The sequence below is a fragment of the Salvelinus fontinalis genome, chromosome 6 (assembly GCF_029448725.1).
Source record: "Salvelinus fontinalis isolate EN_2023a chromosome 6, ASM2944872v1, whole genome shotgun sequence".
NCBI lineage: Eukaryota > Metazoa > Chordata > Actinopteri > Salmoniformes > Salmonidae > Salvelinus > Salvelinus fontinalis.
The window spans coordinates 17,221,071-17,342,966 of record NC_074670.1 but is presented as its reverse complement, the minus strand read 5'-3'; the positions used below and the strand labels follow the sequence as shown (position 1 = coordinate 17,342,966).

Genomic DNA, 121,896 nt, shown 5'->3' with positions numbered 1-121,896 from the left:
CCTAATTGGTCCTCCCACACAAGCCCACCATGTAATGCAGGTATTTCATTTAGCTCTGAGGAAGACATGTACCTTCTCTCTCTCCCTCAGCTGCCTGTGGCAGATTTAATAAAAACGACCATGGAAACAGAGGTATAAATATCTGCTGTGAGAAATTGAACCTTCAAATTGAATGGAAATGCATGAATATGTAGATGACATATGCCAATGTGAAATGAACAAATGGAGGAGTAGAGGATTTGAGGATGAATCTGCCACTGGAAGATGTCAGGACTTTAATAGAACACAACACTCAATACAACATGTTTCAGTATACATTTATTCATGCCAAATGTATGTCAAATCAATAGCAGAGAGAAGAAACATTTGACTTGAATTATATTATTAACTTTTTTTTCAAATATTTATTTCCATTAAACATGCCATAACACAACTATTCCTGCAGGATTAACAAGGACAATATTAGTCAAGAAAGACAACACTTTTAAATACTTTGTTTTAAATAAAGTGCAGGTTTACTGTCAAAACAACACTCAGAGACTTAAAATAGAATAACAGCTTGATGTAAACATAACTCTGATACTTTCAAGATTCAAATGAATAGATGTACAATATAAGTACAGCTAACCCCTTCCAACAGCCAGGAGACATCCAGAGTAACTTTCTTTAAGCTCGATGGAACCACATTAGCACTACAGCAAGTACACTACAGCTACGCTACATGTAGACCTCATTTGTACTCACATTAACATCCTTGTATTCACCGCATGTGTGTAAATGACTGTGTGCTGTGTAGCAGCCTACTGTGTGTTCGTCCTCATATCCCCTTTGGGACGTCAGTCTCTTCCTCTCTCTCCACTAGCAGCCCAGTCCACTCATTGACCCGATCCTGTCCAGTTTGAGTCCGAAGCATCCTCGGTTCCACCCCCTCCTCGACCGGTCCGTCACAGCTCTTTTCTGATTGGCCAGGGTCCCCTTCAGGAGGCGGAGCCAGGTGCTGTCGCCCTGTGCTGGTATGTCAGCCCATTTGGGGTACTCAGCGACTTTGACCCCGGAAGTGAAAGCCGAGGAGGGCTCCTCTGGTTGGCTGCTCACCAGGTTCTCCAGGTCATCCAGAGTCAGGTCGTTGTAGCGATCCAGAAACTGCTCAACAAACTAGGCAGGAACAACAAATATGCTGTTACTATTACTACCCAGAAAAGTCACGAGAGCTCCGCAAAAACGTTATTGATGATCCATCTCTGCCCTCAATCCAAATATACGCTCTACTCCCCTCTTCCCCATCTCCCCTCTGTCCCACTCTCCCCAGCTCCCCCTACTCTCCCCCTCCCTAACTTTCCACTCCCCCTCTTTCTCCATCCCCATATCCCCTCTTCTTCCTATTTTCCGCCCACTACCCCTCTCCCTTTACCCTCCTTACCTGGATGGCATCAGGTGAGGGATGAAGGGTGCGCCCCTCTGTGTGCCCCAGGGGTGCTATCAGGAGCAGAGCAGCACAGAGCAGAGCTGGGTACAGCATGGCAGCAGTGAGTAGAGGGAGGGCGGGAACAGTAATGCAGGAGACTGGCTGGACACGACTACACTGACACTGCAATGACAACAGGATTCTGGAAAAACAGAGAGGAATTAATATTAATATGCCAATATAGATAATACAGTGATTATTGATACAACTATAATACATCGCTAAAACCATACAGAAAAATGTTTATGACTACACAGAGCAATGACCACCACCACGACTCTACTGACCATAACTACTGACCATAAAGATACATCCATGATCATGCTTTATGACGTTTAATACCCTGATGTTAATAATCAAATACATGAGAAAAACTTCCTTTTCGCCAAGGGAGAAATTGCCTTATACACACAATATACTGCTGTATGAAAATCTGAGATGAGGTAGAAATTGTGACATTATGTCTGTGAGATGAGTAGTGATTTTCATTGAATATCTTATAAAACATCAGATCTACAAATGAGCCCCAGATTCCTCTATAACAAATCAGTACATTATACTTCCTGGTTCTTCAAGATCAAATAGTCATGGATGCATTTAAGTATTTACTCAGGAATAATAATTATTGCATGATAATAACGTACTAAATAAAATAAAACATTCATTGTACACAATGAAATATGCAGCAATACCTACTTTTTGGTACAAATTCCATCTTCCTCTGTATCTAATCAACCTGAAAGCACAGGTGCATAACCTCTCACCCTTTCGCTAAACGAACAAATAAAGAATGCATGAAACAACTCACACTTTGTCTTCTTCTCGTCTCCGATGCTGTGGGTCACTGTGTGCTCTCACAGGCTGGCTGCATCTCTCAAGCAGTCTTTCCCTCTCCTCTATCAGCTACCTCTCACTGTTTGACACCTGCTGAAAGCATCACTATCTCACACTTTGCCCCTCCTTTTCTCCTCTTCCTTCTCTCTCACTGATGTTATTGAAGGGATGAGTTTGCCTCTTGCGTTTGTGTTCGCTTGGCAGTGGTTTAATGTTAGTGTATCAGCTGGGATGATGTGGTGGGTTTATACCGGCAAATATCCTCCCTCCGGCCCCCTCCATCTCCCCTCCCCTACTTCATCACTGGGATGATGTCATGGCAGTAGGAGTGTTTGTCATCACCAAGGTGACTAGAGGTTGCCGGTGGCCACACATCTCCCCTGCTCGGAACACAATGATGTCACGGGAGGACACCTGTCAGGGTCAAAGGGCAAACAGAAACATGACAATAGCGCCCAACGGGTACAGTGGCTGGGGAGGACCAATTTTTGAAACTGGACCTACAGTGGAGGTCATCCTCCATCGGTCTGGTAACCCCAGCACCCCATCAGTAGGTGTGTATATCCCTGCACTGCATTTGTGTCATAGCATCTCTGCTGTGTATGTATAGTGGTCATTGCAAAGCCTCACTTTCCATCCTGTGTGTTTTATAGCCTCGCTGTACCCTGTGTGTTTATAGCCTCGCTCTACCCCTGTGTTTATAGCCTCGCTCTACCCCTGTGTGTTTATAGCCTCGCTCTACCCTGTGTGTGTGGTGCCTTCTCTCCCACATACAGTGAGTTACAGTCTGTCAGTACCATCTGCTCTCAGCCCCCTGCAGCCTCTCTGCTATAACACATAACACCAGCAGGCAATGCACACAAAAGTTCAACACATGCTCTGATCACCAGCAGATTAATCTCAGCACCCAGGACCAAATCTCTCATACGTGCTGGTGTGGTCTGTCATAAGAGACTACCTACAGATACACAGGCATGAGCATTGACCTGATAGGCTATAGCCTGTTGTAGTACTGAGTCTGGTCTCCCTCAGTGTCTGATACATTTGTACTCGGTCTCGGATAGTGAGGACTCGTAATTTCTTCCCAAGACCAGAGTAAAAAATTTATAATTATCAGCTTCCATTCAGTCAGCACATAGAACCGCTTCTCCAGGCCAAATATATACACTCCTTTCTTGAAACATGAATATCTTAACAGCCTTTTTATCTATTATAGAAAGTATGTTTGCGCAGTGGAATACCTATAGTTTTGATTCTGAAAGGAGATCAACCTTCATACCAGTGCACTCGTGTAGGAGAGTCAAAGGGCCGGTGGTGTAGTGGAGTTTTGTTTCAGTGGACATTACATATACTCACTTAATCCCTACTGTTGCATATCAAAGTAGTGTAGTGGACCTATACGATTTATCAATGATGTACTACAATAGAGAAATTATGCACCAAGTAGCCTACACAATCACAAAGAACGTGAAATATATTCACATGCGCGCTGCACATAGCCTAGTTTCAGAAGAATATAATCTGCAGACAGTAAGAGTGTGCAGCTTCAGATGGTTTTGAGCTCAGAGAATAATGACATCGGTAGCTGGTAGGGTAGGAAAGACGTTTCAACTTATATCTCCCAGTAACTTTTAACCAAGGCAACAATGGGTATGCAAACCAGGTGTTGAAAAAGATTAGTCAGAAGTGTTGGTTAGTAGGCTATTTGTAATGTGCTGTTTGCATCAGGGGCGCAGACATGGATGGGCCTGGGTGGACAGAGGCTCACCCACTGGGGAACCAGGCCCTGACAGGCCCACCCAATCAGATTGATGTGGTTTAAGCATTGTTGTGGACTTAGACCCTCACATTTGTGTATTTTTTCTATTTAAAAAGGTGTGATTTTGAAGAAGAAAACCTGAAAAATCTATAGAAAAACTCATTAAAAAAACAGGATTTTTCACAGGTGCCTTTCCTTTGCTGAGCGGGACTTATGGGAAGTTTTTGGCAAAATTAGAGTATACCCACTTCTCCAAGCACATCTACGCCACTGCATAGAACCGATGGAAAGACAGCAGTCACACACAGCATGATGTTTAAGGATAAAAAGTCCATAAACGCAGACATAGTCAGTAGGTTCCAGTCATAAGAAAACAAAAACACAACCATTAAGCGTTTTCCAATCGAAATGTCCAACTATTACTTCAAGGTGCAAATAACATTTCACTATCACACAAAGTAACCAGTGACCTAAAGTGGAACTGACAGCGTTTTAACTACTTTGCATATTTGAAAAAAACAAACAATTCATAATATCAATAAAAAATTCCCAGTTTATGCTACAAAATCAACTTTATAAAAGGTTTAAAAAAGAGGTTATATTTGACTCAACATTCCATGAGGTATACTAAGGCATTGTTGGCAGAATAGATGGATGCAGTTCAATGCATGATTATAATTCATCAATACACTTCTTGGTAGTCCAAAAAATATTGCTATCAGGTTGTAAATCACAGCTGGCCTGGTACATTGTTTGCTGCCTCCATTCAGGATGCAGTGTTTCAGTTTCAATGACTAAATAATCTGGACAAAAACGAACAATTCAATTTTTTATTTCACCTTTATTTAACCAGGTAGGCAAGTTGAGAACAAGTTCTCATTTACAACTGCGACCTGGCCAAGATAAAGCAAAGCAGTTCGACACATATAACACAGTTACACATGGAGTAAAACAAACACAGTCAATAATACAGTAGAAAAATAAGTCTATATACAATGTGAGCAAATGAGGTGAGATAGGGAGGTAAAGGCAATAAATAGGCCATGGTGGCGAAGTAAATACAATATAGCAATTAAAACACTGGAATGGTAGATTTGACAGATGAGTGTGCAAAGTAGAAATACTGGGGTGCAAAGGAGCAAAATAAATACAGTACGGGAAGAGGTAGTTGTTTGGGCTATTTATAGATGGGCTATGTACAGGTGCAGTGATCTGTGAACTGCTCTGACAGCTGGTGCTTAAAGCTAGTGAGGGAGGTAAGAGTCTCCAGTTTCAGAGATTTGTTCGTTCCAGTCATTGGCAGCAGAGAACTGGAAGGAGAAGCGACCAAGGGAGGAATTGGCTTTGGGGGTGACAAGTGAGATATACCTGCTGGAACGCGTGCTACGGGTGGGTGCAGCTATGGTGAGCAGAGATAAGGCGGGACTTTACCTAGCAGGGTCTTGTAGATGACCTTGAGCCAGTGGGTTTGGCGACAAGTATGAAGCGAGGGCCAGCCAACGAGAGCGTACATGTCGCAGTGGTGGGTAGTACACTGGTCAAAAAAATAAAGGGAACACTAAAATAACACATCCTAGATCTGAATGAATGAAATATGCGTATTAAATACTTTTTTCTTTACATAGTTGAATGTGCTGACAACAAAATCACACAAAAATTATCAATGGAAATCAAATGTATCAAGCCATGGAGGTCTGGATTTGGAGTCACACTAAAAATTAAAGTGGAAAACCACACTACAGTCTGATCCAACTTTGATGTAATGTCCTTAAAACAAGTAAAAATGAGGCTCAGTAGTGTGTGTGGCCTCCACGTGCCTGTATGACCTCCCTACAACGCCTGGGCATGCTCCTGATGAGGTGGCGGATGGTCTCCTAAAGAATCTCCTCCCAGACCTGGACTAAAGCATCCACCAACTCCTGGACAGTCTGTGGTGCAACGTGGCGTTGGTGGATGGAGCGAGACATGATGTCCCAGATGTGCTCAATTGGATTCAGGTCTGGGGAACGGGCGGGCCAGTCCATTACATCAATGCCTTCCTCTTGCAGGAACTGCTGACACACTCCAGCCACATGAGGTCTAGCATTGTCTTGCATTAGGAGGAACCCAGGGCCAACCGCACCATCATATGGTCTCACAAGGGGTCTGAGGATCTCATCTCGGGACCTAATGGCAGTCAGGCTACCTCTGGCGAGGACATGGAGGGCTGTGCGGCCCCCCAAAGAAATGCCACCCCACACCATGACTGACCCCTTTATTTTTTTGAGCAGTGTATATGGGGCTTTAGTGACAAAGGCTGGGAATGTCAATACAATCAAACTAGCAAGGGCAATGATCACAAGTCAATCATAACGTAGCTAATAGGCTAGGGTATCTATTTATGTAACAAGCTAAAAACATGGAGCTAGATATAAACTGTTAGGACAATGTTATGTCATTGGAGTAGGTGAGTGACTGATTTTCCCCTCATATCGTTTTTCGGTGGCCACCCGTGCCAGCTACCTCAGATCATAGGCGGGTCCAGCTGCTCAATAATAAGCGTGGTTTACTCAGATCCCAATTTCAGATCACCTCCTCGTTGTCAAAAATGTTGTGGAAATTCAGTACTGAGAGAGACTTGGTCATTTCTTCAAACAATCTTCTTTATTTAATATTGATTAATTATTGCAATAATGAGGCTGGTCGACCCCACACCCTTGAGTGTTGGCCCGAGTAACCTAACCTTTATACAAATGCAGAGTACTATATATAGCTGAGACTAACAATGCGCAGTCATGGTTGGTTCATCCCCCCTCATGCAGACCAAGGAGCATCATAATCCACTGGGTTCATCCTGTCGTTATCTGCACGTGGATTGTTGTCTTAACCCCACCTTGGCTTAGTTTCCCAGATGCAAGGATGATTTGGAGACAATGAGGAATTGTTCTAAACACCCTCCTGGCCATCTCTATCTCGGTTACACCCACCACATCTTGTCTATGTAATGCAGTCTTTAACTCATTTGTCAGCTCAAGCCATCTCTGGTGACCATACACCCAGATTAGCTGCAGGGAACTAGAGTGGAGACCATACAAACACAGACAGAAATATCCTATCTATTATTAAGCATTAATTGCAAACTATTAATAACAAATCAGGTAAATATGTAATATTTCTATCACACTTTACACAGCTAGAGATGCAGGTGTCATTTGGTTAGCTAGCCAGTTAGCTTGGGTGCCTGGTTGGGACAAGCATGCATTGGCAGGCAAGCTGCAGAAGGTCGAGGAAGCTACAATTCCCCATTGTTTCAGTGCAATGTCGATGGTCAACTAGCTGAAAAAGTTTGAATGTTTATCTACTGTTCCGTTGTTAGATTTGAGCTCATCTTGCTCTGGCATTAGTTGGTAATCTTGTTGTTGATGTGCATAACTAAGGGAGAGAGCCTACCTTTTCACGGTTGTTTGATCAATAGGACATTAAAGTTTCCAAATGTAAGAGGAATCCCGTGTGTTAATATATTTGCAGAAATCCATTCAGGTGTATTTTGTGGTTTCTGGTGAATGCGTTCTAATGATCCAAAGTCTACCTGTTGCAACTGCCTGTAAACACAGTACAATAAATGAAAACGTGAAAATGACCTTAGATAAGTGGTCGCTTGTAAAAAATAAAATAAAAACTATTCTGACAAGTGCCACATTCTTCCAGGGGTAGTATATTTAACCGATGTGAAATGGCTAGCTAGTTAGCGGTGGTGCGCGCTAATACCGTTTCAATTGGTGACGTCACTGTCTAGCTTTTGTTGTCAACTAGTTTGCAGCTGATTCAGCATGTGTTATCAAAGACGGTGTTTGCTAAGTTATTAGCTTCTCCCTTTTTAAGAATAATTTACTTGCTCTGAGACCTTGAAGTAGTTGTTCCCCTTGCTCTGCAAGGCCCGCTGCGGGTAACGATGCTTCGTGGGTGACTTGTCTGTGTGCAGAGGGTCCCTGGTTCGAGCCGGAAGAAATACTGTTACATATATTAAAAGATTTGTTGCTAAAATGCTGTCAGTTTCACTTTTTATGCAAGTGTTTCACACACAAGTTGTTTTCAAAGAGATGGCTAACAAGCAAGCGCTGCAATAAAACTCAAATGTCCATCTGGTGAGATGAACTGTAAATTATTCTTGAAAAGGGAGAAGCTAATAAATTAGGAAACACCGTCTTTGATAACACCTGCTGAATCAGCTGCAAACTAGTTGACAACAAAAGCTAAAGCTAGACAGTGGGAAAACTACTGCTTGCTATTGCTCAGTGACCCGTGGCCTTCGAGGCAGAGGTTTCTATAGTTTTTTTTGTTAAAACAGTCCCACTCAATAAATCAAAATGTGATTGGTTGATTTCACTTCCACTCAAAAAGGTTTCCCTAATACAGTTGAATGGCAGATACCTTTACCTAGCTTCTGATGGCTTTTTTCTAGCTCGATTTATCTCCCCAGAGACCAGCAAAGATTCAGCAACATTCTCCAGTAATAACTCTTACAGTATAATGAACACAATAAATCAAGCAGTTTGACAAGCTCTTGCCTCCTAAAAACATCTTCAATATCCCTTGGTACAGGCATTTGTTTAGGTCACACCAGTTGAGGCCGCTCTCGGTCATCTCTGCATAGACATCTCTCCTCCAAGTGTTCCAGGATTGACCTCGTTTCAACTAGGGGTTCCATTTCAGGAAATTCTGAACGCCTAAGGAAAAACTGGACAGGAATCCATTGAACTACTACTAAAAGGTGCCGTTGGATTGGACACGCCCCACAGAAACCAGCCACCAACATCACTCACCAGCCACCAACATCACTCACCAGTCCCTGAAATGGAAGTAGTTTTTTTCAGGCATCGTTAGTTTCTCACAATATATTCACAAGTCTTCATCCAACACAAAATGTCTGTCAGATTGGGTTTATAAACTCTGCGTTGGCAAACTATATTGTTAGTCTGAAGTCAAAGGTGTTTTTCCCTTTACATAACTCTCAAAAACAGAATTGCACTCGTGTCATTTAAAAAGAGGGAGCGAGTGGGCGGTAGAGTGGGCGAGAGGAGAGGGAAGAGACTAGCTACAAAAGAGAGGGGAGGGGGTGAAGCAACAACGCATGACGATGTCAGTGAAGGAGGAGAGCGACCGAGGAACGTAACAGGCAGAGAAAAAGCATGGAACAGGAGGGAAGAGGTGTGTGGGAGAGGGGAAGACCTTGGAGATCAATTACAGGAGGTAGAGGGGTAGAGATGGAGCACGTGTCAGAGGGAGAAATAAGGAGTGACGTCGCGTAAAATAACATGCTCTCCTTCATTTTTAAAAAGCGTTCCACTCTGCTAACCAGCACCTCGCCTAAATAGGTGTGCGTTTCTTTCGCCTCTAAAATAACATGCTACCATTTTGTTCAGGTGTCAGGCACATCATAAACCAGGTGAGAACCGGGTAAAAGGTTTGGGATATATATATATTTTTTTTACATAAGTGTTTGGGGTGAAAACAGCATGTTACTTTAAAACTTTTCTTAGGAAGTGCCAAATTGTCCTCTTTAGTTGTCAAAACGTAAATATGAAAAACACCGCCACAAGTGACAATTGAAAAGCCCAATGTCCTCTCAAACAGGACTTAATAAAGTGGCATGTATGGCCTCAGATACAGACCAAGAACTATATGTCCACTAGAGGACAAAATTTAATTGCTGGGTCTCAGGAGGATTTAGGTTAACTGTTTAACAGGTTTAATAACTAACAGAATATTTCAAGCTGGCAGAAAAAGGAGAGCATGGAGGAGAGAGTAAAGGAGTAAGAACGGTAGCAACCGTGTCTAGCCAAGCTGTGACAATCCAACCTGAACACACACTATTTCACTGACCAAACACACAATGCAAGAGAAGGGCATTCAATACTCCTTGTAATGAGGGCATAAATCTGACTCCACTTGCAAACACACACGGATGACAGAGGTAGTGTGGTTCACACCAAAGGTTCATTAAAAAGTCTTGATTCAGCTACAAAAAGACTGAGTCAATTTATTTAGTGCTGACTAGAGGAACATATCAAAAGATTTTAAAAAGTTACTGATAAAAGTAAAAACATGACAAAACAATAGAACAGGACATGTGACATACAAACTAAAAGTAGAGGGATCAGTGTCGGAGACGAGCACGTCGAGAGGTGCGGACGATGGGTGTGGTTACCTTAGGTGTCTCACTCTCTGCCATGACAAGTATAGGGGGGTCACAAAGCTATCGTCATGGCGACTGGCTACAGAGGGCTTGGCCTTTGCGGGGAGAGAAAGAAAATCATGGAACATTAGCTAAAGTCTATGTAATTGGCAAAAATAAATACATCCAGGAGAGAAAAATTCACTGTCTACCAGAAAAGTCACTACACTTGTGTGTGCGCACTCACCTCTCTTGGGCCTGCCACCCCGTCCCTTGTTGGGTAGTGGCGTGAGAGTGGTGTTCTGGCTGGGCCCAGCTCCCTCGGGCTGGTTCGTCTCCATCTCAGAGCTCTCTACGTTCTCCAGCCCCCGGGTGTGGACCGCCGTCAGACGCTTCTCAAACTCCTCCACCTGGACCTGGGGACAGACAAACCAGAATAAGACCTGGCATGTGTATTCATTTAGAGCACAGTCAAGAAATCAGTCTGGATAGTCAAAGAGTCAGGATAATGAAATAGTCTCTCACTTGTCCCAAGTTCACCGTTATGTATATCTGAATAGGGGGGGGCTAAGAGGTTTATGTGGTTTGAACAACTGAAAACTATTCTGTCAGTCAATACATACAACCACTATCATCAGTTCCTTGCGCTGTGGCTTGGCTCCTCGGCGTAGTTTAGCAGTGATGGAGAGGAGAGGCTGGTAGACTCATGTCTCAGTCAGCTTGTCACTAACACTCCTAACGCTCCTGGAGCCTCTTCAGCCCTCGCTCACACAGAGACAGAGACACAGGCAGGTCACACCACTGGCTCAGTCCTGGAGAGAGAATGGGGGGGGGGGGGGGGGGGGGAATTAGGAAATTAGATTATTCATTATTCACTTCCAACAAATAGTCTTTCAAGAACAGAGGAAGTCTGACCTGACATTTGCAGAAATCATTCTCCACCCATGGTCTCGCTGATTCACTGTCTGTGGCTTAATCTAAAATGCCTTTTCTGTGGAGGTCTGCACTTTGAATGACGAGCCAGAAAGAGGGAGAGTTGGCCCAGAGTTCACTGAACAGACGACCAAGGCCTCGGATAATCCTGAGACTGAGAGGAACTAATGCCAGCCGTTATGACACGGAGTGGGAGAAAATAAATTAGGAGATAGGAAGAGCGAGGGGAAGACAGGCTGCTCACTTTGCGGTCCTGAAGCGCTGACACAGCTTCTCCACCAGAGACTCAGTCTGTCTCTCCTTAGTGATGTAGGAACACAGCTGCCTGAAAACAGAGACAAAGAGGGAAACATTCAAATAAGGCATGAGCAGAAGAAATAAGGTGAGCGCAGAAGACTGTACACACAATACACACAGTGAGCACAGAAGACACTACACTGACCACAATATACACAGTGAGTGCAGAAGAGGCACACAGCTCAGTGTGGACACCACTCACTTCATGATGGTGTGGAAGTCTTCCTCGTTCATGGCTCTCTCTGGGTCTGACAGTCTGCTGATGATGTCTGGGAACAGGTTGTAGATGACATTGTCCTGGGAGGAGAGGAGAAGCCACTGTCTGGTTTAGAACATTGGAGGATCCATTACACTCAGTCTATGTAAAACGGTCCCCAATACACCAACACAGATTTACAGTGCATTCAGACCACTTGACTTTTCACACATTTTGTTACGTTACAGCCTTATTCTAAATTTGATGAAATTGAAAATTTAATCAAATCTACTTCGCCAAGCGGTGATGATTTAACAAGCGCATTCGCGAAAAAAGCACTGTCGTTGCACCAATGTACCTAACCATAAACATCAATGCCTTAAAATCAATACACAAGTATATATTTTTAAACCAGCATATTTAGTTAATATTGCCTGCTAACAAGAATTTCTTATAACTAGGGAAATTGTGTCACTTCTCTTGCGTTCCGTGCAAGCAGTCAGGGTATATGCAGCAGTTTGGGCCACCTGGCTCGTTGCGAACTGTGTGAAGAACAATGTAACAGCAATATTTAGACTTAGGGATGCCATGTTGTTTTCGAAATGATAGTTTCCCGTTTCGACCATATTAATGACAAAAGGCTCGTATTTCTGTGTGTTTTTATAATTAAGTCTATGATTTGATAGAGCAGTCAGTGGTGGTAGGCAGCAGCAGGCTCGTAAGCATTCATTCAAACAGCACTTTACTGCGTTTGCCAGCAGCTCTTCGCTGTGCTTCAAGCATTGAGCTGTTTATGACTGTTTATGACTTCAAGCCTATCAACTCCCAAGAATAGGCTGGTGTAACCGATGTGAAATGGCTAGCTAGTTAGCAGGGTGCGCACTAATAGCGTTTAGTCAAAGAGTCAGGATAATGCATAGTCTCTCACTTGTCCCAAGTTTACCGTTATGTATATCTGAATTGGGGGGAGGCTAAGAGCTTTATCTGGTTTGAACAACTGAAAACTATTCTGTCAGTCAATACATACAACCACTATCATCAGTACCTTGCGCTGTGGAAAGCTGGTGGTTCCTTTTAACATGAGTCTTAAATATTCCCAGGTAAGAAGTTTTAGGTTGAGGTTATTATAGGAATTATAGGACTATTTCTCTATAACATTTGTATTTCATATACTTAACTCGGGTTAAAAGCTTTCATATGTTCTCATGTTCTGAGCTAACTTAAACGTTAGCTTTTTTTACATGGCACATTCTGCACTTTTACTTTCTTCTCCAACACTTTGTTTTTGCATTATTTAAACGAAATTGAACATGTTTCATTATTTATTTGAGACTAAATTGATTTTATTGATGTATTATATTAAGTTAAAATAAGTGTTCATTCAGTGTTGTAATTGTCATTATTACAAATAAAAAAAACATCCGATTAATCGGTATGGGCTTTTTTTGGTCCTCCAATAATCGGTATCGAAAAATCATAATCGGTTGACCTCTAATCTCCACAATGCTCTGTTCATCTTTCCCTCTATCCTTACTAGTCTCCCAGTCCCTGCCGCTGACAAATATTCCCACAGCATGATGCTGCCACCATGCTTCACCGTAGGGATGGTGCCAGGTCCTCCAGATGTGACGCTTGGCATTCATGCAAAAGAGTTCAAACTTGGTTTCAGACCAGAGAATACTGTTTTTTCATGGTCAGAGTTCTTTAGGTGTCGTTTGGCAAACTCCAAGCAGGCTGTCATGTGCTTTTTACTGAGGAGTGGCTTCCGTCTGGCCACTCCACCATAAAGGCCTGATTGGTGGAGTGCTGGTTGTCCTTCTGGAAGGTTCTTTCGTCTCCACAGAGGAACTCTGGAGCTCTGTCAGAGTGACCATCGGGTTCTTGGTCACCTCCCTGACCAAGGTCCTTCTCCCCCGATTGCTCAGTTTGGCCGGGTGGCCAGCTCTAGGAAGAGTCTTGGTGGTTCCAATCTTCTTACATTTAAGAATGGAGGCCACTGTGTTCTTGGGGACCTTCAATGCCGCAGACATTTTTTGGTACCCTTCCCCAGATCGGTGCCTCGACACAATCCTGTCTCTGAGCTCTACGGACAATTCTTTTGACCTCATGGCTTGGTGTTTGCTCTGACATGCAGATGTGGGACTTTATATAGACAGGTGTGAGTTTCCAAATTATGTCCAATCAATTGAATTTACCACAGGTGGTCTCCAATCAAGTTGTAGAAACATCAAGGAGATCAATGGAAACAGGATGCACATGAGAACAATTTCAAGTCTCAGCAAAGGGTCTGAATACTTATGTAAATAAGGTGTCTAAACCTGTTTTTGCCTTGTCATTATGGAGTATAGTGTGTAGATTGGATTAAATAAACATTTTAGAATAAGGCTGTAATGTAACAAAATGTGGAAAAAGTCAAGGGGCCTGAATAGTTCTTTAAGGCACTGTATTTTCCAATCAAATAGACATGCCTGGAATTAACGCTGTGTGTGTACCTTGGAGGTGAGCTCGTTGAAGAAGTTGAGTGCGAGGCTGGCGATGTGTGTCTGGGGGTCGATGAGCAGTACAGCCACCTCGCTGATCTGACCTTTGACCTTCAGCACATCCTTCAGCACTAGCTGGATCAGAACAGTCACTGCAGTCTGCCTCACCGCCGGGTTCTCGTCACTCAGCCTGGGCAGGGGAGACGGGGACATGTTATATGATGAAACAATATTAAAAAAATGGCATGCAGGTTTCTTCTCTAATCAGGATCAGCTGATACCATGAAAGAGAGACTGGCCAAACAATGACATATTAAGCAATCGATTACCTGGGTGAAAATACTACCAGCCATACATTGGACCTGAAGGCTTCGATGCCAATACCCCTGACTGGCATTAACCATAATCCTCTGCAGACATTTCAGATGTACGTGTGGGAGGTAAAGGGCCTCTACTCTGAGGGAGCACTAAGACAAAAGGCTGCAGTGTCTCCCTGGCCTCCATTGTTCTAAACAGGGGAATTAACCGCATACACTGGGAAGGGATGAGGCCTGGTGAAAAAAATAATAAGCAACTTTTCCTCCAGCCGTGGATTAGGACATTATCCAGAGGAACCGGACTCGCCGGGTGTGTGGTCTGCTATACAGTGGTCTGTCATAAGCCACAGCTTCAGTATAATTAACTAGGCATGTAAAACAGTGCATTACCATTAGAGTAAAAAAGAAACATGTTTAATACCCTTATCAGTCCTCTCCCAGAGAGGGCTGTCTGTCTTTGAGGAGACCCAACACAATGGAGGAGTGTGGGAGACAATTACTGACTGCTACAAAACACTTACCATGAAGAAACCTGAGGATTAGTGTTCATAGTGAAAAGCCTGGAAAACACTATTCATCTGAAACACCTAAAACGTAAGAATAACCAAGCATCATAATTAGCACTATACAAAGACAAAAACAGAACGAGTGGAATGAAGAGATAACGAATTGTAATTAAACTTAATGGGGGAGGGGTATGGCTTCAGTGCATTTTAATGTGGGAAGAACAACCAGCAATCATCATTAAGATTTCTTCAATTAAGTCCCCATCCTTCCTACGGAGTATAACCTATGGCATCACCTGAAATGATCCCATTTCTCCCTCCAATCTACTCATTGTATAATTATACCACCAACAAGTAGTTCTGGACACAATCAGAACCTTCACGTTGTTCTAGACCTTACTGAAAGTTCAGTTATTTCTGTTCAAATAAAAAAAAAATAAGTATGCACGAGCAAGCAGACCATGGTTGACACAGTCCAGAAGAGCAGTTGGAGTTCTGAAGAGCACAGTACACTGTACTGTCGTGCTATAGCAACATCAGAGGTCAGAATGATAGTGGAGGACATGACAGCATTTTCCAATGCTTCCTATTGTTTTTTTCTGTTCTGAACATAGGGAAATAAGTTTTTGATCAACTGGTTCAGTAGACTGCAGCAGCAGCAGGACTGGAGCGTGTGAAGGAATAACATTAGCAGACATGGAACGAGCTTGTAGCCCTCAGCCATCCTTATCTAATGGCCATGTTTACCTAAATTAAAAAGCCACACAATCCATAGTACACACAGCTGGGTAATTAAACAAGATCAGATTGTTGGCTACTTCCATATTCTAATCTATAAACAAGTTCTATTAGCTGCTTGGTTAATATTTAGTCACTGAATGACAGTGGCTTGTGGGGGTGCACACCTGGTACAGAGTCTCTGGGTCCAGGTGTTTGGGTTACCTGGTACAGAGTCTCTGGGTCCAGGTGTTTGGGTTACCTGGTACAGAGTCTCTGGGTCCAGGTGTTTGGGTTACCTGGTACAGAGTCTCTGGGTCCAGGTGTTTGGGTTACCTGGTACAGAGTCTCTGGGTCCAGGTGTTTGGGTTACCTGGTACAGAGTCTCTGGGTCCAGGTGTTTGGGTTACCTGGTATAGAGGTTCTGGGTCCAGGGCTCCAGGATGTTGGGGAAGCGGACGGTGAGGTCTCCCAGGCCGATGATGGCGTTGGCCCTGACGACGGGCAGAGAGGAACGCTCCAGCACCGTGAACAGGAGACGAATGTGCTCCTCACACGAACTGACAGAGGAGAGGGAACAGAGGTTGACAAAGAGGCACACACCACAGCCACGCAAAGGAAAACTACTTAAAAACAAAGTTAGTCTGGGGTGTAGTCTGACCTGATCATCATGTACCGTGAGAGGGCCAGGCAGGCAGCGTTGGTGAAATGGGGGTGGCAGTATCTCCCTGGGGAACTACACACCCTCACCAGCAGGTGCAGGAACGAGCACAACAGGTTCTCCTCTGGGTGGGGGGGGGTGGGGGGGGTTTCAAGGCAATTAAATCACATCAGGAAAAATTTACTTCGTTTTGAAAAGGTTAAGCCTTTCTTACCAGCCAGCAGCTCAGTGTCACAGATGTTCCTGATCGGCTCAGTGTCACAGATGTTCCTGATCGGCTCAGTGTCACAGATGTTCCTGATCGGCTCAGTGTCACAGATGTTCCTGATCGGCTCAGTGTCACAGATGTTCCTGATCGGCTCAGTGTCACAGATGTTCCTGATCGGCTCAGTGTCACAGATGTTCCTGATCGGCTCAGTGTCACAGATGTTCCTGATCGGCTCAGTGTCACAGATGTTCCTGATCGGCTCAGTGTCACAGATGTTCCTGATCGGCTCAGTGTCACAGATGTTCCTGATCGGCTCAGTGTCACAGATGTTCCTGATCGGCTCAGTGTCACAGATGTTCCTGATCGGCTCAGTGTCACAGATGTTCCTGATCGGCTCAGTGTCACAGATGTTCCTGATCGGCTCAGTGTCACAGATGTTCCTGATCGGCTCAGTGTCACAGATGTTCCTGATCGGCTCAGCCTCGGTGTCCTCAGCAGAAGCACCCATCAACTCAAGTTCTTCCTCCACAGAACTGTCATTGGCCGCTTGCTGTGGGAAACATGGATCATGACAGTTGATTAAGAACTCCTTGTTCATGTCTGGTCTACTGGAAAGTTACAGCGATTTAATCTAAACGAGTAATTAGGAAGAAGATAGCTGTTGTTCTTAAACCCCTGATGGGAAGAATCATCAAGACCTGTCAATCACCGCGTGAACAAAATTAAACTCATCAAGCATTTCCCAGGGAGAAAAATCACTGATTGGCAAGACAATCCTACTCACCAGGGACTCATGTGGCCTCTTTACTAATCAACATCCTGTTCTGATAACATTTGGTTTATGAAATGCAATGACAATTTGACACAAATATTAAAGCCTCTTAAACACAGAACACGTGTATAAACCCAGCAGTCTCATTACCACTAGGTTTGTAATATCCTAATCTCATGATTGACCATTATGTGAATTATTGCCATCATTGGTTTGGGTTGAATAAAAATACTGGACATCATAAACATTGTGTTTTCATTCCATGTCCAGACTGACCTTGGCCTTATGGGAGGGCGCCTTCTCCCCCCTCTCTTCTGTCTCTCCTCTCCTCCTCCACAGCTCAGAGCTGACGCTGCGCTCCAGGTGGGACACCTGCCAGAACGCCACGCAGCCACACAGACAGCAGCTGGGCCAGGGACACACAGCTCACCGCAGGGACTAGAGGGACAGACATCACTATAACACCGTACTGATCATAAAGTACGTATACAAAATACTGGTCATCATAATACACTACCACACTGGCAGAGTTCAACAACTAGGCACAGTGAAAGAGCACCAGACAACTGGAGAACGTCATCTATTCATACTACGTTGAGAAGCTGTTTTACTAGAGTGCACCAACTATCGAAATAAATAATCACTCCGTCTCTCACCTTGTTCTCCCTGCTCCTCAGGGTCCTGAGATACACCCGGAAACTGGCTGACATCCTTGTTTGCTAACATCTCCACGATCTGGTCCAATAGCAGGCGAGAGCAGCGCTGTAGGATGTGGGAGCAGAGCTGATCTGGGGACTCGGACAGGAAGTACAGCAGACGGACAGCCTGCTCCATGAAGCTCTGCCAATGAGGGTCCGCCATCACCACACCTGGGGCGGGACCAGACACACAGTCAGGGGCAAAGACAATACATGCTCCCACTCAAGAGATGTGTACACACATACACCTTCAGCGATGGCCTGTGTGAGGCAGGTAAAGAGCTGGTTGTCCTGAGGCAGTCTGAATGGAGCTCCTTTGGATTGCTGGGGAGGGACAAATCAACTCAATCACTTTAAACATTCAAATGTCTATAGGGCTGACCCCATTTAGTATCCTGGTAGATTGTTTCGTCTAGGCTGTTGGTCAACAGATATTTCTTTAGTTGAGCAGTTGCAAATATCTTTATTTTTTTCATGATACACCCATCTGATTCCCACCAGTCTCAGTGGACTAATCCATTGCAGATGCCACGGGGAAGGCACAGTACATCACTAAGACATGAGCTACTGAAATTGTAAATGGTTAGACAAAGGAGATGATCGTGGACTACAGGAAAAAGCAGGCCGAACAGGCCCCCATAAACATCAACGGGGCTGTAACGGAGCGAGAGCTTCAAGTTCCTTGGTGTCCACATCAACAAACTATCATGGTCCAAACACACCAAGACAGTCGTGAAGAGGGCACGACAAAACCTTCTCCCCCTTAGGAGACTGAAAAGATTTGACATGGTACCCCAGATCCTCAAAAAGTTCTACAGCTGCACCGTCGAGAGCATCCTGACCGATTGCATCACCGCCAAGTATGGCAACTGCTCGGTATCTGACCTTAAGGCGCTAGAGGGTAGTGCGAACGGCCCAGTACATTACTGGAGCCAAACTTCCTGCCATCCAAAACCTCTATACCAGACAGAGTCAGAGGAAAGCTCATAAAATTGTCAGAGACTCCAGTCACCCAAGTTAGACTTCTCTGCTACCGCACGGCAAGCAGTACTGGAGCACCAAGTCTAGGACCAAAAGGCTCCTCAACAGCTTCTACTCCCAAGACTGCTGAACAATTCATAAAATCAGACTATTTACATTAAACCCCCCCCTCCCTTTTGTTTACTGCTGCTACTCGTTTATTATCTATGCAGTCACTTCACCCCTACTTACATATACAAATTACCTCAACTAACCTGTACCCCCGACACTGACTCGGTACCCCCTGTATATAGCCTCGTTATTGTTATTCTTACGGTGTTACTTTGATTTTTTTTTTTACTTGTTTATTTGGTAGATATTTTTCTTAACTCTTCTTGAACTGCACTGTTAGTTAAGGGCCTGTAAATAAGCATTTCACAGTAAGGTCTACACTTGTTGTAGTCGGCACGTGACAAATAAAGTTTGATTTGATCTATTTTGAAAGAAAATGGTGGAACACTATTAAATATATTTTATAACAAATGCGGTTTCTCACGCGATGGATAGCGGGAAAAAGCGCTGTCTTGGGGTTCTGAAACGTAATCTCCAGTGCACCGTTGAATTTCCCTTTATGTTGCAATGTGCATAACAGCGAAGTTAACCAGCATATTGGTGTTGAGAACAATGTTCCAGAAGCAGAGTAAGGAGACGAGAAAACAGCCCTTGCCTTCACTTTGTAAGAAACTAATTAAGATATATAACCCATAGCGTAACTGTTAAAACGTGCCTGGCATAATAAATCATCCACATCTACAGAAATCCTGTTTGTTGCCAGTTGGAGTCTTTAATAGCCTACTGATTCCGTGAGCACCAAGCCTCACACAACCAGAATGTCAGATAAAGCAATTTCACAAATGTGGCTGTTTTTAAATCTTTGCTATGCTGTATTAAAGGCTTTAGATTTTTGTTAGAACAGACTCTGGTATTACTTACAATTTAGCGTTGTTTACACGGTTCCAAACAGGCAGAAAACACTAATCTAACAGGACGGGGAAGAGGCGCAGCCATGATGGGTGGGCATAGGTCCACACACTACGGAGTCAGGCCCAGCCAATCAGAAAACATTTTCTCACAATTAAAAAACAAAATACTGCTCAGCATCCCGCCTCCCCCTCAGACGATCTCACAGGTAAAGAAGCTGGATGTGGAGGTCCTGGGCTGGCTTGATTACATATGGTCTGCAGTTGCGAGGCCGGTTGGATGTACTGCCAAATTCTCTAAAACAACGTCGGAGGCGGCTTATGGTAGATAAATTAACATTCAAAACAACTCTGGTGGACATTCCTGCATTCATCATGCCAATTGCACGCTTCCTCAAAACAAGCTTTTTTGCATATGGACATTTTTGGGGATCTTTTATTTCAGCTCAAGAACGTGCATACAAACATGCTATCAGTTGCTACACAGCAACTTTAGTGTGTGGTGCACAAATGAGGTTCCTGGCAGTATGTAAATTCACTGCTATGTCTACACACAAAGTAGTAAACTACATCATTTAAATTATGCCCAGGCTCCAGATGAATCAATCATCTCGGCGGTGCTCGGCCCTCCGCAGAACACACACGGTCCTAGTCTGAGGGATAATGTGTGTGGGAGGGAGGGTTAGAGGATGTGAGGGGAGGATTAAACAGGTTATGAATGCTGCCTGCGTGGAAAGAGGCGGCACGGTATTGTCCAGTACAGTGTGGGTGGACTGCAGATAGTCATCCCCCCTCGGGCAGTGACTGTCTATGAATCTTTGACCAAATGTGTGTTTACAACACTCGTTCATTGAAAACCCTGGCGGTGAGCCCAGATTTATAGGTGCTCGTGACTTCAACTCAATGCAGAGAAGTCAGTGTACTCTCTACTGTGCTCCTATTCAGAGACCAAATGCGCCAGCATGCTTCAGTTCGGCTAGCCAAATGAGTGTGATTGCATACTCCCTTAAAAAAGACATTCACCTAAACGAGAAAAAAGCATCAATAGTAGTTTGTCCATTTTGAGTCGCCGTAGCCAGTACACTTCCTCAAAATAGTCTGAATTAATCTAAGATAACGTCAAAATGAATGACCGATTTCCTGAGTTTATGCTGAGGATATCCTTTTGTTTTTGCATCTAAGATGTTTGCTGAAGTATTTCGATGAAAAAATGTGCATGAGAATGGGTCGTCTCTCGTTGAATGACAGACTATTGAAGAATCCCTACTGTTGACCAATCACCGACAAAGGGGTGTAGACTTGGTGCCCACGAACTGAAAAAAATAGAAAAACTTGGCGAAGTCTAAAATAAACAACGTCACAAGATGTAATAATATATGCACGTCTTCCGAAGTGGTACGGCTGGGAAGCATGCAGGCGCCTTAATGAGGTTTAGTGGACAAATTAACCAACGCCAGAATTTTGAGACAAAGCCAAGCGCCAAAGGTAGGAGTTGTCAACAGGTGCAGACCTAGGAACAGTTTACCATACATCAATAAGGGAACATTGTCATTGGGAGGTTAAGTGCAAAACTTACCTTGGATCAGTCTCATATTAAACAAAGATTAAGATCGATGTATTGGTCAATTGCCCACAAGGTCCAACTGAAATTTTACTTCCACTTTAAACCTAACCCCTCCGAAAGACACATACAGATGTAGAAGCCCTCAGATTAACAAAAGAAGAGCTCATGGACTCCTGAATATGGAGGTGGGTTTCTCCCTGCCTCAGATTAACACACCAGTCACACTGTCAGCACCCTCCCACTATTCTCTACCGTGTTTCTTCAGCGAGAGAAAAGTGAGGGTGGGTCCAAGTCACTGTAGGCCGGCCCTTACAGCAGAGCAGCCAATCTCCGCTACACTGCCAAGATTACCGGCCAATCAAGACCAGGGAGAACCCAACCTCCTCGTTCAGTTGGCTCGCATTCGCCTTGGTCTCATCATTGGGCACGAAGTCAAAGGGGACTTAAAGACAGAGGTGTGGAGTTAGAACCTGTGTTTGTGTGTGGGCCTTACCGTGCAGCCATTCCCAGAAGCAGTACTGCTGCTTGTCTGTGCAGGCTGGAGGTCTCTCGTTTGCCAATGAACCTCTCTCACAGAACCTGCACTACCGTGGACTGCAGGCTGCTGCCACCACCAAAAAACTCCTGGACCTGGGACAACACGAGAGAGATGGTGTTGGAACAGATTAGATGAGAGAGAACGGGGTTAATTATTGATGACAGGATGGATGGAGAGTAATCAGTAAAGAGTAAGGGCTAACTCAATCACTGGGTAGTATTGATGACAGGATTGATAATAAAAGATGGTAATAAGAGAAACTCACTATCTCCTCCTGACACTGGATTGTCCCCAGAGGCATCCACCATCAGTTCAGACAGACTGTCCACGAGTCTGAGCTTTAGCCCTGAGAGAGGGAGAGAGAGTCAGGCACCAGAGCATAGCCCATTGGAGGTTGATGAAGTCGCTCCAAGACATTGTTCATAGGTCAATCGCACAATTTCCCACCTCAACTTCTACCTTGAGGCTGCATCTCTTTCAGCAGCAATGTGCTGGTGGGAGCAAGATTAACAAATTCACAGCAGAAAATGTAATAAAGGGTGTGTTCACACAGGCAGCCCAATTCTGATAGATATTTTTGCACTAATTGGTCTTTTGACCAATCATAAACCTTTTCACAATTTCAGAGCTGATCCAAATCGGTCAATAGACCAATTAGTGTAAATAAGATCAGAATTGGGCTGCATGTCTAAACACAGCCTGAGAGTTGATACCTCTTGGGGGAAATGGCTGAGGTGCTGGAATGAAGATTGCAGGTTCCCAAAAAGGCTGTTTCAGCAGACAAGACAATTCCATTTACTCTCTATACCATTTTACATGGGAAGATATTACCATTTCAAAAGTAACTTAACCATCTGAAATTGGTAGTGGGATCGAGGGACCCGTAATAACAGAAATATAGGGATACTTAAAACATGAACTTAACAGATAGAAAGTGACGGTGGCAACAGTTTGAAGGTGTGACAGCGTACCTGGTGTTATCTCCCTGGGGGTTGAGGTAGAGACGTCTGTAGGCCTGCACCACAGCATCTTTAATGGCAGCGTCAGTAGACCAGACCAGAGGCAGCATCTTCCTCACACCAGTCAGAGAGTTCGCCACACTGAACTCGCATACTGTCACACAGAACTGCACCGCCTCCTGGACCACTGAGACACACATTCATTCCTCATTACCCCACACATTACATTGTCTCAGAATACATGCATGGAGTCATTGGGGTAAGATGTTGACTGTGTCGGTGATGAAGGTATGGTAATGCGGGTATAGGTAAGATGAGGTATGTTTATACCTGAGGTAGTCTTCTAGTAGAGCATGGTGTTGATGACAGCGATGGCTCTTTCCACCTGCAGGGCAAAGCTCTGTGTCTCTCAGATACTGCAACAGCATCTCCTGTTTCTTCAGCTCGCTCTCCTTCACCCCATCCCCTGCTCCCTCCTTCTGGGGGGGTGGAAGGCAGGTCCTCTCTGATCTCAGAGGTGTCCTGGTCAGGACCTGGGGAGGAACAGAGAGGTCAGATTAGAAAAATGTTCTCCTGAGAGCAGATGTGAACATCTTAACTCCTGCCACAGTGTGAGCACACATTTGTTCCAGTCCACATGATTTAACTAAATAGTGGTCTAAAATGAAGACCAGTGTTAGTTCTCAGGTGTTAGAGCTAGGTTTGGGTGATTCACCAGTAGAAAACATTAGCACCCACTCCATCAGTAATGCTGTCATCTAGAACTACACCTCCTACACTGCTAAAAGCCCACAGCACTAGATTGACCTTAATTACATTTTGATTGGTTATATAATACTCTTATTCTAGCACTGATTTCACCACTTGTTTTTGAAGGCTTGGTACTGAATAATTTGTTTAATCCATATGAAAGTGTTTTGATTGAGTGAATACGACTCTTTTAGCAGAGTGCTAGTTAGTTCTGAATAGAGTTTACTTACTAGACTTGTATTATGAGGTTCTTTCAAAGTGCACTTATTGTAAGTCGGTTCTAGATAAGAGCATTCACTAAATGACCCAACATTTTCAGAATGTTAACTTTCCCCCCTCCCTTTCTATCTCCTACACTAAACCAATACACGTGCCTTGTGATGTGATTGACAGACGGACAGAGTTCAGTACGTTTGAAGAGCAGGGCCAGTGTGTCCAAGAGTGTCTCGGGGGTGAGAGTGGTCAGAGACGAGAACATCTCAGACTCTGGGCTCGCACAGACAGACGCACTGCATTCCTGACACACAAACAATCAGTTATGTGATGACTGTAGAGATCAGCTTGGAATCTCAGGTCTATAAACAGTTGATCCTGATTTGTTACAAATCTAGTCCGCTGGGCAGTGTTTCAAAAGTTATTCATCTGATCTAGACTATCAGATAGCATTAAATTGATAGAAATAGAATGAATAGAACACGAGCCCCCCCCCCCCCCCCCCCCCCCCATTTCATTTCTATGTATTTAGTCCTATCAGATATGATCTATCTGGATTTTGCCTCTGAAAAACTAGGCCCGGTATTTAGATATTGTTTCATTTTACCGGTATTTGTTGACGCGGAGGAACTGGGCGATCTGTACGGCGGTGGCCCTGTCGTCTTCCTCTCCATCCTCCTCCCTCTCCTGCCGTTCCCCCTCTACCTCACTGGTGGGCTCCAGCTTGGCTGACGATGAGGAGCAGCTCAGGGTCCATAATGGCCCACAGCTCGGCGGCTTTGATCACTGCCACTGGACGGAGAGACCAAAGGAATATGGTTAAATGGGAAATCAACAATAAAATAATTTTGCATCATGATGATGTGGCTGGTGACACTGCTTCTCAAAAGTCCAATATCTTCAAAACTTGACTGCTGACGTGCAGAACATTTTGGGACTATCAGTGGATTAACGGAGGGGGAAAAAATGAATAAGAATTTGAGCGGAGTTTCGCTTTAATAATAAATATATAGTTTGGACAAAAAAGGCAGAAGATGAGGTAGAGGAGTTCAGAATGAATGGATTCTATTTCTATGGTTACAAAGCCCTCAGATTAACAAAGAGCGCTCACGACCAACTGAATATTAAGGAGGTGGGGTTCTCCCTGCCTCATGCATAAAGGCAGGCAGACACAGGCAAACAGACATCAGTCACACTGTCAGCACCCTCCCACTATTCTCTACCGTGTTTCTTTAGCGGAAGAAACGTGTGGGTGGGGCCAAATCACTGTAGGCCGGCCCTTACAGCAGAGCAGCCAATCTCCACTACACCGCCAAGATTACCGGGCCAAACGAGAAGAGAGAGATCCCAACCCTCTTTCAGTTGGCTCGCATTCACCTTGGTCTCATCACTGGGCATTACAGAAAAGATAAATATAAAAGGTGGTGTGTATAATTTACCAGGTGCGTTTTCCTGCAGTCTCTCTCTAAGCTCGCGGAGTTTATCCGTCTCCTTCTCCAGGGGTTTCTTCAGGTCAGCACTGCTCAACTACAGATGAAAGAAACAATTGTAAGACACTGTATTGTGTGTGTACTTCACAGTAGTGGTTGTTCGTGTGCGCGCGCACCTTGCAGCTGTAGGGGTTGTGTGCGATGAAGGCAGCCAGTAGCTGGATGGCACTCTTGACCACATTGATGGATTTGTCCATCAGCCTTCCCACTGCCAAACCAATCCCTTTACTGTACCTGTTCAGGTGCAGAACCTGGGGGGAGAAATCACAGAGGACATGAGGAATGTTCAGTAATCCCAGAGGAAGTGATTCTCTCCTAGTCTCCTTTTCTTCAAAAACTGAATAGTCAGGTTTTTGCTGTAAATAAAATCATTCAAATAATTTATGCAGGCTTGAGAAAATGACAATCAAATGGGAATCTGATGTTGAGGGACAATTCACTTCAAACCAGTACAGGAGTGTTGGTGACTTTACTGATATTGAGAGGGGGGTGGGGCAGGGCAGGGCGACAGACAGGCCACTCACCACTAACAGAGAAAACAATCAAATACGGAAGAGGACTGAATAGTGAGCACTAGCAGGCACTGGTATGCCATCATGTGAATAAATTGAGACATTTCAACACACCATCACAAACACTGACCTTGTATGAGTAACTCCATGGTGTCCTCTTTCACACACATGTCCACTTTATGGCAGTGCCTGTGACATACAATAGAATGTAATTTCTCGCATCATAGTTGAGGCAGGTTTAAGAAAGAAAAATAAAATAATGAGTAAATATAGCTACTCACTGCAGCAGTGTAACCCGTGTCGAAGTGTTCCAGGATGCACAATGGACCCTGGTTTCTCAGTGCAGCCATGAAACCTGGAAAATATATAGAATAGTAAAGGAGTTGAGTTGCTTGATCAGTTTTCAGGAGGACAATATTCTAACAATTGTAAGTCTGTAACAAACTATGGGATATTTACCGTTGAGATGGGAGGGCAGTTCTTTTGGGGAGACAACATACTGAACCACGAACTGATTAATGCCCCCAGTCTTCACCAGGTCACCTACGCACACAGGCACAAAGTCCCACGACATCACTGTACACTAAAAAGCAACTTGTTGTAAGCCGAGTGGTTGACATTCTAGGTAGCTTTAACGTTAATTATAGTAAGCTACGTTCATTCCATGTAGCTATAAACAACTCACTCACCCTAACACACGTGTTCGCTAGTTAATGTATTAGCGAAGTTCGCTAGTTCTTTTGACCAAGTTAGTTGTTTGTTTCGATTTATTCGCGAACTACTTAACGCTAGTTAGCTAACGTTACCTTAGGCCACAAGATAAATAAATTAACGTAGCTAGCTAAAGTTAAGATAGCTACAGTATTTAACGTTATTTTTAGTCAACTTGCTGACAAGCTACATTTCACAACTAAGAAACTCCAGACATAAATAACGTTAACCAAGTATAACACACTTACCAATATTTTTTTGTAGCGCTGCTCAGTCTTAGCCACAATTTAGGATCTTTAGAAACTGTTGAGCAGATTGAAACAGCAAGGTTCTGCTCTAAACGGTTTGTGGCGAAGGGTTTTGAGTTTAACAGCAGCGCGCCAAAGGACTACGGCATCGCTCCCCTCCTCCCACTGACCCTCTTCCGTGAACAAACTACGCCATCTGTCTGCGGATAACTAACGCTACAATGTCATTGATACTTCATTACTGCAAACTCAAATATTGCTGTATCAAGTACAGTAAACCCGATAGCCTCATGCAATTGTAGCTATGCATTGTAGCTATGCTGTTCAGAACCAATCTACATGATAACGGACAAGACTGATTTGAGGTAGTAGCTGTATTCAAACTGAAAATACAATTTTCCTCACATGTACCCAGGTGTCAGCTGCAGCATTGATGATATTTCCCTTATGAAATGTATACTCTCTAAACCAGTTCCATCACATTTAAAATGTAAAAAGTAAAATGTAATTCAAGCAACTAACTACAAAACAGATAAGTGCTAATGTCTTAAATTAACCTTTTCTCACTCACGCTATCAGGCTAAAATGCATTTATTAGAGCGCACACAATATAATCGAAAAATATGTAACAAACTTGAAAGCACAACAGTTCTCGATGGGCCAACACTGCATCCATTACAATATGTCAATCCACTTCACTCCAGTCAATCACATGTAGTCAAACACACACTACAGTATTATGGACACTAACTGTCAAATTTTAGCGTTTATTGTTCAGTTACAAAAAAATAGAAACATAGATAAAAAAAACACAAAGCAACTCTCATAACTATCAACTCTCATAACCTTTGAAACATATTTAAATACATCTGTAACCACGTATCTCCTTCACACTGCATTAAATCAAGTAAACAAAAAAAGAAAGCACCAATTGTTCTATGCTAGAAGACCGACAAACAATGTAATACTATCCTGGGGACAGAAAATGTCATGTTACTTTCTCTTCACAACTAACGTAGTAATCCTGACTCTACAATCGGTTGGCCCCTCTAACTTAGGGGCTTACTTTCTCTTTCTGTCTTGAGAGCAGCGTGGACAATACCTGCAGAGTTAGAAAAAAGGAAATATTCAGTTGTAAACCTTAAAATCCCATCAATATTTCCGCGTTGTGAAAGATGCATACTCACCGGCCAGTTTATTAGGTACACCACCCTGTTCATAAAAATGGATCGCTCCTACAGACAGTGAGTCACGTGGCCGTGGCTTGCTATATAAAACAGGCAGACAGGCATTCAGTTACTGTTCGATTGAACGTTAAAATTGGCAAAACGAGTGACCTAAGCGATTTTGAGTGTTGTATGATCGTCATTGCTTGGCGCGCGGGTTCCAATGTCTCAGAAACGGCTGCCCTCCTGAGCTTTTCATGCACGATAGTGTCTACGGTTTACCGAGAACGGTGTGACAAACAAAAAGCATCCAGTCAGCAGCAGTCCTGTGAGCAAAAACAGAGCGTTGAGGAGAAGGGCAAGAATCGTACAAGCTGACAGGCGGGCCCGCAAACAGACAAATAATGGCGCAGTGCAACAGTGCTGTGCAGAACGGCATCTAGGAATGCACAACTTATCGATCCTTGTCACGAATGGGCTATTACAGCAGACGACCACACTAAGTTCCACTCCTATCAGCTATCAGCAGTCCATGGACCCATCCAGCCTGGTGTCAACTGCGTACCGCTGTCCAATCTGCAGCAACTGCGTGATGTCATCGCGTCAGCATGGACAAACATCCCTGCGGAACATTTCTGACTTGTAGAATCCATGCCCCCAGAGAATTCAGGCTGTTCTGGAGCCAAAGGGGGGGTCTGGCCCTGTACTAGGTGTGTGTATCTAATAAACTGACCATTGAGTGTAGTATGTACGGTTAGTCTGTGTAGGTTGGCTGATTCCCTCACCATTTCCCTCTTGGTTTCGTCGTCAGGCCCACGCAGGCAAAGTGGAACCACTCGATGGAACACTGCAAAAATAATCAACACAGGGGTTTGATGAAGTCTGTACACACTGTAGCTTTCAAGAACCAGAATCAACACAACAATATAGGTCAGGTTAGTGCACACAATGGGGGAACTCAGGGGAGGTTTCTGGGGAAACTCACATCTGTGTTGTCACAGCCAATCATCTCTCCATAGGACACCTGGTGACACAGGCAGTAGGTGGGCTCATTGGGGTCCACTGGCATGTCCAGCACGTCAGAGGGATGCACGTTCCCAAAGTTAGCAGCTGGGGCAGTGAACTCCCCCCTGACAATGAGAGAGAGTGGTGGATGAGTACACACACACACACAATTAAGGCCAATGAAGGAGATTGTCTTCAAGGAAGGAGGTGATAGAGTGCACAATAACAAACGTACGGCTGGAGAAGTTTGACTTTCTTCTGTGCACTCTTCGGACTGCCATCTTCATCGGAGCTCTTCACTTTAGACCGAGTTTTAGCCACCTTCTTCTCTTTCAGCCCCCTGGACTCACCTGAAATATCAAAACATAGCATTAAATATACAGTGAGCTCCAAAAGTATTGGGTAAGTGATTTTTTTTTTACATTATAAAATGACTTAAGTGCAGACGGTCAGCTTTCATTTGAGGGTATTTTCGTCCATATCGGGTGAATCGTTTAGAAATTACAAAACTTTTTGTACATAGTCACCCCCATTTTAGGGGACCAAAAGCAGTGGGACAAATTCACTTTTGTGTATTAAAGTAGTAAAACATTTAGTATTTGGTCCCATATTCCTAGCACGCAATGATTACATCAAGCTTGTGACTGTACAAAGTTGTTGGATGCATTTGCTGTTTGTTTTGGTTGTGTTTCTGATCATTTTGTGCCTCATAGAAATGAATGGTAAATGCATTCATGCATATTGTAAATAAGAATATCATGTTTCTAAACACTCTACATTAAGGTCGATGCTACCATGATTACGGATAGTTCTGAATGAATTGTGAATAATGATTAGTGAGAAAGGTAGACACACAAATATACCGCCAAGACATGCTAACCTTTCACCATTACAATAACGTCACGATTCATTCAGGACTATCCGTAATCATGGTAGCATCCACGTTAATGTAGAGTGTTCAGAAACATTCTTATTAACAATAAAAGTGACTCCAAAATGACAATACATTTACCATTATTCGTAATGATTTGATATTTTGAAGTGTGCCAAGATGCTACAAGGCAAACATTCAAGAGAAATAGACCTGCACGTACACACACACACTTCAAATACGTACTTTTCTTTCCCTTACTGGAGGTGGAATCATAGTCTGTGCTCTCTATCTGCTTCTCCTTCAGGTCGGCCTCAAAGCGGGCCAGGTCTGTGTCCAGTCTCCGGATGTGCTTGTCCACCTAGGGAACAACCACTGCACTTTAGGATTCATTTGACTGACCCACACAGGCTCCAACACAAAGGAAGCACAGAGCTCCAAAGTACTACTACTGACCATCTCATAAGTCTGCATAGCCAGTTGCACTTTGTCATCCCCAAACTCCTTGCTTTTGCTGTACGATTGTTGGATCTGCCTCAGAATAGTAAGCTTCTGTTCAGACGAGAGGGTCCTAGCATTGGATGTGTAATCCTTTGCCAGGGAGTCTATCTGCCCCTTTAGATCTGAGAGAAAAACAGATGGGTTGGGTGAGAAGTTTGGATAAGCAATTTTATTGATGTCACTGGTCTGAGAATATCAGCCTTATGTGATGTGTGTTACTATGTCACTTGCTTCCACATAACATGCATTTTTTTAAATGAAGTATGTGTATCTAAGGCTTTTACAGGTATGAATGGATCTAAGAAATCCCAACAAAGTACTGCTATGTAAAGACGCCTCACAGAATTGTTGTGCAGTTTTTGGTCTATATGACCTGACGATGTTGGAAGATTAGCAGATCATTGAATGGTAAATTGTTGAGGACCGTGGACATGAATGTTCTTTATTCCTGGTAATTATGAAGGCTAGACAGATTTCATTTGCATACATTCATCATGGGCAATTCAAATGCACAACTTGTGGGTGGGATGACTGCTACTTTATTATGCATTGTAAACATGGTTCACACATACTCTGCAGAGTAGTGAATTGGTCGGTAACAGTTGTTATTTCTCACCCTCTGTACGTTGATCCAAGTCCCTCATCAAATTGAAGTTCCTCTGCAGTTCAAATGGCAGGTTCTCTATGCCTGTGATGAGAAATGAACAATCATTAACTTTTTTGACTGATTAATATTCATTAATAATACAAACTATTGGTATAACAAATGTATCTTCAATTTGTGATGATACTCTAGCTAGGCTGCTGCCTAGCATGCGAAACGACCGTTGGTGTTGCTTAGCTAGGTAGCTAGCGGCCTAATTTTCCAAATAAAGCATTCCTTCTTGCAATGCATTGACTAAACATGCAGAGAAATTCAAATTGACAGCTAAACTACTGAAAACATTAGCAGATTTTTATCTTTAAATCTTTTAAATAATAGAAAATTAACTCACTGTCCAAATAGTGTTCCAAATACATTCCCGCCGCCATCTTGGAAAATGTAAACAACACAACTTCCGGCGAAGACGAGTTCTTTGGTTTGATCCGAAATCAAATCTAAGTACCGGTATTTTAATATCAATCGATAATGCATAAGGATATTGTATTTGCACTGCGTCAGAGACTGCATGTAATTGATTAAACGTACTGTTAATGAAAACGATCTAATAACATATTTGATGTCATACACAGCCAACAATACTGCAGTAATATACAAATAAACACAAGATGGGTGTATATGGCAAACAATCTGAGAAATTTTATTGTCTCAAGGATTAGTCTTTACAATACATATCAATTTGATCAAAAGACACAAAATGTAATTAAACCAAACAGATAACATTGCAAGGAAGGAATAAAATGTGAAAACTTCACCCTCAACCACAGATCTAGGATCAGATTACCATATTCCTAACCTAGAACCAATCATCCACGAGGGCCATTAAAAATATCTGATCTAGTATCTGTGTGGTTAGGGACAACATCTACCTACTCCAAAGGGGGCAGGGGCTCAGGGCCCTCAAATGGAGGGCCTGCTGCAGTGATTTTCAGTCCGGAGGGAGGCAATATTTATCCTAACATGCTCAGCTCTTGTGAAAATTACTTATCTGTTATGACAATTAGACCTCTCTGACTAGTGACAACTGCAAAATAATTAGTCTTAATTTTCATAAACATCTTATACATGTTCATTGTCCAACCTCTTCTTTTTTTAGCAGCTTCTTCAACTTATTGAATTTGTTCTTCCCCATTCTCTTCTTGCTCTGCATGGGGGATTTCCTTGGTTTATCGCGTTTTTTCTCAAACCTGCTCCCTTCCTTTGATTCTTTGGTCGTCTCCCCTTCTGTTTTGACTGTGTTGGACTTCTTGAGCTCTCCGTCCACTTTCACAGTCCCACCATCCATCTTAGCGATCTTTGCCTTTTTCGGCCCGGTTGGTTTCTCACTCTTTTTCAAGGTGCTTGGGTTTGTTGTTTTCTTGCCGATGCTTTTGGCTAGCTTCCTGTTGGCTGTGGCCTTCTGTGACACAGCTGGCTTGCCAGGGACTTGCTTCTGCTTCTTGGACTTGTTTTTGGACCCTGCTTTAGATGGCCCGTCCTCATCAGAGGAATCAGCTGTAACCTCTACTGCCTCAGATGGCTCGGTTTCCTCTTCTCCGTCTGGAATAGTGACAATAACAGGGTGTTAGTTTTATATAAACACAAGTGGTGTTACCATGACACTGGACAAAGCATTGTGGTTTAGTAGATCCAAGATGACATCTACTTTACCTTTGTCAACTGCTGTGGTTGGGACCGTGTTGGAGAACTTTTTCAGCTTGGCCACAAAGAAACCGTCCATGTTGTGGGAATGAGGATAGAACCGGCGTGAGAGTTTCAGAGAGGGATGGAATCGTCTCTCTTTGAATCTAAATGGAGGAAATATATTTATTCATATTGCACGAGGAAATGGTTAGGGGGTACGGGTAAATATCTGGATGAATGTGAATAATGTGTTCTTATAACCCCTTTACCTGGTGAAACCTTCTTTGCCAAAGTCCAGTCCAGTCTGGACGAGTTTGACGTTTCTTTTCTTGAGAGCATAGTCCACTACCCACTCGTTCTCCTCCACCTGGTGATAAAGTCAATGAGGTAACTATTCTACTCCAAATTAATTTAACCATCACAGACATTTTGTACATGCACCAAAAAAAAGGCTACAATACAAGAAATCATTGCAATTCACTTTAAGTAAAGCCTCAACTTAGATAGTGTTTATTTATCATCAGTGTGACACTGTGTACCCACCATGATAGAGCATGTGCAGTACACCACATAGCCTCCAGAGGGAGACTCAGCATTGACCGAGTCGATGGCCGCAAGGATGAGCTCCTTCTGCAGGTGGGCCAACCGCTGGATGTCAGACTCGTCCTGAGAGACAGGACGTAGGATTAGGAAGACATGAACAGGAAGTTGTAATTAAAGGCCAGTGTCTACTGTAAATCTAAAAGGCCTGTGTAGTGTATAATAGTTTTTTTCTCACTTTACTGGTCTTCACAGCAGGGTCTTTGGAGATTACTCCTGTGCCTGAGCAGGGAGCATCAAGCAGCACTCTGTCAAACCCACCCATTACCTGCAAATATAGTAACCAACAGGTTAACATACTATCAATGGGTGTAACATACATACTTATATTGTGTCATACAGTACATGTATAAACTGCATGTAGAGCAAGAACCCCTCTCATTACCTTAGGGAACTGCCTCCCGTCGTAGTTACAGATCATTGAGTTGGTGACTCCCAGACGGTGGATGTTTCCCACCACACTCTTCAGTCTGTCAGCACTGGCATCATTGGCCACAATCACTCCTGTGTTCCTCATCAACTGGGCTGTGGGACACACACATATACACAATAAATAAGTAATCAAATAAAAAGACAAGTCTTGCCTGTCAAGCCCCCAGATCAGGGGTTCTTCATCTTTTCAGGATGGGCCCAAATAAGAAATTCAGTGTTTTCCTGGAACCGAAGCGCATGAAAACATGCCCCCTTTTGAGGGCCCTAAGCGAGATATGGTTGGGGGGCTCCTCCATCTCGCAGGCAAAACATTTTAGTTTTAAAGTTAATGTCCTGCAATTCTACACACTTTGCCATGACTTACGCCATTTTAATATGATATCTGAGTAAGAGTGACTAACAAAATCAATGGGGGGCCCCTTGGAGGTCAGTGCCCTTGATGTGCCTATTCTGGTCTTGGTGCGTGCGCTCTCAGATGCAGTGAGGGTAGGCTAGTCTACATGGGTTTTTTTATGGATGAAAGCAAGAAATTTTTTATTTGTCAAACAGCAGTCGTGCATCGATCATCATGTCACCAGAACAAGACCCTTGATATTTATTGGAGAGGAGCATCAAGCTCATCACCGTGCACTTTCACCACTTTTTTCACCTGTAGACTAATAAATTGCATGGTTTCCCGAGTCACGTTTCCACCGCCATTTCTCACATAATTAATTTTACAGACACAAAAAGATCCCACCATGTCGACCGAAGAAATTATGTCGGCATTAACAGTAATATATTTATATAATTTTATACATTATGACTTTACTCCCATAAAAACTGTGGATGGAAACGTGGTTATTGACTGACATAGCAAGAGAAAAACAGCTGCTGCACAGCCAAATGTCAAAATGATGTTTTCTTCTATTCTAACTCCCATGTCGCAACACAAGAAAGGCTGCCCTTGATTGTTAGGCTAATCGTAGAGACCAACAGCAGTAAACAGTATTGTGATCATTGTCATTCAACTCTCATTTTTAACATCCTCACCCATATAGGTGGTCTTTCCCCCAGGAGCTGAGCTCATGTCGAGCACAGTCTCCCCCTCCTGGGGAGAGAGAGCCATGACAGGCAGGAAGCTGGAGGCTCCCTGCAGCATGTAGTGACCAGCCAGGTACTCTGGGGTTGCACCTGGGAACGGGAAAACACAACTAGGGTAAACACTCATCAATTCATGTATACTTACTCATAACACACAGAAAGCAGGATAACAGTAGTAAATAGAGAATTAACATTCTAATCTTTCATACAAATATAAAAGGTTGGAGTGTGCTGGTACTGACCTATGGGTACCGAGGAGTCAAAAATGACCAGGCCCACTTTAGACCACTTCCCCAGAGGATCCAGATTCACCCCTCTGTTAATCAGGGCCTGGGACAAACAACATACATGTCACTCAGTCAGTCTGGCAGAGGAACAGGTATTACTAATATCATCCTATTATCCTTTGGTCAATTCCAAATTGACCCTTAGTCTTAATCCTTTCAGAGAAACACACATGCCTAGGGGGTAGGGGTGGATTTGGGGCACCTTTATTTGATCCAAGTTGAAAGAGATTTGTTACCTGAGCCAAGTCCCTCCTCCTTGTCTTCAGTGTATTGGTCCGAATGGTGACAGGTCGCTGAATTTCATTGGCCTCCAGGAAATCAATCAGCTACAAAGCACATAAAAAGAGGGAAGTCTTAAGTTCAGCATGATGACAAAACCGTTACAACAAAACGTAACCTTCCATAGATTCCTGTTCATTTTGTGTTTCTATGACATTTGGGAGAACAAAGCAATGACACATACCTCTGACACTGGGAAAATATCCAGCAGTTTGTCAATGAGGAAATTGTTGTAGCTGTAGTAAGTAGAAAGATCCTTTTTGAGGAGAGAGAGGTACTCTGTTCTCTCTTTCCCCTCCTCCCTCTTGGTTGCAAAGTGAGAGAGAACATCCACGTTGTCCTTTATTCTCTGGTGGATGGTCTGCAGGTCTACAAGCAAAACGCCTGCAATCACAGGAGAGAAAGAAACTCACTACAGATGGAGTCCACAGGCACTGATAAAGAACATGTAGCAATGTGTAAACTGGCATAACAAAAAGCATATCTGTCAAATCTAAAAAATAAAATAAAAAAAAGTACAAATCTAAGGTCTAAACTCACCCTCTTTTGCTATCTCCTCTGCTCCAGGTAGTATGAATTTGTCCATCTCATCTAAATTAGCCTGTACCGTGCCATCTTCATCCATGTCTTCATCTCCACTCTTCCCCTTATCATCATTATCATCATCATCATCATCACTCTCCTGGCCCATGGCTTCCTGCAGCTTCTTCTGCTTCCTGGCAGCTCGCTCGATGGGGAGCAGCTGAATGAGGGATGAAGAGAGGAGTAAGGAACAGATGATTCAACAGACAAAGATTCAGCACCTTGCTAAAGAACAGTAAGAACTTTGAAGGACGAACATTGTTTTGCTATTTAGAACATGTCCTGTGTGCATAAATTCAGTGAATAATTTCACATACCTCCTCTCCTTCACTGCTGTCCTCCAATGCACCGTAGTCATCAACCAGGTCATCATCATCATCACCATCTCCCTCAATTAGCAGTTTTTTCCCTTTACTGTTCTCCGCTCCCTCTTGTCCCTCGTCCTCTTCCTGCTCCCATTGGCTGTCACTGTCTTCCTCGTTATCTGATTGGCCGACCTCACGCTTCCTCTTTGCTGGCTTCAGCCATTCACTATTTTCATCTGTGAATCCTTGAGAACAGGGGAAACAAACCAATTAAATCCCCATAGACATTCATGACTATTGTATTGAGAACACAGTGAATGGATGGGGATGTCTGACTCTGGATCCACATGGACTAGGGCGACTTACCCCCCCCATGGCTAACGAATTAACAGTAACTTACCTTTTTTTGGCTCCTCCTTCTCGATGGTTTCCTTGGGCTTTTTGGTCACTTGAGCTCGCTTCCCAGCTCTACAAAACATCATCTTCATCTTCAGCAAAAGTGTGTGACACTACATTAGTGATTTAAAAAGGGATTGACAACATAACATCCAAAAGATTACAAACAGACCTTTTCCTGGACCTGCTTGACAGTCGTTTTGGTGCAGTATCCTCTGCAAATGACAAGCAGTTATTTAGTGAGCATCAACCTATAAAGCTTCATGTCTCATTCCCAGTCATGCATCTTTGCTTTAGTGCCACTGTACTCCCAGCAAGTGAAGTTATACTGAGCATGTCTTCAGCTCTTTAGAAGCTGTATGTTATAATAGCATCCCTCTCACCATCCGTTAAGAACTTGGCCAGCTCAGTCTCTGCTCCTTTCTGCTTCCTGGACTTCCGCCCCGGCCCCTTCTTCACATAAGTGGTGGGATCCAACTTCCTGCCCATGACTGACACCTACACAGGTAGTCTGGAGAGAAGACATAGCTCATGATCATGTTGGATTTACACACTAAGGCATAGGATCAGAATGTGATGAAGGTAGTCACTAACTATGCACTGATGGCAGCTCTGAAAGATGGTAGCTAGCTATATTCTCAGTAACATGTTGCTCAGAATCTGTTCCAAGAATGTTGCAAATAACACAATTATAATTAACGACAAATCAGCTAAACTTGAAGTGTTTATTGAAAATGTTCCTAAGAACATATCACCTCTTAACTCTGACCAGAGAAATAAAAAGCAATGTGAAATTGAAAAAAAGTTGACGTCTCTAACACCACGGTGTTATATGTAACGTTAGTTATTATAATACGTGGAACGTCCTTTTCATATGCCAAGTCGGCATTATTGTCATAAGAATGTTACGTAGTTATCTAGCTATTTAGTTGACAACTGCTAATCGTTAGTACACATTTCCAAGCATGTTACCGTTATCCATCAATGGTATCCCCCTAATATTCAAGCATGACGATTTGTTGGTAATTAGCTAACGTTAGGTAACGACACATTGACTTCAGTTAAAAACAGACGAGTTGCATTCTAGAGACAAACCAACGTTCATCTCATGAGGTTGCTATGAGCAGTAAAGAATGTTAGTTAGCTGGAATTTGGTATCTCATACGCAGTGCAAATCCGTCACCATGACTTGTTCATTCACTTGTGTATGGCACAAACAATTACGACAACTCTCCAAAACGTACCTTTGCAATAGTTAAAGTATAATGTATTTATTCGATCCTTGATTCCAGTTTACAGATTAAATTTACGCACGTGGTTTTTTTTTTCGAGCGAAGGTTGATTCCCGGAAGAAACAAACATGCGTTTCCGGCGCATGTCATATACGAAGGCAAAACGCTAATCTTTACACACGGAGCACAGAGTTTTCAAACTCTGGAAGTAGGTTGGACATATTCTGACTCTTTTACATCCAAACTGAAAATAAACTTTACTCGTTTCGTGTAGACCTATGTGAAAAATGTTCAGTTGGATGCATTGTCCCAATAATGTTAATGTGTTATTTCCCTGGGGCATTGATGATCATTGAGAATAATCAACCTTTTTCGATTATATACTGAACAAAAATAGAAACGCAACATGTAAAGCGTTGGTCTTATTTTTCATGAGCTGATGAAAATAGATAGATAGGAAAAGGCCACACACTGCTGCGCATGCTCCCATGTGATATTTATTTATAACAACGTTTCGACCCTTAAATCTTCATCAGGTATCCATATCCCAGGTGGGGTGGAAGGTCCTATATATAGGGCTAGTACTCAGTGACATCACTTCCTTAAACAGGAGGTAAAATGTATAACATAGGTTCACAATATTAACATTCAATGTATCAAAATATATGATCATACAAAAGGAATGTGATCAATATTTGCAGTAATATACATACACATACAATATTCAATTAGGATTTAAAAAATAATAATTTGGACATTTTGAAACTGAAATAAAATATCACAGAAATGTTCCAAAAAAGTATTTATCTCAAATTGTGCATACATTGATTTATATCCCTGTCAGTGAGCCTTTCTACTTTGCCAAGATAATCCATCCACCTCAAAGATGTGGCATATCAAGAAGCTGATTAAATAGCATGAGCATTACACGGATGCATCTTATGCTGGGGACAATAAATGTGCAGTTTTGTCACATAACACAATGCCACAGATGACTCAAGTTGAGGTAGCATGCAATTAGCATGCTGACTGCAGGAATGTCAACCAGAGCTGTTACGAGAGGTTTTAATGTTAATTTCTCTACCATAAGCCGGCTCCATAGTGGTTTTAGAGAATCAGTATGTCCAACCGGCCTCACAACCACAGACCACGTGAAACTACGCCAACCCAGGACCTTCACATCTGGCTTCTTCACCTGCGGAATGGTCTGCGACCAGCCACCCGGACAGCTGATCAAAGTGTGTTTGCACAACCAAAGAATTTCTGCACAAACTGTCAGAAAGGGAAGCTCATCCACGTAATTGTAGTCCTGCAGTTCAGCATCATCACCTTCGATGGCCACTGGCTTGCTGGAGAAGTGTGCTCTTCATGGATGAATCCCGGTTTCAACTGTACCTGGCAGATGGCAGACAGAGTGTGTGGCGTCGTGTGGGCGAGCGGTTTACTGATGTCAACGTTGTGAACAGTGCCCCTTTGTGGTGGGGTTATGGTGTTGGCAGGCATAAGCTTCAGACAGTGAAAACAATTGCATTTAATCATTGGCAATTTGAATGCACAGAGGTACCGTGACGAGATCCTGAGGCTCAATGTCGTGCCATTCATCCAAAGTCGTCACATCAAGATGAAAATGTTCCTGTTCTTCCTTGGTCTGGCTGCATACTCACCAAACATGTCACCCATTGAGCATGTTTGGGATGCTCTGGATCAACGTGTACAACATGTTCCAGTTCCCACCAATATCCAGAAATTTTGCACAGCCATCGAAGAGGAGTGGGACAACATTCATTCAAACATTCAGATTCAGACCCAGATCCAGGCTCCTACTTTTTTATTAGGTATCTGTGACCAACCGATGCATATATGTATTCCCAGTTATGTGAAATCCATAGATTAGGGCCTAATGATTTTATTTCAATTGACTTATTTCCTTATATGAACTGTAACTAAAAATCTTTTAAATTGTTGCACGTTGCGTTTATATTTTTGTTCCGTGTTCAAGGGAACGAAAATAATGTAGAAAAACGAATGTCTCACAAAATAAAACATTTAAAAGATTTCTTAAAGTGTGAATTACCTGGTACAAAGAACAGCAAATACCAACCAAGCACCACACAACCACAAATTCACACACCTAAGCTTTGCGGGCAGTAAGTAGCTGGCTCAAACCAACAGTGTAGAGTTGTGGCCAAAAGTTTTGAGAATGACACAAATATTAATTTCCACAAAGTTTGCTGCTTCAGCGTCTTTAGATATTTTTGTCAGAGGTTACTACGGAATACTGAAGTATAATTACATGCATTTCATAAGTGTCAAGGGCTTTTATTGACAATTACATGAAGTTGATGCAAAGAGTCAATATTTGCAGTGTTGACCCTTCTTTTTCAAGAGCTCTGCAATCCGCCCTGGCATGCTGTCAATTAACTTCTGGGCCACATCCTGACTGATGGCAGCCCATTCTTGCATAATCAATTCTTGGAGTTTGTCAGAATTTTAGGGTTTTTGTTTGTCCACCCGCCTCTTGAGGATTGACCACAAGTTCTCAATGGGATTAAGGTCTGACACAGGACTGATGGGAGCGCTCACCTTGTCTTCTCCGGACAAGCTTTTTTCCAGATGCCCCACACAATCCGAAAGGGGATTCATCAGAGAAAATGACTTTACCCCAGTCCTCAGCAGTCAAATCCCTGTACCTTTTGCAGAATATCAGTCTGTCCCTGATGTTTTTCCTGGAGAGAAGTGGCTTCTTTGCTGCCCTTCTTGACACCAGGCCATCCTCCAAAAGTCTTTGCCTCACTGTGCGTGCAGATGTACTCACACCTGCCTGCTGCCATTCCTGAGCAAGCTCTGTAATGGTGATGTCCCGATCCCGCAGCTGAATCAACTTTAGGAGACGGTCTGGCGCTTGCTGGACTTTCTTGGGCGCCCTGAATCCTTCTTCACAACAATTGAACCGCTCTCCTTGAAGTTCTTGATGATCCGATAAATTGTTGATTTAGGTGCAATCTTACTGGCAGCAATATCCTTGCCTGTGAAGCCCTTTTTTGCAAAGCAATGATGAAGGCACGTGTTTCCTTGCAGGTAACCATGGTTGACAGAGGAAGAACAATGATTCCGAACACCACCCTCTTTTTGAAGCTTCCAGTCTGTTATTCGAACTCAATCAGCACGACAGAGTGATCTCCAGCCTTGTCCTCGTCAACACTCACACCTGTGTTAACGAGAGAATCACTGACATGTCATCTGGTCCTTTTGTGGCAGGGCTGAAATGCAGTGGAAATGTTTTTGGGGGATTCAGTTCATTTGCATGGCAAATGATGCAATTCATCTGATCACTCTTCGTAACAGTCTGGAGTATATGCAAATTGCCATCATACAAACTGAGGCAGCAGAATTTGTGAAAATGTATATTTGTGTCATTCTCAAAACTTTTCGCCACGACTGTATGTAGGTTGCAGGCTTGTTAGTTTTCTTGCTTCTGGTGACCTGTCCCGCGTTCAAGTTAATTATCGAACGACCGTTTAAAAAAAATATGTTTTTGTTTTGAACGACCGTTTGAAAACTGAAATTGTTGTTTTTTGTAAATTGAAATTGATACAACGTTGTCATTTCGATCGCTAACGTATCCCACTTTCCCAACTCACTGTTTAACCAAATATAGTAACGTTAACTAGCTATCTTTACTTTGTTATCTGCTCGAGCACAACTTGTAATCAAAGATATGCATAGAAACGACCGCAAAAAGAAAGATGTCAAACGAGAGAGAAAAGGGAAAGTTAACATAGAATCAAAGGGAACAGTTACAGTAATCAACAGAGGACAAGAGAAAGTTAAACGTAAACCGCCAGTAAAACCACCGGTCAAGTCGCCGGTGAAGCAGCAAACGAAGCCAATAAAAAACCCAGGTGGTCGGGGCCTTGGGAAAGCAGGGGCTAGACGTTTGGGTCAGCTATTGAAGCGTGCAATCAAAGAAAAAAATAATGTTACAGGAAACGAAAAGGTGCCTTTGCCAAGTGAGTGATCTAGCTAGCTACTTTAGCTTGTTCAATATTTGCTTGCTCATCATATTGTAGAAAATTCGGGGGGGTTGCCCCCATTCCCAGGTAGCACAAACCCACAGAGTTTCTGTCTTTGACAAACCTCTGGCCCGGTGTGGGCTAGATGTGGATGCTAACGTTACCTGGGAACCGGGGCCAGGATGGCATCTGTCAACTCCTAGCTGTTACACGAAGAGATCGGCACATTTTGACGAGGGTACTAGGTATTGGATCAAGGTTGCTACACTGCCCCCATCCTTCTGAGAGCACATTCTTCATTACTTCATGATTTTCAAAAAGCAATTTTTAAGTATTTGATGTTTATGTCAATTAAAATATTTCATAACCAATGAGTGTATCCCCATCTTCATCTCGTCGATCTGTATCCAGCGACCCCAGTTCGTCTCTTCAAGTACCAAGCAGAGGCTGCACCTGTGTAACGGATGTGAAATGGCTAGCTAGTTAGCGGGTGCGCGCTAGTAGCATTTCAATCAGTTACGTCACTTGCTCTGAGACTTAAGTAGTGTTGCCCCTTGCTTTGCAAGGGCCGCGGCTTTTGTGGAGCGATGGGTAACGAGGCTTCCTGGTTGACTGTTGTTGATGTGTGCAGAGGGTCCCTGGTTCGCGCCCGTGTCGGGGCGAGGGGACGGTTTAAAGTTATACTGTTACACCTGCACCCAAAACCAACGATGGCATGTGACTGCCCGGGTCTCCCAGCTCATCCTTCGGGTAGTCTCCCAGTGCAAGCACCGGGGTGGCATCTCCATGGTGGACCTCAAGCATGCCCTGGCTGCTGGTGGCTATGATGTCACCAAGAACAACACCCGTGTGAACTTAGCTGTGAAAGGCCTGGTGAGGAAGGAGACACTGGTGCAGACTGGTGCATCTGGGTCATTTAAACTCAACAAGGTAACTGTTTGATTAATACATTTTTGTCAATGGTGGTTTTTGTTTTAGCTCGTTGGCAGTTTGATTTTCCACTGGCTCATTTCAACTGAGTAGGAAGCAAATGGTGCATAATTCACTGTCAAACCACTTAACCAGGTATTTGTGAATTTTGAATTATGCAGATGTTTCTCTCTCATCTCCTGACCTAAAAACTACAGAAACTGACAAATGAGAAGAGAATTAAGACAAGAGCCATGAGAGACCGTGCAGCAGTCGAGAGCCAAGCAGAGAGAACGTGCAGCAGCCCAGAGGACCAAGCAGAAAAAAGGAATTTTGAAGCCAGCAGCAGAGCAAGGAAAGGCCTTGAAACCAACAGGAAAAGCTGTGAAACCAGGAGCAAAAACTACTAAACCAGCAGGAAAAGCTGTGAAACCAGGAGCAAAAACTACTAAACCAGCAGGAAAAGCTGTGAAACCAGGAGCAAAAACTACTAAACCAACAGGAAAAACACCTAAACCAGCTAGCAAGGACAAAAGTTGTAGGAAAAGGTCAAAGGGAAATAGATAGACCAAAACATGTAGGCAAAAGCCACAAACCAGCAGGACAAGCATCATAATCACCAGCCAAGGTCCAAAAAACAGGCTACAAAGCCCCTAAACCTGCAGGAAAGGCCTTGAAAGCAACCAATTAGAAAACCTGCAAAATGGTTGGAAACCCCAATACAAAGCCACGGATACAGCGACCTAGGGTTGCCAAAAGACGCGCTTCCTTGTGGAAATGGACCGAAAGTATGGACTAAATGAGTAATATGCCAGTAGTAGATTTCTAGATAGTAGATTCCAATATTATATTTTGTCAATCATATTGTTGTATTGGTTTTTATTACATTGTTACTCCCAAATTACATGTATATTGAGTGATTATTTGACCAGTATTACATGAAAAATCATGTCCTCTCCATGAGTGATAAATTGTTTTGTTCCCTACTCTCCTACAGTCTCTTTGACAAGGAACAATGGAAACATGAGGACAAACTGTACCATTTATTTCCACTGTATAACCATGGGAACAATGATGCACTGGATACATGTAAAAAAAAAAATATATATATATATTTTTTAAACTAGTAGGAAGTCCATATTTGGTGCCAAGTCCTTACAGATGGTGTATTCAAAACAGTATTCATTTCATATTGAAACTTTGCCTAAGTTCAGAAATGTAAGATACCATATTTTACACACAATACATACACCCATAGAATCATACGAATCCACAGGAGGTAATTGGTGAAGTGGACCGTTTCTGTACAATGTTTGACTGAAAGCGACTGTCCGATCCAGTTCTAGTCCATGTTGACAACAGTTTTAGCTGGAGCAGCAGTGCGCTGTCAACTTCATCACAACACACCCCAGACCTCCTCAAAGGCAGAGCACATCTTGGCACAGGTGAGGGCAGCAGAGAGAGGGTAGTTACTGATGGAAACAGTCTTCTCTGTGTAGTCCACATTCACCTAAGACAGGAGAGGACAAGCAGAGCTCAAACCAATGCATAATCATTTACCAAATTCCAGCTCCTTTTTTTAACTGGTAGAGAATAAATAAACAAAATCAACCCCTAACATCTACATTTCTAACACACACTACACTACCTACATCAACAGTACCTAAATCAGCTTCTGCCCCAGAGAAGTAGGATGAAGATGCCCCTTAACACTGAAGTAGTAATGAGGGAGGGTAAGTGAAGCTGATCCTGGATCGGTGCACACGGGCCATTACCCTAGAGCCTTAAGCAAAACTCACCGCTCCGTGTGCAAATGCTCCGACCACCACAGTGGCAGGCCCCTCCTCTGGTACCACGGTACGGGCGCCCACTGCCTCCCCAGAGGAGAAGGAGGTACAAATACGGGGGCAGCCAGGGGGCAGGTGGTCTGACACAGGGTTCTTGATGAGCTTCAGCAGGCGCTGGGGGCCGTCAGCCGCCCTCACACTCAGCTTGTGCAGGAGCTGGACTAGGAGGAAACAAATACAAGTGGGATGAAACGAGAGAGAGGGAGATACAGTAATTTCTGGTCACAATTTGTAGACTTGTTTATGTTCTCCCACCATTAGCTCTGACAAATTGAACACCCTAGTCATTGGCGACTCCGTTCCCCGTAGTATTAGATTTAAAAATAATAATCTAGTGATCATACACTGTTTTACCAGGGGGCAGGGCTACCGACGTTATGGCTAATCTGAAGATGGTGCTGGCTAAGGCTAAAACTGGCGAGTGTAGGGTTATTGTTATCCACGTCGGCACCAATGATGTTAGTATGAAACAGTTTGCGGTCACCAAGCGCAACATAGCTTCAGAGTGTAAATCTGCTCGAAAGAGGTTTCGGCATCGAGTAATTGTCTCTGGCCCCCTCCCAGTTAGGAGGAGTGATGAGCTCTACAGCAGAGCCTCAACTCAATCACTGGTTGAAAACTGTTTTCTGCCCCTCCCAAAATATAGAATTTGTAGATAATTGGCCCTCTTTCTGGGACTCACCAACCAAGCCTGGCCTGCTGAGGAGTGACGGAGTCCATCCTAGATGTCACCAACCAAGCCTAGCCTGCTGAGGAGTGACGGAGTCCATCCTAGATGGAGGGGTGCTCTCATCTTATCTTTAAACATACAGGGCTCTAACTCCACAATGAGATAGCCAGCCTGCCAGCTTAGTGGAGTCTGCCGCTAGCATAGTCAGTATAGTCAGCTCAGCTATCCCCATTGAGACCGTGTCTGGGCCTCGATCTAGGTTGGGCAAAACTAAACATGGCAGTGTTCGCTTTAGCAATCTCACTGGAATAAAGGCCTCCCCCATTCCTGTCTCAAAATAGGGCTACTTAATGTTAGATCCCTCACTTCCAAGGCAGTTATAGTCAATGTACTAATCATTGATCATAATCTTGATGTGATTGGCCTGACTGAAACATGGCTTAAGCCTGATGAATTTACTGTGTTAAATGAGGCCTCTCCTCCTGGTTACACTAGTGACCATATCCCCCGCATAGGTGGAGGTGTTGCTAACATTTACGATAGCAAATTTCAATTTACAAAAAAATAAAATAAAAGATGTTTTGTCTAGTTATGAAATCTATGCAGCCTACTCAATCACTTTTTATAGCTACTGTTTACAGGCCTCCTGGGCCATAAACAGCGTTCCTCACCGAGTTCCCCGAATTCCTAATCGGACATTGTAGTCATGGCAGATAATATTCACATTTTTGGTGACTTTAATATTCACATGGAAAAGTCAACAGACCCACTCCAAAAGGCTTTCGGAACCATCATCGACTGAGTTTTGCCCAACATGTCTCAGGACCTACTCACTGCCACAGTCATACTCTGGACCTAGTTTTGTCCCAAGGAATAAATATTGTGGATCTTAATGTTTTTCCTCATGATCTTGGACCTTCGGACCACCATTTTATTACTTTTGTAATCGCAACAAATAATCTGCTCAGACCTCAACCAAGGATCATCAAAAGTCATGTTATAAATTCTCAGACAACCCAAAGATTCCAAGATGCCCTTCCAGACTCCCTCTACCTACCCAAGGAGTCCAAAAATCGGTTAACCACCTAACTGAGGAACAAAATGTAACATTGTGTAATACCCTAGATGCAGTCGCACCCCTAAAAACATTTGTCATAAGAAACTAGCTCCCTGGTATACAGAAAATACCCGAGCTCTGAAGTAAGCTTCCAGAAAATTGTAACAGAAATAGCGCTCTACCAAAATGGAAGTCTTCCGACTAGCTTGGAAAGACAGTGCTGAAGAGCCCTCACTGCTGCTCAATCATCCTATTTTTCCAACTTAATTGAGGAGAATAAGAACAAACCAAAATGTATTTTTGATACTGTCGCATAGCTAACTAAAAAGCAGCATTCCCCAAGAGAGGATGGCTTTCACTGGCTTTCATTTTCACAGCAGTGATAAATTCATGACCTTCTTTGACGAAAATCATTAGAAAGAAAATTACGGACTCCTCTTTAAATCTGCGTATTACTCCAAAGCTCAGTTGTCCTGAGTCTGCACAACACTGCCAGGACCTAGGGAGACACTCAAGTTATTTAATACTATATCTCATGACACATTGATGAAAATAGTCATGGCCTCAAACTTCAAGCTGCATACTGGACCCTATTCCAACTAAACTACTGAAAGAGCTGTTTCCTGTGCTCCTCCTATGAGCTGCTTCATATGCTTCCTGGCCCTCCTATGTTGAATATAATAAACGTCTCCCTATCCACCAGATGTGTACCAAACTCACTAAAAGTTGAAGTAATAAAGCCTCTCTTGAAAAAGCCAAACCTTGACCCAAAAAAGATATCAGTTTGTCTCGGTGGATGGTTTGGTCTTCTGACAAATCAACTGTACATGTCGGTGTTCCTCAACATTCCGTTTTAGGACCACTATTGTTTTTGCTATACATTTGACCTCTTGGTGATGTCATTCGGAAACATAATGTTTCACTGCTATGCGGACGATACAGAGCTGTACATCTCGATGAAACCCGGTGAAGCCCCAAAATTGGAAGCCTGTGTTTCAGACATAAGGAAGTGGATGGCGGCAAATGTTTTACTTTTAAACACGAACAAAACAGAGATGCTAGTTCTAGGTCCCAAGAATCAAAGACATCTTCTGTTGGATCTGACAATTAATCTTGATGGTTGTACAGTCATCTCAAATGAAACTGAAGGACATCGGCGTTACTCTGGACCCTGATCTCTCAAGAATATTTCAAGGACAGCTTTTTTTCCATCTTCGTAACACTGCAAAAATCAGAAAATGTCTGTCCAATAATGACGCAGAAAAATTAATCCATGCTTTTGCCACTTCTAGATTAGACTACTGCAATACTATACTTTCCGGCTACCCGGATAAAGCACTAAATAAACTCCAATTAGTGCTAAACACATACCTAAATGTACGCTACGGTCACAAGACGCAGGCCTCCTTACTGTCCCTAGAATTTCTAAGCAAACAGCTGGAGGCAGGGCTTTCTCCTATAGAGCTCAATTTTTATGGAATGGTCAGCCTGTCCATGTGAGAGAAGCAGACTCGGTCTCGACCGTTAAGTCTTTATTGAAGACTCATCTCTTCAGTAGGTTCTATGATTGAATGTAGTCTGGCCCAGGAGTGTGAAGGTGAATGGAAAGGCACGGGAGCAACAAACCACCCTTGCTGTCCCTGCCTGGCCGGTTCCCCTCTCTCCACTGGGATTCTCTGCCTCTAATCCTATTACGGTTGCTGAGTCACTGGCTTACTGGTGCTCTTCCATGCCGTCCCTAGGAGGGGTGCGTCACTTGCGTGGGTTGAGTCACTGACGTGATCTTCCTGTCCGTGTTGGCGCCCCCCTGGTTCGTGCCGTGGGGGAGGTCTTTGTGGGCTATACTCAGCCTTGTCTCAGGGTAGTAGGTTGGTGGTTGAAGATATCCCTCTAGACGTGTGGGGGCTGTGCCTTTGCAAAGTGGGTGGGGTTATAATCCTGCCTGGTTGGCCCTGTCCGGGGGTGTAGTCGGACAGGGCCAGTGTCTCCCGACCCCTTCTGTCTCAGCCTCCAGTATTTATGATGCAATAGTTTGTGTCGGGGGGCTAGGGTCAGTCTGTTATATCTGGAGTATTTCTCATGTCTTATCCGGTGTCCTGTGTGAATTGAAGTGTATTTTCTCTCTCTCCCCCTCCTCCCCAGGATTACCTTGCCTGACGACTCCTTGCTGTCCCCAGTCCACCTGGTCATGTTGCTGCACCAGTTTCAAATGTTCTGCCTGCGGAGCCCTGCCTATGGAACCCTGACCTGTTCACTGGACGTGCTACCTTGACCCTCTTTCTCTACCGCACCTGCTGTCTCTAACTCTGAATGATCGGCTATGAAAAGCCAACTGACATTTACTCCTGAGGTGCTGACCTGTTGCACCCTCTACAACCACTGATCATTATTATCTGACCCTGCTGGTCATCTATGAACGTTTGAACAGCTTGGCCATGTTCTGTTATAATCGCCACACGGCACAGCCAGAAGAGGACTGGCCACCCCTCAGAGCCTGGTTCCTCTAGGTTTCTTCCTAGGTTTTGGCCTTTCTAGGGAGTTTTTCCTAGCCACCGTGCTTCTACACCTGCATTGCTTGATGTTTGGGGTTTTAGGCTGGGTTTCTGTACAGCACTTTGATATATCAGCTGATGTAAAAAGGGCTTTATAAATACATTTGATTGATTGGAGAGAAGGATGGTAGGAGAGTGAATTATGAAGAGAAATTCAGCAGAACGTAGCATGCTTACCCATGAGGCCACAGAAGCGGTTGAAGGTTCGGGGGATGCGTGTCTGTGGGTTGATCTCAATCAAGGCGTTCCTCTCTGTGTGGATGTAAACCTGCAGGAGACCTGCCCTGTTCAATGGACTGTCCATCAGCATCAACAAACACTGGGGAACAATTACAGGATATTGCTGGGTTAGAGGAGCGAAGAAGAAAGATGACTGGTGTTCCAGAGTCAATGTGAAAATGACAACTTACCTGATGTGTAATGTCAGGTCGAATCTTCCCAGGGTCCCGTCCACTTTTGATGATCATGCCCTTGTGTTGGTCACAGTTCAGCAGTTCAAATGTCTTTCCAACCTGACGGGAAAGAGTACAACATGATTGACGTCCTTCATTGATTATGGTGCTAATTCCATGCCTACTATTTAAAACAGGGTTTCCCAAACTTGGTCCTGAGGGCCGTTTTGGTTTTTGGCCTAGCACTACACAGCTGATTCAAATAATTAAACCTTGATGATGAGTTGGTTATTTGTGTAGTGCTAGGGCAAAAACCAAAACATGTACCCAGGGGGGGACCCAGGACCGAGTTTGGGAAACCCTGTTTTAGGACATGCATCAGTGGGCCTGCAGGCAGGAGCTAACCAATAGCAAATAATGAACCAGGATGAAACGCAGTCACAAAAACAGTTACCGTGCAGAATGCAATAGTCATATCACACATCTACCAGGCAAGTCTGGTTGAACAGGAAGCTATCTACATTGTTTATATCCAATAACGCGGGTAATCAGAGACGCAGCTAGCGGCAACGTTAGTTTGCAAACAGCAGTTAATGGCGAAAGTGAATAGCGAAATACTCTTTACCTTCACTGTTTCCAGCGTTGCCCCCTCTAAAATAACTACTAGTCGCCTTTCCGACATGCGGTCGTGCAGGCTACGCATATGTTTTGCTGGTTTGGGTTCATATTCGTCTAAATGCTCAAGACCACGCTTGTCACCACTGTGGGCTTCCATGTTGCTTCGGGGTGGTAGTCGCCGGAATAACGCGTCATACTGATGGAGGAGTTTTGCCACGAGTCTACTGCTCATTTGATTAACTAGGCAGCAGGCAGTCGTCTATGGCGGCAGATTGACGAGGACAGAATTTTCTGAGCTAAACTGACAAAGACGTACCTTCAACAACAGATAAAACCTCACATAATTCTGCCCAAAATCAATGACAGTTTATCTCAACCAGTGGCATATGGGCTTTTTAGGTGAGCGCTGATGCCGCCCTGTGATAAGCAATGCCCACTTTGTCCTAAGGCAGGGACGCAAAATATTTATCATGTCTATTCCCAGCCGCCTCTCCAAGGTGCTGTTGGAGACGCAGCGCTCCACCAACATTCCGTCAAAACATGAATCTAACACAAAGATATAGCATATGGTAGAAAGAGTATGTATCCTTTTCTGTAGCGCTCAGGCCGGAGATAAAATGAATGACAATGGAATTAGAAGGAAACGTTTTACAGGTTTCTCCAATCAAATAGCCAAACCTAAATAGCGCCCAATTACTAGTCCTAACAGCTTGCCTGTCCACAGTTTTAACCTAGTTATTATAAACATGTTGTTTAACAAACACATGTTAAATGTATACGTTGATTACTCCATAAGAAATACAACCCCCTAAACATAAAAAAAATCTACTTTCTTTTTGTAGAATTATCAGCCCTACATCTATGACCAAACCTCACTGATTCAGAGGGGTTGGGTTAAATGCGGAAGACACATTTCAGTTGAATGCATTCAGTTGTACATCTGTCTAGGTATCCCCCTTTCCCTACTTATTTACAGTTGAATATCGGACGTTTACAGACAGTACTCTTAGGTTGGAGTCATTAAAACTCGTTTTTCAACCACTCCACAAATGTATTGTTAACCAACTACAGTTATGGCAAGTCGGTTAGGACATCTACTTTGTGCATGACACAAGTCATTTTTTTCAACAATTGTTTACAGACTATGTTTACAGATTATTTCACTTATAATTCACTGTATCACATACACTGAATTGACTGTGCCTTTAAACAGCTTAAACATTTTCAGAAAAGGATGTCATGGCTTTAGAAGCTTCTGATAGGCATATTGACATCATTTGAGCCAAATGGAGGTGTACCTGTGGATGTATTTCAAGGCCTACCTTCAAACTCAGTGCCTCTTTGCTTGAAATCATGGGAAAATCAAAAGAAATCAGCCAAGAGCTCGGAAAAAAGATTGTAGACCTCCACCAGTCTGGTTCATCCTTGGGAGCAATTTTCAAACACCTGAAGGTACCACGTTCATCTGTACAAACAATAGTATGCAAGTATAAACACCATGGGACAACGCAGCCGCCATACCGCTCAGGAAGGAGACGCATTCTGTCTCCCAGAGATGAACGTACTTTGGTGCAAAAAAGTGCAAATCAATCCCATAACAACAGCAAAGGACCTTGTGAGGATGCTGGAGGAAACAGGTACAAAAGCATCTATATCCACAGTAAAACAAGTCCTATATCGACATAACCTGAAAGGCTGCTCAGCAAGGAAGAAGCCACTGCTCCAAAACCACCATAAAAAAGCCAGATTACGGTTTGCAACTGCACATGGGGACAAAGATCATACTTTTTGTAGAAATGTCCTCTGGTCTGATGAAACAAAACTAGAACTGTTTGGCCATAATGACCATCGTTATGTTTGGAGGAAAAAGGGGGAGGCTTGCAAGCCAAAGAACACCATCCCAACTGTGAAGCACGGGAGTGGCAGCATCATGTTGTGGGGGTGCTTTGCTGCAGGAGGGACTGGTGCACTTCACAAAATGCATGTCATCATGAGGTATGAAAATTATGTGGATATATTGAAGCAACATTTCAAGACATCAGTCGGGAAGTTAAAGCTTGGTCGCAAATGGGTATTCCAAATGGACAATGACCCCAAGCATACTTCCAAAGTTGTGGCAAAATGGCTTAAGGACAACAAAGTCAAGGTATTGGAGTGGCCATCACAAAGCCCTGACCTCAATCCTATAGAACATTTGTGGGCAGAACTGAAAAAGCGTGTGCGAGCAAGGAGGCCTACAAACCTGACTCAGTTACACCAGCTCTGTCAGGAGGAATGGGCCAAAATTCACCCAGCTTATTGTGGGGAGCTTGTGGAAGGCTACCCAAAACATTTGACCCAAGTTCAACAATTTAAAGGCAATGCTACCAAATACTAATTGAGTGTATGTAAACTTCTGACCCACTAGGAATGTGTTGAATTAAATAAAAGCTGAAATAAATAATTCTCTCTACTATTATTATGACATTTCACTTTCTTAAAATAAAGTGGTGATCCTAACTGACCTAAGACAGGGAATTTAACTAGGATTAAATGTCAGGAATTGGGAAAAACTGAGTTTAAATGTATTTGGCTAAAGTGTATGTAAACTTCCGACTTCAACTGTACATCCACACACAATTCATCCACACTTTTTCAACACTGTTTGTGTCTTTGGCACCAACTAAACTGGCAGACACACTCTCCCCTACACTTAATTAAGGTAAGCAGATCAGAACCTCCAAACATAACTAATAGTATCCTTATGGATAAAAAGGTGCTTCTTACATACTGCAGTTTTAAATAAACCACAGACAATATGAATAGTTTTATCTCAGAACCCAGAAACAAATCTCTCATGCAGAGGATGTCACAAGAGACTGGATGGATGTGCAACCAAAACATAATATGCCTCTGATACCAACCAAAACATAGTATGCCTCTGATACCAACCAAAACATAGTATGCCTCTGATACCAACCAAAACATAGTATGCCTCTGATACCAACCAAAACATAGTATGCCTCTGATACCAACCAAAACATAGTATGCCTCTGATACCAACCAAAACATAGTATGCCTCTGATACCAACCAAAACAACTAAGGTGCTAAAATTGAAATAGCCTAGATACCCTAGAATAGATTTTGAATTCCAAAAACTGACCCGTAGTGCAATTTGCAGAGCAGAGTACTGCACACACTGCTGCTGCTGTGCTGGCGACAGCGAGAACGCCCCCTCTCTCTTACTCAGGTACTGGGACCACACACACTCCGAGAATGGACTAAAGCACAGGGGGAACAGTCAGGGCACACACATGCACCATGTATAAACCCACACGCACGCACACATATAAATAAATATGTGCAAAATGCAAACTCTGCACATAATTTCATGAACTGCATTAGAATCAGAGAGTAATTCAGTGAGAGACCTATTGGGTAGAAGGAGATGGAGAATATCTTTGGCCATCAAAGACCCCAAAACCCCGAAGTTGACAGGCCTGATACAAAAACATGCAAATACTCAACAAAACACTTTGAGGAATGAGATTCTTTATCTCAATAAGACTACTTGGTTATTCATTGTTTATTATGTGATAGTAAACATATGCCTTTGGGTCACCTGGGATAGCTAGGGTGGAAGAGAGCCTGGACAAACATCCCCATGGGAAAGACTAGCTCATTGACGGAGAGAAATGGAGTGATGGACCAACTGGAGGAGAAGATGGAGAGACAGAGAGATAGAGAGAGGGCAAGAGAGAGAGAATGCTCAATTCTCATATTCACATATTAATAAAACATATCTACCCAAACCAAATCACATAGACTTTTCATGACAACTGGGCTCTCACATATCATCTCTTTCAGTCTGGGAAAATTGTTTGTTTGATCCCTGGTGCTAGAGGGAGAGAGACTGGATGTAGATTAAAAAAAATACTTGTGTTACGTCAATTGTCACCTATTAATTAAATAAATGGGGGGAAATGAACTACCAGTACGTATATAGTACAATGTATTATCATCACTGGTAATATGATTCAATAGTGATATTGATTAAGAAATCCTATATCTTATTGGCAATGTAGACTAGTTCCACTACAATAAAATACTCTTCCTTTGAATACAGTTGGTTGAGTTCAGCTTCACTGAAAATGTTGTTTTTAGTTGAAAGTCTTGGAGTTAGAGACTGAATCTGGAAAAACACAGATTGTACATTTCAAGTGGACAATGAATACACAGTTGTTTTTAAATAAGGGTTCCAGTAAATTACATCCACTGTTGACCTTTTACCTTATTCAAAACAGACATGCGAGACTCCTCATCTCTCCACCTGAGATCAGGTAGTTTGGACTTGATGGAGGAATAGACATTCTGAATCAGCTCCTCTGCCTAGAGGAAACAGATAATACAATTTCAACACACTTGTAATGTAATATCACATCTATGAAGTAGTTATCTTGTATTTTGTTGCTAAAAATAATATTTCACATTTGAAAATCATTAATACTGCAGTTCACATAAATACAATTCATCAAAACATTTGGTTCATAATTACATAACATGATTTACAGATGTAATAGTCCATGGGAGTTTTTAAAGCCCATCTTATTTATTTTAGTTCTGTGTTGATTTGTTAAAAATATAGTGTTCGATCAAAAAGTTTTTTATAGTCACAATGCATCTTGTCTTCCAAATTTTACTGTTCACCTTAATTCTTTAGTAATGTCAATGCATATTATTGTCCACAATAATTCTTTAGTAATGTCATCCATGTGAGTATCGAAGACACCCTGAAAGACTTATACAAACATCAAAAAATATACTTCTCATCAGAACCCATATTTCTTTAGTTCTGTAGCAGTTCACTAAAATGTTTTCTAAACTCTCTTCCCTCATGACAATTAGGCATGGGACACAATTAACATTTTCTATTTATATTTTGTTGCTGCTATTCTTCATCACACATTTCATTGCAGCCTACATCCTTCTGTCTTTGCTTTCTCTAAACACACACCGCACACGCACACACGCACACGCACACGCACACGCGCACACGCACACACAAATCCAGCAATGCAGTTTTAAGAAAATACCAACAAAAAAAGTAAGCGATAAGAATAACAAATGATTAAAGGGCAGCAGTAAATAACAATAGCGAGGCTATTTACAGAGGGTACCGGTACAGAATCAATGTGGAGGCTATATACAGGGGGTACCAGTACAGAGTCAATGTGCCGTCCCTATTCTCCAGGTGTGAAAGGGCAGTGTGGAGTGTAATAGAGATTGCATCATCTATGGATCTGTTGGTGCAGTATGCAAATTGGAGTGGGTCTAGGGTTTCCAGGTAATGGTGTTGATGTGAGCCATGACCAGCCTTAAAAAGCACTTCATGGCTACAGATGTGAGTGCGATGGGTCAGTAGTCATTTAGGCAGGTTACCTTAACTTAGTGTTCTTTGGCACAAGGACTATGGTGGTCTGCGTGAAACATGTTGGTATTACAGACTCAGACAGGGAGAGGTTGAAAATGTCAGTGAAGACACTTGCCAGTTGGTCAGTGCATGCTCGGATTACTCGTCCTGGTAATCCGTCTGGCCCTGCGGCCTTGTGAATGTTGACCTGTTTAAAGGTCTTTCAACGGCTGCGGAGAGCGTAATCACACAGTCGTCCAGAACAGCTGATGCTCTCATACATGTTTCAATGTTACTTGCCTCGAAGCGATGCACAGAAGTTATTTAGCTCGTCTGGTAGGCTCGTGTCACTGGGCAGCTCTCGGCTGTGCTTGCCTTTGTAGTCTGTAATAGTTTGCATGCCCTGCCACATCCGACGAGCGTCGGAGCCGGTGTAGTACGATTCGATCTTAGTCCTGTATTGACGCTTTGCCTGTTTGATGGTTCGTCGGCGGGAATAGCGGGATTTCTGATAAGCTTCCGGGTTAGAGTCCTTCTCCTTGAAAGCGGCAGCTCTACCCTTTAGCTCAGTGTGAATGTTGCCTGTAATCCATGGCTTCTGTTTGAGGTATGTACGTACAGTCACTGTGGGGACGACGTCCTCGATGCACTTCTTGATAAAGCCGGTGACTGATGTGGTGTACTCCTGCCATCGGAAGAGTCACGGAACATATTCCAGTCTGTGCTAGCAAAACAGTCCTGTAGTTAGCATCTGCTTCATCTGACCATTTTTTTATAGAGGAGAACACAAAGCTCCAGTGAAAAGTGCTGTATGAATATAATCCATTACTGTATATACTGTAGAACACCCATTGGGTATTTCACTGCCCCAGAACCCCAGTCTAACTGACCTGTATGTATCGCTTGTCTCCTTGAGTGTCGTTAGGATCCTTGCCCACATAAACACTAAAGAATGGGAAAGTGCCATAGTCTCTCATCAGTAGAGACAGTGTGGAGTTGAAATCTGTCTGGTTCCACTGGCCTGATACAGCCCAGCCACCCAGCTAGAGGGGGGGGGGGGGGGGGGGGGGGGTAATCTGTCACCATACCCCACCAATCTATTCCAGTGATCTGACCTTGTGGACTAGCCTGAGGAAGGGTTCTGGCCCGGCAGTCTCTGTGGGGCCAGTGCAATACAGGAAAGATAGAACATACAGGCCTTCTGCTTCGCTGAGTTACCCAGGGGAGTGGTCCTCAGTTTCTGACAGAGGAACATTATATCAAAGTTTCATTGTGAGGATAAAAGGTCCTGTTATGGAAACGGTTTCAGAAGTTCTATTTAAATGGTTGTCCCAAAGAACCGGTACAAAATCTACAGAGGATCAACAGAGCAACATTCTTAGATTCTCACCCAAAATCTCCCTCATTGTCAGCAGTCGATCTGGCATTCTGTCTGCTGGAACCTTTTCTCTTATGTCTTTGCCTGTCTCTCTCTCCTTCCTCCCTCTTTCTCTGCCTGTACTGCCCAGCTCATGACCCTGTGGGTGTAGGGGGACACCCTTGCCCCCCTGTCTCCCCCTGGTGGACAGAGACACCCCCTCAGACCCACAGGGAAACAGGAAGTAGTCACAAGGCTGAGTGAAGGGGTCGACTGAGACGGGCGGTAGCTCTGTGACAAGCCAGGGAGGTACATGGAGGAGAGGCTGGCGGTGTGCTCTCTGGTGGGAGGTGCTGCTGGGAGTAGTAGGCCAGGCCCAGTATGGAGGCGCAGGAGGGGGATGCCAGGAGGAAGAGATGGAGTATGCGGTGACATGTCCACACCCAGGTCTTCACCTCCTCTTCAGACTGGGGCTGGGGCTCAGGAAGGATATCGGGCTGGGGTAGGGGCTGGGGCTCAGGAAGGGTATCGGGCTGGGGTAGGGGCTGGGGCTCAGGAAGGGTATCGGGCTGGGGTAGGGGCTGGGGCTCAGGAAGGGTATCGGGCTGGGGTAGGGGCTGGGGCTCAGGAAGGCTATCCGGCTGGGGTAGGGGCTGGGGCTCAGGAAGGCTATCCGGCTGGGGTAGTGGCTGGGGACCAGAAAGGGTATCAGGCTGGGGTAGGGTCTGAGGCTGGGGCCAAGGCTGGGGAAGGGTATCGGGCTGGGGTAGTGGCTGGGGTTCAGAGAGAGGATGTAGTTGGGACTGGAGCTGAGGCTGGGGCTCAGAAAGGGTATTAGAAGGGGGCTGCAGTTCAGTCAATCTAAACAAAATTGAAAGATAGTCAGTTTCATATCAGGATTATCATGATACACATTTCTACTTAATTTAAGACAAATTTGACACATGACAATCTTATTATAACCTATCTTGTTCTCTATAAACATGTAATACCACATTAATAAAAGGAAGACACTCCTCTATACAACTTGAAATGTACAGTATGAGACGCAGGGAATTGAGAGCTTGCTCTAACCCCCAAAGCCCCCCCCCCCCCCAACCCTACCAAAAAAACTGATGCATTAAGTAGAAAGTGTTGAGCCTGTGGCAGGCCAACACATTGATTTGACATCACCCAGGATCAGCATAAACTTCATAACATTTCATGAGATAGGTAAAACCTGCAGGACTTTTAATTGAGGCTCTGCTGGGGTTTCTGCCATACTGTTGTGTGTCTTGTTCTGTCTGGTTTTAGCTTGTTGCAGCCACTGACGTTTCTCATTTCTCCTTCACACGTAGCCTCCAGACCTCTATCTCTCCCTCCATCAGCCAGCTGTCATCTCATCTCTCTATCTTCTTTCATCACTTACTTCTCTCCTCCTCCTCCTCCGACGTTCTGATAAACAGAGTTGACCTGGCAGCCTACCTCTCTCTCTGCTACATTATCAGGTGGCACTGTGGATCCATTTAGACTGTGACATGCACGTGGGTGTGTTTGATGTGTAGGAGGAATCCTCTTCAATCCACAACCCTAAAATGACTAAGTTTTAACTCAAACATCATTCAAATGTAATTATGTAAGAATATAATGTCCTTAAGCAACAGGTCGGTACAGAGCCAATAAAATCAGCCCAACTCTGAAACACAGAAAAAGTCACACCGTTAAGAGGACACATTGTTAACCTGCATCGAGAGGACAAACATTTTCTCAAAAGCAAAAACAGTGCTTACACAGCCGTCTACCCACGTCACTATCAGTGCAGCAGAGGGTCTGGTATGAATGGATAGAGAGCGGGGGTGTTCTAGAGGTCAACTGGCAATGGAACACGTCACTGATAGCATAGTGGAGGACACGTCACATGGATGAAGAGAGAGAGAGAAATACTGTATTTGATGTGAGAGAATGAGGACAATACTGAACAATAACTTCCAGGAAGGAAGACACTTAATTATTGCAAATGCCAAACAGGCACAATAAAACCACACAGGATTTAGACAATTAGCAGTTTTATTTTGAGTACAGTAAAATTAAAGAAGAAAAAGAATGACATGTAATTAATGTTGGCATGTTTGGAACTGTAAACATACACACAAATATAAGAGAAATTTATAAGAACTATATGAAAAGAACAAGGCAATCATCATTAAATAAGTGAGCAAAGTGGTGTTTTTGAAGGCATCATCACACACCAATGGTCTGACAGTGAAGACAAAGGCATGGTCACAAAGGTGGAATCATGTGTGCAAATAAAAAAACGAAAACTGAGAATACTAAAGATGATACCGACGACCCAGATAACATGCATATTGAGTCGTATTTGGCCAAATGGTTTAGGATGTTAGTTTGGTCATTAGGGTTGTGTTGCTATGCCAGACTGAGGAATGTATAAGGATGGGTGTTTGATGTCAAACCAGTCTGAACAGGAGAGAGAGGAATACTAGGGTGTAAATGGCAACTCACCAAGTTTCACAGAAAAATCACTGAAAATAAGTACTTATCAATGAAATACAGTATGGTAAGATTACAAGCAGAGTAAATATAACTGATATTGAGACACAACAGAACACTAAGCTGAATAATGGAAACAGTGGTATTCATTGGAGTATTATAAGAAAGGAAGAGGAACAATATACTGTGTAAAGCACACAAAAAACATGATTAAAAATTGAAGTGAATTCCACAAAAACAAAGGCAGTGAATTTAAAGTGTGATGCGTTTGAGTGACGTGTTACCAACACCTTGAACTGTATTGGTTTGATCTACATGCTGCTGCTACGGTCAATGACATACTAAACTCTACTGGAAAACAGACTGGCCATTTGATCTGCTGCATGTTTCTAATAGTTAAAACCCTGATTCAGAGTCAGTTCTATTATGTTATTCAGAGAGCTGTAAATGCCCAAAATACTAAGCATTTGTAAATGCAGGTGTATAGTGCAAATATCCATGAGTTTACCTTTAGGTGAATTGAATGAATGAGAGGTAATATCTCTATACCTATGTTACTCATTAGATATCGTAACTCGCCTGCCCACTAGATAAGTATGCGTTCAAGAGCGCTTCATTGAGGATGATAGGATTATACTATAGGTCCTGGAAGTTGCCCCTAACTACTGATCCAGGATCTGATGTTTTCCCTCCATCCCCTTTAAATTAAGATTAGGGATAGGGTAATCTGATCCTAGCGGTTAAGAGCAACTTCTGCCTGGAGCGTAGTTTCTGTTCTAAGCCATGCGGTCCTCTTTAACCTACAGCACTCTATTTAACATGAGGAGATCATAGGAATGGAATCTGTGCTTGGCAATCTTTTGACCTTTGTTCTTGGTAGTGTCTCTAATCATGATCTTAAATCTTCTATTCTTTTGACAAAGAAATAAATGGTCATTTTGATCGTATTGTACCCTCATTCTGTGCTTGATAAACTGGTGAGAGTAACCGACAGTGATCTGTAGCTATGCATGCCTATAAAGCAACAAACGCACACAACAAAAACAAACGAGAGCGACATTCACATATTTTTGTTTGTTTTTTGCACTCAGTTTTTAGCCCAAGAGGAACTACATTTCCCATAGCTCACTGCTCTGCTACATCATGTCTGATGGGATATGTAGTTCTGTAGAAAGCACTTTCTAAAGGCAGTTAAGCAACTTGTATGTTTGCAGGCACTACAACTCCCAAAGTGCTTCAGGTGCCACCAGCCCACCAGAGCTCAGCCCTATGGGAGGTGCAGTGGAACATGAATTAGTCCACCTTAAACTTTTGTTCAACTCCTCGTGCACTGGGGTCAGGGGGTTACACTAAACTACTGTTACTATGTCTCAAATACTCAGAAATAGTTCCACTCCTTTCCTTCCGTACCACTGAAAAGTGAAAGACAAATCAAAGTTGTATGGCTGAAACCTTCTCAACATGTTTTCCTATCAGTGGAGAGAGAAGAGGAGAGGAAACCATCTTTGACTGTTGGGACACAGCCCATGACTAAGCTATACTTGTGCAAGTCATGCTGGGAATTTTAGCGTAAACAAAAAATGGCCTTGATAACACTGGCATTAACACAAGGGGAGGGGGCGGGGAGAGGAGGAGGAAGTCTATCTCAGTGCAGTACATTACCTCTGGACTGAGAGGGGGGATAAGCAGAAAGAGGAGAGACATAACGACATCTGCATGCAAACATGCTCGCGTTCACTCATGAAATCATACACAGCGCACAAGTAAAGCCCTGTTTCAAAGACGGAACGCTGGAAGCTGAATGGATCCTGTCTTGGATTTGGTTCAAAGTTTGACTTGAATAACAGATGTGTCCACCAATCACTGCATAGCCTTGGCCCGCTGGGTGTGGCACTTCATGCACAGGATCCTGCCGTCCAATGGGTAGCAGCCGTCTGCATCCGCCTCTATGGAGAGGGGGCGGGAACAATCCTGCAACCAGGAAGAGAGACTTCAGGATGTGCAGAAGGTCACTGGAAAACATTTACATCCAAAACACTCGGGGGACATCATTCAAACTGTTAAGATATTTAACCAGCTCTTTATAATACATCTTCAGGAGTTTATCTTTACATCTGGCACTAGATGTGTAGCAGGTCTGTTGTCCTTACCTCACAGCGGTAGTACTTTAGATGTAGCAGGTCTGTTGTCCTTACCTCACAGCGGTAGTACTTTAGATGTAGCAGGTCTGTTGTCCTTACCTCACAGCGGTAGTACTTTAGATGTAGCAGGTCTGTTGTCCTTACCTCAAAGCGGTAGTACTTTAGATGTAGCAGGTCTGTTGTCCTTACCTCACAGCGGTAGTACTTTAGATGTAGCAGGTCTGTTGTCCTTACCTCACAGCGGTAGTACTTTAGATGTAGCAGGTCTGTTGTCCTTACCTCACAGCGGTAGTACTTTAGATGTAGCAGGTCTGTTGTCCTTACCTCACAGCGGTAGTACTTTAGATGTAGCAGGTCTGTTGTCCTTACCTCACAGCGGTAGTACTTTAGATGTAGCAGGTCTGTTGTCCTTACCTCACAGCGGTAGTACTTTAGATGTAGCAGGTCTGTTGTCCTTACCTCACAGCGGTAGTACTTTAGATGTAGCAGGTCTGTTGTCCTTACCTCACAGCGGTAGTACTTTAGATGTAGCAGGTCTGTTGTCCTTACCTCACAGCGGTAGTACTTTAGATGTAGCAGGTCTGTTGTCCTTACCTCAAAGCGGTAGTACTTTAGATGTAGCAGGTCTGTTGTCCTTACCTCACAGCGGTAGTACTTTAGATGTAGCAGGTCTGTTGTCCTTACCTCACAGCGGTAGTACTTTAGATGTAGCAGGTCTGTTGTCCTTACCTCACAGCGGTAGTACTTTAGATGTAGCAGGTCTGTTGTCCTTACCTCACAGCGGTAGTACTTTAGATGTAGCAGGTCTGTTGTCCTTACCTCACAGCGGTAGTACTTTAGATGTAGCAGGTCTGTTGTCCTTACCTCACAGCGGTAGTACTTTAGATGTAGCAGGTCTGTTGTCCTTACCTCACAGCGGTAGTACTTTAGATGTAGCAGGTCTGTTGTCCTTACCTCACAGCGGTAGTACTTTAGATGTAGCAGGTCTGTTGTCCTTACCTCACAGCGGTAGTACTTTAGATGTAGCAGGTCTGTTGTCCTTACCTCACAGCGGTAGTACTTTAGATGTAGCAGGTCTGTTGTCCTTACCTCACAGCGGTAGTACTTTAGATGTAGCAGGTCTGTTGTCCTTACCTCACAGCGGTAGTACTTTAGATGTAGCAGGTCTGTTGTCCTTACCTCACAGCGGTAGTACTTTAGATGTAGCAGGTCTGTTGTCCTTACCTCACAGCGGTAGTACTTTAGATGTAGCAGGTCTGTTGTCCTTACCTCACAGCGGTAGTACTTTAGATGTAGCAGGTCTGTTGTCCTTACCTCACAGCGGTAGCACTTGAGGTGAAAGTTCTTGTCGAGGGCCACGACTCTGACGGTCTCTTGACTGCCGGCGTCAGGAACTATGGGCTCATTACAGCTCACACACAGGGGAGAGAAACGCCTACAGGCAGGGGAACAGAGAGGACATTAGACCTGTACCACACACACACACACACACACACACACACACACACACACACACACACACACACACACACACACACACACACACACACACACACACACACACACAGGACAATACCTGAGAGAGACAGAGAGAAAGACAAGGAGATGAGGCCATACCTGTGGTAGTCTGGGACACAGTATGGGTTGTTGTTGTCGTCGGTGATGAAGGGCGCCCCCTCCAGGCTGCAGGCGCAGGTGCAGCAGCGGAAACAATGGGCATGGAAACACTGGCCCACCGCCTTCAACACACGGTCTGTAATACGCTCCCCGCACCGAGAACACACCGCCAGAGAACTCTGTAGAGACACACAGACAGGAGGGTGGCAGAGAGAGCAAACAAGTTACATGTCTTTGTGTGTGAGAGTTAATTAATTACTGTAAGCTTTTTGTGCATGTAATTGCTGTGTGTGTGTGTGTGTGTGTACATGTGTGCACTCACGGTGTAGCAGTCGTCACACTGTGGCGTCCCGTCCTTGTCGTAGAACTGCATGCCCTGCAGGGGGCGATGGCAGCTCATACAGCAGAAACAGTCAGAGTGGAAGAGTTTGTTCATGGCTCTCACTGCAGGCTGGGAACGAGACAGAGCCTCACCACACTTACCACATACCTCTGAAAGAGAGAGAGAGGAGAGAGGGAGAGAGGAGAGAGATGAGGAGAGAGAGAAGGTGGAAAGGGAGAGGGGGAAGAGAGAGGGGATAAGAGTTGGTTGATGCTGACAGAGGCAGAGCCCAGCCAGTCCTATTCCATACAGTCATTAAGTCATTACCACAGACACACTGGTCTAGCACCAATGAGAGAGAGGAGGGAGGAGGCTCCTTACTGCCTAATTACACTGATCAATCATTTTGATGAAAGGCCAATCAGCCCCCCAGCCCATCAAAACCCCAGGCCAGCCCATCAGCACCCCAGCCCAGACTATTAGAACTACAGCCCAGACCATCAGAACCAATAGCATACTGAGAAAGAGTGTTGTCAGGCAGGAACTGGACAAGATAATGACGCTCTGATAATAGAGTGTTCATTCTGACACGATGGGTATGGTAGTATGAAACATTACTAGTGTAGGTGATGAACGGAGGGTGTGTGTGTACCTGTAGGTGCTGAGGTGATGAACGGAGGGTGTGTGTGTAGTGTTAACTCGAAATGACACAACGACAAGGTTCCAGTTTAACAACGTTTACTCTACTATATGAACACACTACAAGTAGCCATCACACTCGAGGCTAGGTCCATCAACGACTAGACTTCCTGCGCATGCGCACTCTTGACTGAGTGATAGCCCCGTTATAACAGAAATATAGGGATACTTAAAACATGAACTTAACATGTACCTGTAGATGCTGAGGTGATGAGCGGAGGGTGTGTGTGTACCTGTAGGTGCTGAGGTGATGAGTGGAGGGTGTGTGTGTACCTGTAGGTGATGAGCGGAGGGTGTGTGTGTACCTGTAGGTGCTGAGGTGATGAGCGGAGGGTGTGTGTGTACCTGTAGGTGCTGAGGTGATGAGTGGAGGGTGTGTGTGTACCTGTAGGTGCTGAGGTGATGAGTGGAGGGTGTGTGTGTACCTGTAGGTGCTGAGGTGATGAGCGGAGGGTGTGTGTGTACCTGTAGGTGCTGAGGTGATGAGCGGAGGGTGTGTGTGTACCTGTAGGTGCTGAGGTGATGAGCGGAGGGTGTGTGTGTGTACCTGTAGGTGATGAGCGGAGGGTGTGTGTGTACCTGTAGGTGCTGAGGTGATGAGCGGAGGGTGTGTGTGTACCTGTAGGTGCTGAGGTGATGAGCGGAGGGTGTGTGTGTACCTGTAGGTGCTGAGGTGATGAGCGGAGGGTGTGTGTGTACCTGTAGGTGCTGAGGTGATGAGTGGAGGGTGTGTGTGTACCTGTAGGTGCTGAGGTGATGAGTGGAGGGTGTGTGTGTACCTGTAGGTGATGAGCGGAGGGTGTGTGTGTACCTGTAGGTGCTGAGGTGATGAGCGGAGTGTGTGTGTGTACCTGTAGGTGCTGAGGTGATGAGTGGAGGGTGTGTGTGTACCTGTAGGTGCTGAGGTGATGAGCGGAGGGTGTGTGTGTACCTGTAGGTGCTGAGGTGATGAGTGGAGGGTGTGTGTGTACCTGTAGGTGATGAGCGGAGGGTGTGTGTGTACCTGTAGGTGCTGAGGTGATGAGCGGAGTGTGTGTGTGTACCTGTAGGTGCTGAGGTGATGAGTGGAGGGTGTGTGTGTACCTGTAGGTGCTGAGGTGATGAGCGGAGGGTGTGTGTGTACCTGTAGGTGCTGAGGTGATGAGTGGAAGGTGTGTGTGTACCTGTAGGTGCTGAACGGAGGGTGTGTGTGTACCTGTAGGTGCTGAACGGAGGGTGTGTGTGTACCTGTAGGTGCTGAACGGAGGGTGTGTGTGTACCTGTAGGTGCTGAACGGAGGGTGTGTGTGTACCTGTAGGTGCTGAACGGAGGGTGTGTGTGTACCTGTAGGTGCTGAACGGAGGGTGTGTGTGTACCTGTAGGTGCTGAGGTGATGACGGGAGCGTGTGTGTGTACCTGTAGGTGCTGAGGTGATGACGGGAGCGTGTGTGTGTACCTGTAGGTGCTGAGGTGATGACGGGAGCGTGTGTGTGTACCTGTAGGTGCTGAGGTGATGACGGGAGGGTGTGTGTGTACCTGTAGGTCCTGAGGTGATGACGGGAGCGTGTGTGTGTACCTGTAGATGCTGAGGTGATGACGGGAGCGTGTGTGTACCTGTAGGTGCTGAGGTGATGACGGGAGGGTGTGTGTGTACCTGTAGGTGCTGAGGTGATGACGGGAGCGTGTGTGTGTACCTGTAGATGCTGAGGTGATGACGGGAGCGTGTGTGTGTACCTGTAGGTGCTGAGGTGATGACGGGAGGGTGTGTGTGTACCTGTAGGTGCTGAGGTGATGACGGGAGCGTGTGTGTGTACCTGTAGGTGCTGAGGTGATGACGGGAGCGTGTGTGTGTACCTGTAGATGCTGAGGTGATGACGGGAGCGTGTGTGTGTACCTGTAGGTGCTGAGGTGATGACGGGAGCGTGTGTGTGTACCTGTAGGTGCTGAGGTGATGACGGGAGCGTGTGTGTGTACCTGTAGGTGCTGAGGTGATGACGGGAGCGTGTGTGTGTACCTGTAGGTGCTGAGGTGATGACGGGAGCGTGTGTGTGTACCTGTAGGTGCTGAGGTGATGACGGGAGCGTGTGTGTGTACCTGTAGATGCTGAGGTGATGACGGGAGCGTGTGTGTGTACCTGTAGATGCTGAGGTGATGACGGGAGCGTGTGTGTGTACCTGTAGGTGCTGAGGTGATGACGGGAGCGTGTGTGTACCTGTAGGTGCTGAACGGAGGGTGTGTGTGTACCTGTAGGTGCTGAGGTGATGACGGGAGCGTGTGTGTACCTGTAGGTGCTGAACGGAGGGTGTGTGTGTACCTGTAGGTGCTGAGGTGATGACGGGAGCGTGTGTGTGTACCTGTAGGTGCTGAGGTGATGACGGGAGCGTGTGTGTGTACCTGTAGATGCTGAGGTGATGACGGGAGCGTGTGTGTGTACCTGTAGGTGCTGAGGTGATGAGCGGAGGGTGTGTGTGTACCTGTAGGTGCTGAGGTGATGACGGGAGCGTGTGTGTGTACCTGTAGATGCTGAGGTGATGACGGGAGCGTGTGTGTGTACCTGTAGGTGCTGAGGTGATGACGGGAGCGTGTGTGTGTACCTGTAGGTGCTGAGGTGATGACGGGAGCGTGTGTGTGTACCTGTAGATGCTGAGGTGATGACGGGAGCGTGTGTGTGTACCTGTAGGTGCTGAGGTGATGACGGGAGGGTGTGTGTGTACCTGTAGGTGCTGAGGTGATGACGGGAGCGTGTGTGTGTACCTGTAGGTGCTGAGGTGATGACGGGAGCGTGTGTGTACCTGTAGATGCTGAGGTGATGACGGGAGCGTGTGTGTGTACCTGTAGGTGCTGAGGTGATGACGGGAGCGTGTGTGTACCTGTAGGTGCTGAACGGAGGGTGTGTGTGTACCTGTAGGTGCTGAGGTGATGACGGGAGCGTGTGTGTGTACCTGTAGGTGCTGAGGTGATGACGGGAGCGTGTGTGTGTACCTGTAGGTGCTGAGGTGATGACGGGAGCGTGTGTGTGTACCTGTAGGTGCTGAGGTGATGACGGGAGGGTGTGTGTGTACCTGTAGGTGCTGAGGTGATGACGGGAGCGTGTGTGTGTACCTGTAGATGCTGAGGTGATGACGGGAGCGTGTGTGTGTACCTGTAGATGCTGAGGTGATGACGGGAGCGTGTGTGTGTACCTGTAGGTGCTGAGGTGATGACGGGAGCGTGTGTGTGTACCTGTAGGTGCTGAGGTGATGACGGGAGCGTGTGTGTGTACCTGTAGATGCTGAGGTGATGACGGGAGCGTGTGTGTGTACCTGTAGGTGCTGAGGTGATGACGGGAGCGTGTGTGTGTACCTGTAGGTGCTGAGGTGATGACGGGAGCGTGTGTGTACCTGTAGGTGCTGAGGTGATGACGAGAGCGTGTGTGTGTACCTGTAGATGCTGAGGTGATGACGGGAGCGTGTGTGTGTACCTGTAGGTGCTGAGGTGATGACGGGAGCGTGTGTGTGTACCTGTAGGTGCTGAGGTGATGACGGGAGCGTGTGTGTGTACCTGTAGGTGCTGAGGTGATGACGGGAGCGTGTGTGTGTACCTGTAGGTGCTGAGGTGATGACGGGAGCGTGTGTGTGTACCTGTAGATGCTGAGGTGATGACGGGAGCGTGTGTGTGTACCTGTAGATGCTGAGGTGATGACGGGAGCGTGTGTGTGTACCTGTAGGTGCTGAGGTGATGACGGGAGCGTGTGTGTGTACCTGTAGATGCTGAGGTGATGACGGGAGGGTGTGTGTGTACCTGTAGATGCTGAGGTGATGACGGGAGCGTGTGTGTGTACCTGTAGATGCTGAGGTGATGACGGGAGCGTGTGTGTGTACCTGTAGGTGCTGAGGTGATGACGGGAGCGTGTGTGTGTACCTGTAGGTGCTGAGGTGATGACGGGAGCGTGTGTGTACCTGTAGGTGCTGAGGTGATGACGGGAGCGTGTGTGTGTACCTGTAGGTGCTGAGGTGATGAGTGGAGGGTGTGTGTACCTGTAGGTGCTGAGGTGATGACGGGAGCGTGTGTGTGTACCTGTAGGTGCTGAGGTGATGACGGGAGCGTGTGTGTCCATGTCTTTGATGAATGCATTGGTCATTCTCTCCAGCTCCTCCACCTCCCTCATGGAGAGAGGAACACCTCCACCTGGGACAGAGACAGGCCCAGGGGGCGAGGGCTGGGGGACAGAAAACACACATTTAACAGGGGGAGTACTAAACACACACACTCACCCTAAAGGGTCTCCTAACATACCTTTGATGAAGGGGGAGATTTCATTGGCTGGCTGTAAGAAGAGGGTGGTGATGTCATCGCTTTGGGCTGAGGAGGGGGCACGGGAGCAGGAGGGGGCGGGCTCACAGTCATCTGAGAGTCAATGGAAGAGGGCTTTGAGTGATTGAAGGCTGGGGGAGCCACTTTGTTGGTTGGTGGGGCAGGAGGAGCGGCAGGAGGAGGAGGGAAGGAGCTGGCTGCAGGGGAAGGTTTAGGAGCAACACCAAATGGAGCCGGAGCGTGGTTCTGGTTCTTCAGCCCCACAGGAGGCACGGACGTCCCCGTTTTCATGCCCCCAAAAGCCTTAGGAGCCACAACTGGTGCTTTAGCAAATGGCTGTGGGGCAGGAGCAGGAACTGGGGCGGATGTAGGGTTATTGGCTTGTCTGTGTGTCGTTCGGAGTTTGAGCTCCTCGGCCCAGGGAGCGGGAGGGGGCTTGTCTCCCATCTCTGGAGGGGGGAGGAAGGAGAGGTTGGGCTTGGGAGCAGTGGGGGGAGGACCTGCAGGCTTGGGGGCAGGAGGAGGAGGAGCTGAGTACTGACTGGGCAACTGGGGAGACAAGATCAGATAAGAAAACATTACAGGCTATATGTACTGAACAACTGAAGAGAACTATGAGACGACACAGAACAACAAGCTGTTGCATGGACTCAAACCTACTTTTAGACTAAAAGCATTAGGAACTGAGTGCCCCTCCAGCTATTTTGGAAGTTTTCCAGTTGAAAATACAATGTTCTATACAGTACTATTTGAAACATTCTAAACCATCCACACTACTTAACAAGCCGGCTGTGTTTTTAGGAACTGTGAAAACGGCTATTTGTATCATTCAAGTACAGAATAAAAAAACACAAAATGTTTGCAGTTAGCGATTTTCAATCGTATCAAATGTTCAACTTCCACAAAGCACAGGCTCTGAGTCATACAGGGGAACTTGAGCTCATCAGTAGTAATCTGTCTCTGACATTTTTATCAAGAGCTTGTGCCAACATTTCTCTGTTCTGATCCAGTTCCTCCCAGGAGGATAAAAACACTCTCCATTTATGGCTGTTTCCCCGCTGGCTTGGCCCCACACACACAGGCCTGATCACAACTCTCTCTCTCAGTCTGGCTTGGCCCCACACACACAGGCCTGATCACAACTCTCTCTCTCTCAGTCTGGCTTGGCCCCACACACACAGGCCTGATCACAACTCTCTCTCTCTCAGTCTGGCTTGGCCCCACACACACAGGCCTGATCACAACTCTCTCTCTCTCTCTGTCTGGCTTGGCCCCACACACACAGGCCTGATCACAACTCTCTCTCTCTCAGTCTGGCTTGGCCCCACACACACAGGCCTGATCACAACTCTCTCTCTCTCAGTCTGGCTTGGCCCCACACACACAGGCCTGATCACAACTCTCTCTCTCTCAGTCTGGCTTGGCCCCACACACACACAGGCCTGATCACAACTCTCTCTCTCTCAGTCTGGCTTGGCCCCACACACACAGGCCTGATCACAACTCTCTCTCGGTCTGGCTTGGCCCCACACACACAGGCCTGATCACAACTCTCTCTCGGTCTGGCTTGGCCCCACACACACAGGCCTGATCACAACTCTCTCTCTCGGTCTGGCTTGGCCCCACACACACAGGCCTGATCACAACTCTCTCTCTCTCGGTCTGGCTTGGCCCCACACACACAGGCCTGATCACAACTCTCTCTCTGTCTGGCTTGGCCCCACACACACAGGCCTGATCACAACTCTCTCTCTGTCTGGCTTGGCCCCACACACACAGGCCTGATCACAACTCTCTCTCTCTCTGGCTTGGCCCCACACACACAGGCCTGATCACAACTCTCTCTCTCTCTGGCTTGGCCCCACACACACAGGCCTGATCACAACTCTCTCTCTCTCTCTCGGTCTGGCTTGGCCCCACACACACAGGCCTGATCACAACTCTTTCTCTCTCTCTGGCTTGGCCCCACACACACAGGCCTGATCACAACTCTCTCTCGGTCTGGCTTGGCCCCACACACACAGGCCTGATCACAACTCTCTCTCTCGGTCTGGCTTGGCCCCACACACACAGGCCTGATCACAACTCTCTCTCTGTCTGGCTTGGCCCCACACACACAGGCCTGATCACAACTCTCTCTCTCTCGGTCTGGCTTGGCCCCACACACACAGGCCTGATCACAACTCTCTCTCTCTCGGTCTGGCTTGGCCCCACACACACAGGCCTGATCACAACTCTCTCTCTCTCGGTCTGGCTTGGCCCCACACACACAGGCCTGATCACAACTCTTTCTCTCTCTCTGGCTTGGCCCCACACACACAGGCCTGATCACAACTCTCTCTCGGTCTGGCTTGGCCCCACACACACAGGCCTGATCACAACTCTCTCTCTCGGTCTGGCTTGGCCCCACACACACAGACCTGATCACAACTCTCTCTCGGTCTGGCTTGGCCCCACACACACAGGCCTGATCACAACTCTCTCTCTCTCGGTCTGGCTTGGCCCCACACACACAGGCCTGATCACAACTCTCTCTCTCAGTCTGGCTTGGCCCCACACACACAGGCCTGATCACAACTCTCTCTCTCTCGGTCTGGCTTGGCCCCACACACACAGGAGTATGCATTATGTACCACTCTCTCGGTCTTGCTTGGTCCCCCTTTCTGTTCTCATCTCCATCTTTCTTTATATACATCATTCAGTGTGAGTTTCTCTGCATCACTCACTTCCTCTGTTTTTGTGCATCACTCTCTCATTGTCTGTCTGTGTGCAATAACAAACAGCTTACTCATCTTAGAGCCATCAACCTGAACAGACACAAAACAGCCTGGCGGTTTCTCCTGACCTGCTTTCCCCCCCCCTCCCCCTCCTTCTCTCTACTTTGGAGGCCCCTTTATTCAAACTTCTATGAGTCAACGTCTCCTCTCTTTTTTCCTCTGGTCTTTTACTCCCCTCCCCACTCCTCCATTTATTCCCCTCCCCACTCCTCCATTTATTCCCCCTCCCCACTCCTCCATTTATTCCCCCTCCCCACTCCTCCATTTATTCCCCCTCCCCACTCCTCCATTTATTCCCCCTCCCCACTCCTCCATTTATTCCCCCTCCCCACTCCTCCATTTATTCCCCCTCCCCACTCCTCCATTTATTCCCCCTCCCCACTCCTCCATTTATTCCCCCTCCCCACTCCTCCATTTATTCCCCCTCCCCACTCCTCCATTTATTCCCCCTCCCCACTCCTCCATTTATTCCCCCTCCCCACTCCTCCATTTATTCCCCCTCCCCACTCCTCCATTTATTCCCCCTCCCCACTCCTCCATTTATTCCCCCTCCCCACTCCTCCATTTATTCCCCTCCCCACTCCTCCATTTATTCCCCCTCCCCACTCCTCCATTTATTCCCCCTCCCCACTCCTCCATTTATTCCCCCTCCCCACTCCTCCATTTATTCCCCCTCCCCACTCCTCCATTTATTCCCCCTCCCCACTCCTCCATTTATTCCCCCTCCCCACTCCTCCATTTATTCCCCCTCCCCACTCCTCCATTTATTCCCCCTCCCCACTCCTCCATTTATTCCCCCTCCCCACTCCTCCATTTATTCCCCCTCCCCACTCCTCCATTTATTCCCCCTCCCCACTCCTCCATTTATTCCCCCTCCCCACTCCTCCATTTATTCCCCCTCCCCACTCCTCCATTTATTCCCCCTCCCCACTCCTCCATTTATTCCCCCTCCCCACTCCTCCATTTATTCCCCCTCCCCACTCCTCCATTTATTCCCCCTCCCCACTCCTCCATTTATTTCCCCTCCCCACTCCTCCATTTATTCCCCCTCCCCACTCCTCCATTTATTCCCCCTCCCCACTCCTCCATTTATTCCCCCTCCCCACTCCTCCATTTATTCCCCCTCCCCACTCCTCCATTTATTCCCCCTCCCCACTCCTCCATTTATTCCCCTCCCCACTCCTACATTTATGCCCCTCCCTACTCCTACATTTATTCCCCTCCCCACTCCTACATTTATTCCCCTCCCTACTCCTACATTTATTCCCCTCCCTACTCCTACATTTATTCCCCTCCCTACTCCTACATTTATTCCCCTCCCTACTCCTACATTTATTCCCCTCCCTACTCCTACATTTATTCCCCTCCATCTTCTCAGTCCCAAGTCTTTCCTAATCTCTCTATGTCATACTGTGTCTACTGTAGTCTTCTGTTACATTCAGTTATGACGCTCTACATTATACGACGCTTTACAGTATACGAAATACTTGTCCTTCTCTGTACCTTGGGGTTGAAGGGTCCTCTGGTCTCCATCTCAGACAGCAGGTCAGTCAGAGAGCCCAGCTGTTTGTCAAAACTAGTCTGCTTTTCCAGACGCTGTGGGAGTGAGAAAGAAGGGGGAGGGAGAGAGGGGAGGGGAAAGGGACAGACACACAGAGTGAGGGATTGTGAAAGAGTGAGAAATAATGAGAGAGAGAGAGAGAGGATGATTGTTTATCAAGAGGCTGAATCTTGACTTAAAATGTAGCAACCTCCAACTGCCACCTAAATCATACACTTGTGTCAATGGGGAATGTGCACAGAAGTGTACTGATAGAACAGAATGTAACTGATTTGCATGGATCAGAACTTAAGCACTCACATCAGGTTAGGCAATACACTTCCACATCTGCTTACTGGGGACATCCACCATGGTAGTAGATGTGTGGATGAGAGTTCAGGCCGTCATCCAACACAACTACACCAATACAATGACAAGTGCTTTGGGACCTTATGGAAAGTTCTATATTTAAGCATTAAGGCACGGGGGGGTGTGGTATATGGCCAATATACCACGGCCAAGGGATGTTCTTAGTCACGACAAAGCGCGGAGTGCCCGGACACAGCCCTTATTCGTGTTATATTGGCCATATACCACAAACCCCCGAGGTGCATTATTGCTATTATAAACTGGTTACCAACGTAATTAGAGCAGTAAAAATAAATGTTGTCATACCCGTGGTATATGGTCTGATATACCACAGCTGTCAGCCAATCAGCATTCAGGGCTCAAACCACCCAGTTTATAATACAAAACGCATTCCATTCTTATGATTAGTAACCCAGACTCACCTGAAAGTTCTCCCCAGCACTGGGGACACTGCTGGAACCAGAGACTGGGAGAGGGGGCGGGGGTGGTGGAGGAGGGGGAGACGGGGAACGCGGGAGACAGGCATTCTCCTCAGGCGGGGTGGGGGGGAGGTCATCCACCGCAGGAGGGGGAGGGAAGGCAGGGGGAGGGGCATCAGAGGCTGGAGGTGTGGTTGCACAATTGGGGGGAGGGGCTGGCAGCTCATCGTCCAATGGAGGAGGAGGGGGCGGGAAGTCTAATAGAAACGGGGAGGGGTGATTGATTAAAACAAAGGCATGGCAATCAAATGGTTTCTAAACGTTCTATAATTCATTGAAAACCTGTCATCTAATCACTGCACCCACCCAGACATTCATTCAGGGAACTCCATGACAATACAGTTTCTACACACAGAGACAGTGAAATGATACTGTCAAGAAAATAGACTTAAAGGGATAAGTAGGTGGGTAAGTAGAAAAACAGCTTAATTGCCAGAATCTCGCAATATCCCTTTAAATGCAGTGATTAGAGTGTGTGAGAAACAGGAAAGGCGAGTTTCATTGACGGGATATGGGCCATGTTGCAGTCTACCAATCTGTTGGGTTGCTAACACCAGGCTCAAACTCTGGGATCCAACATCCTTGTTTAATCAGAAACAAAGTTAAATACTTGTAAGTCTGGTCCTAAAACAACCCCTAGCCACTTCCCCTAACCTCTACCACCATATGTTTTACACCTATCCAGTTACCTCACATCTGCACTGTGAAGGGAAAGAGCTCAAGTGAAGGAGTTAGGGGTCACATTGAACCAGACAACTAGATGCATGGGATAAATGTTTACAAAATGACAAACAAAAACGGCCAATCACCTTCGCAGAGCGATGGTGGGGGTGGAGGCATCACTCCAACTCGACCAATGACAGCTGTGCCGACACCGCGTGTTGAGGAGACCAGACTGGGGGGAGGAGAGGGACCTGATGGAGGAGTTGAGCCCGGGGAAGGCGACGGGTCGGACTGGCTTTTGGGGCGTGGCGGGTTGACTGAGGCAAACTTCTTTGGCTGGTTGTAGAAGGAGGGGGTGGTGACTTTGAGGTTGATAGAGGACGTCACCATGAAGGGTTTACTGCCGCTGGAGTCAGCCATGTTGTCTTTTTACTGTCTGAGGAGAGGAGGACAGCTGTTGTTTATGACAATATTGGTTCATTACGACGATTTAGAAGAGGACAAACACAATCCATCCAAATCAACACAAACTCAAATGAGCTGTAAGGAGGCTGCCAACTTAAAGAGATGTTTTACAGAGGAGGTCTAGCAAACCTGGAGGCCAGCTGTAGAAAGGATAACAGCAAAGATAAAATAAACCTTTGATATAGAAATGAACCATAGAGCATTAGCTTATCTGAGGTGAGCACACAGAGCTTTTGAAACAATAGGGGGATATTTCTCTTTGGTGAATTAGTGGGGACACATCAACAAAGGATCTAACAAAACTGCAGCCAAACTACAGGAGAGAACCTCCAAAGCATGCATGCACACACACACCTCTGAAAGATCTTGGCTGCTTTACACAGTACCTCGCCCTAGATTGTAAATACACACTAGCCACTCCTTAGGCTCAGTATGGAGAGAGGCATACCGTAACCATAGCAGCACTTATAGCTGCTTCAAGGTCAACTCTCAGTATGAAACTTGTCATTGTAATAAAAACAGTTGAGAACTACAGCATGGTTTACTATAGGGATGACCGGGTCGGACCTGAGACGGGTAAAACCATCATAACATGTTCATGTGAGCTACGTCAAGGAGAGGGTCATTCAACGGGTTAGCTCAAATATTTACCTCGCGTGTTTGTGGTTAAAAATGTTGATGATACCACAGCGGCTCTATCTCAGATTGCCCAATCTCCTGTGGCCCTGTAGTTGACCCCTGGTTAAACAGAGACGAGGCCCTGTAGGTGACCCCTGGTTAAACAGAGACGAGGCCCTGTAGGTGACCCCTGGTTAAACAGAGACGAGGCCCTGTAGGTGACCCCTGGTTAAACAGAGACGAGGCCCTGTAGGTGACCCCTGGTTAAACAGAGACGAGGCCCTGTAGGTGACCCCTGGTTAAACAGAGACGAGGCCCTGTAGGTGACCCCTGGTTAAACAGAGACGAGGCCCTGTAGGTGACCCCTGGTTAAACAGAGACGAGGCCCTGTAGGTGACCCCTGGTTAAACAGAGCCGAGGCCCTGTAGGTGACCCCTGGTTAAACAGAGACGAGGCCCTGTAGGTGACCCCTGGTTAAACAGAGACGAGGCCCTGTAGGTGACCCCTGGTTAAACAGAGACGAGGCCCTGTCTCTCAGGACCTCTCTTGGTTTCTTCCTCAGTACATGTCTAACGTTACTTTCAGCTAGACTCTAGGCTGTTATAGTGCCCTACAGAGTATACAGTGCATTCAAACTAATTCCCCTTTCCACATTTTGTTATGTTACAATACCCCATAATTACAAAGGAAAACCGTTTATTTTTACATTTTTGCAAATGTTAAAAAAAATGAAAAATAAGAAACAGACATACCTTCTGTAAATAAGTATTCAGACCCTTTGCTATGAGACTCGAAATTGAGCTCAGGTGCATCCTGTTTCCATTGATCATCCTTAAGACGTTTCTACAACTTTATTGGCGTCCACCTGTGGTAAATTCACTCGATTGGACATGATTTGGAAAGGTACACACCTGTCTACATAAGGGCCCACAGTTGACAGTGCATGTCAGAGCAAAAACCAAGCCATGAGGTGGAAGGAATTGTCCATAGAGCTCCGAGACAGGATTGCGTTGAGGTACAGATCTGGGGAATGGAACCAAAACATTTCTGCAGCATTGAAGGTCCCCAAGAACACAGTGGCCTCTATCATTCTTAAAATGGAAGAAGTTTGGAACCACCAAGACTCTTCCTAGAGCTGGCCACCCGGCCAAACTGAGCAATTGGGGGAGAAGGGCCTCCGATGGTCACTGACAGAGCTCCAGAGTTCCTCTGTGGAGACGGGAGAACCATCAGAAGGACAACTTTATGGTAGAGAGGCCAGACGGAAGCCACTCCTCAGTAAAAGGTACGTAACAGCCCGCTTGAAGTTTGCCAAAAAGCACATAAAGGACTCTCAGACCATGATAAACAAGATTCTCTCGTCTGATAAAACCAAGATTGAAATCTTTGGCATGAATGCCAAGCGTCACATCTGGAGGAAAACTGACACCATCTCTATGGTTAAGCATGGTGGTGGCAGCATCATGTTGTGAGGATGTATTTCAGTGGCAGAGACTGGGAGACTAGTCAGGATTGAGGGAAAGATGAACGAAGTACAGAGAGATCCTTGATGAAAACCTGCTCAAGAGCGCTCAGGACCTCAGACTGGAGCGAAGGTTCAACTTCCAACAGGACAACGACCCTAAGCACACAGCCAAGAAAAGTTTCTAAATGTCCTTGAGTGGCCCAGCCAGAGTCCGGACTTGAACCCAATCGAACATCTCTGGAGAGACCTGAAAATAGCTGTGCAGCAACGCTCCCCATCCAACCCGACATAGCTTGAGAGGATCTGCAGAGAAGAATGGGGGAAACTCCCCAAATACAGCTGTGCCAAGCTTGTAGCGTCATACCCAATAAAACTCGAGGCTGTAATCCCTGCCAAAGGTGCTTCAACAAAGTACTGAGTAAACGGTCTGAATACTTATGTAAACGTGATATTTCAGATTTTTATCTTGAATAAATTAGCAAACATTTCTAAAAACCTGTTTTAGCTTTGTCATTATGGGGTATTGTGTGTAGATTGATGGGGGGAAAAAATATTTAATACATTTTAGAATAAGGCTGTAACGTAACAAAATGTGGAAAAAGTCATGGTGCCTGAATACTTTCCGAATGCACTGTACTCGGGCTCCCGAGTGGCGCAGCGTCACTACAGACACCCTGGTTAAAATCTAGGCTGTATCACAATCGGCCGTGATTGCGAGTCCCGTAGGGCAGCAAACAATTGGCCCAGCGTTGTCCAGGTTTGGGCGGTGTAGGCCGTCATTGTAAATAAGAATTTGTTCTTAACTGACTTGCCTACTTAAATAAAGGTTAAATAAATAAATATAATGGCAATGATGGGTCCTAGTCAGTGCCTCACTGCTGGATCATGAATAAGCCTAATGGGTCTAATTATGTCTAGAAACATGGTTTTGTCCATAATGTGAAATGCTTTTGTTAGATCACAGAGCAACAACATATTTAGGAACCATTACAATGGTGATAATATACATGGGTTTCCTCAGGCCTTGTTTGTTTTGGAAGGAAAAGCAGCGCCCCAGAACTAGCCTAGTACATGCTCCGATGTGGGTTTGTGATGCGGGTGAACGATTTCTTTCCTCCATGATCAGAATCAGCCTTTAGACGGGTAATCATTTACCACTCAGGCTTGACTATAATGTTACGCCATGTCAGTTTCATAAGAAACCTAATGTAACTTCCTTCCCAGTGTTACCAGATTTCTACGAAATATTACCTATAATATGAGTGAAATGGTTATTTCATTTTTATTAAGTAGGTTAAAAAGCAGCTTTTCTGTGTTGGAATGGTGTGGGTGTACCCCAACGACAGAATGGTGTGGGTGTACCCCAACGACAGAATGGTGTGGGTGTACCCCAACGACAGAATGGTGTGGGTGTACCCCAACGACAGAATGGTGTGGGTGTACCCCAACGACAGAATGGTGTGGGTGTACCCCAACGACAGAATGGTGTGGGTGTACCCCAACGACAGAATGGTGTGGGTGTACCCCAACGACAGAATGGTGTGGATGGTGTATACCGGTCATTAAAAATATTAACGCAAGTAGAATGCTGACTCTCAAGCTCAGCCAATGAGCCAAGATGACACCATGTTCTAGGAGTAAATAGCAGGCACCTTTTTAAAGGGTCTGTGTGATACAAGTTGGAGGTAGGTTTTTTAAAGGGTCTGTGTGATACAAGTTGGAGGTAGGTTTTTTAAAGGGTCTGGGTGATACAAGTTGGAGGTAGGTTTTTTAAAGGGTCTGTGTGATACAAGTTGGAGGTAGGTTTTTTAAAGGATCTGGGTGATACAAGTTGGAGGTAGGTTTTTTAAAGGGTCTGTGTGATACAAGTTGGAGGTAGGTTTTTTAAAGGGTCTGTGTGATACAAGTTGGATTTGGGATTTTGAAAGTGTTTTTTTCTCCAATTTATGCTTTGGTCACAATTGCGAGTATAGGACGAATTAACAGAATATAAACGTTAAAAAGTGAGATTTTCACTGGACAGTATAGTTTTTCAGTTTGAAAATGAGGGTTCTACATTGCATGTAGCTGTGACTTGGGGGCCTGGACACAAGTTCTGACAAGACAAAGACATCAACAGTGGGTGAAAGTGTTCCTGATATGCTGACTCAGGCCTCAACACAGTATGAAGAAAAAAATACAGGAAGTAATCTAACTTTGTTTGTTAGGATCCTCTGTAAAACACAGCGTTTTCTACATTTTACTCATAACTTCTTACTTTAAAAGTTAAAATACTGACAAGAATCCAAAGAGAGAAGTTATCATATTTGCACTCAAGACCCTTCAAAGTGAGCAACAAAAAGCCACAAACTGCTAAATCTTCACTTTTCTATTTTCAAAATGGACTTACTGTTAAATAATGCAAAGAAGAGCAGGATGAAATATTAAAGGCAAATGACCAAAGGGGACATCAACCAATCTGGTTGCCCGCCCTAGCACAGCTTGCTATAGCCTGTAGGCTAGCTGTCTTATTTAGAAAACACCAGTGGGACTAGAACAGATGGAAAGAGGGGGGGACAAACAGACACACAAAGTGGTCTTGGAAACTGGCTGTAAAAGTCCAACCTAGTAAGAGTCCAACGCTCCACTGACAAAGCGTTGTCTCCTCTCTGTGATGAAAGAAAGAGCCTGCATCAAGCAGAGCAGACCTCCCCTGTAATATCCTCAGTCAGACAGACACCTGCTCTCCTTGGCCAATAGAACCCTGTTGAAACCTCTGCTAATGAGGGCCAGTGCATTGGATAGCAGCAGACTGTTCAGTTGTGAGGGAAATATTACTAGGCTTTGATCTAAAGGCCTTCTATCTTTCTAGAGAGCCAGCGCTCTACACTAAGTGGAGGCAGAGAACTAGGCTTATTGGTTCTAGTGTTCTCATTTTAAAGTGTCTCATTATATTAGCCTACTGTAGAAAAGCTCTGGGGATAATGCATGAGACAGTCACGGGACTGAGACATGCTAGGTGCAAACGTTCCTCATGGTGCCCCTGGAAATAGACCACCCTATTTGAGGAATTAAAAAACCAAATACCGCTATAAACGTCATCCTACATAAGTCAAGTTCTTTTTTATGATGTATTATTTCATTCACTACTCAGCCAACTGTAAAGGCATTGACAAAAAACATTCCCCACAGATTCCATGTGGCTGTAGACCTGGCTAATGGTTTTATATGGTGAGGTCAGCTGCAGGCTCCTCCCGGACAGTCCCCTCAGCCTAACTAAAGAAAACCATTGTGGAATTGGATCCAGAGATGATGAGAACCATGGTGAGAACGTTTGGAACTTCAGTTGAATGACATCATCAACACCATGGTCGGCTTTTTCCTTTCCCTCTGTCTCCAATCTGCCCCCCCCCCCCCCCAAATCTCCCTCCTCTTATTTCAGTTGGATGACATCACCACGGTCTGTATTTCATCATCTTAACTAGTTTTACAGCCTGGCTGTGAGGCGACATCATGTGTGCAGAGAGAGTGCTAAACTCATGCAAACCATCTCCTGTGAATAATAGCTCATAGCTTATCGAGTGCGTTCTGATTTCCACATGGTCGGTTGGTCGTCGGTCTACAAAGGAGGTTTAGAAGACAATTCATGTGGTAGAGGAGATGATATTTGAGATGGTACCAAGGCCCAGACATCGATTGAAGCATCGTTCTGTGTTGGATGTGGATGGGACTATAACACTAAACACTTACAGTACACTGTTGTTTTACCACTGGCTGTCTGTGTTTACCTGAGAGAGACAACACCAACAATAGAAACTGTGCCAGACCAGTAAGAACACTAGTGACAAGCCAACAAGCTGCTTGGGGGCGATCGCTTTGGAATCCAGATGTGGAGTATAAAACAGGCAGAAGCACTTGATTCTGAAAGCCACTCTTGAACTAGGGCTGGGAATTGCCAGGGACCTCACGATACAATATTATCACCATACTTAGGTGACGATACAATATGTATTGCGATTCTCACGATTCGATATGTATCGCGATGCGATACTGTGATTTTATTGCGACTCAATGTTCCAAACATACTGCTCACCATATGTCTGCTGCAGAAGGACAAGAGAGAGCCATGAGAAAACAAGTTTTGATCAATCATGAAAATAATAGTGCTGAAAATAAATTGTCTCCCTATTTAAAAAAAAGATTGAGTACAAGCTATGAAGGAAAAATAATGATTTGATAATATTGCGATATTGTCAAAACGATACAATACATTGTCAAAATTAATATCTCGATATGTAGCTGTATCAATCCCCCCACTATCTTGGACCCTAATGTTACCATAACCCTAGCCCTAAATCAACAACAAAATACTTCCTTACTTGCTCATCAGCTCTGACGCCAGTGTTGTCCTCTCTAGCATGGCCATCTAGTGACTACCCTACAGTTGCTAAAGCTCCATCGTTGTCACTGAGTTTCATGCAAAGACACGCCCAGCTCTAGCTGGGAAGCCTGTCTGTCTGTCTGACTTTGTCTGGGAGAGTTACTCATGCACTGACGACGCTCCTAATTGAGTCTGATCTTACAGGTCACTAGCCTTTCAGAGGGGACTGGGGTCTCCCTCACAGCGTGGCAGTAGTACTATGTTAGGCTATACTGACTGAGTGAATGGGTGACGTATGACATTAATTGTATCTTACAGTGATCTTATAGAGGTCAAATGGCTGTGGCACGCTTGTGAATGGAATCCCCAGACTCCCACCCAAACAGTCACGCACACAGACGTAGTAAGACCAAGCCTGCTTTACTCTGAACAAGCAAGTTTAATGACAAATTACAAGGGGAGAGAGATTTGGGGACATGGTATGCATTAAGTATTATGAGGATAGCCTGGGTACCAGTCGGTTTGTGCCATCATTCCACTCAGGGCTCTAAAGTGCGACTGATGAGGAGCTCTGTGCGACTAGGAAAAAAATCAGTGGAAAGCCCAAAAAACGATCAAAGACTCCAGCCTCCCAAGTCAGACTGTTCTCTCTACTACCGCATGGCAAGCGGTACCGATGCACCACATCTGCAACCAGCAGGACCCAGAACAGCTTCTACCCTCAAGCCAGAAGACTGTTAAATAGTTAACCAAATAGCTTCCCGGACTATCTGCATTGACCCTTTTTGCACTACCTTTTTTTGACTCATCACATACGCTGCTGCTACTGTTTATTATCTATCCTGTTGCCTAGTCACTTTATTCCTAGTTATATGTACATATCTACATCAATTACCTTGTACCCTGCACATGGACTCGGTACCCCTTTGTATATAACTAAGTTATCATCACTCATTGTGTATTATTACTTTTCTATATTTTCCCTGTATTGTTGGGAAGGGCCCGTAAGCATTTCACTGGGGTGGGTATAATTTGTGGAACGTTCCAACAGGAATCTATTCCAAAAACTTCGTCAAATAACAAGGTTGCCAACAAACAACGCATACAAAATTGTATAGCGGCAGAATAAGATACCGGGTAGGGAGTGGGCTATTTCGTTACTTTTTTCACTCACCACATTTATCCTGAAAAATGTCTGTCCTCACTCTGGTAGCCAATGGACAAACATTAAAAATAAGCTACGTGGTGAGTTGATGCCTATTCGGCAGCTAGTTAGCTTAGTGAATTGATCATGCTACTTTGTATGCATTCTTTGTTGGCAACCTTGTACTTTACAAAGTTTTTGGAACAGATTCCTGTTGGAGTTTTGGAACAGATTCCTGTTGGAACGTTCCACAAATTATACCCACCCATTTCACAGTTAGTCTACAGCTGCTGTTTACGAAGCATGTGACGAATAACATTTGATTTGACCGGTGACACTTTGCCTCTTGAAAGTCCAATATCTTGAAACCTTGACTGCTGACATGCAAAACATTTGGATTAATGTCAACATTACCAAAAGAGTTTGAGCTGATTTTCCCTTTAATTGAATGTGTGTCTATGGGGCTGGAAAACTACCACAGCACTCAACGTTTTAAATCTATATTCTCTCTTTACATTTTAGTCAGTGGGTTTGCGTGAGGACAACCATCTTGTGAAACAATGGAATCCCATTTTGGATGAAACAACAGCTGGTAGGAACTTGATGAATAACCATGATCCACCGTATTGCATTAGCGCCCCACCCACCTTTTAACATGCCTCTGATTAGCTATGGTAGATAGATGTCTGCTAAGCTCAAGACAACTAAGAACTACTGAGCACACATAATATACAAAATACCCGACAGTCATCAATGAATCATCCTTGTAGTCATAGCTAGATAAAGTCTGTGTAACCCTGATTCAATAGGATTGCAGTGTGTGTCAATCCGTATTGATAGCCCTGGTCTGGTATGCACCTGCATACAACCCAGAGTTGAAATAACTTCAAAACGGCAAATGTATAGAAAAGCGCAATCTATCTAAAAATACTGGCTAGTTAGTTTGTGCACTCACCTATTTTTTTGCTAGCTAGCAGCTTCCCTAGTTGGTAGCTAGCCAGAGAGGTTGTAGGGGGCTAACGTTACTTCCTCGCTTCTCTCTACTTCGATGACACGGTTTATCGTCCTCAACCGGCCCCTTCCTATTTATTATTTAACGGTAGGTCTATCTGTACCCTAAATTGATGTTGCCATCACCCTTTCCCTGTCTATTTTTCCAAGGAATGTGAGATGTCTGTCTGGCTAATCAGCCAGCTAACTTTTCCTCCTAAACTGTACTTCCGGTTACAGCTTCCGCATTTTTCTTTGTTGTGAGCGAGCGCGTATCTCTCAAAAGCTGTAAACTTGTAAATGCGTCCTTTGCATAAGGACTGCTCAATGGACTAAAAAGCGGAACACCCGCCCCGGTAGATGAGTAATAATCGTACCAGGCACTTTGCTATTGTTCTTTCATACATCTTCTTAAATGTTGAAACTCTGTAATGCACCAAAACTATACATAGCATAATCTGATTATACAATTGCTTAGACCGAAATGATAAAGCTACAAAATATTTCATAGAGATAACTTGTCAGATGTCAAACAGTTGTGCTGCCACTATTAAATGGAAAAAACTGTAACTTGTTACCTATCAATAACTCATATAATCAGTGTAAAATCTGTTCTTACCTATGTGTGCAGTTGGGAGAGCAAACTATTACACTCCCCTACAGTACAGTATCTATCTCTTCCTTCTCCTTTTCCCTAGTTGTAGATCCAAACCGAGACAGAAAGTGTGCTTGTTAACTTTCCTCTACCCCTCTCTCTCAGTTCCCCTACAGCTGTTAGACCCTCCCCTCTCTCTCTCTCCCTCTCTCCTCCCCACTCTCTCTCTCTCTCTCCTCCCCTCTCTATCTCTCTCCTCCCCACTCTCTCTCTCTCTCTCTCTCTCCTCCCCCTCTCCATGGAAAAGGAATGACACCATCCTTCCTAACAAGTTCTTTCTCGTTGGACTTTCTCTCATGATGTGTATATTACTATGTAAACACCACATCTCTCTCTTTCTCATTGTGTTTGTTCATAAACTGCTGTAAGGCAGTAGCCCCTGTCTTTCCTCTCGGTTTCTCCCTGTCTCACTCTCTCTCTGGATTCCTGCAACATTCTTTATTCTATGACATCAACGCTGCCTGCCTTTCCTTGTAAGGTCAGAGAGAGAGGGAATGAGAGAGAGGGAGGGGAGAGATACTGGAGGTAGAGGCTTGATTAGCTACAGACACTAAAATGGTTGGGGGACACAAGGGAAAGAGAAAGGCCACATTGTGCTGTTGCCCTCGCTGTAAAACCTGCTCCTGTCCAGGTGTAAAAGGCATTTCCATGCAGTTTGGTTCAGGCATCACATACATGCATATCCATTACTTCCTTGGCACTGAACATACAGGAGTGTAATGAAATATAAAGTAATACATTGCTGTGGCTCTGTTACTCATTTTGATTGAGTGAAAAAAAAGGACATGGTACCTCATAGACCCTAACTGTTCCTACTGACATGAGGATGTGAGCCTAACCCTAACCTACAGTAATATCACAACCACAGAGGATGACCCCTCCCATCCTGCACATCTGCTACCTCTGACACAGCTTCCCTATCACACACACATGTTATGTTTTCTATCTTCGCGGGGACCTAAAATTAATTTAAAAACAAAATCCTATTTTCCCTAACCATAAACCTTAACCCTTAACCCATAACCCAAACCCAAACCCTAAACCTAACTCCTAAACCTAACCTCTAACCCCTTACCCAAACCCTAAACCAAACTCCTAAACTTAACCTCCAACCCCTTACCCTAAACCAAACTCCTAAACCTAACCTCTAACCCCTTACCCAAACCCTAAACCTAATTCCTAAACTTAACCACTAACCCCTTACCCAAACCCTAAACCTAACTCCTAAACTTAACCACTAACCCCTTACCCAAACCCTAAACCTAACTTCTAAACGTAACTACTAACCCCTTACCTAAACCTAACCTCTAACCCCTTACCCAAAGCCTAAACCTAACTCCTTAGCTTAAAATAGCCTTTGTCCCCATAAGGGAGACTTTACCTTGTTTTACTGTCCTCGTGGGGGATTTTAGATCCCCACAAGAAGAACCAACACACACACACACCTTTTGACCTTGCCCTCCAGCGTCTTAGTTATCGTGCTCTCAGGTGTGTTTTACAGCTGGTACAGGGAGGCGTTGTAGACCTTATAGTAGTTCATTGTTCTGTTATCACCGATGTGCTCTTTGCTGTCTGTCACACACTAGGGGCTAGATGGTTTTATTCTCTTTTAGCCCACAATAGGGCTAATCTTCCAAGAATACAGTGTGACAAGTCAACAAGCAACACTTTAACTTGTGTTATTTTATATAGTAGTATGTGGTGGGATGATAATGTATGCTGTTCTGTTATACATTGTAGTTTTCTGTTGTGTTGTGTAACCCAACACTCTTAGGGCTAATCCATGAACCAGAGTGTGTGGTCAAGGGGGTCCTTGATTGCCTATTGTCCCCACTCCATTAGGCAAATAATGCAGCGTTACCATACATAGCGTCCCACCGATGCAGGCCAGAGAAATCTGTCCCTACCAACTTCCAGCGTATCACTAGATGGTCATACCAGAAAGAAGCATGTGAGCTATTTGATTGTTATCTACGGTTAGGGACGGGTTATGGAATCCTGTTTGTAGTTATACACCGCTAGCCATACTCTCCAGCATGGCTAGATAGAGACATCCTGGTCTCATGTGTAGGGTGTTTCTTACCATGTGACCTGACCACGAACAATTCCTATTGCCTATAACTAGGCCCCAGTTTCTCTAGGTCAGAAATATCTCTGGGCTTACAAGGAGGTTGTAGTTGGAGTCAGGCAGTGGTAGGGCAGCTGTGGGGTCCTGCAGCCTGCATGGAGGTGAGGCTAAAACCACAGAAAAGTGTCAGAATCACAGCCAGACAGGCTGGAATGTCGCCAAACCCCGGAATGAACAGTCTGTCCTCCCCCTCCTTTTTTTCTCTCTCTTATTCTCCATCCTCTCTCTCCCCTTCTTTTTCTCACACTTGCTCTCTTTTTCCTTCTCCCTCTCTCATTCAGTCATTACCTTTTTCCATTAATCTCTATATTCTACCACTTAGTTTTTATTTCTTTCCTTCTCCCTCCTTCTACTTCAATCACTCCTTCTCTCTTCCCCACCTTCTCCCACCCTCTACCTCTCTCTCTGCTCCTCCCTCTCTCCCTCCCTCTGTTACAGTGAGTCATTACCTTCTCCCACCCTCTACCTCTCTCTCTGCTCCTCCCTCTCTCCCTCCCTCTGTTACAGTGAGTCATTACCTTCTCCCACCCTCTACCTCTCTCTCTGCTCCTCCCTCTCTCCCTCCCTCTGTTACAGTGAGTCCTTACCTTCTCCCACCCTCTACCTCTCTCTCTGCTCCTCCCTCTCTCCCTCCCTCTGTTACAGTGAGTCATTACCTTCTCCCACCCTCTACCTCTCTCTCTGCTCCTCCCTCTCTCCATCCCTCTGTTACAGTGAGTCATTACCTTCTCCCACCCTCTACCTCTCTCTCTGCTCCTCCCTCTCTCCCTCCCTCTGTTACAGTGAGTCATTACCTTCTCCCACCCTCTACCTCTCTCTACTCCTCCCTCTCTCCCTCCCTCTGTTACAGTGAGTCATTACCTTCTCCCACCCTCTACCTCTCTCTCTGCTCCTCCCTCTCTCCCTCCCTCTGTTACAGTGAGTCATTACCTTCTCCCACCCTCTACCTCTCTCTCTGCTCCTCCCTCTCTCCCTCCCTCTGTTACAGTGAGTCATTACCTTCTCCCACCCTCTACCTCTCTCTCTGCTTCTCCCTCCCTCTGTTACAGTGAGTCATTACCTTCTCCCACCCTCTACCTCTCTCTGCTTCTCCCTCCCTCTGTTACAGTGAGTCATTACCTTCTCCCACCCTCTACCTCTCTCTCTGCTCTCTTCCTCCCTCTGTTACAGTGAGTCGTTACCTTCTCCCACCCTCTACCTCTCCCTCAGCTCTTCCCTCTCTCCCTCGCTATGTTAAATGAGTCATTACCTTCTCCCACCCTCTACCTCTCTCTCTGCTCCTCCCTCTCTCCCTCCCTCTGTTACAGTGAGTCATTACCTTCTCCCACCCTCTACCTCTCTCTCTGCTCCTCCCTCTCTCCCTCCCTCTGTTACAGTGAGTCATTACCTTCTCCCACCCTCTACCTCTCTCTCTGCTCCTCCCTCTCTCCCTCCCTCTGTTACAGTGAGTCATTACCTTCTCCCACCCTCTACCTCTCTCCCTGCTCCTCCCTCTCGCCCCCCCTCTGTTACAGTGAGTCATTACCTTCTCCCACCCTCTACCTCTCTCTCTCTCCTCCCTCTCTCCCTCCCTCTGTTACAGTGAGTCATTACCTTCTCCCACCCTCTACCTCTCTCTCTGCTCCTCCCTCTCTCCCTCCCTCTGTTACAGTGAGTCATTACCTTCACCCACCCTCTACCTCTCTCTCTGCTCCTCCCTCTCTCCCTCACTCTGTTACAGTGAGTCATTACCTTCTCCCACCCTCTACCTCTCTCTCTGCTCCTCCCTCTCTCCCTCCCTCTGTTACAGTGAGTCATTACCTTCTCCCACCCTCTACCTCTCTCTCTGCTCCTCCCTCTCTCCCTCCCTCTGTTACAGTGAGTCATTACCTTCCCCCACCCTCTACCTCTCTCTCTGCTCCTCCCTCTCTCCCTCCCTCTGTTACAGTGAGTCATTACCTTCTCCCACCCTCTACCTCTCTCTCTGCTCCTCCCTCCCTCTCTCCCTCCCTCTGTTACAGTGAGTCATTACCTTATCCCACCCTCTACCTCTCTCTCTGCTCCTCCCTCTCTCTCTCCCTTTGTTACAGTGAGTCATTACCTTCTCCCACCCTCTACCTCTCTCTCTGCTCCTCCCTCTCTCCCTCCCTCTGTTACAGTGAGTCATTACCTACTCCCACCCTCTACCTCTCTCTCTGCTCCTCCCTCTCTCCCTCCCTCTGTTACAGTGAGTCATTACCTTCTCCCACCCTCTACCTCTCTCTCTGCTCCTCCCTCTCTCCCTCCCTCTGTTACAGTGAGTCATTACCTTCTCCCACCCTCTACCTCTCTCTCTGCTCCTCCCTCTCTCCCTCCCTCTGTTACAGTGAGTCATTACCTTCTCCCACCCTCTACCTCTCTCTCTGCTCCTCCCTCTCTCCCTCCCTCTGTTACAGTGAGTCATTACTTTATCCCACCCTCTACCTCTCTCTCTGCTCCTCCCTCTCTCTGTTACAGTGAGTCATTACCTTCTCCCACCCTCTACCTCTCTCTCTGCTCCTCCCTCTCTCCCTCCCTCTGTTACAGTGAGTCATTCCCTTCTCCCACCCTCTACCTCCCTCCCTGCTCCTCCCTCTCTCCCTCCCTTTGTTACAGTGAGTCATTCCCTTCTCCCACCCTCTACCTCTTTCTCTGCTCCTCCCTCTCTCCCTCCCTCTGTTACAGTGAGTCATTACCTTCTCCTTCTTGGTGCAGGTTTATTTTCCTGATCCTGCTCTGCATCCAGGGCTGATTCATGAGGTGATGAAAGAGGTGCACACACACACACACACACACACACACACACACACACACACACACACACACACACACACACACACACACACACACACACACACACACACACACACACAGGAATGCAATACACACATGCACATGCAAGCGTGTGTACTTAGGCGTGTGTGTACGTACGTACGTACACACACACACACACACACACACACAATGAACTGGGGGAGGGAGCCAACGTTCTATATGACTAACACTCTATTTCTACCTCCCTGGCACAAACACAGACGATCTCAAATTCAGCATGTCTATAGAGCCATTTCTACACAATGTTCACTGAACTCTCTGTGATTTAAAAACATCGTAGTATGTACACTACCTCTCAAAAGTTTGGGGTCATTTAGACATTTCCTTGTTTTTGAAAGAATAGTTTTTTTAATTGTCCATTAAAATAACATCAAATTGATCAGAAATACAGTGTAGACATTGTTAATATTGTAAATGACTATTGTAGCTAGAAACGGATGATTTCTAGTGGAATATCTATATAGGCATACAGAGGCCCATTATCAGCAACCATCACTCCTGTGTTCCAATGGCACGTTGTGTTAGCTAATCCAAGTTTATCATTTTAAAAGGCTAATTTATCATTAGAAAACACTTTTGCAATTATGTTAGCACAGCTGAAAACTGTTGTTCTGATTAAAGAAGTAATACAACTGGCCTTATTTAGACTAGTTGAGTATCTGGAGCATCAGCATTTGTGGGTTCGATTATAGGCTCAAAATGGCCAGAAACAAAGAACTTTCTTCTGAAACTCGTCAGTCTATTCTTGTTCTGAGAAATTAAGGTTATTCCATGCGAGAAATTGCCAAGAAACTGAAGATCTCGTACAACGCTGTGTACTACTTCCTTCACAGAACAACGCAAACCGGCTCTAACCAGAATAGAAAGAGGAGTGGGAGGCCCCTGTGCACAACTGAGCAAGAGGACAAGTACATGAGAGTGTCTAGTTTGAGAAACAGACGCCTCACAAGTCCTCAACTGGCAGCTTCATTAAATAATACCTGCAAAACACCAGTCTCAACGTCAACAGTGGAGAGGTGACTCCGGGATGATGGCCTTCTAGGCAGAATTGCAAAGAAAAATACATATCTCAGACTGGCCAATGAAAAGAAAAGATTAAGATGTGCAAAAGAACACTGACATTGGACAGAGGAACTTTGCCTAGATAGCCAGCAACCCGGAGTCGCCTCTTCACTGTGACTGGTGTTTTGCGGGTACTATTTAATGAAGCTGCCAGTTGAGGACGTGTGAGGCGTCTGTTTCTCAAACTAGACACTCTAATGTACTTGTCCTCTTGCTCAGTTGTGCACCGGGGCCTCCCACTCCTCTTTCTATTCTGGTTAGTGACAGTTTGCTCTGTTCTGTGAAGGGAGGACTACCAACGTGTCATTGGTACACAGTAGTGATGGTTACTGATAATGGGCCTCTGTACGCCTTTGTAGATATTCCATTAAAAATCAGCCGTTTCCAGCTACAATAATAATTTACAATATTAACAATGTCTACACTGTATTTCTGATCAATTTGATGTTATTTTAATGGACAAAAAATGTATTTTCTTTCAAAACAAGGACATTAATAAGTGACCCCAAACTTATGAACAGTAGTGTATAATAGTTTCCCAGCACATTAGAGACAGGATAAACACCTGCACATTTTGACAATACACATTCTCCCAGTCCCCACTGCTCAGAGGAAAAACCCTCCTATTGCCAACTGGCCCCCTGTCGACAGCACTGTCACTGATATGGCTAACTCAGACTGTAGTTCCCTCTTCTCCACCGCAGGTGTCACTGTGGCACACCTTCATCTGCACCAGACTGACAGACAGACACAATTACAGACTGACTGACAAGACAGACAGACAGACTGACAAGACAGACAGACAGACTGACTGACAAGACAGACAGACTGACTGACAAGACAGACAGACAGACTGACAAGACAGACCGACCGACCCACCCACCCAGCCAGCCAGCCAGCCAGCCAGCCAGCCCAGGGGAAGATGACACTACACTGACTGTATGAGAGCTCACAGTTAGAGAGAAGGATGGAGATAGGAGGACATGAAGAGAGGGATGTGTTTGGAGGTAGAGCCAGGTACTTATACCACACAGAGATGAGAGATAGATATGGACTGGACAGATGGAGAGGCTGAGGCAGAGGAGTGTAGACAAATACAGGGGAGGGCTGAAGATGAATGATAAACAGTGTGGTGGTCTAGATATTGAGGGGAGTAGAGAGAGAATGAAGGGAGGGAGAGAATGTCGAGTAAGAGTTTTTTTTTTATTTTTTTTTTTATTTCACCTTTATTTAACCAGGTAGGCTAGTTGAGAACAAGTTCTCATTTGCAACTGCGACCTGGCCAAGATAAAGCATAGCAGTGTGAACAGACAACAACACAGAGTTACACATGGAGTAAACAATAAACAAGTCAATAACATGGTAGAAAAAAGAGAATCTATATACAATGTGTGCAAAAGGCATGAGGTAGGCAATAAATCGAATAATTACAATTTAGCAGATTAACACTGGAGTGATAAATCATCAGATGATCATGTGCAAGAAGAGATACTGGTGTGCAAAAGAGCAGAAAAGTAAATAAATAAAAGCAGTATGGGGGTGAGGTAGGTAAATTGGGTGGGTAGTTTACAGATGGACTATGTACAGCTGCAGCGATCGGTTAGCTGCTCGGATAGCAGATTTTTAAAGTTGTTGAGGGAGATAAAAGTCTCCAACTTCAGAGATTTTTGCAATTCGTTCCAGTCGCAGGCAGCAGAGAACTGGAAGGAAAGGCGTCCAAATGAGGTTTTGGCTTTAGGGATGATCAGTGAGATACACCTGCTGGAGCGCGTGCTACGGGTGGGTGTAGCCATCGTGACCAGTGATCTGAGATAAGGCGGCACTTTACCTAGCATAGCCTTGTAGATGACCTGGAGCTAGTGGGTCTGACGACGAACATGTAGCGAGGGCCAGCCGACTAGGGCATACAGGTCGCAGTGGTGGGTCGTATAAGGTGCTTTAGTAACAAAACGGATGGCACTGTGATAAACTGCATCCAGTTTGCTGAGTAGAGTATTGGAAGCTATTTTGTAGATGACATCGCCGAAGTCGAGGATCGGTAGGATAGTCAGTTTTACTAGGGTAAGTTTGGCGGCATGAGTGAAGGAGGCTTTGTTCCGGAATAGAAAGCCGACTCTAGATTTGATTTTGGATTGGAGATGTTTGATATGAGTCTGGAAGGAGAGTTTGCAGTCTAGCCAGACACCTAGGCACTTATAGATGTCCACATATTCTAGGTCGGAACCGTCCAGGGTGGTGATGCTAGTCGGGCGTGCGGGTGCAGGCAGCGAACGGTTGAAAAGCATGCATTTGGTTTTACTAGCGTTTAAGAGCAGTTGGAGGCCACGGAAGGAGTGTTGTATGGCATTGAAACTCGTTTGGAGGTTAGATAGCACAGTGTCCAGGGAAGGGCCGGAAGTATACAGAATGGTGTCGTCTGCGTAGAGGTGGATCAGGGAATCGCCCGCAGCAAGAGCAACATCATTGATGTATACAGAGAAAAGAGTCGGCCCGAGAATTGAACCCTGTGGTACCCCCATAGAGACTGCCAGAGGACCGGACAACATGCCCTCCGATTTGACACACTGAACTCTGTCTGCAAAGTAGTTGGTGAACCAGGCAAGGCAGTCATTAGAAAAACCGAGGCTATTGAGTCTGCCGATAAGAATATGGTGATTGACAGAGTCGAAAGCCTTGGCCAGGTCGATGAAGACGGCTGCACAGTAATGTCTTTTATCGATGGCGGTTATGATATCGTTTAGTACCTTGAGCGTGGCTGAGGTGCACCCGTGACCGGCTCGGAAACCGGATTGCACAGCGGAGAAGGTACGGTGGGATTCGAGATGGTCAGTGATCTGTTTGTTGACTTGGCTTTCGAAGACCTTAGCTAGGAAGGGCAGGATGGATATAGGTCTGTAACAGTTTGGGTCCAGGGTGTCTCCCCCTTTGAAGAGGGGGATGACAGCGGCAGCTTTCCAATCCTTGGGGATCTCAGATGATACGAAGGAGAGGTTGAACAGGCTGGTAATAGGGGGTGCGACAATGGCGGCGGACAGTTTCAGAAATAGGGGGTCCAGATTGTCAAGCCCAGCTGATTTGTATGGGTCCAGGTTTTCCAGCTCTTTCAGAACATCTGCTATCTGGATATGGGTAAAGGAGAAGCTGGGGAGGCTTGGGCGAGTAGCAGCGGGGGGGGCGGGGCTGTTGGCCAAGGTTGGAGTCGCCAGGTGGAAGGCATGGCCAGCCATTGAGAAATGTTTGTTGAAGTTTTCGATTATCACAGACTTAACACGGTCACCACTGATATCTAGCCTCAGTGCAGTGGGCAGCTGGGAGGAGGTGCTCTTGTTTTCCATGGACTTTACAGTATCCCAGAACTTTTTGGAGTTAGAGCTACAGGATGCAAATTTCTGCTTGAAAAAGCTGGCCTTTGCTTTCCTGACTGACTGCGTGTATTGGTTCCTGACTTCCCTGAACAGTTGCATATCGCGGGGGCTCTTCGATGCTATTGCAGTTCGCCACAGGATGTTTTTGTGCTGGTCGAGGGCAGTCAGGTCTGGAGTGAACCAAGGGCTATATCTGTTCTTGGTTCTGCATTTTTTGAACGGAGCATGCTTGTCTAATATGGTGAGGAAGTAACTTTTAAAGAATGACCAGGCATCCTCAACTGACGGGATGAGGTCAATATCCTTCCAGGGTACCCGGGCCAGGTCGATTAGAAAGGCCTGCTCGCAGAAGTGTTTTAGGGAGCGTTTGACAGTGATGAGGGGTGGTCGTTTGACCGTGGACCCGTGGCGGATACAGGCAATGAGGCAGTGATCGCTGAGATCTTGATTGAAGACAGCAGAGGTGTATTTGGAGGGCAAGTTGGTCAGGATAATGTCTATTAGGGTGCCCATGTTTACGGATTTAGGGTTGTACCTGGTGGGTTCCTTGATGATTTGTGTGAGATTGAGGGCATCAAGCTTAGATTGTAGGACTGCCGGGGTGTTAAGCATATCCCAGTTTAGGTCACCTAACAGAACAAACTCTGAAGCTAGATGGGGAGCGATCAATTCACAGATGGTGTCCAGGGCACAGCTGGGAGCTGAGGGGGGTTGGTAGCAGGCGGCAACAGTGAGAGACTTATTTCTGGAGAGATTAATTTTTAAAATTAGAAGCTCGAACTGTTTGGGCATAGACTTGGAAAGTATGACAGAACTTTGCAGGCTATCTCTGCAGTAGATTGCAACTCCTCCCCCTTTGGCAGTTCTATCTTGACGGAAAGTGTTATAGTTGGGTATGGAAATCTCAGAGTTTTTGGTGGCCTTCCTAAGCCAGGATTCAGACACGGCAAGGACATCAGGGTTGGCAGAGTGTGCTAAAGCGGTGAGTAAGTAAGAGAGAGAGAGAATGTATGGTAAGAGTAGAGAGAGAGAGAGAGAGAATGTATGGTAAGAGTAGAGAGAGAGAGAGAGAATGTATGGTAAGAGTGGAGGGAGAGAGAGAGAGAATGTACGGTAAGAGTAGAGGGAGAGAGAGAGAGAATGTATGGTAAGAGTAGAGAGGGATAGAGTGAGAGAATGTATGGTAAGAGTAGAGAGTGAGAGAATGTAGGGTAAGAGTAGAGGGATAGAGAGTGAGAGAATGTATGGTAAGAGTAGAGAGGGAGGGAGAGAGAGAGAGAATGAGTGTAAGAGTAGAGAGGGAGGGAGAGAGAGAATGAGTGTAAGAGTAGAGAGGGAGGGAGAGAGAGAATGAGCGTAGGAGTAGAGAGGGAGAGAGAGAATGAGGGGGAGAGAGAGAGAGAATAATACTGAATTATAGAAGAGAACTGGGATCTCCTAACACACACACACAGAGACCTTGAGACTTACTCACGTGACATGAGTTATGTGTGCTCTCCGCCCACTGCCATGTGTGCTGTCTATTAGAGCTGTCTGGTGTGGGCCAGCCTGTTTAATATATCTCCTCGAAGACCTTTACACACATCACACATACTGCATGCCCACATTGACATTTACATGAATCACACTCAAACATTGCACATTTACAAGGTGAAAACCAACCCCAAATATTACACATACCAGTACATGATAGAAACTCTAGAAACATTACATAGATGACATTGCAGCCAGACTCATAGAATCATATTTCCATTAGCATGACTAGGCAAAACAGAACAGCTTATCAGACATAAACGGCCTCTTTCCCCAATAACACAACAACTTCCCCTCTTTCTCTCGCTGTCCTCCTTCCTCTCTCTCTCTCACCTTCCCCTCTGACCCAACTACAAGTTCTCCTTCCTCTCTCTCTCTCACCTTCCCCTCTGACCCAACTACAAGTTCTCCTTCCTCTCTCTCTCACCTTCCCCTCTGCCCCTACTACAAGTTCTCCTTCCTCTCTCTCTCACCTTCCCCTCTGACCCAACTACAAGTTCTCATTCCTCTCTCTCTCTTACCTTCCCCTCTGACCCAACTACAAGTTCTCATTCCTCTCTCTCTCTTACCTTCCCCTCTGCCCCTACTACAAGTTCTCCTTCCTCTCTCTCTCTCTCTCTCTCTCTCTCTCTCTCTCTCTCTCTCTCTCTCTCTCTCTCTCTCTCTCTCTCTCTCTCTCACCTTCCCCTCTGACCCAACTACAAGTTCTCATTCCTCTCTCTCTCTTACCTTCCCCTCTGACCCTACTACAAGTTCTCCTTCCTCTCTCTCTCTCTCTCTCTCTCTCTCTCTCTCTCTCTCTCTCTCTCTCTCTCTCTCTCTCTCTCACCTTCCCCTCTGCCCCTACTACAAGTTCTCCTTCCTCTCTCTCTCTCACCTTCCCCTCTGCCCCTACTACAAGTTCTCCTTCCTCTCTCTCTCTCACCTTCCCCTCTGCCCCTACTACAAGTTCTCCTTCCTCTCTCTCTCACCTTCCCCTCTGACCCAACTACAAGTTCTCATTCCTCTCTCTCTCTTACCTTCCCCTCTGACCCAACTACAAGTTCTCATTCCTCTCTCTCTCTTACCTTCCCCTCTGCCCCTACTACAAGTTCTCCTTCCTCTCTCTCTCTCTCTCTCTCTCTCTCTCTCTCTCCTCTCTCTCTCTCTCTCTCTCTCTCTCTCTCTCTCTCTCTCTCACCTTCCCCTCTGACCCAACTACAAGTTCTCATTCCTCTCTCTCTCTTACCTTCCCCTCTGACCCTACTACAAGTTCTCCTTCCTCTCTCTCTCTCTCTCTCTCTCTCTCTCTCTCTCTCTCTCTCACCTTCCCCTCTGCCCCTACTACAAGTTCTCCTTCCTCTCTCTCTCTCACCTTCCCCTCTGCCCCTACTCAAGTTATCCTTCCTCTCTCTCTCTCACCTTCCCCTCTGCCCCTACTACAAGTTCTCCTTCCTCTCTCTCTCTCACCTTCCCCTCTGACCCAACTACAAGTTCTCCTTCCCCTCCCATCTTCCTCTCTCTCTCTCACCTTCCCCTCTGCCCCTACTCAAGTTATCCTTCCTCTCTCTCTCTCACCTTCCCCTCTGCCCCAACTACAAGTTCTCCTTCCCCTCCCATCTTCCTCTCTCTCTCTCACCTTCCCCTCTGCCCCTACTCAAGTTATCCTTCCTCTCTCTCTCTCACCTTCCCCTCTGACCCAACTACAAGTTCTCCTTCCCCTCCCATCTTCCTCTCTCCCTCCTACGGGCTGTTTTTGTCCTTCTTTTCCCTCTCCAAATGGTGGTGTGAGGTTAAATTCAGAGGAGGCTGGTGGGAGGAGCTTTAGTGTGACGGCCTCATTGTAATGGCTGTATTGGAATCGATGGAACGGTATCAAACACATGGAAACCACACGTTTGACTCGGTTCCATTTATTCCTTTCCAGCCATTACAACGAGCCCGTCCTCCTATAGTTCCTCCCACCAGCCTCCTCTGGTTACATCAGAGCCTAACAACAAACCTCCCTCCCCCCACCACACACACACCGAGCGAGAAAAAGGAGATTAGATGGAGAGAGAGAGTAAGGGATGGTGATAGAGAGAAGGAGAGAGAGAGTAAGGGATGGTGATAGAGAGGTGAGAGAGAGTAAGGGATGGTGATAGAGAGAAGGAGAGAGAGAGTAAGGGATGGTGATAGAGAGAAGGAGAGAGAGAGTAAGGGATGGTGATAGAGAGAAGGAGAGAGAGAGTAAGGGATGGTGATAGAGAGAAGGAGAGAGAGAGTAAGGGATGGTGATAGAGAGAAGGAGAGAGAGAGTAAGGGATGGTGATAGATAGGAGAGAAAGTGAAGTTAGAGTCAAAGAGAGAGGGAGATCATTTACTATGCAGTCAGAAGACAAGACAGATTTTCTTGTTGTCAAGTCATTTTGAAGCCTTGTATTCTCATTGTACTGTTAATCTTTGATTTCAACAAGTCGTATCTAAAATGAATGAACACATTGTCTTAAAACATGAAAGCAGTCAAGGATATCCACTTCCATCAGTTGATGGAGAGAGACAGCGAGATACGTGAGTGATTCGGTTTGGATGAAGCAAATACGCAGCGCTCAAATGCAATCCATTATCATTCAACATCAGCAACATCACAAACAGCACATATAACAGTCAGATTGACAGGAACATGACAATCAGGGATTAGAAGCATGTTGTACGCTGCTCTGAACAGGAACCACTCTGAAAGGCTGTTACAGCTGTCGCTCCACACAGGCTCAGTAAGACTGACAGGTATGGGGAAGTCATCTGTGTTGGATGTTGCAGAGCCAGTTGCAAAGTTACTCAGAGTGTTTTAACCCTTGCTGTGTTAACCATGCAGGTGGAATATCTCGTGTGTGTGTGTGTGTGTGTGTGTGTGTGTGTGTGTGTGTGTGTGTGTGTGTGTGTGTGTGTGTGTGTGTGTGTGAGCGTGCGATGGTCATTTTTCCGTGGGCACAGGCATCACAGGTGAGATTAGGGTCAAGTCTTTGTTCCCCCTGTGGTTGACCCTAAAACTAGTGTTTCACCATCGTATGTCTCTCTCTCTCTCTCCGTCTGTGTCTGTCCATCACTCTGTCTCTCTTTGTTTGTAAGATAGTGTTTCTGATTCTTCCTCTCTGTCAGTCTCTTTCCTTTCCCCTCCAGGACACACCTCTGAGACCTTCCTCCTCTCTTAATCTTAATCCTCTCGAGAAATACACGAAGAAAAAGAAGGAACAGCAGTTCAGAAAACAGCTAATTGAAAAATGCATGGAATCAAATCACTTCTGGAAGAATTGGAACACACTAAACAAACAACAGCACAAAGAGCTATCTATCCAAAATGGAGATGTATGGATAAACCACTTCTCCAATCTTTTCAGTTGTATAACAAAGAACAAAGAACAAACAGCAAAAACATATACATGATAATTTACTAAACTTAGAATCAGCTATTAAAGACTACCAGAACCCACTAGACTCCAACATTTCCTCAGTGACAACAATGTCCTGAGCAAATGTCTAATTGGCTTCTACTGTCTACTGTTTGCAGATGATCTGGTGCTTCTGTCCCCAACCAAGGAGGGCCGACAGCAGCACCTAGATCTTCTGCACAGATTCTGTCAGACTTGGGCCCTGAAAGTGAATCTCAGTAAGACTAAAATAATGATGTTCCAAAAAAGGTCCAGTAGCCAAGACAACAAATGCAAATTCTGTCTAGACACTTGCCCTGGAGCACACAAATAATTACACCTACCTCAACCTAAATATTAACACCACAGGTAACTTCCACGAGGCTGTGAACGATCGAAGAGAAAAAGCAAGAAGGCCTTCTATGCCATTAAAAGGAACATAAAGCATCCCAATACTTCAATCAGTTATCGAACCCATTGCACTCTATGGTTGTAAATTCTGGGGTCCACTCACCAACCAAGAATTCACAAAATGGGACAAACCCAATTGAAATTCTGCATGCAGAATTCTGAAAAAATATACTTTGTGTACAACGCAAAACCCAAAACAATGCATGCAGAGCAGAATTAGGCTACACCCACTAGTTATCAAAGTGCAGAAAGGAGCTGTTAAATTCTACAAACACCTAAAAGGAAGCGATGCCCACACATTACACCACAAAGCCCTCACCTACAGAGAGATGAACCTAGAGAAGAGTCCCCTCAGCCAGCTGGTTCTGGGTCTCTGTTCACAAACTGACCTCACAGAGCCCGAGGACAGAAACGTATTTAGACATAAACAAATGATGAAAAAGCAAAAAGAATCTACCAAAAAAACGGAGAAAATTGGAATGGTATGTGGCCCTAAACAGAGAGTACACAGTGGCAGAATACCTGGCCACGGTGACTGACCCCAAATTAAGAAAATCTTTCACTATGTACAGACTCAGTGAGTATAGCCTTGCTATTGAGAAAGGCCGCCGTAGGCAGACCTGGCTCTCAAGAGAAGACAGGCTATGTGCACACTGGCCACAAAATGAGGTGGAAACTGAGCTGCACTTCCTAACCGCCTGCCAAATGTATGACTACATTAGAGACACATATTTCCCACAGATCACACAGACCCGCAAAGAATTAGAAAACAAATCAAACATGAATAAACTCCCATATCTGTTAGGCGAAATACCACAGTGTGCAGTCACAGCAGCAAGATTTGTGGCCCGTTGCCTTGAGAAAACAGGAACCAGAGGAGCACAAACAACATTGTAAATACAACCTAAATTTATCTGTTCATGTATTTTCCCTTTCATACTTCAACTACTTGCACATTGTTACAACACTGCACTTAGCTAATAATATAACATTTGAAATGTCTATATTATTTAAAAACTTTACATTTGTAATGTCTTTATCCTTTTGGAACTTCTGTGAGTGTAATGTTTGCTGTACATTTTTTGATTGTTTATTTCACTTTTGTCTATTATCTATTTCACTTGCTTTGGCAATGTAAACATATGTCCCATGCCAATAAAGCCCCTTGAATTGAAGTGAATTGAGAGCGAGAGAGACATCACATCTAACTCCTACCTTATTCACCCCCTAGTGGTCACCTTGTGACATCACATCTAACTCCTACCTTATTCACCCCCTAGTGGTCACCTTGTGACATCACATCTAACTCCTACCTTATTCACCCCCTAGTGGTCACCTTGTGACATCACATCTAACTCCTACCTTATTCACCCCCTAGTGGTCACCTTGTGACATCACATCTAACCCCAACCTTCCTCCATCTAGCATCTAGCAGTTCACATTACCCTCTACTGTAAATTGGTTTAGTCTCCACTGTACACAAACACACACACACTTAACACACGTTTAACTGCACAAAATAAATGTCCCCTTTCATTATACACTGAGTGTACAAAACATTAGACATAATGTCTTTCCATGACATGGACTGACCAAGTGAATCTTCCATATTTAACTATGATCCCTTATTGATGTCACCTGTTAAATCCACTTCAGTCAGTGTAGATGAAGGGGAGAAGACAGGATAAAGAATGTTTTTTAAGACTTGAAACAATTAAGACATTGATTGTGTATGAGTGCCATTCAGAGGGTGAATAGGCAAGACAAAATATTTAAGTACCTTTCAATGGGTATGGTAGTAGATGCCAGGCGCACCAGTTTGAGTGTGTCAAGAACTGCAACGCCAGTGGTTTTTTCACACTCAGCAGTTTCCCATGTGTATCAAGAATGGTCCTTCACCCAAAGGACATCCAGCCAACTTGACACAACTGTGGGAAACATTGGACTCAACATGGGCCAGCATCCCTGTCGAATGCTTTCAACACCTTGTAGTCCATGGCTCAACGAATTGAGTCTGTTCTGAGGGCAAAAGGGGGTGCAACTCAATATTAGGAAGGTGTTCCTAATGTTTTGTACACTCAGTGTATATGCACACTCACAGATGTACACACACACACACACACACACACACACACACACACACACACACACACACACACACACACACACACACACACACACACACACACACACACACACACACACACACACACACACACACACACACACACACACACACAACGAGCTGAGAGGGGGAGCCAATGGTCTATATATAGCAACAATACCAGGATTGGACAGATTATAACTGAACTGAAATGTCTGGCCAGTTATTGTATACAGATTTAACTATCCTTCCCCAACCCCTCCATCTCTCTCCACTCCTCTAAAATCTCTCCCTTCCCCTTACATTTCCCGATCCTCTCTTCCTCCATCTCTCTTTCTCTCTCTCTCCTTCCCTCCCTCTGTCCCTCCTGGAATACTAATTTGAGCGTCTCGTCGTCACCTCTGCTCAGCCTTCCATGACTCAAAGCATCTCCTGCTCTTTTTCACTACATCCCCCATCTGCCTCTCTCATGCTCTCTGTCTCCATCTGTCCCTCCCCCCCTCTCTCCCTCCTCTGTCTGCCTTCCTCAGTGTGTGTGAACTTAAGGAAACATGATTGACCATGCCTGCTGCTTGTGCCAGCCCTGCGTCATTTGGCAGACAAACACTTATAGAAACAGAAACAGCCCATCATAAATATATAAACCCTCTAGAAAGGGACAGGAGGTTAGCCTGGGTAGAGAGAAATACATGGAGAGGGAGAGAGTAGGTACACCTATAGCTCATCTCTTGTCAGTGGTACTGTTGACTACTTTATCACTGACCTCAACCCAGAGTCTCTCAGTGTTCACAGTCAGCCTACTGACACCCCTATCAGATCACAGCAAAATCACAGTCTACTTGAACAGAGCAATACTCAAGCATGAGGCATCAAAGCCAAAGGAACTGAATAACATTAAGATATGCTATAGATGGAAGGAATGTAGTGTGGAAACCTACCAAGAAACAATTAGGAAACAACAAATTCAATTCATTTTAGACAACTTCCTGGACAAAATGTTCCACTGTAATAGTGAAGGTATAAACTTGGCAGTAGAAAACCTAAACAGTATATTTGACCTCTCATAAAACGGGAAGAAAATGAACAATGACAAATGGTTTGATGAAGAATGCAAAAACCTAAGAAAGAAATTGAGAAACCTATCCAACCAAAAACATAGAGACCAAGAAAACCTGAGTCTACGCCTTTACTATGGTGAATCCCTAAAACAATACAGAAATACACTACAGATAAAGAAGGAACATCACGTCAGAAATCAGCTCAATGTTATTGAAGAATCCATAGACTCTAACCGCTTCTGGGAAAATTGGAACACACTAAACAAACAACAACACAAATAATTATCTATCCATAATGGAGATGTATGGATAAACCACTTCTCTAATCTTTTTGGCCCTATAACAAAGAACAAACAGCAAAAACATATACATGATCAAATACAAATCTTAGAATCAGCTATAAAAGACTACCAGCACCCACTCGATTCTCCAATAACATTGAATGAACTACAGCACCAAATACAAACCCTCCAACCCAAAAAGGGCTTTGGGGTTGATGGTATCCTAAATTAAATTATAAAATATACAGACCACAAATTCCAATTGGCTATACTTAAACTCTTTAACATCATCCTTAGCTCTGGCATCTTCCCCAATATTTGGAACTGAGGACAGATCACCCCAATCCACAAAAGTGGAGAGAAATTTGACACCCAATAACTACCGTGGGATATGCGTCAACAGCAACCTTGGGAAAATCCTCTGCATTATCATTAACAGCAGACTCATACAATTCCTCAGTGAAAACAATGTTTAACAAGTCAGCTAAGAACAAATTGTTCTTTACAATGATGGCCTACCCCGGCCAAACCCTAACCCGGACGACGCTGGGGTAATTGTGCGGGACTACCAATCACGGCCAGTTGTGATACAGCCTGGAATCAAACCAGGTCTGTAGTGATGCCTCTAGCACTGAGATGCAGTGCTTTAGACCGCTGTGCCACTAGGGAGCCCAGTAAATCTCAATAAGACAAAAATAATGGTGTTCCAAAAAAGGTCCATTTGCCAGGACCACAAATACAAATTCCATCTAGACACCATTGCCCTAGAACACACAAAAAACGATACATACCTCGGCCTAAACATCAGTGCCACAGCTAACTTCCACAAAGCTGCGAACGAGCTGAGAGACAAGGTAAAAGGAACATAAAATTCGACACACCAATTAGGATCTGGCTAAAAATACTTGAATCAGTTATAGAACCCATTGCCCTTTTTGGTTGTGAGGTCTGGGGTCCGCTCACCAACCAAGAATTCACAAAATGTGACAAACAACAAATTGAGACTCTGCATGCAGCATTTTGATAAAATATCCTCTGTGTATAACGTAAAACACCAAATAATGCATGCTGAGCAGAATTAGGCCGATACCCGCTAATGATCAAAATCCAGAAAAGAGCCGTTAAATTCTACAACCACCTAAAAGGAAGTGATTCCCAAACCTTCCATAACAAAGCCATCACCTACAGAGAGATGAACCTGGAGAAGAGTCCCCTAAGCAAACAGACCCCACAGAGCCCTAAGACAGCAACACAATTAGACCCAACCAAATATAATTACTTGACGCTGGAAAGAATTAACAAAAAAACAGAGCAAACTAGAATGCTATTTGGCCCTAAACAGAGAGTACACAGTGGCAGAATACCTGACGACCGTGACTGACCCAAACGTAAGGAAAGCTTTGACTATGTACAGACTCAGTGAGCATAGCCTTGCTATTGAGAGAGGCTGCCGTAGGCAGACATGGCTCTCAAGAGAAGACCGGCTATGTGCTCACTGCCCACAAAATGAGGTGGAAACTGAGCTGCACTTCCTAACCTCCTGCCAAATGTATGACCATATTAGAGACACATATTTCCCTCAGATTACAAAGATCCACAAAGAATTAGAAAACAAACCCAATTTTGACAAACTCCCATATCTACTGGGTGAAATTCCACAGTGTGCCATCATAGCAGCAATATTTGTGACCTGTTGCCACAAGAAAAGGTCAGTGAAGAACAAACACCATTGTAAATACAACCCATATTTATGTTTATTTATTTTCCCTTTTGTACTTTAACTATTTGCACATCATTACAACACTGTATATAGACATAATGACATTTGAAATGTCTTTATTATTTTGGAACTTCTGTGAGTTTAATGTATAATGTTAATTTGTATTGTTTATTTCACTTTTGTTTATTATCTACTTCACTTGCTTTGGCAATGTTAACATATGTTTCCCATGCCAATAAAGCCCTTAAATTGAAATTGAATTGATAGGGGCTTTAGATTTGTTGGGAGGTGTATGCAGGTCAGATGAGATGAGAGAGATAGATGGGTGCAGATAATGAGGCCACTCCTCTCATTGTTTTTGTCACCAGGAAAGAGGGGGGTGGAGGGGAGGGGAAGAGGGAGAGAGAGGGGGATGGTAAGAGGAGGAGAGGGAGGGAAAAATAGAGAGGTGGAGGGAGAGAGAATAAATGGAGAGAATACAGAGAGAGCTAAATCAAGAGAGAGAAGGAGGGAGATGAGAGAGAGATGACAGAGAATAGGATCGATGGAGAGAGGGATGACACAGAGCAAAGGCTTTGGAGAGCTTTGATGCTGAAGGAATACCCTCCTGTGTTTTGTCATGATTCTTCAATATTCGGCCTGTGTGTGTGTGTTATTTGAGAGCTCAGTGTGAGCGTGACAGAGAGAGGGGGAGAGAAGGATGGTTAGAGGGGCTGGGAAACCGCTGCAGTGCATTGTTGGGCAGCTTGCGCACAGGAGAGGGAGACAGAGAGAGAACCCCATTTTAGAGCTCCAATATTACAGCAGTGCAGTTATATCCACAACAATGACAACAATGGCAAAGCCCACCACTCAGTCCCCTGCTATTGAACCTCTAATCGTATGGCTACAAGCCACAGCATTAAACACACTGCCATTCACAGGCTAATGGACAAGAGTACTGCCTGTCAATAATATGATGCTTCCCTTTCCTATTAGCCTGATTTCCCAATCACCATATCTCTTGGATTTCACTACAGATATAATACAATTATGGTAGTAATAATAATAATGTTAACAATGTCAACACATGTTGATGATAATAATAGTAATAATACAAGTTATAGTTATAGCAATAATAATAATAATAATAATAAAAATGATAATAATATCACTCTTCCATATTTAACTAAAAGCTGTCTCCCTCAGTCATACTAACTTACTAGCGGGATCGTATAAGACTCTCACTGCACTGGTAAAGAGAGAGGGAGAGAGACTGAGCGAGCAAGCGCAGAAGAGAGAGACAGCCAGAAAGGGAGAGAGAGACAGTGTGCAGGAGAGCGAGTGAGAGCGAAGCGAAGCGAGCAAGAGAGAGAAGCGCGAGAGAGAGAATGTATGGTGTCAGGGTAACACTTCCTTGCTTGTATCCAGGGCCTTTGTGAATACACCATGGGATGCATCGGCTCACGGAGACTCAGTAAGACCTGCTATTCTTCCCTTATGGCTGGGGGCTGTGCTTGTGGCTGGGGCTGTGGCTGGGGCTGGGGTTGGGGCTTGGGGCTTGGGTGGGGGGACAGGGGTCCTGCTTGCTGCTGTTCCGTGTGTGTGTGTGTGTGTGTGTGTGTCTGTCTGTGTGTGTGTGTGTGTGAATAGGCTGTGAGGACCGCGGGATGAAGAAGGGGGTGGATGGTAACCACGTCATTGTTTAGATAGGGCTTGACAATTCACGTTTGGCCAAGATGTCAGAGACAATATGTGTTAAAATGTGCTGCTGAGTGTGTGCATTCTCCCTCCCTCCATCCCACCCTCGTCTCCTATCTTGATTCAGGATGATGCCTGGCAGAGTATATGTGTGTCTGGGAGGGAAAGAGAGAGAAGGATGGAGAGGAGTAGACAGGGGAGACGGGGGAGGCAGATTGAAAATGCTATGATAGTTGCTGTTCACAGAGAGGGGGAGATAGATAAAGGAAGAGAAGGAGAGGGAGAGATAGATGAAAGAGAGGGAAAGATGGATGAAGCAAGAGAAGGAGAGGGAAAAAAGAGGGGAATATTCTACTGTGTAGTGTAGTATTATGTGTATAAATAGAGAGAGAGAGAAAGAGAGATGAGGTGGGCTGGAGGGAGAGAGGCAGGCAGAGAGAGGGAAGACATGCTGAATTGTATTGCAGGCAAAGAGGAGGGGAGATGGAGGGAGGGGTTGAGATGGAGAGGGAGGGGAATATGTGAGGGAAAGAGTGTATGGGATTGCATGGAGGGCTATTCAGGTTGGGATTGTCCTGGACAATACCCATCTGTGACACTTTAGGTAAATCAACGTCAGGACTGCTGAGGAGTCAGGGTGGGGTGGGGGGGCGAGGTAGTAAATAAAAATGCATACGATTAAAGGTAAACACACCTCAGAAATCATATAATGTATGTACAGAATGAGCATATGAAATTATTAATATGTACAGTAGCGTCTTCAACAGGAAACATCAACAACAAGTGGATTGTGATATGTTACAGAAAAACAGAGGAGGACGTCCCAGTAGTCTATAGATGATGACTGCATTGGTCTGTTCTGTGTGTAAAATGTGTACATCGGGTTTACTTTGGATTTAAATATAGGCCTAAAGTACTTAGGTAAAGTGCATTGTGAAATATTTGTCATCCACTTTGTACAATCACAAACGAATGTTCAATACATAATGATTCATGAACACTCAATACAGCATGGCCGGTGACACTTTGCTTCTTGAAAGTCCAATCGTTTGAAAACTTGGACTGTATCAACAGTGGACTACTGAAAAGAATACCAAAATGTCGTTTTTGAGTGGATTTTCCCTTTAAGCAAAAACCTCTAGACACACTGGAGGCTACTTACTTGAAGTGATATAAGTACTGTAGTAGCCTTTCTCAGCACTGAGGTACAGTACCTAGTAGTTTTAAATGGCTGAAGGACACAGGCAGGTTAGAGGTGAACAAGGATGGGATCAATTCCATTTAAATTCAGCAGGAAATTACTTGAAATCCAGTTAACAAATTTAAAGCTGCCCACTTTTATCACTATTTCACCTGCCTGAACTGAAATGGAATTGACCCCAGCTGTGGCATTGAGGTCAGCAGTGTGACATGGTGGTGAGTGAGTGAGTGAGGGAGGGAGGGAGGGAGGTGCCCCCCCCCCCCCCCCCTTAAAAATAACTGCTAACTCTAGATAACAACACATGAAGTATCCAAAGGATGAACGACATTGTAGAATGAGTTGATGTCTAGAATGTAATCCAGCTGGCAGCGGGTGTGAGGTGAATAGTGAAGCCATGATAACTGTGTTATACTAGCGCTATACACATAGAATTAGGAGTTTGATTATTAACTAGTGATTGAATTGTATCTCCATGGAAATACAGTTGAAGTCGGGAGTTGACATACACTTAGGTTGGAGTCATTAAAACTCATTTTTCAACCACTCCACAAATTTCTTGTTAACAAACTATAGTTTGGCAGTCGGTTAGGACATCTACTTTGTGCATGACACAAATAAGTTTCCCAACAATTGTTTACAGACAGATTATTTCACTTATAATTCACTGTATCACAACTCCAGTGGGTCAGAAGTTTACGTACACTAAGTTGACTGCCTTTAAACAGCTTAAAAAATTCCAGAAAATGATGTCATGGCTTTAGAAACTTCTGATAGGCTAATTGATATCATTTGACTCAATTGAAGGTGTATCTGTGGATGTATTTCAAGGCCTACCTTCAAACGCAGTGCCTCCTTGCTTGACATCATGGGAAAATCAAAAGAAATCAGCTAAGACCTCAGAAAATGATTGTAGACTTCCACAAGTCTGGTTCATCCATGGGCGCAATTTCCAAATGCCTGAAGGTACCACATTCATTTGTACAAACAATAGTACGCAAGTATAAACACCATGGGACCATGCAGCCGTAATAACGTCTCCTAGAGATGAAAGTACTTTGGTGCGAAAAGTGCAAATCAATCCCAAAGGACCTTGTGAAGATGCTGGAGGAAACAGGTACAAAAGTATCTATATCCACAGTATAACGAGTCCTATATCGACATAACCTGAAAGGCCGCTCAGCAAGGAAGAAGCAACTGCTCCAAAACCGCCATAAGAAAGCCAGACTATGGTTTGCAACTGCACATGGGGACAAAGATCGTGCTTTTTGGAGAAATATCCTCTGGTCTGATGAAACAAAAATAGTACTGTTTGGCCATAATGACCATCGTTATGTTTGGAGAAAAAAGGGGGACACTTGCAAGCCGAAGAACACCATCCCAAACGTGAAGCACGGGGGTGGCAGCATCATTTTGTGGGGGTGCTTTGCTGCAGGAGGGACTGGTGCACTTCACAAAATAGATGGCGTCATGAGGTATGAAAATTATGTTGATTTATTGAAGCAACATCTCAGTCAGGAAGTTAAAGCTTGGTCGCAAATGGGTATTCCAAATGAACATTGACCCCAAGCATACTTCCAAAGTTGTGGCAAAATGGCTTAAGGACAACAAAGTCAAGGTATTAGAGTGGCCATCACAAAGCCCTGACCTCAATCCTATAGAACATTTGTGGGCAGAACTGAAAAAGCGTGTGCGAGCAAGGAGGCCTACAAACCTGACTCAGTTACACCAGCTCTGTCAGGAGGAATGGGCCAAAATTCACCCAACTTATTGTGGGGAGCTTGTGCAAGGCTACCTGAAACGTTTGACCCAAGTTCAACAATTTAAAGGCAATGCTACCAAATACTAATTGAGTGTATGTTAACTTCTGACCCACTGGGAATGTGTTAAAAGAAATAAAAGCTGAAATAAATCATCTTCTACTATTAGTCTGACATTTCACATTCTTAAAATAAAGTGGTGATCCTAAATTACCTAAAACAGGGATTTTTTACAAGGATTATATGTCAGGAATTGTGAAAAACTGAGTTTAAATGTATTTGGCTAAGGTGTATGTAAACTTCCGACTTCAACTGTACAGGCCAGGGCACCTATTTAGACATGAGACACAAGATGACTTCCAGTGAAGTAATGGATGGTGTTATTACTCGTTATTGTGAAACGTCATACAGACACGGGAAAAAGAGTGAATGTAGGCATGGTGGTGAATATTGATGTGTTCCACAGCATAGCCATAAAGAGGTTAGAAATAAATACTGGAGTGGTACACTTTCTATAAGTAGTCCCTAGTGGTTTGATTCTTAAAACAGAATCGTTCTTAAAAGTCAAGCATGTTTTAACCAAGGCAATGTTTCTGTCCTACGATTTTGACCACCATGGTGACTGAATATAGGCTAGGGTTCTTCTAAGCTGTTGTTTAACACTTGATTTAGTGAAGAAGTGAGTGTGTGCTGCTGATACTGCAGTGTAAAGAGCTGGAGAGAGCAGCGTGGTGTGTAGGTCTGCCTGCCTGGGTGGGGCAGCAGTGCTTGTCCTGGGTGAGAATGGGTTTAGTGTCCAGTATTGATCAGTCTTCTCAGCTGCAGTCCTCCCTGCCAACCACAGATCAACAGGAGGAGGCAGAGGAATACAATATCTACACACTGGAGTAAGACCAGAGTATCTACACACTGGAGTAAGACAGAGTATCTACACACTGGAGTAAGACAGAGTATCTACACACTGGAGTAAGACAGAGTATCTACACACTGGAGTAAGACTAGAGCATCGACACACTGGACTACGACTAGAGTATCTACACACTGGAGTAAGACAGAGTATCTACACACTGGAGTAAGACTAGAGTATCTACACACTGGAGTAAGACCAGAGTATTTACACACTGGACTAAGACCAGATTATCTACACACGGGAGTAAAACAGAGTATCTACACACTGGAGTAAGACCAGAGTATCTACACACTGGACTAAGACCAGATTATCTACACACGGGAGTAAAACAGATTATCTACACACTGGACTAAGACCAGAATATCTACACACTGGACTAAAACTAGGGTATCTACACACTGGACTAAGACCAGAGTATCTACACACTGGACTAAAACTAGAGCATCGACACACTGGACTAAGACCAGAATATCTACACACTGGACTAAGACTAGGGTATTTACACACTGGACTAAGACCAGAGTATCTACACACTGGAGTAAGACTAGGGTATCTACACACTGGAGTAAAACCAGATTATCTACACACTGGACTAAGACTAGGGTATTTACACACTGGACTAAGACCAGAGTATCTACACACTGGAGTAAGACTAGGGTATCTACACACTGGAGTAAAACCAGATTATCTACACACTGGACTAAGACCAGAGTATCTACACACTGGACTAAGATCAGAGTATCTACACACTGGAGTAAGACCAGAGTATCTACACACTGGAGTAAGACAAGGGTATCTACACACTGGACTAAGACCAGAGTATCTATACACTGGAGTAAGACTAGAGTATCTACACACTGGAGTAAGACAAGGGTATCTACACACTGGACTAAGACCAGAGTATCTACACACTGGACTAAAACCAGATTATCTACAAACTGGAGTAAAACCAGATTATCTACAAACTGGAGAAAGACTAGGGTATCTACACAGTGGACAAAGACTAGTGTTTCGACACACTGGAGCAAGGCTCATGCAGATCTGTATGTGTAACACTATAGCTTCCGTCCCTCTCCTCGCCCCTACCTGGGCAAGAACCAGGGACCCTCTCCACATATCGAAAACAGCCACCCTCGAAGCATCGTTACTCATTGCTCCGCAAAAGCCGGGGCCTTTGACTTAATGGTCTCAGAGCGAGTGACGTCACCGATTGAAACGCTATTAGTGCGCATCCCGCTAACTAGCTACCCATTTCACATCGGTTACATATGCAATGTCAGTTCTTAGTAAGCACCTGAAAAATAGCCTGCTAACTGCTTGACTATTCTGTACCACCAGTGGTGTTGATTACTACAGTATATCACATCACTATTCTGTACCACCAGTGGCGTTGATTCGTACAGTATACCTCATCACTGTTCTGTACAACCAGTGGTGTTAATTCCTATACCTCATCACTATTCTGTACAACCAGGGGTGTTGATTCCTACAGTATACCTCAACACTATTCTGTACAACCAGTGGTGTTGATTCCTATACCTCATCACTATTCTGTACAACCAGGGGTGTTGATTCCTACAGTATACCTCATCACTATTCTGTACAACCAGTGGTGTTGATTCCTATACCTCATCACTATTCTGTACAACCAGTGGTGTTGATTCCTATACCTCATCACTATTCTGTACCACCAGTGGTGTTGATTACTACAGTATATCACATCACTATTCTGTACAACCAGTGGTGTTGATACCTACAGTATACCTCATCACTATTCTGTACAACCAGTGGTGTTGATACCTACAGTATACCTCATCACTATTCTGTACCACCAGTGGTGTTGATACCTACAGTATACCTCATCACTATTCTGTACCACCAGTGGTGTTGATACCTACAGTATACCTCATCACTATTCTGTACCACCAGTGGTGTTGATACCTACAGTATACCACATCACTATTCTGTACAACCAGTGGTGTTGATTCCTACAGTATACCTCATCACTATTCTGTACCACCAGTGGTGTTGATACCTACAGTATACCTCATCACTATTCTGTACAACCAGTGGTGTTGATTCCTACAGTATATCACATCACTATTCTGTACCACCAGTGGTGTTGATTCCTACAGTATACCACATCACTATTCTGTACCACCAGTGGTGTTGATTCCTACAGTATATCACATCACTATTCTGTATCACCAGTGGTGTTGATTCCTACAGTATACCTCATCACTATTCTGTACAACCAGTGGTGTTGATACCTACATAACTATACTCTACCACCAGTGGTGTTGATACCTACAGTATACCACATCACTATACTCTACCACCAGTGGTGTTGATACCTACAGTATACCATATCACTATACTATACCACCAGTGGTGTTGATACCTACAGTATACCACATCACTATTCTGTACCACATCACTATACTATACCCCCAGTGGTGTTGTTACCTACAGTATACCACATAATCATTCTGTACCACATCACTATTCTGTATCACCAGTGGTGTTGATACCTACAGTATACCACATCACTATTCTGTACCACCAGTGGTGTTGATTCCTACAGTATACCACATCACTATTCTGTACCGCCAGTGGTGTTGTTACCTACAGTATACCACATAACTATACTATACAACCAGTGGTGTTGATACCTACAGTATACCACATCACTATTCTGTACCACATCACTATTCTGTACCACCAGTGGTGTTGATTCCTACAGTATACCACATCACTATTCTGTACCAACAGTGGTGTTGTTACCTACAGTATACCACATCACTATACTATACCAACAGTGGTGTTGTTACCTACAGTATACCACATCAATATACTATACCAACCAGTGGTGTATGTTACCTACAGTATACCACATCACTATTCTGTACCACATCATTATTCTATACTACATCACTATACTATACAACCAGTGGTGTTGATACCTACAGTATACCTCATCACTATTCTGTACAACCAGTGGTGTTGATACCTACAGTATACCACATCACTATACTATACAACCAGTGGTGTTGATACCTACAGCATCCCTCATCACTATTCTGTACCACATCACTATTCTGTACCACCAGTGGTGTTGTTACCTACAGTACACCTCATCACTATTCTGTACCAACAGTGGTGTTGTTACCTACAGTATACCTCATCACTATTCTGTACCAACAGTGGTGTTGTTACCTACAGTATACCTCATCACTATTCTGTACCACATCACTATTCTGTACCACATCATTATTCTATACCACATCACTATACTATACAACCAGTGGTGTTGTTACCTACAGTATATCACATCACTATTCTGTACCATATCACTATTCTGTACCACATCATTATTCTGTACCACATCACTATTCTGTACCACATCACTATTCTGTACCACATCATTATTCTGTACCACATCACTATTCTGTACCACATCACTATTCTGTACCACATCATTATTCTATACCACATCACTATACTATACAACCAGTGGTGTTGTTAACTACAGTGTACCACATCACTATTCTGTACCAACAGTGGTGTTGTTACCTACAGTATACCACATCACTATTCTGTACCACATCACTATTCTGTATCACCAGTGGTGTTGATACCTACAGTATACCACATCACTATTCTGTACCACATCACTATTCTGTATCACCAGTGGTGTTGATTCCTACAGTATACCTCATCACTATTCTCTACCACATCACTATTCTGTATCACCAGTGGTGTTGTTACCTACAGTATACCTCATCACTATTCTGTACCACATCACTATTCTGTACCACCAGTGGTGTTGATTCCTACAGTATACCTCATCACTATTCTGTACCACATCACTATTCTGTATCACCAGTGGTGTTGATTCCTACAGTATACAACATCACTATACTATACCAACAGTGGCGTTGATACCTACAGTATACCACATCACTATTCTGTACCACCAGTGGTGTTGATACCTACAGTATACCACATCACTATTCTGTACCACCAGTGGTGTTGATTCCTATACCTCATCACTATTCTGTACAACCAGGGGTGTTGATTCCTACAGTATACCTCATCACTATTCTGTACAACCAGTGGTGTTGATTCCTATACCTCATCACTATTCTGTACCACCAGTGGTGTTGATTACTACAGTATATCACATCACTATTCTGTACAACCAGTGGTGTTGATACCTACAGTATACCTCATCACTATTCTGTACAACCAGTGGTGTTGATACCTACAGTATACCTCATCACTATTCTGTACCACCAGTGGTGTTGATACCTACAGTATACCTCATCACTATTCTGTACCACCAGTGGTGTTGATACCTACAGTATACCTCATCACTATTCTGTACCACCAGTGGTATTGTTACCTACAGTATACCTCATCACTATTCTGTACCACCAGTGGTGTTGATACCTACAGTATACCACATCACTATTCTGTACAACCAGTGGTGTTGATTCCTACAGTATACCTCATCACTATTCTGTACCACCAGTGGTGTTGATACCTACAGTATACCTCATCACTATTCTGTACAACCAGTGGTGTTGATTCCTACAGTATATCACATCACTATTCTGTACCACCAGTGGTGTTGATTCCTACAGTATACCACATCACTATTCTGTACCACCAGTGGTGTTGATTCCTACAGTATATCACATCACTATTCTGTATCACCAGTGGTGTTGATTCCTACAGTATACCTCATCACTATTCTGTACAACCAGTGGTGTTGATACCTACATAACTATACTCTACCACCAGTGGTGTTGATACCTACAGTATACCACATCACTATACTCTACCACCAGTGGTGTTGATACCTACAGTATACCATATCACTATACTATACCACCAGTGGTGTTGATACCTACAGTATACCACATCACTATTCTGTACCACATCACTATACTATACCCCCAGTGGTGTTGTTACCTACAGTATACCACATAATCATTCTGTACCACATCACTATTCTGTATCACCAGTGGTGTTGATACCTACAGTATACCACATCACTATTCTGTACCACCAGTGGTGTTGATTCCTACAGTATACCACATCACTATTCTGTACCGCCAGTGGTGTTGTTACCTACAGTATACCACATAACTATACTATACAACCAGTGGTGTTGATACCTACAGTATACCACATCACAATTCTGTACCACATCACTATTCTGTACCACCAGTGGTGTTGATTCCTACAGTATACCTCATCACTATTCTGTACCACATCATTATTCTATACCACATCATTATTCTATACCACATCACTATACTATACAACCAGTGGTGTTGATACCTACAGTATACCACATCACTATACTATACAACCAGTGGTGTTGATACCTACAGTATCCCTCATCACTATTCTGTACCACATCACTATTCTGTACCACCAGTGGTGTTGTTACCTACAGTACACCTCATCACTATTCTGTACCAACAGTGGTGTTGTTACCTACAGTATACCTCATCACTATTCTGTACCACCAGTGGTGTTGTTACCTACAGTACACCTCATCACTATTCTGTACCAACAGTGGTGTTGTTACCTACAGTACACCTCATCACTATTCTGTACCACCAGTGGTGTTGTTACCTACAGTACACCTCATCACTATTCTGTACCACATCACTATTCTGTACCACATCATTATTCTATACCACATCACTATACTATACAACCAGTGGTGTTGTTAACTACAGTATATCACATCACTATTCTGTACAGCCAGTGGTGTTGATACCTACAGTATACCACATCACTATTCTGTACCACATCACTATTCTGTATCACCAGTGGTGTTGATTCCTACAGTATACCTCATCACTATTCTCTACCACATCACTATTCTGTATCACCAGTGGTGTTGTTACCTACAGTATACCTCATCACTATTCTGTACCACATCACTATTCTGTACCACCAGTGGTGTTGATTCCTACAGTATACCTCATCACTATTCTCTACCACATCACTATTCTGTATCACCAGTGGTGTTGTTACCTACAGTATACCTCATCACTATTCTGTACCACATCACTATACTATACCCCCAGTGGTGTTGTTACCTACAGTATACCACATCACTATTCTGTACCACATCACTATTCTGTACCACCAGTGGTGTTGATTCCTACAGTATACCTCATCACTATTCTGTACCACATCACTATTCTGTATCACCAGTGGTGTTGTTAACTACAGTATATCACATCACTATTCTGTACCACATCACTATTCTGTATCACCAGTGGTGTTGTTACCTACAGTATACCTCATCACTATTCTGTACCACATCACTATTCTGTATCACCAGTGGTGTTGTTACCTACAGTATACCTCATCACTATTCTGTACCACCAGTGGTGTTGATTCCTACAGTATATCACATCACTATTCTGTATCACCAGTGGTGTTGATTCCTACAGTATACCTCATCACTATTCTGTACAACCAGTGGTGTTGATACCTACATAACTATACTCTACCACCAGTGGTGTTGATACCTACAGTATACCACATCACTATACTCTACCACCAGTGGTGTTGATACCTACAGTATACCATATCACTATACTATACCACCAGTGGTGTTGATACCTACAGTATACCACATCACTATTCTGTACCACATCACTATACTATACCCCCAGTGGTGTTGTTACCTACAGTATACCACATAATCATTCTGTACCACATCACTATTCTGTATCACCAGTGGTGTTGATACCTACAGTATACCACATCACTATTCTGTACCACCAGTGGTGTTGATTCCTACAGTATACCACATCACTATTCTGTACCGCCAGTGGTGTTGTTACCTACAGTATACCACATAACTATACTATACAACCAGTGGTGTTGATACCTACAGTATACCACATCACAATTCTGTACCACATCACTATTCTGTACCACCAGTGGTGTTGATTCCTACAGTATACCTCATCACTATTCTGTACCACATCATTATTCTATACCACATCATTATTCTATACCACATCACTATACTATACAACCAGTGGTGTTGATACCTACAGTATACCACATCACTATACTATACAACCAGTGGTGTTGATACCTACAGTATCCCTCATCACTATTCTGTACCACATCACTATTCTGTACCACCAGTGGTGTTGTTACCTACAGTACACCTCATCACTATTCTGTACCAACAGTGGTGTTGTTACCTACAGTATACCTCATCACTATTCTGTACCACCAGTGGTGTTGTTACCTACAGTACACCTCATCACTATTCTGTACCAACAGTGGTGTTGTTACCTACAGTACACCTCATCACTATTCTGTACCACCAGTGGTGTTGTTACCTACAGTACACCTCATCACTATTCTGTACCACATCACTATTCTGTACCACATCATTATTCTATACCACATCACTATACTATACAACCAGTGGTGTTGTTAACTACAGTATATCACATCACTATTCTGTACAGCCAGTGGTGTTGATACCTACAGTATACCACATCACTATTCTGTACCACATCACTATTCTGTATCACCAGTGGTGTTGATTCCTACAGTATACCTCATCACTATTCTCTACCACATCACTATTCTGTATCACCAGTGGTGTTGTTACCTACAGTATACCTCATCACTATTCTGTACCACATCACTATTCTGTACCACCAGTGGTGTTGATTCCTACAGTATACCTCATCACTATTCTCTACCACATCACTATTCTGTATCACCAGTGGTGTTGTTACCTACAGTATACCTCATCACTATTCTGTACCACATCACTATACTATACCCCCAGTGGTGTTGTTACCTACAGTATACCACATCACTATTCTGTACCACATCACTATTCTGTACCACCAGTGGTGTTGATTCCTACAGTATACCTCATCACTATTCTGTACCACATCACTATTCTGTATCACCAGTGGTGTTGTTAACTACAGTATATCACATCACTATTCTGTACCACATCACTATTCTGTATCACCAGTGGTGTTGTTACCTACAGTATACCTCATCACTATTCTGTACCACATCACTATTCTGTATCACCAGTGGTGTTGTTACCTACAGTATACCTCATCACTATTCTGTACCACCAGTGGTGTTGATTCCTATACCACATCACTATTCTGTACCACATCACTATTCTGTATCACCAGTGGTGTTGATTCCTACAGTATACAACATCACTATACTATACCAACAGTGGCGTTGATACCTACAGTATACCACATCACTATTCTGTACCACCAGTGGTGTTGATACCTACAGTATACAACATCACTATACTATACCAACAGTGGCGTTGATACCTACAGTATACCACATCATCATTCTGTACCACATTACTATTCTGTATCACCAGTGGTGTTGATTCCTACAGTATACAACATCACTATACTATACCAACAGTGGCGTTGATACCTACAGTATACCACATCATCATTCTGTACCACATTACTATTCTGTATCACCAGTGGTGTTGTTACCTACAGAATACCTCATCACTATACTATACCACCAGTGGTGTTGATACCTACAGTATACCACATCACTATTCTGTATCACAAGTGGTGTTGATTCCTACAGTATACCACATAACTATTCTGTACCACCAGTGGTGTTGTTACCTACAGTATACCACATCACTATTCTGTACCACCAGTGGTGTTGTTACCTACAGTATATCACATCACTATTCTGTACCACCAGTGGTGTTGATATCTACAGTATACCACATCAATATTCTGTACCACCAGTGGTGTTGTTACCTACAGTATACCACATCACTATTCTGTACCACATCACTATTCTGTACCAACAGTGGTGTTGTTACCTACAGTATACCACATCACTATTCTGTACCACATAACTATTCTGTACCACCAGTGGTGTTGATTCCTACAGTATATCACATCACTATTCTGTACCACCAGTGGTGTTGATTCCTACAGTATACCACATCACTATACTGTACCACATCACTATTCTGTATCACCAGTGGTGTTGATATCTATACCACATCACTATTCTGTACCACCAGTGGTGTTGATACCTACAGTATATCACATCACTATTCTGTACCACCAGTGGTGTTGATTCCTACAGTATACCACATCACTATTCTGTACAACCAGTGGTGTTGATTCCTACAGTATACCACATCACTATACTGTACCACATCACTATTCTGTATCACCAGTGGTGTTGATTCCTACAGTATACCATATCACTATTCTGTACAACCAGTGGTGTTGATTCCTACAGTATACCATATCACTATTCTGTACCAACAGTGGTGTTGATTCCTACAGTATACCACATCACTATACTGTACCACATCACTATTCTGTATCACCAGTGGTGTTGATTCCTACAGTATACCATATCACTATTCTGTACAACCAGTGGTGTTGATTCCTACAGTATACCACATCACTATACTATACAACCAGTGGTGTTGATACCTACAGTATACCACTTCCCTATTCTGTATCACCAGTGGTGTTGAAACCTACAGTATACCACATCACTATTCTGTATCACCAGTGGTGTTGTTACCTACAGTATACCACATCACTATTCTGTATCACCAGTGGTGTTGTTACCTACAGTATACCACATCACTATTCTGTATCACCAGTGGTGTTGATACCTACAGTATACCACATCACTATTCTGTATCACCAGTGGTGTTGATACCTACAGTATACCACATCACTATTCTGTATCACCAGTGGTGTTGATACCTACAGTATACCACATCACTATTCTGTATCACCAGTGGTTTTGATACCTACAGTATACCACATCCCTATTCTGTATCACCAGTGGTGTTGATACCTACAGTATACCACATCACTATTCTGTATCACCAGTGGTGTTGATACCTACAGTATACCACATCACTATTCTGTATCACCAGTGGTGTTGATACCTACAGTATACCACATCCCTATTCTGTATCATCAGAGGTGTTGATACCTACAGTATACCACATCACTATTCTGTATCACCAGTGGTTTTGATACCTACAGTATACCACATCCCTATTCTGTATCACCAGTGGTGTTAATACCTACAGTATACCACATCACTATTCTGTATCACCAGTGGTGTTGATTCCTACAGTATATCACATCACTATTCTGTATCACCAGTGGTTTTGATACCTACAGTATACCTCATCACTATTCTGTACCACATCACTATACTATACCCCCAGTGGTGTTGTTACCTACAGTATACCACATCACTATTCTGTACCACATCACTATTCTGTACCACCAGTGGTGTTGATTCCTACAGTATACCTCATCACTATTCTGTACCACATCACTATTCTGTATCACCAGTGGTGTTGTTAACTACAGTATATCACATCACTATTCTGTACCACATCACTATTCTGTATCACCAGTGGTGTTGTTACCTACAGTATACCTCATCACTATTCTGTACCACATCACTATTCTGTATCACCAGTGGTGTTGTTACCTACAGTATACCTCATCACTATTCTGCACCACCAGTGGTGTTGATTCCTACAGTATATCACATCACTATTCTGTATCACCAGTGGTGTTGATTCCTACAGTATACCTCATCACTATTCTGTACAACCAGTGGTGTTGATACCTACATAACTATACTCTACCACCAGTGGTGTTGATACCTACAGTATACCACATCACTATACTCTACCACCAGTGGTGTTGATACCTACAGTATACCATATCACTATACTATACCACCAGTGGTGTTGATACCTACAGTATACCACATCACTATTCTGTACCACATCACTATACTATACCCCCAGTGGTGTTGTTACCTACAGTATACCACATAATCATTCTGTACCACATCACTATTCTGTATCACCAGTGGTGTTGATACCTACAGTATACCACATCACTATTCTGTACCACCAGTGGTGTTGATTCCTACAGTATACCACATCACTATTCTGTACCGCCAGTGGTGTTGTTACCTACAGTATACCACATAACTATACTATACAACCAGTGGTGTTGATACCTACAGTATACCACATCACAATTCTGTACCACATCACTATTCTGTACCACCAGTGGTGTTGATTCCTACAGTATACCTCATCACTATTCTGTACCACATCATTATTCTATACCACATCATTATTCTATACCACATCACTATACTATACAACCAGTGGTGTTGATACCTACAGTATACCACATCACTATACTATACAACCAGTGGTGTTGATACCTACAGTATCCCTCATCACTATTCTGTACCACATCACTATTCTGTACCACCAGTGGTGTTGTTACCTACAGTACACCTCATCACTATTCTGTACCAACAGTGGTGTTGTTACCTACAGTATACCTCATCACTATTCTGTACCACCAGTGGTGTTGTTACCTACAGTACACCTCATCACTATTCTGTACCAACAGTGGTGTTGTTACCTACAGTACACCTCATCACTATTCTGTACCACCAGTGGTGTTGTTACCTACAGTACACCTCATCACTATTCTGTACCACATCACTATTCTGTACCACATCATTATTCTATACCACATCACTATACTATACAACCAGTGGTGTTGTTAACTACAGTATATCACATCACTATTCTGTACAGCCAGTGGTGTTGATACCTACAGTATACCACATCACTATTCTGTACCACATCACTATTCTGTATCACCAGTGGTGTTGATTCCTACAGTATACCTCATCACTATTCTCTACCACATCACTATTCTGTATCACCAGTGGTGTTGTTACCTACAGTATACCTCATCACTATTCTGTACCACATCACTATTCTGTACCACCAGTGGTGTTGATTCCTACAGTATACCTCATCACTATTCTCTACCACATCACTATTCTGTATCACCAGTGGTGTTGTTACCTACAGTATACCTCATCACTATTCTGTACCACATCACTATACTATACCCCCAGTGGTGTTGTTACCTACAGTATACCACATCACTATTCTGTACCACATCACTATTCTGTACCACCAGTGGTGTTGATTCCTACAGTATACCTCATCACTATTCTGTACCACATCACTATTCTGTATCACCAGTGGTGTTGTTAACTACAGTATATCACATCACTATTCTGTACCACATCACTATTCTGTATCACCAGTGGTGTTGTTACCTACAGTATACCTCATCACTATTCTGTACCACATCACTATTCTGTATCACCAGTGGTGTTGTTACCTACAGTATACCTCATCACTATTCTGTACCACCAGTGGTGTTGATTCCTATACCACATCACTATTCTGTACCACATCACTATTCTGTATCACCAGTGGTGTTGATTCCTACAGTATACAACATCACTATACTATACCAACAGTGGCGTTGATACCTACAGTATACCACATCACTATTCTGTACCACCAGTGGTGTTGATACCTACAGTATACAACATCACTATACTATACCAACAGTGGCGTTGATACCTACAGTATACCACATCATCATTCTGTACCACATTACTATTCTGTATCACCAGTGGTGTTGATTCCTACAGTATACAACATCACTATACTATACCAACAGTGGCGTTG

General features: G+C 44.4%; 6 protein-coding genes, 2 non-coding genes and 3 pseudogenes across 16 annotated transcripts in view; 2 read left to right on the top strand and 9 right to left on the bottom strand.

Moving 5' to 3' along the window:
* Window positions 1–305: 305 nt before the first annotated feature.
* LOC129857206 (C-type natriuretic peptide 1) lies at window positions 306–2,563 on the bottom strand. Of its 2 annotated transcripts, none has more exons than XM_055925232.1 (3): window positions 2,274–2,563; window positions 1,421–1,607; window positions 306–1,155 (listed from the first exon to the last, which is right to left on the bottom strand). In XM_055925232.1, the coding sequence occupies exons 2-3, from the start codon at window positions 1,517–1,519 to the stop codon at window positions 859–861; spliced, it is 396 nt and encodes a 131-aa protein (XP_055781207.1). In that variant the 5' UTR covers window positions 1,520–1,607; window positions 2,274–2,563; the 3' UTR covers window positions 306–858. The 2 variants fall into 2 exon arrangements, with proteins under 2 accessions (XP_055781207.1, XP_055781208.1); XM_055925233.1 differs by lacking the exon at window positions 2,274–2,563 and adding an exon at window positions 2,162–2,180.
* A 2,316-nt stretch (window positions 2,564–4,879) lies between these two features.
* On the bottom strand, window positions 4,880–26,537 carry LOC129856816 (condensin complex subunit 1-like; annotated as a pseudogene).
* LOC129858741 (small nucleolar RNA U85) lies at window positions 21,639–21,927 on the bottom strand. The gene has a single exon (XR_008760093.1). It is a non-coding gene; the product is annotated as a small nucleolar RNA U85 (small nucleolar RNA).
* LOC129858742 (small nucleolar RNA U85) lies at window positions 25,045–25,357 on the bottom strand. The gene has a single exon (XR_008760094.1). It is a non-coding gene; the product is annotated as a small nucleolar RNA U85 (small nucleolar RNA).
* Window positions 26,538–27,659: 1,122 nt separating the features above from the next.
* Window positions 27,660–31,562, bottom strand: LOC129857203 (inhibitor of growth protein 4-like). Of its 2 annotated transcripts, XM_055925229.1 has the most exons (9): window positions 31,461–31,562; window positions 31,082–31,153; window positions 30,421–30,587; window positions 30,211–30,325; window positions 29,329–29,443; window positions 29,074–29,218; window positions 28,874–28,935; window positions 28,110–28,189; window positions 27,660–28,024 (listed from the first exon to the last, which is right to left on the bottom strand). In XM_055925229.1, exons 1-9 carry the CDS (start codon window positions 31,495–31,497, stop codon window positions 27,972–27,974), a joined length of 846 nt encoding a protein of 281 aa, XP_055781204.1. In that variant the 5' UTR covers window positions 31,498–31,562; the 3' UTR covers window positions 27,660–27,971. The 2 variants fall into 2 exon arrangements, with proteins under 2 accessions (XP_055781204.1, XP_055781205.1); XM_055925230.1 differs by lacking the exon at window positions 28,110–28,189.
* Window positions 31,563–31,741: 179 nt separating this feature from the next.
* LOC129857201 (probable 28S rRNA (cytosine-C(5))-methyltransferase) lies at window positions 31,742–42,212 on the bottom strand. 3 transcript variants are annotated; one of them, XM_055925225.1, is made up of 16 exons: window positions 42,123–42,212; window positions 37,097–37,224; window positions 36,886–36,928; window positions 36,718–36,785; window positions 36,330–36,562; window positions 35,971–36,172; window positions 35,615–35,814; window positions 35,388–35,477; window positions 35,107–35,194; window positions 34,814–34,954; window positions 33,735–33,874; window positions 33,528–33,617; window positions 33,293–33,415; window positions 33,019–33,116; window positions 32,777–32,913; window positions 31,742–32,665 (listed from the first exon to the last, which is right to left on the bottom strand). In XM_055925225.1, the coding sequence occupies exons 2-16, from the start codon at window positions 37,200–37,202 to the stop codon at window positions 32,196–32,198; spliced, it is 2,229 nt and encodes a 742-aa protein (XP_055781200.1). In that variant the 5' UTR covers window positions 37,203–37,224; window positions 42,123–42,212; the 3' UTR covers window positions 31,742–32,195. The 3 variants fall into 3 exon arrangements, with proteins under 3 accessions (XP_055781200.1, XP_055781199.1, XP_055781201.1); XM_055925224.1 differs by lacking the exon at window positions 42,123–42,212 and adding an exon at window positions 37,958–41,629; XM_055925226.1 differs by lacking the exon at window positions 42,123–42,212 and adding an exon at window positions 37,686–37,932.
* Window positions 42,213–42,531: 319 nt separating this feature from the next.
* On the top strand, window positions 42,532–43,791 carry LOC129857207 (histone H1-like; annotated as a pseudogene).
* A 104-nt stretch (window positions 43,792–43,895) lies between these two features.
* On the bottom strand, window positions 43,896–50,655 carry LOC129857204 (ribosomal RNA small subunit methyltransferase NEP1-like). Its single transcript, XM_055925231.1, has 5 exons — window positions 50,011–50,655; window positions 49,404–49,505; window positions 49,171–49,312; window positions 44,667–44,875; window positions 43,896–44,377 (listed from the first exon to the last, which is right to left on the bottom strand). Exons 1-5 carry the CDS (start codon window positions 50,233–50,235, stop codon window positions 44,264–44,266), a joined length of 792 nt encoding a protein of 263 aa, XP_055781206.1. The 5' UTR covers window positions 50,236–50,655; the 3' UTR covers window positions 43,896–44,263.
* A 5,793-nt stretch (window positions 50,656–56,448) lies between these two features.
* Window positions 56,449–57,643, bottom strand: LOC129856815 (keratinocyte proline-rich protein-like; annotated as a pseudogene).
* Window positions 57,644–58,778: 1,135 nt separating this feature from the next.
* Window positions 58,779–83,930, bottom strand: LOC129857202 (zyxin-like). Of its 2 annotated transcripts, none has more exons than XM_055925228.1 (10): window positions 83,778–83,930; window positions 74,263–74,552; window positions 73,397–73,650; window positions 72,569–72,661; window positions 68,271–68,837; window positions 68,052–68,193; window positions 63,318–63,487; window positions 62,996–63,174; window positions 62,693–62,813; window positions 58,779–61,208 (listed from the first exon to the last, which is right to left on the bottom strand). In XM_055925228.1, exons 2-10 carry the CDS (start codon window positions 74,534–74,536, stop codon window positions 61,098–61,100), a joined length of 1,911 nt encoding a protein of 636 aa, XP_055781203.1. In that variant the 5' UTR covers window positions 74,537–74,552; window positions 83,778–83,930; the 3' UTR covers window positions 58,779–61,097. The 2 variants fall into 2 exon arrangements, with proteins under 2 accessions (XP_055781203.1, XP_055781202.1); XM_055925227.1 differs by lacking the exon at window positions 83,778–83,930 and adding an exon at window positions 83,124–83,468.
* Window positions 83,931–104,958: 21,028 nt separating this feature from the next.
* Window positions 104,959–121,896, top strand: part of LOC129857200 (uncharacterized) — a 46,513-nt gene continuing 29,575 nt past the window's right edge. For 2 of the 4 annotated variants that reach the window (XM_055925222.1, XM_055925220.1), the window contains exon 1: window positions 104,959–105,149. In XM_055925222.1, the coding sequence (XP_055781197.1) occupies window positions 105,127–105,149 (23 nt within the window). In that variant the 5' untranslated portion in view covers window positions 104,959–105,126. The remainder of the gene's footprint in view (window positions 105,150–121,896) is intronic. The other 2 variants (XM_055925221.1, XM_055925219.1) reach the window with 1 other exon arrangement.

Coding starts and splice junctions, on each gene's coding strand:
- LOC129857206 (XM_055925232.1), bottom strand. CDS start 1,519: ATGCTGTACCCAGCTCTGCTCTGTGCTGCTCTGCTCCTGATAGCACCC. Junction 1,156..1,420: donor CCTCACCTGATGCCATCCAG/GTAAGGAGGGTA, acceptor GTTCCTGCCTAG/TTTGTTGAGCAGTTTCTGGA.
- LOC129857203 (XM_055925229.1), bottom strand. CDS start 31,497: ATGGCGGCGGGAATGTATTTGGAACACTATTTGGACA. Junction 29,444..30,210: donor CTCCAGTAAGGGAAAGAAAA/GTACGTATTTGA, acceptor TTGATATTTCAG/GTGAGTCCAGGGGGCTGAAA. Junction 29,219..29,328: donor AAAGTCAAACTTCTCCAGCC/GTACGTTTGTTA, acceptor TCTCATTGTCAG/GGGGGAGTTCACTGCCCCAG.
- LOC129857201 (XM_055925225.1), bottom strand. CDS start 37,202: ATGGGCAGGAAGTTGGATCCCACCACTTATGTGAAGAAGGGGCCGGGG. Junction 36,563..36,717: donor GAAGGAGGAGCCAAAAAAAG/GTAAGTTACTGT, acceptor CCTGTTCTCAAG/GATTCACAGATGAAAATAGT. Junction 34,955..35,106: donor TGACTCCTCGGTACCCATAG/GTCAGTACCAGC, acceptor TCCCGTTCCCAG/GTGCAACCCCAGAGTACCTG.
- LOC129857204 (XM_055925231.1), bottom strand. CDS start 50,235: ATGAGCAGTAGACTCGTGGCAAAACTCCTCCATCAGTATGACGCGTTA. Junction 49,506..50,010: donor CAACGCTGGAAACAGTGAAG/GTAAAGAGTATT, acceptor CTTTCCCGTCAG/GTTGGAAAGACATTTGAACT. Junction 49,313..49,403: donor GACCTGACATTACACATCAG/GTAAGTTGTCAT, acceptor ATTGTTCCCCAG/TGTTTGTTGATGCTGATGGA.
- LOC129857202 (XM_055925228.1), bottom strand. CDS start 74,536: ATGGCTGACTCCAGCGGCAGTAAACCCTTCATGGTGACGTCCTCTATC. Junction 68,838..72,568: donor GAGGACCCTTCAACCCCAAG/GTACAGAGAAGG, acceptor TTGTCTCCCCAG/TTGCCCAGTCAGTACTCAGC. Junction 61,209..62,692: donor TCAAGTGCTACCGCTGTGAG/GTAAGGACAACA, acceptor TCCTGGTTGCAG/GATTGTTCCCGCCCCCTCTC.